Raw genomic sequence first — 144179 nt, 5'->3', positions numbered from 1 at the left:
CACAAAATTTGGTCATCACAAAAACGCACAGTATCATACTATCAGTCCTACATCCAGTCCTACTGGACTGTGAAACATTGTCAAACATTCAAGTCCACCTGAACAAATACAATCCTGAAAAGCAAGCCACAAACGTCCTCTCATAAAATAAATAAAAAAAAATGTCCAACGCACTTACGCCCACACACACACACACACACACACACACACACACACATTCCGAGCATCGGACATACTGACGTTCTAGACACGAATTGTCTCGCCTCACAACTTACATATTTATTTTTTAAACTTAATTACCTCATTTGTCACTTCTGGGTTACGCATTAGTCCTCATTGTTGTTCGGGGACTAAAAAACAAAGCAAAACAAAAGCAGGAGGTATTGCCGGACGAGACTGGCACTTAATATGTATTTCATCACTATTTTTAGCCAAAGCAATGTGTGAATATGACGTGTAATTTAGTCAACAGTATGATCTTGTGCTTGTAATAAAGTAACGGGGTATATTCTAAAAAAAATTACAATGTTTTTTAAGGCTGTATGAGGAAGTTTGTTAACGTTGTCAGCAAGTCATACTACGTTGCAAGGTAATTGACATTGCAATGATGATGCTTGGGCGGAGCCTAGCTAGTTGCGTAAATACAGTTCACTCGGAAAACTTGTCGTTAACCGTTAGTTATATAGATTCTTGTTGCAGATCACTAATGATAATGATGACAATGATAAGGATCACATGAAGATTTAAACCCCCAACGTTTTTCTATGCTAGGTTAGGGTAGGTTAGAGATTAGATTCAATCAATTTTGGTCTAGACGTAACCTAGAAAAACGCTGGGGCGAACCTTAATAATAATAATAATAATGTATATATATATATATATATATATATATATATATATATATATATATATATATATATATATATATATATATATATATATATCGTATTCGATTCTATGTGCATTAGAGAAAACCTGCTTCAGGGTATACCAATATATATACTAGTATACCCTGGGAGCAGGTTTTCTCTAATGCACATAGAACAGAATACTACAGTATATTAAGAGTCATTGATAAATCTTTCTAATGTTCTCTGATTTTGTCAATATTATTATATCATTAGGTGGGTGCTCAAACACCTTTTGTCAGTATAGTCCATCATTTTATACATTCAAGCTTTCGCCTTCACATAGGCTTTCTCAGGAATCTACAAAAAGCTGAAAAAAATATATATTGCATCACAAAACTTGGATAAGAAAAGTAAAACGCAAAAAAATACAAAAACACTCGGAAAAACACAGCACATGGCGCATAGAAGTAAGGGAAATGAACAAATATCTGATCTTATGAAGGGTAATATTTAGATTGTACTAACCCTCTTGATATTGCTAATTTGTTCAGAGTTTCCCTTACTTTCATGTGCTATGTTTTGTGTATTTTATGATTTGTTTGCCTTTTACTCTTATTATCCAGGTCTTGTGACGTAGTATTTTTTTTTTCTTTTTATAGATTCCCGATGATGCTTCTATAAAGGCGAAAGCTTCAATGTATCAGATAATGACTATGATGAAATTTCCCCTTTCGTTACTGCTTTCTCCAAATCGTTAATCAAGGCCCATAAACTAAAGTTACGATATGGATTACCCTAAGACATTCCCTGATGAACATGTGATGCCAAGATCTGTCCTACCCCAACTGTTACTGCAGTAGTCTAGTCGACCAATTGACGATTTTCGAAACAGCATTTTGAAGAAACACATGGAACTAAAGAAGATTGAAATGTCGCAGGCCTTTTCCATTTCTAGAGAGAAGAAACGTGCCTTTCAAATGGCCATAACGACACAATGGAAGAACCATATGTTGGATTACTGCTATAATAGATAAAGAAGTGAACGGAGTAGTCTACAAAGAAAACTGGACTGTAAGATAGACTATCTCATTGAAAACAGTGACTGGACTAAGAACACAAACCCTTCTTTTGTGATGAATCTGTCCAAAAGACAACTGGACAAGAATGATTTGTGGATGCTGAGTTACTGATTAAGTTTTGTGTGCTCTAACAAGGAGGCCAACTGTGTTGATATCACAAAGTCTTTCTGTAATTTAGAAAAATAAAGCAAATTATCTAATGATGAAAGTAACATCTGTAAAGGTTTAGCGTATGCCAGTTTGTCAAAATCCAGTGGATCCTAATTACTCTAAAAGGTTTATAAAAGCTAATAACAATTTAGAAGATAATGATGTACATATTACTGAAGCAGACAAGGCTAACACAGTTGTGATTATAAACAAAAGTAATTATTTATCTATGATGAATGATCTTTTAAGTGATGACGCAACATACTTTAAACTCAGGAAAAATCCCCTAGAAGCAGTTAATTTTCATTTTGATAAAGAACTGAAGTTGTTGAAACAATGGTTTTATATCAAAAGTTTGTCATCTTTGACCCCTTCATTGTCATATATATGTGGATTTGTCAAAACACATAAACCATATTTTCCAGCAAGACCCATAGTGAATTCAATGGGCTCCATCATATATATGTTGTCAAAGTGGTTAGTTTCGTAAATAAGCCCATTAAAAGGTAAGATATCAAATTTTGATTTCAAAATGCTTAGCTTTGATGTTTCATCTCTGTTCACAAACGTTCCAGAAAAATTGAAATTATATGGGTAGAGACAACAGATGCACACAGGTGTTGTTTGTCCAGTACCCTGAATTTTCGACCTCCTTACACAAGGAAGTGTATATCTGCCAATGAATATATGGGGGGATATACAAGGAAATAATGTTCTGTAAGTTTACCGTAGTGTTACTATAAACCTTTAACATTTAAGCCTCAGCATGGAAATCGAACACGGTGTTGTCAATGTCACCCTTAAAGACGAGAGAGTGAACGAGTCTGCAAGCCTATTGGTCGGTTCTAGCGGGAATCTTGAAGCCCGGCGGTGATTGGTCCAACACAGGGGTGGGGTTCCCCTCAAGCCACATCTCACAGGTTCGGAACACTTCAGTTAGGTCAATGACCGGTACCTGAGTTTTGGATCAGCGATTAATTCAGTAATACGGTTGGTTAGGAGGTGCAGGCTAAGATAGTGCCGTAAATAACTCGTTGCCATAGAGCAGCAAGAGAAGGGGTGGGGGGAGGGGGAGTTATCCTACAAGCTGATATCTGAATCAAGATAGTAAATAAAAGATTTTGTGGTCAATTGAATCTTATATATTTATGCTGATTTTCCCGCCCTTAGCTTATATAATTCATGCAGTTAAGCTGATTACATTGATATTCTTCTTATTGAATTATCAGTTATAAGGAATATATATATATATATGTATATGTCTGTGTGTATATGTGTATACGTTGAGATGTATAGGTATGTATATGTGCGTGTGTGGACGTGTATGTATATACATGTGTATGTGGGTGGGTTGGGCCATTCTTTCGTCTGTTTCCTGGCGCTACCTCGCTAACGCGGGAGACAGCGTAAATCCAAGTTACTCGAAACCGGATGACGGGCTTATCTTAAATAAGAGCAAATTTAAACATTATTTATGTAACTGATTCGTAACGTAAGTGTCATTGCTGGAAAGTCCTTCATTAAAAGACAAGCTATGAAAATAGGGTTGGGGTAAGTTTCTTGCATGTTATCATAAAGGGGGTGAAAATTAATAGTTGATTTCTTTATTCATGAACCTAGAAGCGACGTCAGAGTCAATTTTATTAAGGTTAATCCATAGGGTTCTGTTGGAGACCTGGAACATGTCATCAAATGCCTTGGTGATACGGTAGGCCTTCTCACACACACCTACTATTGTAGGGCTTCCAACCCACGTACACCCTACCAGCAGTAACATCCATGGCAAACCTTCCTACCCACCTACACCCTACAGCAGTAACACTTAGGGTCGGGCTTTCAGCCCACGTACACCTCACTAGTAGTAACAGTCCTGGTGGGGCTTCCAACCCACGTACACCCTACCAGCCGTTAACAATCATAGTAGTCCTTCCCTACCTACCTACACCCTACCAGCAGTAAGTCTTGGTAGGCCTTCCCACCCACGTACACCCCACTAGCAGCAGTAACACCAGTGGTGTGCCTTCCATATCACACATATACACCTTACCAAAAGCAGTCGAGCTACCTCGAAGCCAACAAAAAACTTAGCGACCCCACACCCTGGCCTTAACCTTACTTCAGATGGTCTGCTGCCTAGCCTAGACATACACATAGCCTAGTGAGACGCTCCGTAGCAAGCCACAAAACCCTAACGGCCCACCAGCCTAGCCCTAGCCGCGCCCACAACCTACCCATGGGCACTTATATAATCCGACGAACATCGTAACTAGAGACCTAATGGTCAAACCCAGCTAAGCGACCAATAGCCATTTCGTCTGGTATCAGCAGCATCTTGCAGGGCGGCCGGCCGCTCAGCGTAACTTGACGGTCGGGTAAGTCAGGTTGCGTTGGTCGCCGCTGTGGCCAGTCAACACCTAACCACACACACACACACACACTCTCTCTCTCTCTCGCTCTCTCTCTTATCGCCCATGGTGTACTATTTAATCACAACCAACCTCAAAGCCTTCTCCCATGGTGTGTAATAGTTCGGCAACAGCCAACCATCCACTCTTATCGCCCGTTGTATAATCACAGATACCTGCGCAGTCTTTGCGTCTGTGGAGTAATATTTAACCTGGTCATGCTGACAACACACACACCCACAGACCTGGCCTAGACTGGAGTGTGTAAAGACATGATAATACATCAAACTTTCTCCCTGTTGCACGCTATCAGGACTCGTGCACACATCAAGGCTATATCACTTAACGTTTACTGTAAATGTCAAAACTCGTGTACCTTAGTACAAAACAGTTTCGCTATCATCTTCATTCGTCTGGCTCGACGTTAAAAAAAACTCTGGTTAAGTAATCCTGCGAAACAAACATGGTAAAACTGACTCGGACACATCATCTTATAAAGTAGTCAAACGAGCCGGCAGGACCAGAGGTATGTACGATGAACGTGTTATCCCCCAACATGGACCAGACTGGTCACTATTTTCAAGTACGGCTGATGACTCCCGTTGTGAACCCGGCCCAAGAGCTCGGAGCGTCTGTGTTTATTTTCCCGTCGACTCTCTCTTACATTGTTTCGTTGTCTGTGAATGACAAGAATTACAATATATATATATATATATATATATATATATATATATATATATATATATATATATATATATTGTAATGGTGGCGGTTCTGTAAACTCAAGAGCTGAAATCATGCAGTCACACCTCGTAGTAAATGCTAAAAAAAAAAATACTCAAATGTGTATTCCAGAATGGAAAATATACATGTAATCACAAAAATTTTGGAGTTTGCAATGGCATCAATAAAAATCGTAACGCTTTGACGATCTCGCTTTGTTATATCGTCGATATATCGCCGAATACATAATAGACTAGACTGTTAGTGCTAATATTTATTAAGAATGTCAAATATCTTGAATAAACACATCAAAAATAACCTCAAACTTTGGCTACATTTAACTTCACAACACAAATCAACTCAAAATTTATAAGTTCAGATAATATCAAACTCCAGACGACGGGATTTAAAAAGGAAAAAAAAAAGGTATGGTTTACGTAACCCTGGTGGGAGGGGCTAAACTCATAGAACGAGTGTTATGGAATATTTTTTCTTTTTTTTTCCCCTGACGCAACAATGATGGCACGGTGACCTTGAGCAGCGTTTAAGGGATTGCCTGGTTCACCACCGGCCCTCACCCCGAAGTGATGTTGTTACGAGGCGAATCACAGGGCACCATGTCATCTCTTAACGAGAGTTATACACATTACCCATGACGGACGCTTGGGCCTAATTACAGTGGACCGGCCTGAGCATCGTAGTCTTTTAGGGCGTCGGTTCTCGGCACTGGGAGGACCAAGGTCATACCACCTCCTCCCCCTTGCAGCGGCAGGCAACACCCATTGCTGCAGCTCGAGTTATGTCACACGTTTTGTAAACTCCGATGAGTTTAAGTTCGGTAGATGCATTCAGAAGTTACTGATTGGTAAGCTTCGATGCTTTTTGTGTGTACATCTGATTAAATACTGTACATAAGATATTGTAACCGATCAGTTTAGGTTCGGTAGATGCATTCAGAAGTTACAGATTGGTGAGCTTCGATGCTTTTTGTCTGTACATCTGATTAAATACTGTACATAAGATATTGTAACCGATCAGTTTAGGTTCGGTAGATGCATTCAAGAGGTTACTTGATTGGTAAGCTTCGATGCTTTTTGTCTTTACATGTGATTAAATACTGTACATAAGATATCGTAACCGATCAGTTCAGGTTCGTTAGATACAATCAAGAGGTTACTCATTGGTAAGCTTCGATGCTTTTTGTCTTTACATCTGATTAAATACTGTACATAAGATTGAAACTATGTCACTGGACTCACTCTATGACTAACGGCCAAGGGGATCAGAAAGCGCGTCAAGGTTTGCGATAAAAAGGTTGGGTTACAGGAAACCTGACTCTCCTAGCTGCCACCAACACAAATTACGGGAATTACTCATAAGTGTAGCACAGTCTTATGATACTTTTGATACACTGAATGGCAAAATTAGAGTCAAGGAAACCACGTGTATAGCCAAGCCCTCGAGAAGAAATAGTTATCACACATTAATACTTCCAGCAAATAACATATTTAGCAACTAATATAATAAAAAAAATCTGAGTGATAAATGAATGACACTGTTAGAGAAAATGTAAGTACTCCCTCCTTTTAATGTACAATAAAAAAGTAATTGCACGTTGAAAAGTAACGTCTGGATATCTTAATATACTGTTACTATTACAGGCACAGACATAGGAAACTTAAATGGACAAGTAAAGTCTCGTTGTAATGTGCTTAGAACCCTTCCTTCTCATTGTCCTTCCGTTATGTCATCAAACTTAAAAGAGCCGTTTCTAACACATGGCTCGCTCACTAGCCAGCTGGTAGAGTAAGGTGAGAGGTATCAATTCCTGGAAGAGACTCCGTTTCACAGGGCAAATTAAACGTGCGAATTAATGATGTCACCAAGTACTGACCTGAGGGAGGACTATTGTGGTGCGATGGTGTCTAACTTCTGCACTAGACTGCTGCGCGGAAGTCACGTCGAGTCTTATCACCGTAGCCTCGACAGCCGAGCTCAAGATCGATGCTGCCTCGTATCCCTGCGCCACTTCATGTTCGGTTTCCCATCCTTATTTTGCTTTTTTTTTTTACCTTTTCCCTCTCTTGTTAGGAGGGATGGTAGTGGTATGGTAGGAGCGTTGGTTACCCTTCCCGCAAAGCGAAGCTCATTGGGAAATGATGGCGTAAAGTTTATCATTCAGCTATGTGATAATGAGCGCATTCTCATTAAGTCCAGCAAACGGACAGACACTGTGACAGACACAATCCCTTATCTTTTTTTTTTTTTAATTCATGTCAGCTGAGACGACAGGGGCAACTGATGGCCTTAACAAGGTCATCTCATTAACTCTCTCTCTCTCTCTCTCTCTCTCTCTCTATATATATATATATATATATATATATATATATATATATGAGGCAGGTGTCAGTTTTATCGACCATCGCTTACGGGTGGATGAACGGCGGGGCTGACTGTGAACCGTCTGTCCCAACCAGGATTTGAACCTATGCGCTCGACCCTGGGCGGCCAGTGGAAGAACGTTATCGGTCGAACACTAACCGTTACACCACGGAGGTCTGAAATATATTAAAAAAACGAGTTAAAGTTAAGATGTAATCCACGTTTAATCAAAGCTGATCTATTTACCTCGCGTTACATGAGCAGTGGTGTGCTGTATTTACATTACATATTGTATTCATACAACCATTTAGTTTATGTATAACAAAGATGTAGCAAATTTTATACACCCCTAAGCTAGGATCAAGGCTTGGTGAAGGATTCATCTGACCGAATCTAATTCTACATGTTATAGACTACGGCTATTCAACCCTTCAAACTACTCAGTTAAAACATAGTTAGATTAGCTTGTTTTTGTCTTTAACAAAGCCCTTTGACCTTTCTCTTTATCTATGACTGAACGAAGTGGATAGATCGATAAGAGCTGAGTAAAAAACTTATCATATCTTACCCAGTCACGCTTTCATTTGTTTTGTATGATATATATATACATTTGTCAACAGAATGAGGGTGTTTATGGTTCATATACCGTACCGTGCTACGATGATTATTTACAAGAGGTGTAAGAGAGATATTTCTTTATCATCGTGTCCTTGTTCATATCCAAGGTTGCTGTGAAGTCCAGCCGTTGCTAGAGGTTAAGTGATGTCCGTTGTCATGGCCGTTAATTGTGAACAGCTGTTGTGCATCGTTAGCTGCAGGTTTGAATGTACTGAAGAGTTACATAGCAGTTTACGATAAGGGAGAGTACACGTAAATATGTAAAAAAAATTTGTCTCGATAGATCGATCTGTCTATCATCTAAATATATATATATATATATATATATATATATATATATATATATATATATATATATATATATATATATATATATATATTCTTTCATACCACTCGCCATTTCCCGCGTTAGCAAGGTAGCGTTAAGAACAGAGGACTGGGCCGAACAGAGGACGTTGGGCAATTCTATGACAAGTTATAATCCATTATGACACTCAGACTTGACACGACATAGCCTAGCATCTTACAACCTAGGGCAGCGGTGGCTGACAGAATCAGCGGCTGGATTTTGTTCTTGCTGATGTTAAGATGGTCGGAGGTGTTGGTCCGACACGGGGCCTTTGCCTGTTGGTGGCCTGTTCCCTGGTGTCTACTAATCTTGATTTATTCTCACTTGGGAGGTGGGAATTCCCTTATGGTCTGTAGTAGGTGGTCCCATATGGTGTCTTTGAATCTTCTGAAGTAGTGAGGTCGCTGGTAGTACGTGGTGTTCCTCACTGAAATCAGGGACTCTCTCACGGAGACTTTGTGTCACTTGACAGTGCAGCATGTAGTGTTACAGTGACGGCTCCTGGCAGCAAGCAGTCCTTGATCACGCCGTCAGTTCTTTGCCAGCTGCATTGGTACCCTAGTCATAGACGGTGTATATTCCCTAGGGTATTCCTCCTCATGCCTCTGTTTTTATATGGTGGCTCCAACGATGTGGCCACCATGTACCACTTGGCTGACATGGATCCGGCATTGTAGGCGGTTAGGACATTCTTTTTTTGATCCGGAGCCTTGCTGCTTTTTGTAGGTGGTGCTTTATTTGTTGCAGGCTCACTGGAACGTGCACCTGGATGTTACTGAAGCGTTTAGCTGCTGCTGCTGCTGCTGCTTTAGCATCTCCCATCAACCCTGACATATGTTTTCTCCAGGTCCCTCCTCTTGAACCTTCTGCAGCTTTATCTTATACATCTTGCAGTCATTTGTACTCCTTCTCTGTAAGATACTACCAGTAAACCTCTCTTCTCTCTTCCGCTAACAACTTTGATTTGTGATCCTGCCACCCGCTAACTTTTCTAATATGCTCGCCTCCCACCTTATGCATCCCACATGCATCTCTCGCACATGCAAGCACTGCTTGACTTAGTACCTTCCATTCCTTTACTCTTGCCTTTCGTCATTCTACCATCACGTCTCTCCTTGTATTTCTTTACACAAGTCTCACTTTCATGCTCCCCTACTTTCTCTACTCTTTTCTCTGATTATTTTCCCTTTTTTTCCGAAAACCTCTACAAATATTCACCCTCATCTACACAAGGTAATGATTACACATCTTAATAATTAGCTGCCCCTCTCAGCACATTCACATCCAAAAGTCTCTCTTTAGCACGCCTATCAATTAGTATGTAATCCAACGATTCCCGCTGACCATCTTTCCTACTCGTGTGCGTCCCTCTTTTTAAACCAGATATTTCCAATCACCGGTCCTTATTCAGCACATAACTCTACAAGCTGAGTACTCCACACGTCCCAGTAATATCCTCAGCTGCGACATTATTCACCGTCTCATTTGAATCACGCATAATTAAAACCCGGTCTCTTGCATCACAACTGCTGATAAATTTTCTCAGCTGCTCCCAAAACACTTGCTTCACATGATTTTTCTTCTCATGGTCAGATGCATAAGTACTAATAATCGCCCATCTTTTGCAATCCTCTTTCATTTTCACGCACAGCAATCTAAAGCTTACTTCCTTACATTCTTTCACACACTCGCACATCTCCGGCTTCAGCAGTAGTGCTACCCCTTCCTTAGCTTTAGCCCTCACCAACCCTTGACTTTACCCATAAGACATTTCCTAACCATTCTTCCCCTTTACCCTTGAGCTTCGTTTCACTCGAAGCCAGAACATCCAAGTTTCTTTCCTCAAACATACTACCTCTCTCTCTCTTGGATACATCCACACACATTTAGACACCCCATCCTGTCACATGGCGGCTCACGTCTCCGAGAAAACATCAGTTTAGACTCAAGACGGTCCCCCCCGCCGCCGCCGACACGACCATACCACAGCATTCACATGACACCACGATAGAGCACATCAACATCACACACCACGATAGAGACAGGGGCGGAGCCAAGAAGACGAGATGATTAAGCCAAGCACGGGAGGGAAGGGAGTGGGGATTGGAGGGGGGTGGGGATGGGTGGAGAGCGATAGAGGGTGCAGGCGTGGGTTTCCCCCCCATCCCGGCCCAGAGATATATTTGGATGTACTATGCTCCGAAACATGTTTTGGTGACATCCGAAGCATGAATCTTTAGGACGAGATTCACATTCATACGTGACAATCCTTTTATTTATACGTTTGAAGAATATCATAAAGCTTCACATGATAGATATTTACCAGGTTGTTACTTTTATACATTACAAATTATAGAATTGAATTTCAGCAATGAATTCAATGCTGTTTGTGTGATTTATTCATTAACTTCAAGTTATGCTCCCACATCCTGCAGAAAGAATACTAACAATATCATATTCTGTACTACACTTATTCAGTTTTATTTCATTATTCTATTAAGTATTTTAAGTATGAAGAATTTAGTTAGGTGTTAAGAATTGTTAAGTACTGAGTATTTTGTTAATTAATTAACAAGTATTAAAATCTGTTACTCTTATAATTTCATTTCATAAAATATTATCATGGCAGCGAAACCTGACCCAATCAGTTTTGATAGATAGTTTTTGGCAAATTGTTCTGTTTGTTTGTGTTGTATACATAGCCAACCGTCCTCGGAAATTGCCTACGTCACATAACGAAAGGTTTAATTCACCATTTCAGTTATTTCATGCTCGTATAAATAATTCATGTGTAATGCGCAAATTCAATGCGCCTGGAGAAATTGATATTAGATTTTTGGAAAGTCTTTGACTCTGAATTAGACCGAGTTTTCTTGTCAGCAACACTTAGATAAATTGCTTTTCGGAATTTTAAGTCAATTATTATTTTGGAAAGTATAAAGATGGCGCCCGAAACCCTGTAAACAGTAAAGCCTCGCCAATGAATAGTAAGACAGGAGGGAAAGGATTTCCAGGCCCCCATTTCAGTCCTCTCTTGCGATATATGCAGCAGAAACATTGATTGCAATATTTCTCCCCTCTTCGCATATATATATAACAGGTTAATCAAATGACCCTTTTTATACGTTAGAATTATGAATAATATAACGATTATACATGTTTTCACAATCTTGAGATGATCACATTGAGTAACGGGTAAGGCATTCCACACCAGGGACTATATGTAAATAAGATTAAAATGCTGGAACTTTGGCTGATGAAGGCAAATCTCTGGTACCCATCGAAATTCGCTACTGTTGTAGCTGTCATGAAGTGTTCCGATTATGTACATATTTCGCTAATTTATGCACAACTCTTCCTGTACCTCTGGAGTACACAATCCAGTCTACAGAGAGAGAGAGAGAGAGAGAGAGAGAGAGAGAGAGAGAGAGAGAGAGAGAGAGAGAGAGAGAGAGAGAGAGAGAGAGAGAGAGAGAGTATCCTTCCAAAGAGCTTTTGCCAAAAGGGCTAAGTTCGTAATGTTCACACCCGGAAGATCTAGAGTTACAGAGAACGAGTCGTGGTGGGTTACGTGTTGAAAAGTGTTAGGGGAAAAAAATATCAAAATGAAAAAGCCCTTCACAAGGAAAATGAATACGGCAGCCATACATGACCCCCAAGCTTTTTGGGAAGCAGATTTCGCGGTGTACACTAAGGAGCGAGTACGTTATGACGACAAAGATTCTCCCTCAGCAGGGATGGAACATGTAGTGTTCACCGATTCTCTCTCTCTCTTCCTTGTTTGACAAGGCCGCTGCGTTCCTCTGTTGCCACATACCTACCATTTGTCAATCCTAGGCTCATCTGTAACTGTTCTCGGCCATTTATCAAACCGTCTTCTTGAAAATGTTTCTTTACCTTAATCCCGATGTATCATTTCTCTGGACAGTTTAATGAATACCATCTTTCTCGCTGGGCTACCATGAAATTTTGTTCCAAGGCAGGATACTTGATTACTTATTTCCTCTTCATTACTCATTTCCTCTCTGGGATTCTTTTCAAGCAATTAGTTTTATTGATATCCTCATCATATTGATCATCATAGCCCCATATCTGTTGTCTATCAGGGTGGAAAAGGTTTCAGTTCTCGTACCCTCTTATGATAACATGCTCCTTTCCTCAGTTTTACGCATAATATATTAATTTTTCCGTGTCTATCTGGTGTGCACATAAAAAAGCAGTATTCAGGTGTTCTTTACTTCATTTAAATTATGTTATTTTTTTTTAGCGTGTTCACATTCTACCAGTGTTATTTTTCTCGGGGTCTCGCATTTTCTCTTCGTCTTTCTGTTTACCATTTCGCTTTGGTGTCATACGCGGAACATATTTTACTACTAAGCTTTCTTACTTTTTTTTATTTATTCATCGAATATTCTTTTTTTTTTGTGGAGTGTAATGGTCTTCATGTAACACCTTTCGATATATTTATATTTGCTTCATCATGGAATCATTTTAACTCCTTTCTCCAAACTTGGAGTTCACCTTGTCCATTGTCTTAGTAAAATCAAGAAAGACAGCATCTATTAATGCTATTATGACTTAATTATGACATCAAGAGAAGTTACTTTACACATTTCTAGATCCCTATGGATTGTTAGAATCAGGAAGGCATGGTCACCCCCTTCCTCGAGAGATCTCAAACTCCTTTTTTTTTTTGCTTTTTAGAGTTAACTCTTAAGACTACATACATACACGCTTTCAATATGTGGCCACAGAGAGAGAGAGAGAGAGAGAGAGAGAGAGAGAGAGAGAGAGAGAGAGAGAGAGAGAGAGAGAGAGAGAGAGAGAGAGAGAGAGAAGCTGTGAGTCGCGTCTCGAAGGTTCGACTTGCTTGCTTCGACCCAGCAGACGGGCGTCTCGAACCACTTTCGTCTCGCTCGTGGTCGTGTGGGTCCTGGACGGTTGCCCAGCTGACTGTAAAGTTGTCTTGCCTCTGACAAACGTTTGCCAAACCACCAGCAAGAAGCGTGACCCTTGTTAAGCGAGGTCATCTGTTATTTACTATAGGCAAGGTGGGTGCTCTCTGACGTCTGTTTACTCCCAGAGATGTGTTGATCATGGCTGTTGGACTGGCAGTGAGCATATGCCTGTGATTTGTTGTCTACACCTGATCGATGGTGGACTGATACTTTCGTGATATTGATACCTGAAAGGTCATTTTAACGTGCATTCGAAAAGTTTGGGATTATTGATAAGTCTGGTGTAAGGTATGTATATTGTTGTTGTGATTACGCCATCTGAGCACAGGACGAATATGGAGATTGGGAGAATCCTGTGTTTAGCAGTATTTGCGAAGTTTTGCTGTTATTTTATATATATCCAGCTGTACCTGATCCATCCCATGGTATAGAGAAAAGAGATTATGATGACAAATAGATAACTAGTTCCTTTTGATGTGGAAAAAACTGGTGAAAGGTGATTGTGGTGCGTTTCTTTTAATGGCGAAGTGGTGCGCATGCTCGTAAATAATCAACATGGATATGAAAATGAATAGAAATTAACTATGAAAATGTCCTTTTTCATTCACTAACAAAAGTTTACAGGTTTTAATGTTATGTAATTCTCATTTCCAGTGGTTATTTTGCAGACTAGTCCCATGGGTCAAGTACTCGTATATTTCCCGTTTTAGTTAATTACATGAATTACTTATATAATTATATATTGATATTTTTTATGACTTTTCATATTTAGACATTTTGTGATTTTCATAAGCGAAAGAATCAGTTATATGGTAGAATTCAAGTTTAGCTCCGCAGTACTATTTATCTTCAGATATTTAGTAATTTTGTTTTCCAGTAGCAGTGTACTCATTAGGGAACATAAAATTGTTGTGGAAGAGATAGGGATATAACCATGAGGGTCATGTATTATAAGAGTACATAAAACAAGCAAAAATCAGTGAAAAACCTAAGTAACTTAAGTTTGATAGCACTTGATATATCGATAAATCGTCATTTTAGCTCATCATTGAAACTAGCTTTGGCAGATGACTACTTATGATTTAAGTACTAATTATAGCATGTTGTGGTTGTGGAAATACCTAGGGATCATGACTAGGAACATGGGATTTTTTGAGTGATATTAGATGACAAGTATATTTGTTAAACAATTGGGTTAATGTAAACTAAGGTAATACACTTCAGAAAATCAACAGAACCTTTTCTTGAAAACCCAGCTTAACTCCCTAATAGTCAAAATTTGTCCAAGTATTCAGCATTCTAAGTGAAATATACCAGTATGCTTAAGAAAATGTCTTGGCAATGTTGCTCCATTTAGTAATGAATGCACAAAAATGGAGGGAACCCAGTAGTAGACAAATTGTATATTTCTACTATCATTTCAGCTGTTAGCTGAGTTTTGATGAATGTTATAGGTTCTGTTTATATTTTACACTTGTATTATCAACTTTAACTATCCTTATATTTTCATGTTGTACATACTGGTAACCTGTATTGCCTTATTTAAGAATTCTGTCTGTCTATTGGAACTCCCTCAAAGAGGTGCCCACAGCAACAGTCTCCATAACTAAAGAACTCCAGTGGTGCTTCTTAGTCTTTATTGTCTCACCCTTAATAGGCCACTGTCAGAGGGCAAGTCTAGTGCTGTGTTTGCAGAGGCTCCTTCCTAATGTTCGTAGAGACTACTTTTGTCTAATGCTCCCACCTACTACTTCTACCTGTTGGTTCTACCTGATACTCCTGTCTAAATGCTCGTACATACTACTTTTATCTACTGCTCCTGCCATTTTGCCAAAAGGCAGGGCTAGCACATAGTGCTCACTGCAGGAAAATCTAGGGTTACGAAGAATGAAGTGTGTGAGTTAAGTGTTACATATGACGAGGAGAGATTGTATGTTTGTGCACAGAATGCCAGTAGCCCACATGTTAAGTGAGGCAGAAAGAAATACAGCCACCTGGGTCAGAGGAGTGCAACTTGACAACCACTAAAGTGCTGGCTCACTAAGTAGATGTCACTAACCCTCCTGATACTTAAGCGGGTGGTACTGGTAGTATACCTCCTTGGTCATTGGCTGCCTACTGACTACTACTTACCTTAAATATAATGCTCCAAATCATGCTCTAAAGGTATTTCTGTAATCACAGTGCATACATAAAACTTTAGTAACCTTTTTCCAAAGTTAATTTTGATGCAGAGCTTAACTGATAAATTATCAGCTTACACCGTAATGTTAAATGTTTTAATCAAGACATGCTTGTCAATCACATCTATGCATTGCACAAATGCAGCCTGATGTCAGAAAAAAAGAAAAGAAAAAGAAAAAGCAAAAACACCAAGTGGCCATGCAATCTTGAGGAATATGGGTACAAGGAGAGGACTTCATAGGGTCTTATAGTTTTGTACAAATGTTTTACTTAGTTTTTCTTCATGTAACCCCACATTTTCTTTGATACATATCACTTTTTATGGTCCTACACAAGTCTCTGGTACATGATATATGCTAATGTTTTCTCCGTTTTAAATCTTTAGAGCGGCTATTAGCCTTATAAAGATACCAAGGAATATCTGTTAAGGAAATACAGATCCACTGAAGATCTTGATTTTGTTACCTTTTACAGAGCAGGTAAGCGTAGGGTATAAACCTATCCTCATCCAACCTAACTTAAAGGAAGGTTGGAGGAGGGGGATGAATCTTAAGTTTGATTGAAGAATACTGTACATGCAGTTGCCCAGCTTTGTGTGCATTTGAGTAGAAATAAATACAGATTCTACTGACCTTCACTTACAGAATTGCCTCGGTGAGCAGACAAGAATCACAGTTGGAATATTTTGATAATGATATAGAAATTGAGGGAGTATGTGGGCTGCTAGGGGGAGTCAGTTTAAATTGTTATAGGTTTTCTTGATTCTTAGGTATGTTTTTAAGTACTTTTTAACCACATTTCTCATGAGCTTCATAGGCCTTCTTATTTCTTATTGTCAAATAAGAAATAATGCTCATCATTATTTTTAACTCTTATTCAATTGTCGAAGTACTACACTACCATTAGAAAACAATATTACTCAGATTCCAAAGCTGTTAGGACTGATAGGGCTAAACTGGTGATTTACCCAGCTTGGAAATCTGAAATTATGGAAGTCTGAAATTAATCATGTAGAAGTACACTGTATACATGAATTAACTGAAAAGAGAACATGTTAATGTTAATTAATGCTCTGAAATGATTGGTTTGGAGCAAATAGTATAGGTAGCAACAGAATGAAAATGTATTTTAGATGTAGTTCAGTTGAAAAGAATTTGCGTTATACCCTTAGCTTCCCTCTTATTGCCAATCCTGTCAGATTTCCTTCAAAGAATTACTTGCGTATATAATTTTATACCAGATGCTTACTTTGAAGAGTTATTTAGATTGAAAACCAATTCATTTAGGGTAAAAACCAACTCAGCACTGATTTATGTGGCTATTAATGCCTTTTTCCTCTGGGAACTCCAATCAAGGAGGTGGCCATGGCAAAAGTATCTCCATTTAATGCCTCCCTTGCATGCATCATTCCATGCATTCTTCTCACATTTCCTTTCCTTCAGTACTCTTCAACTCTTTTTTCCTTATGTCACATGTTCTTCTCACGCCAACTCCTGTAATCATACTAGCATGCACTCTCCTTGTAAACTCCCCTTCTTGCTTTCTTTCCATATGCCCAAACCACCTCAAAGTATTCCATTTCACAGGGCATCAGTCCCTTAGGTCATGGTAAATGTGTAAACATCATATATGCAATTAGTAGTATGGTGTACTAGTTATTGTTACTTTTCAGGACTTGGAGTATTGTTGTGTACCCTTCAGTCAGCATGGGGGAGGATGTACAGCCAATCTATGTGGACTTAGCTTCAGAGAGTGATGATCCACATGTGACTGTCATCGATAGCCTTTGTCTGGCATGTCAGCGAAAGGTATGTATGCATGAATCTTGAAGTATTGGAGTCCTTTTAGAATATCGAAAGTAATAATTTCTCTCTAGAAATTTGTGTGTCTAGAGTGTTTTATTTTCTTTTTTTTGTAAATATGGATTTGTAAGTAATGGATTTGTATGTAGCATTTATGGATCTGGAGAAGGCATATGATAGAGTTGATAGAGATGCTCTGTGGATGGTACTAAGAATATATGGTGTGGGAGGCAAGTTGTTAGAAGCAGTGAAAAGTTTTTATCGAGGATGTAAGGCATGTGTACGTGTAGGAAGAGAGGAAAGTGATTGGTTCTCAGTGAATGTATGTTTGCGGCAGGGATGTGTGATGTCTCCATGGTTGTTTAATTTGTTTATGGATGGGGTTGTTAGGGAGGTGAATGCAAGAGTTTTGGAAAGAGGGGCAAGTATGCAGCAGCCTGTTGGGGATGAGAGAGCTTGGGAAGTGAGTCAGATGTTGTTCGCTGATGATACAGCACTGGTGGCTGATTCATGTGAGAAACTGCAGAAGCTGGTGACTGAGTTTGGTAAAGTGTGTGAAAGAAGAAAGTTAAGAGTAAATGTGAATAAGAGCAAGGTTATTAGGTACAGTAGGGTTGAGGGTCAAGTCAATTGGGAGGTAAGTTTGAATGGAGAAAAGCTGGAGGAAGTAAAGTGTTTTAGATATCTGGGAGTGGATCTGGCAGCGGATGGAACCGTGGAAGTGGAAGTGGATCATAGGGTGGGGGAGGGGGCGAAAATCCTGGGAGCCTTGAAGAATGTGTGGAAGTCAAGAACATTATCTTGGAAAGCAAAAATGGGTATGTTTGAAGGAATAGTGGTTCCAACAATGTTGTATGGTTGCAAGGCGTGGGCTATGGATAGAGTTGTGTGCAGGAGGGTGGATGTACTGGAAATGAGATGTTTGAGGACAATATGTGGTGTGAGGTGGTTTGATCGAGTAAGTAATGTAAGGGTAAGAGAGATGTGTGGAAATAAAAAGAGCGTGGTTGAGAGAGCAGAAGAGGGTGCTTTGAAATGGTTTGGGCACATGGAGAGAATGAGTGAGGAAAGATTGACCAAGAGGATATATGTGTCGGAGGTGGAGGGAACGAGGAGAAGTGGGAGACCAAATTGGAGGTGGAAAGGTGGAGTGAAAAAGATTTTGAGTGATCGGGGCCTGAACATGCAGGAGGGTGAAAGGCGGGCAAGGAATAGAGTGAATTGGATTGATGTGGTATACCGGGGTTGACGTGCTGTCAATGGATTGAATCAGGGCATGTGAAGTGTCTGGGGTAAACCATGGAAAGTTGTGTGGGGCCTGGATGTGGAAAGGGATCTGTGGTTTCGGGCATTATTGCATGACAGCTAGAGACTGAGTGTGAACGAATGGGGCCTTTGTTGTCTTTTCCTAGCGCTACCTCGCACACATGAGGGCGGGAGGGGGATGTTATTCCATGTGTGGCGAGGTGGCAATGGGAATGAATAAAGGCAGACAGTGTGAATTGTGTGCGTGTGTATATATGTGTGTACTTTGAGATGTATGGATATGTATATTTGCGTGTGGGGACGTGTATGTATATACATGTGTATGGGGGTGGATTGGGCCATTTCTTTCGTCTGTTTCCTTGCGCTACCTCGCAAACGTGGGAGACAGCGTCAAAGCAAAATAATAATAATTTTTTTTTTTTCTGCCGCTGTCTCCCGTGTTTGCGAGGTAGCGCAAGGAAACAGACAAAAGAAATAGCCCAACCCACCCCCATACACATGTATATACATACGTCCACACACGCAAATATACATACCTACACAGCTTTCCATGGTTTACCCCAGACGCTTCACATGCCCTGATTCAATCCACTGACAGCACGTCAACCCCGGTATACCACATCGATCCAATTCACTCTATTCCTTGCCCTCCTTTCACCCTCCTGCATGTTCAGGCCCCGATCACACAAAATCTTTTTCACTCCATCTTTCCACCTCCAATTTGGTCTCCCACTTCTCCTCGTTCCCTCTATCTCCGACACATATATCCTCTTGGTCAATCTTTCCTCACTCATTCTCTCCATGTGCCCAAACCATTTCAAAGCACCCTCTTCTGCTCTCTCAACCACGCTCTTTTTATTTCCACACATCTTTCTTACCCTTACGTTACTTACTCGATCAAACCACCTCACACCACACATTGTCCTCAAACATCTCATTTCCAGCACATCCATCCTCCTGCGCACAACTCTATCCATAGCCCACGTCTCGCAACCATACAACATTGTTGGAACCACTATTCCTTCAAACATACCCATTTTTGCTTTCCGAGATAATGTTCTCGACTTCCACACATTCTTCAAGGCTCCCAGAATTTTCGCCCCCTCACCCACCCTATGATCCACTTTTGCTTCCATGGTTCCATCCGCTGCCAGATCCACTCCCAGATATCTAAAACACTTTACTTCCTCCAGTTTTTCTCCATTCAAACTTACCTCCCAATTGACTTGACCCTCAACCCTACTGTACCTAATAACCTTGCTCTTATTTAACTTTCTTCTTTCACACACTTTACCAAACTCAGTCACCAGCTTCTGCAGTTTCTCACATGAATCAGCCACCAGCGCTGTATCATCAGCGAACAACAACCGACTCACTTCCCAAGCTCTCTCATCCCCAACAGACTTCATACCTGCCCCTCTTTCCAAAACTCTTGCATTCACCTCCCTAACAACCCCATCCATAAACAAATTAAACAACCATGGAGACATCACACACCCCTGCTGCAAACCTACATTCACTGAGAACCAATAATAGTATAAATAATATTTTCATGTTTCTCCCTGTATTTGAAAGGGCATATGACTACACCTCTTACAAGACTACCTGCAAGTAATTCCACCATAAAAGGAGTCATAGGGTTGTATATTGATAATGATAATATTGTATTAATGATAATTGAAGTAATGGTGATAATTATAATAATGATGATCTTTTGAATTTCATGCTTTTTCACTGTTTCCCACAATTTTGAGAAAGCATCAGGAACAGATAGCTCAGTGTAAGAGGGAATATCCTTACTTGGTTTACTCCTATGTTCCTTCTATTGTAAAATGAAAATACAGGAGGGGAGAATTTCTATCTTCTTGCTCCCATCCCTCTTAGATGCCTTTTATGGTATGCTGACAATATGAATAGCTGGTGTTCTTCCTATCCCGAGGGAAAACTTATGTTTGTGATGTCACCATTCCTGTTTAACCTGTTTATGGATGGGGTGGTGAGGAGAATTGATATAAGTCTTTGAGAGAGGGGCAAGTTTTCAGTCTGTTGGGTTAGGGGGACCAGGGAGTTAACTCAGTTCCTGATGGCTGCTTAGGTCTGATGACAGATTTTAGTGAGATATTTTGTGAGGAGTGAGAGAGAGTGTGTTGAAGAGCTTTAGTGATGTATGTGGGGAGGGATGTGATATGGCAGGGATCATTAGTGTTTTGTGGTGAAGAGAGAGGTGATAAAGTTAGGGAACAGTAGCTATGTATGTGGAGAAGAAGTTGACAGTGCGGTAGGGAGCATTAATGATGAGTGTGACGAGGAGGTACGCAGTCGTGTGGTGAGGAGTATTAGTGATGTGAGTGGATAGGGAGGCATTTTGCTAGCTGCTTGATGGTACAGATGGGGTGGCTAAGCCTTCATTCGGAGAATGATAACATTATGAATGCTATGGACAATATTGCAGTGCCGTAGAAGGAAGTCAAACCCATGACTGAATGGTGTTTGGGATAAGTTATGACCTGTGTGTGTGTGTAAGGTTTTTCAGGTTTTAGGCATGTAGGAAAGATGTTCCAGATCTAGCAGACAGTCAAGATTCTGGCCAGCAATATTGGCTTTCAGGAGATTGGGAAAAGAAGATGTGGCTAAGTTGTTGGAGTCACATTCTGAGAACCTAATTGGTGAGAAACTCATGCATTGAAGGCAGAAAAACTCTCCAGAGGATAAGGCAAACTCATCCTCTACAATATATCACTTTACAATCAAGAGTATAAGGGAGAAACATCCTCTACAACTTATCACTACAAACAAGGGGTTAGCAGAAGTGTTTTGATGACTTGGACAAAGTTGTAGCCCTCAAAACTCAACTGTGAACATGTTTTCATGTTCTTTTGAAGGTTCACAAAAACTTAGGTAGCTTTTTTGAGGGAAAAAGAGGAATGCCACTCAGTTGAAATTGGGCATCATTTTCTAAAAGCCAAGGTTGGTTAATTACATAATTCAGGGATGACATAGACAACCATAGCGCCTCTACCTCTGTCTTCCACTCACCCTCACTTCACCCTATCCCATCCCATAACCACATGAAGCCTCCACAACTGTCACAACATTTTCCTTTAAGTTTTCATGAAATAACGTGTGAATTTGATGGATGGAAGTCTCTTGGTAGGAAGCTTTTTACACCTGATTGTTGCATGTATGTTCCACGCTTAACAGATAGGGAAAATTAGTGCTTAGAAATGGAACCCATATTAGATGATGAATTTCATTTACATTTATTAGGATATTTAATACTGCTACATTTAGATATGGAAAATTAGTTCTCAGGGACATAACACCCTCTATGTGATGGATTTCTAATGCTTGTATAAGGACACTTTATTCTACAATAGATTTTAAGGAACATACTCAGTTATAAGGGGGAATGCTGAAAATCATACTCTTTTATGTGGGGGATGCCATAAATAGCATTTAAATCATGCTGGGGCAGGAAGCAGACATCATCTAGAACAGTATTAGTTTTTTAGCACTTAGTCGTTGGATGTATGTTCCATACTTAACTGTTAGATATGAAAAAATTGTGCTCAGGAATGTAATCCTATTGTATAGTGGATTTCAGGTGCTTTTATGAGGACATTCACTATTATTGCAGATTTTGAGGAATAAAAACCTGTTATAAGGTGATGCTTGTGATAACATGTAAATGTTGTTGGGTCACACAGGAAACATCATCTAGACCAGTAGAGAAAATTAGGTTCAAAATTGCAGTGAAAAATTATGTAAAAGCCAAATGATGTAGTATGGTGGTATTTTGTTATAAATGGGAAAAGTAAGAGTTTAGTTAAATCCTTATTTATTTTTTTCCAGGGAACTACCCGTTTACTTATGACACGCATTCCTCACTACAAGGAAGTTATTATTACATCTTTTGAATGTGAACACTGTGGAAACAAGAACTCCGGCTTCCAGTCGGGGCAGATGCAAGACCAAGGAGTGCGTTATGAACTGGCTGTCCAGTCTGAGGAAGATTTGCTCCGCCAGATTGTGAGATCAGACTATGCCTCTGTTACCATTCCAGAAGTGGAGCTAGAAATTCCAGGAAATATGCAGAAGGGAGGTATGTTCTCAGTCTTAATTTTCATCTCTTTTCTTAAAACTAGCGCAAAGAATACTTTTGGAAAAATTGCAAGACTTTAGGGGTTTATTATGAAAAAGATGAAGTCTTTGATAAAGATATATTTCAGATCAGATAACCTTTACTTTTGGCCTCATTTTCTTTATGTGGTGGTCCTTTTCTTTTGATGCATTGTTCGAACACACTGGATGTGGGTTGAGGATGTGCAGTTTGGGCACTGATAACAAAAAAGTTAACTTCGATAACAACAATCCAATAATTTTAGTACCTAGTTTTTGGAAGTTAATGATAATCCGATAACAATAACTTTTTAGATATAAAAACCAGGGAAAACCTTCAAAAGCCATAGAAAATGCCTATTTATGCAAAATCCAAGAACAAGGAAGCATTTTCTACAAGTTTTGCAACTTTTTTGCTTAATAGATTTTTAGATTTCTATGAAAAAAGGTATTAAGTTATTAAGAATATATGGTGTGGGAGGCAAGTTGTTAGAAGCAGTGAAAAGTTTTTATCGAGGATGTGGGGCATGTGTACGTGTAGGAAGAGAGGAAAGTGATTGGTTCTCAGTGAATGTAGGTTTGCGGCAGGGGTGTGTGATGTCTCCATGGTTGTTTAATTTGTTTATGGATGGGGTTGTGAGGGAGGTGAATGCAAGAGTTTTGGAAAGAGGGGCAAGTATGAAGTCTGTTGGGGATGAGAGAGCTTGGGAAGTGAGTCAGTTGTTGTTCGCTGATGATACAGCACTGGTGGCTGATTCATGTGAGAAACTGCAGAAGCTGGTGACTGAGTTTGGTAAAGTGTGTGAAAGAAGAAAGTTAAGAGTAAATGTGAATAAGAGCAAGGTTATTAGGTACAGTAGGGTTGAGGGTCAAGTCAATTGGGAGGTAAGTTTGAATGGAGAAAAGCTGGAGGAAGTGAAGTGTTTTAGATATCTGGGAGTGGATCTGGCAGCGGATGGAACCGTGGAAGTGGAAGTGGATCATAGGGTGGGGGAGGGGGCGAAAATCCTGTGAGCCTTGAAGAATGTGTGGAAGTCGAGAACATTATCTTGGAAAGCAAAAATGGGTATGTTTGAAGGAATAGTGGTTCCAACAATGTTGTATGGTTGCGAGGCGTGGGCTATGGATAGAGTTGTGCGCAGGAGGATGGATGTGCTGGAAATGAGATGTTTGAGGACAATGTGTGGTGTGAGGTGGTTTGATCGAGTAAGTAACGTAAGGGTAAGAGAGATGTGTGGAAATAAAAAGAGCGTGGTTGAGAGAGCAGAAGAGGGTGTTTTGAAATGGTTTGGGCACATGGAGAGAATGAGTGAGGAAAGATTGACCAAGAGGATATATGTGTCGGAGGTGGAGGGAACGAGGAGAAGTGGGAGACCAAATTGGAGGTGGAAAGATGGAGTGAAAAAGATTTTGTGTGATCGGGGCCTGAACATGCAGGAGGGTGAAAGGAGGGCAAGGAATAGAGTGAATTGGATCGATGTGTTATACCGGGGTTGACGTGCTGTCAGTGGATTGAATCAGGGCATGTGAAGCGTCTGGGGTAAACCATAGAAAGCTGTGTAGGTATGTATATTTGCGTGTGTGGATGTATGTATATACATGTGTATGGGGGGGGGTTGGGTCATTTCTTTCGTCTGTTTCCTTGCGCTGCCTCGCAAACGCGGGAGACAGCGACAAAGCAAAAAAAAAAAAAAAATTGAAAAAAGTAGTTATGAAACCCTTGTAACCAAGCCAGTACCATGAACTTAGTTTTGATTTACCAGATGATTATTACAGCAGGAACTTAAAGGTAAGTTTGAAATTTATGTATGTCTATCAAACTATTAAGCCTACCATACGGTACTGTATTTATACAAAATCAGAATTGGCAGTTAGTGAACTCAAATTGTAAAAAATGAAGTAATTACTAATTACTGACAGCTTAAGATGGTATGATAATCACATTACAACAATGACTCCTTTTTGTGTCTATGAGTTACACACTCACACTGTGTGCTGGTTGCCCTTCAGGAAGAGCAACTTCTCAAAGTTAGGCCCAGCTGACAATCTCCACCTCTTGGGCCTCAGGATGTCCTTGCCAAGAGAGAAAAGCTGTTCCACTGTGGCAGAGGACGGAATGGTTGTGTTGTACTTCAGGAAGAGGTTGGTGAAGATCTCCTCTCCGTGAAGTCAGAGTCGGCCATGCCCTCCTTCCCATTAGTGTCTAGCCAGGTGTCTACAAGTTTCTTGGCTTCATGACTCTGGTACTTGAGCCAGCTGTTGTCCACCCAGCGAAGAGGTTGTCAGGCATGCATGGCAGAGACTACATTCTGCTGTTACTTCAGTGGGTGGTGCTGTCACCGTTCCAGTCCCTCAGTGCTCTCTCATCCTCCATGATGGCCTTGACAGTGATTATTAGGTTGCTGTCGACCCTGTGCAGCCACTGGAGCCAGAACTTTTGGTGAAAGGCAGCTGCCAGCTTGCAGTCTTGGTTGTTCAGATAGTGGTTGAACCGGGTGGTGATGGCTGCTACCACTGCATCAGTCAGTGGCTTGCACACAGCTAAGCTGTTGCTCATGTTCCTGAGCTTCATGAGGGTGATGGCCACTGTGGGAAGGAGGGTTCCAAGGTAGCCATATAGGCCATGACTTTGGCCCACTCATTCAGGAAGGCTATCTCCTGGTTATAGAAGGCTGAGAGGTTCTCCATGCAGTTAAGGAACCTGTTGAGCTCAGCCTTCTTGGTGGCCAGGGTGTTGCCCAGTTCCTTCTTGAGTGCCGGAGCCTTTCCGTGGGCCTTCTTGTTGAGGGCATTGAAAGCAGCAATGGCAAAGTCTGTCTGTTTGAAGAGGCTTTGGGCCAAGCCCATGGAGGCCACCAAATTGAAGCTGTGGGGGCGTACACCTCATGGGATGGTAGACTGGGGTGCTTGTGTTCCTCACCAACAAATTCACCGAGGGTTACAATGTTGATGGTGTCATCACCCTCAGCTGTGTCATCCTTGTTGTCTGAGTTAGCCTCAGGCAGTCTGCCAACATCGTCGAGGTCAGGCAACAGGTCCACCTGGCCGCTTCTTGGTGGTTGTCCCGACTACCTTGTCCTGAATGTTGAAGCACTCGTGGACCAGGACCATTGTCTCTGTCAAGACATTATAAGTGTGGTGACCAGTCAGATGGGTACATGTGAGGACAGCATGCTTCCTGGCCCAGGTGATTGTGTCAATCCAGTTAGCTGTCATTCCAAGGAAAGATCTGAAACAACGATTATGTGATTATTGATTGATACACTGATAATTGAATTTTATTTCAAATATTTTCAAATGAAAGTTATGTTTAATTTATGCAAATCATAAAAAGAAACATAAATGTACTATATTATTGAATTGTGATTAGTACTGATTAATGGTTAAGTGATCATCAAGTTTTATCTTAAACCTTTTGAAATTAAACTGAAGTTCAATTTACACAAAATTTTATAACAAAAACATTAATATTCACTATGTATGCATGATTATTTATTCTACTAACTATATTTAATGAACTAGTAAGTACAATGAATATTTTATGAATAAATAACTGATAATTACCTATTGTGAGCAGTCCAACAGTCAGTAGTGTTCGCCCTGTACCTCAATCCATCAAAAGTGTTGGTGAGGGCCACCTTGACTTCCCGTTGTTTGTCATCATTTTGCTAGCCCAGGGTGCAGCAGGACACGCTGACCTTTGTTGAGATGATGGTCCTGATAAGGTCAACAAAACTTCTTGGACTCAACCTTGTGGAGCAGGAATCTGTTGTTGATAAAAAGACGGACCATCTTTGTGTCAACAGTGAACTCGGGTACGGCAGTGTCAGTGCTGGCTGAGCAGCTGCCTGGGGCCTTGCTGATGGTGGGCAGCTTGGGGGTGGTAGTGCCGGAGCCGTGCACACTGCTGCTACCAGAGGAGTTGTGGCAGAGCTTGCCACAGAATTGATCTTGATCTCCTCCACCTGATGGCTAAGGATGGGTGGGTCCTCTTGATGTGGGACTTCAAATTATTTAGGCTGGTGACATGGCCTCTAACAATTTTCTTGGTCGGGTGGCATTTTTGGCACTCAAAATAGAGCACCTTGTTGTTTTCCTTGTCCTGACAACTGAGCTTGAAGTAACACTCCAGGTAGGGCGAGGGGTTTTGGAAAGACCTGGCTGGTGGCGACCTGGCTGTCAGATGGCTGAGAAGTCACCTTCACAGACAGAAAGTCAGGCTCAGACTCAGGAGTGCCTGATACAGAGGCAATCTTAGTGTTGAGAACTTAATCTTGCCATTCCATGGACCATGGTCTGTTGTAATCTTGTACTGTTGTAAGTTACTTTGTAGAGACCAGACCAGAAGAGAGAAATTAGTGAAATTCACACTGTCCAGTTGATGCTGATACTGAACAGCATTACTGGCTACTGCTGATATGGCCAAATCCATAGTGTGTAACGGGGTTGCTAGTTCTGTCCTTTTAAGGAAAATATGTCATTTTCTAGATCTGGTTGTCCTATTTATTTTGAGAAAAAAGAACAGCCTATATCTGTCTTTTTAAAGTATTTTATTTAGCTTTATACATAATAATTATGAAGTTCATGAATCGTTAATAGAATTCTTTCCCTGCCAGATAATTGGCATCTGTCAGCTAAGGAGATCCATGGACATGTCTGCTTCCACTTATGCCTTGTTGAAGTTTAATTTCACTTTTTTTTTTGTTTTCTTGTTTTCACTTTTGTTTTTATTTTTGTTGTATCAAAATGTCACTTTAGTTACCAAAATCTCATGAGGGGGTGTAGGGTTTAGTGTGTGGTACGATAGTTGGGTTGCGAGCACCTGGCAGCATGGGAATGCTTGCTGGGGAGTTAGAGGCTGGAGCCAGGTTGAGCTAAAGGTGATGCCACCCCTCTCCTATGAAGGGATACTTCTTTGTATAAAGTGAGGATGGACGATCTCCTTTCATAACATCTCTTGAATTGTAAGGATTGCATAATTATTTGATAGATAAAGTCACGCTTCTGAAATAACAGAAACTCTCTATACAACCTGACCACACAATAGCTTGAGGCAGACTGAAACCGAAACAAAGCAAGTCTACCCCATGCTACTGGAAACAAGTGCGATATGAAATGCACCTGTTGTGGCATTTGTGATTTTTTTTATTTTTTTTCATTTCTTGAGTTATTGATTAATGTTGTATATTATTATATGTCTGTTAAATCCGAAATCCATTATATCGGGGTCCGTTAATTCGAGGGCTTACTGTACATGTAAACAACAAATAGAATTAACAGTAAAGAATAACTGGTCTAATAAGGATTATAGAAGTTAACTTATGATAGTAGTCCGACAACAAAAATTAACTTCAATGATTATCTGTCATCAGATTATCGCTTTAGTGCCCCACTTTGAGGATGTGTATGAGTGAACACCTAAAAGATTGTATGTACAGAACCCACCCAATGGAATTGGGAAAAATTAATGATAATAAATGAATAGATTAGGTACTGTCTTCATATTTATAAAAATCCCAGATTCATTGAAGAGAGAACTATCTTTTGCAGAGGTGACTACTGTTGAGGGAATTTTAAGACGTACAGTTGAAGGCTTAAACCAGAACCAAGGACCTAGGAGATTAGAGCAACCAGAGGTAGCTGAGCAGATTGAAGATTTCATGTACCAGATACAAGGCCTGTTGACCCTCAACCAAAACTTCACGATAATTGTATGTTAATGTTCTTGTGTGTAATTTCCTTTGTTTTTGTTGTGCTCCATATGTCTTTGTACATTTATATGATTGATTTGAATTGTATCTTTTTGTCTAAAGTCTTTATGCATTGTTCATTATGAAGTGTATACCCTATGACATTAAACAGTAATGTATCAGTTAATCTACACATAATGGGAGTATAAACAGTTTAATGTGGGAGAGTGGGGTATGTTTTATTTTTTCCACTTGCAAATGTTTCTTATTTGTGAGTTATTTCATACTTCACCTTACATTCTGTATTTCCACTCCATTGATAGCTAACCTTCTGAACTGTCTCACTCCATTTTACTTTTGCTTTTCTTGTGTATTATTATTATTGTTGTTATCCCTGGGGATAGGGGATAAAGAATACTTCCTACGTATTCCCTGCGTGTTGTAGAAGGTGACTTAAAGGGGAGGGAGCGGGGGGCTGGAAATCCTCCCTTCTCATTTTTGATTTTCCAAAAGAGGGTACAGAGAAGGGGGCCAAGTGAGGATTTCCCTCAAAGGCTCAGTCCTCTGTTCTTAACGTTACCTCGCTAACGCAGGAAATGGTGAATAGTATGAAAAAAAGATTATTATTATGGTTACGTGCTCTCACCTTTCCCTGTGTATGCATGTAAGATCACTGCTAAGGGATGTAAATTTGGTAATCACATTATTTTTTTCTGCCCTTAACATTTTTAGATGGTCGATTCTTGGCAGTTTTTTCATGTTAAATGAGCCTAAACCTATTAATGAAAAGAGCAACATTTCTTATGAAGTATCCACCTCTTAGACAGTTTCATGTGGGTATGCAACCTTCCAATAATTCCCCAGTGTTTGCATTTTCCTTGCAGACACCTTTATTCAGCACAAGATGATCCAGAAACATGTGTAGGTGAGAAATGATGGCAGTAGATGAAAGTTTGAGAAAGGTTGTGCTGGAGGATTCTTTGGAGACCCTAACCATTTTGCAGTTCTTTTGAAAGTGAGGGTCAGGGAGAAGTGGAGATATAGTGTTGGGAAGAATGGAGAGATTAAAGTTTTGGCAAGCAAGAAGATGAATCGGGAAGAATGTGAAGAGGAATATGAAAGAAGGATGATAGAAAGTTTTGATGAGATTGCAGTGAATATAGGGATGTAGTCATGTGTGAATGAGATGTTTTAAATTGTTTAAGAGAAAGACTGTTGAAGGTTGTATTGTTAGTCCTTGGATACAAGATTGTGAGATATAGGAATAAAAGAGGAAATGCATAGGGCACAAATGAGAATGGAAATGCTTTCGAAAGAAGATTGAGGAGTATGATAGATTGCTCGAAAGGAATTTACCGGTAAAAGTTCAGCAAAGGAGGAGGAAAGAAAGTAAGATGTTTTATCGAAATGTTAATAAGCTGTTAGAGGGAAGCAAAGAAAGAGTGGAGGAAGATTTTGGAAGTAAGTTGAGTGAAAAGCTAAGGGGAAATCAGAAATTGTACTGGAAGGAGGTGGAAAAGGAAAGAGGTGTGTGTAAGAGTGGAAGTGTTAATTTGACAAATAAGGAAGAGAGGTTGCTGAATCAAAAGGAGAAAGTGAGTGGAAGGTATAAAGAGTGTTTTGAAGAATTGATGAATGTGGGATAAGGTCAGGCAGCAGTTGTAACACGCTTAGGTATGGAAGATGGAAGGAAGAAGACACGGATGCAAAGGCCTATAGCAAGAGGGGAAGTGAAAAGGGCGATTAGGCTAAAGGTAGGAAAGGCATCTGGAGTGGATTGAATTGGTGAAATATGAAGGAGAAAGTTTTACAGAAGTGGATGAATTAGATATGTAAATTAGCAGAAGTAGATGAATTAGATATGTAAATTAGCATGGAAACAAAAGGTTGTGCCTGAGGATTGGGTGAAAACTATTATTGTGCTGAGTCATGGTTTGATTTGTGGGCAATATGACTAGGTCATTAATTCAATGTTAAGAAAAACAACTCCAAACCATGAGAGAATCAGGGTATTTATCAGTACTGGAAGTGTACTAGGGATCGAGAGGGTCATTCCCAGCACACAGATAAACAATGCCAACTCATTTCTGTCACAGAAAACATGGCTTTATCTCTCCATATCATTTGCTTCCTCATGGTCTTATTCCACGGAAGGTATGTCTTGGCAAATGCAGTCCTATGTTGCCAGTCCTTACTGACACCACCAAAGTAGTTTTGGGTTTTTTCTTTTAATTCCTGTGCTGACAAATATGGATTAACTTCTAGCTGATGTTTCAGGGTGGTTAGTGTGTGTGATGAAATCTTCTGAGCCTTCCCAGATCTTCCTTTGGGCGCTGTTGTTGCCTTGCCATTGCTGTTGCGAAATCTTTTTGTCCATAGCTGCACTGATCGAACACTAGCATCGACAGTCCTTGATATTTTCCTTACTGGCCTCTGCCCCTTGTACAGACTAATAATTGAAGCAGTTTGCTCTTTTGTCATGCTCCTTTGCTTCCCCATTATGACTAGAGCATGAAAACCTTCAGCAGTAGAGTATCATAAGGGGATAAACTTTGGTAGACCATCAACATTTATCAACTTCCTACTGATGGTAAAAGGCAACTCCTGGGTGTTTCCCTGGGCATGCTCGTAACTCTGCCTCTCTCATCACTGCCTGATGCTCAGTAACCAGAAAGACTTCATTGCTCTGACTGTGAGGGATAGTGAGCCGGAATCTGTTATAGGATTATGCATCGATGTTCTCACGCATAGTGGAATGTCGAGGTGTGTGTAAATTATTATTATCGTGTGTATAATAAAAACTTTGTGAGAAAGTAACAGGAGAGATTGAGTGCAGAATGGCAAAAGGTGAGAGCAAATGATGTAAGGGGATTGGGAGAGGAATGGGATGTATGTAGGGAAGCAGTGATGGCTTGTGCAAAAGATACATGTGGCATGAGAAAGGTGGGAGGTGGGCAGATTAGAAAGGGTAGTGAATGGTGGGATGAAGAAAGAAGATTGTTAGTGAAAGAGAAGATAGAGGTGTTTGGACGATTTTTGCAGAGAAGTAGTGCAAATGACTGGGAGATGTATAAAAGAAAGCCGCAGGAGGTCAAGAGGAAGGTGCAAGAGGTGAAAAGAGGGCAAATGAGAGTTGGGGTGAGAATACCATTAAATTTTAGGGAGAATAAAAAGATGTTTTGGAAGGAGGTAAATAAAGTGCGTAAGACAAGAGAACAAATGGGAACATCAGTGAAGGGGGCAAATGAGGAGGTAATAACAAGTAGTGGTGAATTGAGAAGGAGATGGAGTGAATATTTTGAAGGTTTGTTGAATGTTTTTAATAATAGAGTGGCAGATGTAGGATGTTTTGGTCGAGGTGGTGTGCGAAGTGAGAGGGTCAGGGAGAATGGTTTGGTGAACAGAGATGAGGTAGAGAAAGCTTTGCAGAAGGTGAAAGCCGGCAAAGCAGTGGGTTTGGATGGTATTGCAGTGGAATTTATCGAGAAAGGGAGTGACTGTGGTGTTGATTGATTGGTAAGGATATTTAATGTATCTATGGAACATGGTGAAGTGCCTGAGGATTGGCAGGATGCATACATAATGCCAGTGTACAAAGGCAAAGGGGATAAAGGTGAGTCTTCAAAATACAGAGGCATAAGTTTGATGAGTATTCCTGGGAAATTATATGGGAGGGTATTGATTGAGAGGGTAAAGGCATGTACAGAAATTCAGATTGGGGACGGGCAGTTGGTTTCAGAAGTGGTAGAGGATGTGTGGATCAGATGTTTGCTTTGAAGAATGTATGTGAGATGGATTTGTATGTAGCATTCATGGATCTGGAGAAGGCATATGTTAGGGTGGATAGAGATGCTTTGTAGAAAGTTTTAAGAGTTCATGGTGTGGGAGGTAAGTTGCTAGAAGCAGTGAAAAGTTTTCATCAAGGATGTAAGGCATGTGTACGAGTAGGAAGAGAGGAAAGTGATTGGTTCTCAGTGAATGTTGGTTTGCGGCAGGGGTGCGTGATGTCTTCATGGTTTATGGATGCGGTTGTTAGGGAGGTGAATGCAAGAGTTTTGGAGAGAGGGACAAGTATGCAATCAGTTGTGGATGAGAGGGTTTAGGAAGTGAGTCAGTTGTTGTTTGCTGATGATACAGCGCTGGTGGCTGATTTAGGAGAGAAACTGCAGAAGTTGGTGATAGTTTGGTAAAGTGTGTGAAAGAAGAAAGTTGAGAGTAAATGTGAATAAGAGCATGGTTATTAGATTCAGTAGGATTGAGGGCCAAGTTAATTGGGAGATAAGAGTGAATGGAGAAAAACTGGAGGAAGTGAAGTGTTTTAGATATCTGGGAGTGGATTTAGCAGCAGATGGAACCATGGAAGCGGAAGTGAGTCACGAGGTGGGGGATGGGGTAAAAGTTCTGGGATTGTTAAAGAATGTGTGGAAGGCAAGAACGTTATCTCAGAGAACAAAATTGGGTATGTTTGAAGGAATAGTGGTTCCAACAATGTTATATGGTTGCAAGGTGTGGGCTATAGATAGGGTTGTGCAGAGTAGGGTGGATGTGTTGGAAATGAAATGTTTGAGGACAATATGTGGTGTTAGATGGTTTGACTGAGCAAGTAATGAAAAGAGAGATGTGTGGTAATAAAATGAGTGTGGTTGAGAGAGCAGAAGAGAGTGTATTGAAATGGTTTGGTCACATGGAGAGAATGAGTGAGGAAAGATTGACAAAGAGTATATATATGTCAGAGGCAGAGGGAATGATGAGAAGTGGGAGACTAGATTAGAGGTGGAAGGATGGAGTGAAAAAGATTTTTAGCGATCGTGGCCTGAACATATAGAAGGGTGAGAGGCGTGCAAGGAATAGAGTGAATTGGAGCGATGTGGTATACTGGGGTCGACATGCTGTCAATGGTTATGATAGGTCTGTATCATAGAGGGTAAGGGATATGTGGTCATGGTAGGTCTATTCAGGAGGGTTAGGGATACATTGTCATGGTAGGTCTGCATCCTGGAGGGTAGGGATACATGGTCTTGGTAGGTCTCTATCATGGCTGGTTGATACCAAGTGTGAGTGTATCCTGGAGGGTGAGGGATACATGGTCATCATAGGTCTGTATCATGGAGGTTTAAGGACACATGGTCATGATAGGTCTGTATCATGGTTGGTTGATACCAAGTGTGAATATATCCTGGAGGGTGAGGGATACATGGTCATGGTAGGTCTATCATGGTTGGTTGATATCAGGTGTGAGTGTATCCTGGAGGTTGAGGGGTATATGGTTATGGTAGGTCTGTATCATGGTTGGTTGATACGAAGTGTGAGTATATCCTTTAGGGTGAGGGATACATGGTCATGGGAGGTCTGTACCATCAGGCCAATTGAAGCATCTGGGTAAACCATGGAAAGTTTTGTGGGGCCTGGATGTGGAAAGGGAACTGTGGTTTTTGTGCATTACACATGACAGCTAGAGAATGAGTGTGAATGAACGTGGCCTTGGTTGTCTCTTCCTAGTGGTACCTCGCATGAGAGTGGGGGGAGGGGGGTGCCATTTCATGTGTGGCAGGGTGGCGACAGGAATGGATGAAGGCAGCAACTGTGGATATGTACATGTATATGTGTATACGTTGAAATGTATAGGTACGTATATGTGCGTATGTGGGCATTTATGTATATACATGTGTATGCAGGGTGGGTTGGGTCATTCTTTTGCCTGTTTCCCTGTGCTATGTCGCTAATGAGGAAGACAGCGACAAAGTATAATGAAAATAAAGATATATTTAATTGATTTATGGATCTGGAGAAGGCATATGATAGAGTTGATAGAGATGCTCTGTGGAAGGTATTAAGAATATATGGTGTGGGAGGAAAGTTGTTAGAAGCAGTGAAAAGTTTTTATCAAGGATGTAAGGCATGTGTACGTGTAGGAAGAGAGGAAAGTGATTGGTTCTCAGTGAATGTAGGTTTGCGGCAGGGGTGTGTGATGTCTCCATGGTTGTTTAATTTGTTTATGGATGGGGTTGTTAGGGAGGTAAATGCAAGAGTTTTGGAAAGAGGGGCAAGTATGAAGTCTGTTGGGGATGAGAGAGCTTGGGAAGTGAGTCAGTTGTTGTTCGCTGATGATACAGCGCTGGTGGCTGATTCATGTGAGAAACTGCAGAAGCTGGTGACTGAGTTTGGTAAAGTGTGTGGAAGAAGAAAGTTAAGAGTAAATGTGAATAAGAGCAAGGTTATTAGGTACAGTAGGGTTGAGGGTCAAGTCAATTGGGAGGTGAGTTTGAATGGAGAAAAACTGGAGGAAGTGAAGTGTTTTAGATATCTGGGAGTGGATCTGGCAGCGGATGGAACCATGGAAGCGGAAGTGGATCATAGGGTGGGGGAGGGGGCGAAAATTCTGGGGGCCTTGAAGAATGTGTGGAAGTCGAGAACATTATCTCGGAAAGCAAAAATGGGTATGTTTGAAGGAATAGTGGTTCCAACAATGTTGTATGGTTGCGAGGCGTGGGCTATGGATAGAGTTGTGCGCAGGAGGATGGATGTGCTGGAAATGAGATGTTTGAGGACAATGTGTGGTGTGAGGTGGTTTGATCGAGTGAGTAACGTAAGGGTAAGAGAGATGTGTGGAAATAAAAAGAGCGTGGTTGAGAGAGCAGAAGAGGGTGTTTTGAAGTGGTTTGGGCACATGGAGAGAATGAGTGAGGAAAGATTGACCAAGAGGATATATGTGTCGGAGGTGGAGGGAACGAGGAGAAGAGGGAGACCAAATTGGAGGTGGAAAGATGGAGTGAAAAAGATTTTGTGTGATCGGGGCCTGAACATGCAGGAGGGTGAAAGGAGGGCAAGGAATAGAGTGAATTGGAGCGATGTGGTATACCGGGGTTGATGTGCTGTCAGTGGATTGAATCAAGGCACGTGAAGCGTCTGGGGTAAACCATGGAAAGCTGTGTAGGTATGTATATATGCGTGTGTGGACGTATGTATATACATGTGTATGGGGGGGGTTGGGCCATTTCTTTCGTCTGTTTCCTTGCGCTACCTCGCAAACGCGGGAGACAGCGACAAAGTATAATAAAAAAAAATATATAATTTAATTGATATGTTGTAAATCCAGTATCTTTGATTCTTTTTCAGAAGTAAATCATCCATTTTAAGGCCTGTTACTTTGCAGGTGGATGATCCTTCAGGGAACAGTTTTGTGGAGAACCCCCTTGCCCCAAAGGCAGACCCACAACTTAAGAAGAAAATTTACAACAGAAGTTCAGAACAGAATGCTGCACTAGGGCTTTCTGAACAGGATTCAGTGGAAAATGGATTGCAGTTTGGAAATGAAGTGACAGAGAATGCAGTGGAAGTGAACACAGAAGAGGAGTCAGGGAATGTTGTTGATGAAATTCTCGTGTTTTCCACACTGTGTGACAGATGCTCAAGACCAGCAGATACCAACATGAAAGTCACTAAAATTCCATATTTTAAGGTAAGTAAGAGATGGAGAATATATGTTCTTGACTGAATTATAGAGTATATATATTCTCTGCTGAATTTAGGTTGGTTCAGAAAATTTTCTGTATAAGAATGAGTGTCTCCATTTCATTGTGTGTATGATTGAATTTGGCATATCCTTTCATTACAATAGGGTGGCCTTTGCCGGTACCTACCTAAGCTTTTCACTTTTAACATTGTACAAATGCCTGAAATTTAAGAGGACCTTTTTATCTTGGGTTCTGTCTTCCATTTTTCATTTGTTATTTGTCTGTGAAATCAAGTAATTGAAAATGGTTGTCCAGTTTGACTTCACATTCAGGTTAGACAATGTAGATTTTGTACAGGAACAGAGTGCTGGAAACCCTCCCCTTCTTGTATTCAATTTCTAAAAGACAGAACAGATGAAGGAGCCAAGCAGGGAGTGCTCATCCTGCTGGAAGGCTCAGGCTAATGTGTCTTTATGTGTGTGGATGTAACTGAGATGAGAAGAGGAGATAGGTAGTTTGTTTTAGAGAAGAATCTTGGATGTTCTGGATTTGAGTGAAACAAAGGTAAAGAGGAAGAATGGTTTGAAAAAGTCTTATGAGTAAAGTCAGGTATTAGGATAAGAGCACTTCTCCTGAAGCAAGACTTGTGGGAGTGTGTGAAAGAGGGAAAGGACGTGAAGTTTAGGCTAATTTGGTAAACATGAAAGTGGATGGCAAGAGAACAGTGAGAGTACGTGAGCTTGGAAAAGAGACTTATGTAAAGAAATACCTGGAGAGATAGTGTGTAGAATCTTGGATGTTCTGGATTTGAGTGAAACAAAGGTAAAGAGGAAGAATGGTTTGAAAAAGTCTTATGAGTAAAGTCAGGTATTAGGATAAGAGCACTTCTCCTGAAGCAAGACTTGTGGGAGTGTGTGAAAGATTGAAAGGACGTGAAGTCTAGGCTAATTTGGTAAACATGAAAGTGGATGGCAAGAGAACAGTGAGAGTACGTGAGCTTGGAAAAGAGACTTGTGTAAAGAAATACCTGGAGAGATTGTGTGTAGAATGGCTAAAGGAGAGGGTAATGAAACAAAGGGAGTGGGTGAAGAATTAAGAGTTATTTGGGGAAGCAGTGCTGGCATGTGTGAGAGATGCATATGCCATGTGAAAGGTGGCAGGTAGGTAGATTAGAAGGGGTCATGAGTAGTGGGATGAAGAAGTAAAGTTACTAGTGAAAGAGAAAAGAGAGGTGTTTTGGCAGTGCTTATAGGGAATGAGTGCGAATGATTGGAGAATGTGTAAGAGAAAGTGGCTGGAGATCACAAGGAAGGTGCATAGCTTGAAAAAGAGGGCAAATGAAAGTTGGGGTGAATGAGTATCAGTAAACTTTAGGGAGAATAAGATGTTTTGGGAGAAGGTTAATAATGTGCATAAAACAAGAGAACATATAGTTACATAGGTGAAGGGGGCAAAAAGGTAAGTGACAGCAGGTATTGATGAAATGAAGAGGATATTAAGTGAGTATTTTGAAGAAAATGGGTATGTTTGAAGGAATAGTGGTTCCAACAATGTTGTATGGTTGCAAGGCGTGGGCTATAGATAGAGTTGTGTGCAGGAGGGTGGATGTGCTGGAAATGAGATGTTTGAGGACAATGTGTGGTGTGAGGTGGTTTGATCGAGTAAGTAATGTAAGGGTAAGAGAGATGTGTGGAAATAAAAAGAGCGTGGTTAAGAGAGCAGAAGAGTGTGTTTTGAAATGGTTTGGGCACATGGAGAGAATGAGTGAGGAAAGATTGACCAAGAGGATATATGTGTCAGAGGTGGAGGGAACGAGGAGAAGTGGGAGACCAAATTGGAGGTGGAAAGATGGAGTGAAAAAGATTTTGAGTGATCGGGGCCTGAACATGCAGGAGGGTGAAAGGCGGGCAAGGAATAGAGTGAATTGGATCGATGTAGTATACCGGGGTTGACATGCTGTCAGTGGATTGAATCAGGGCATGTGAAGCGTCTGGGGTAAACCATGGAAAGCTGTGTGGGGCCTGGATGTGGAAAGGGAGCTGTGGTTTCGGGCATTATTGCATGACAGCTAGAGGCTGAGTGTGAATGAATGAGGCCTTTGTTGTCTTTTCCTAGCGCTACCCCACACACATGAGGGGGGAGGGGGATGGTATTCCATGTGTGGCGAGGTGGCGGTGGGAATGAATAAAGGAAGACAGTGTGAATTGTGTGCATGGGTATATGTGTATGTGTCTGTGTGTGTATATATATGTGTACATTGAGATGTATAGGTATGTATATTTGTGTGTGTGGACGTGTGTGTATATACATGTGTATGGGGGTGGGTTGGGCCATTTCTTTCGTCTGTTTCCTTGCGCTACCTCGCAAACGCGGGAGACAGCGACAAAGCAAAATATATAATATAATATTTTGAAGAACTGTTGAATGTATTTGATGGTAGGATGGCAGATGTAGGGTGTGCAGGTTGGGTTGGTATGCAAAGTAGGAGTCGTGGAGAGTGGTTTGGTGAAGAGAGAAGAGGTGATGAAAGCCTTATGTAGGATGAAACATGGCAAGGTGATGATGTGGATGGTATTGTTGTTGAATTTATTATGAAAGGGTGACTATTGTTGTTGAGTGGTTAGTTAGAATTTTCATTGTATTTATGGATCATGATGAGATGCTGGAGTATTGATGAGATGCATATATAGTGCCATTGTTTTAAGGCAAAGGGGGATAAAGGTGAGGGTTCAGACTACAGATGTAAAAGTTTGTTTAATGTACCTAGTACACATGGGAGGAACAGTGTGGTTTAAGAAGTGGTTGAGGATGTGTGGATCAGGTGTTTGCTTTAAAGAATGAATGAGAAACTGTTGGCAAAATAGATGGATTTGTATGTGGCATTTATGGATTTGGAGAAAGTATATTATATGATTGATAGAGATTCTTAGTGGAAAGTCTTGAGAATATACAGTGTGGAAAGAAAGCTACTAGAAGCTGTGAGAAGTTTTTATCGAGTGTAAGGGATGTGTACGAGTAGGAAGAGAGGAGCTAGAGTAGGGTCAAGTGAACAAGTGAAGGTTGGTCTGTGGCAGGGGTGTGCGATGTCACTGTTTATTTAATTTGTCTATGGATGGGTTGGTGAGAGAAGTAAATGTGAGTCTTGGAAGGAAGGAAGAGAGAGAGAGAGAGAGAGAGAGAGAGAGAGAGAGAGAGAGAGAGAGAGAGAGAGAGAGAGAGAGAGAGAGAGAGAGATCTGTAGGGGGTGATAGGGCTTGGAAAGTGAGTCAGTTATTATTTGCTGATGATACAGCACTGGTGGCAGATTCAAGTGAGAAACTACGAAAATTGCTGACTGAGTTTGGAAGAATGTGTGAACAGAGGAAATTGAGAGTGAATGTAAATAAAAGCAAGTTTATTAGATTTAGCAGGGTTGATGTGTTAAGGACAATATAGCTTGTTGGATGGTTTGATCCTGTAAGTAATGAAAGGTTAAGAGAGGTGTTTGTTAATAGAAAGAGTGTGGTTGGGAGACCTGAAAAGGGTTTGCTGAAATGGTTTAGACTGATGGAGAGAATTATTGTGGAAAGGTTGACAAAGAGGATATATTGTCATAATTGGAGGGAAAAAGGAGAGCAAATTGGAGATGTAAGGATAGAGTGAAAGTAGTTTTAAGAGACTGGGGCCTGAACATGCATGAGGGAGAAAGGCATGCAAGGGTAGAGTGAAGGGGAACAATGTGGTTTACTGGGGTTGAAATGCTATCAGTGGACTGAACCAGAGCATATAAAGCATCTGGGATAAACCATGGAAAGGTTTGTGGGGCATGGTTATGGATAGGGAGCTGTGGTTTTGTTTCATTACACATTAGCAGGAAAATGGATGTGAGCTGATCTGGCCTTTCTTTAGCTGTATCTAGCACTACTCTGCTAACGCAGAAAGTGGCAATCAAGTACGAAAGTACATATATATGTATATAGTCCCTGAGGATAGGGGGAGAAAGAATGCATGTTGTAGAAGGTGACTAAGACGGACGGTAGTGGGAGGTTGGGAATAGTCCCTTCCTGTATTATTTTTAAAAAGAAAGAACAGAGCAAGAAGCCATGTAAGGATTTTTCCCTCTAAGGCTCGGTCATCTGTTCCTGATGGTACCTTGCTCATTCAGGAATTGGTAAGCATGTATGAAAACACATATATCCTCTTTGTCAGTCTTTTCTCACTTATTCTTTCCACATGCCCATACCATTTCAACACATCGTCTGCTCTCTCAGCCACACACTTTTTATTTTCACACAACTCTCTTAACCTTTCATTACTTAATCAAACCACCTCACACCACATATTGCCCTCAAACATTTCATATCCAACACATCCACCCTCTTCTGTACAACCCTTTCTATATCCCATGTCTTGTAGCCATATAATATTGTTGGAACTACTATTCCTTCAAACATACCCATTTTTGCTCTGAGATAACATTCTCTATTTCCACACATTCTTCATCATTCCCAGAACCTTCGCCCCCTCCCCCACCCTGCAACTCACTTCCGCTTCCATGGTTCCATTTGCTGCTAAGTCCACTCCCAGGAGAAGCTGGAGACCAAATTGGACTTGGAAGGATGGAGTGAAATAGATTTTGAGTAATCGGGGCCTGAACATACAGGAAGTGAATCAGCCGTTGTTCGCTGATGATACAGCTCTAGTGGCTGATTTGTGTGAGAAACTGCATAGGTTGGTTTGGAAAAGTGTGGGAAAGGAGAAAGTCGAGAGTAAATGTGAATAAGAGCAAGTGTATTAGGTTCAGTAGGGTTGAGGGACAAGTTAATTGGGATGTTAGTTTGAATGGAGAAAAACTGGAGGAAGTGAAGTGTTTTAGATATTTGGGAAAGACTTAGCAGCAGATGGAACCATGGAAGTAGAAGTGAGTCACAGGGTGGGGGAGGGGAGGAAGGTTCTGGGAGTGATGAAGAATGTGTGGAAGGAGAGAATGTTATCTCAGAGAGCAAAAATGGGTATGTTTGAAGGCATAGTAGTTCCAGCAATGTTATATAGTTATGAGGCATGGACTGTAGATAGGGTAGTACGGAGGAGGGTGGATGTGTTGGAAATGAAATGTTTGAGGACAATATACGGTGTGAGTTGGTTTGATTGATAAGTAAGGGTAAGAAAGATTTGTGGAACAAAAAAAAAAATGGTTGAGAGAGCCAAAGAAGGTGTGTTGAAATGGTTTGCACATATGGAGAGAAGGAGTGAGGGAAGATTGACAAATAGGATATATGTGTCAGAGGTGGAGGTAACAAGAAGCAGGAGACAAAAATTGGAGGTGGAAGGATGGGGTGAAAAGATTTTGAGATATTAGGGCCTGAACATACAGGAGGGTCAGAGGTGTGTAAAGAATAGAGCAAATTGGAGTGATGTGGTATACCGGGGTTGACATGCTGTCAATGGACTGAACCAGGGCATGTGAAGCATCTGGGGTAAACCATGGAAAGGTCTGTGGGGCCTGGATGTGTATAGGGAGCTGTGGTTTCGGTGCATTACACATGACAGCTAGAGGCTGAATGTGAAAGAATGTGGCCTTTTTGTTTGTTTTCCTAGCACTGCCTTGCTGAAGCAGGGGATAGCGATGCTTTTTCCTGTGGGGTGGGGTAGCAACAGGAATGGATGAAGGCAGGCAAGTATGAATATGTACATGTGTGTGTATGTAATGTCTGCATATGTATATATATGTGCATATGTGGGCATTTATGTATATATGTACATGTGTGTATATGAGTGGATGGGCCATTCTTTGTCTGTTTCCTGGCGCTACCTCGCCAACATGGGAAACAGCGATTAGGGATAATGAAGTAAATGAATATAAAAAATAAATAAATTAAATACATATATATATTTTTCATACTTATTCATCATTTCCCGCATTAGTGAGGTAGTGTAGTGTTAAGAATAGCGGACTGAGCGTGAGGGGAAATCCTCACTTCGACCCATTCTCTGTTCCTTCTTTTGGAAAAGTCAAGACTAGAGGGGAGGAATTCCATTCCTCCTCTCCCTCCCCTTTTAGTCGTTTAGTCGCCTTTTATGACCCGCAGGAAATATGTAGAAAGTATTCTTTCTCCCTTATCCCCAGGGATAATATATGTATATATATTTTTTGGGACGAGAAGCGGTGTTTTCAACGTATTCCCTGTGTGTCGTAGAAGGCGACTAAAAAGGGGGAGGGAGTGGGGGGCTGGAAATCCTCCCCTCGTTTTTTTTTTTTAATTTTCCAAAAGAAGGAACAGAGAACGAGGCCAGTTGAGGATATTCCCTCAGAAGCCCAGTCCTCTGTTCTTAACGCTACCTTGCTAACGTGGGAAATGGCGAATAGTTTGAAAGAAAGAAAGAAAATATTTTTTGGGTGCAGGGGCTGGAAATCCCTCCCTCCCATTTTTGATTTTCCAAAAGCAGGAACAGAGAAGGGAACCAAGTGAGGATATTGCCTCCAAGGCTCAGTCCTCTGTTCTTAATGCTACCTCGCTAATTCGGGAAATAGTGAATATGTATGAAAAAAAGAATTTCATTCATATTTGCCATTTTCTGTGCGAGTGAGGTAGCATTAAGAACAAAGGACTGAGCCTTAGAGGGAATATCCTCACTTGGCCCCATTCTCTGTTCTTTCTTTTGGAAAATTAAAAACTGGAGGGGAGGATTTCCAGCCCCCTGCTCGCTCTCCTTTTAGTTGCCTTTGCATGCAGGGAATACATGGAAAGTATTCCTTCTCCCATATTCCCCAGGGTTAATGTATTTATATATAGTGAATGAAATATGTTTGCTTATCATGTGTCCTTTTTTCAGGAAGTAATCATAATGGCAACAAATTGTGAAGCTTGTGGTAACAGGACCAGTGAGATAAAGAGTGGGAGTGGAATCTCTGAGAAGGGAAAACGTATTACGTTAAGACTGACAGACCCTTGTGATTTGGCACGTGATGTACTCAAGAGTGAAACCTGTGAACTGAAAATTCCCGAGTTAGACCTTCATGTGGGTGGTGGTCTAATAGGTGGAAAGTAAGTTCATTTTTTCATGTCTTAGTTTTTAACCTAATTGCCTTTCCCACTGTAGTGAGGAAGGATCAGGAACAAATAAATAATGGCTTTATTTGCAATTTGGCCTTTAGCAGTAGCCACCCAGGGTGTTACTGCAATCCTGACTGAGGAGTGTTAATGTGGTGCTCAGAACCATGTTACCCCCTCCATGTTAGGATTGCTGGTCTTACTTTCTGTCTCATCAAAATGGGACTACTGGGTTATTCCTGCTATCTTCTTACAAACATCATACACCTACTCAGATTTTCTTTACATAAGTTCTCTTGCCATCCTGTCTGTAAAGTTGTTTTTTAATATAATTATGACAGAGTCCAGCAGACCTATGGCTCTTAGCTCTTGGGTTTCAGTCTGACTCTTCTGTCAATGAGGTTAGGACTCGGACAGTGGTAGTGCAAGCTCCTCCCATTACCTTTCCCTCTCTTATAGACCTGCTTCTTTTCCTATCTATTGTACCAACATTCATGGTCTTTCTAGTAACCTGTTTTGTGTTCAACACTGAGTATTTAGTACCTCTCTTAATATCTTCTCACTGAGACCCAGTTGTCTAATGATGATCCTAGTTACTAATCCCTTTTTCATATCTGGTTCTGAGGTGGTATCTGTGCTTATTCCATTATCAACACACCTGTTGGAAGCCTGAAGGACCTTGAGTCCCCAAACTTAGATGTTATATGGCTTAAGGTCTGTTTCCGAACTCCAGACTTTTGCATTGTTTTGTCTACACTCTCCTAATCTCTATAAATTTCACATCTGCCATGAGACTGAGGCATCCTTTCATCTGCAAGCCAAGGTCCTGTGCCAAAGGTATTTTAAATGTTCACCAGAGAAAATGATTGAATTCCTCCTATCAAATGGTTGAAGGATTGAAACCTTCACATTTTCTATTTCCAATTATCTGGAGCAATTTCCCCCAATCTACATGGACCTTAACGTGGTGGTGGGGTTCATGTGGAGTAGTGATGACTTGAGCTATGGCAGTGGTGATTTTTCTTTCCCTGGTAGGTCTAACCATGCTGCAAAGGTCAAGCTTGAGCTCTCAGATTAACACATGTAGGCTGTTTTCTCTCCTATACTTTTTGTTCTTCCCTTCTTGGTCTATCAAAACTGGAATTGGTTGAGTTAAAATGAATTTCTAAGAATATTCTAAACTGTACAATGAGTACTGAATAGCCTTAGATGCTCCTGTGCTTGGCTTATGAATTTAAATTTTACAATCCAATCCTGTCTTTAGCAATCTATCTCCCACCCCACCCATATTCCTGACTGCTGTGACCACTCTTAACATTTGGGTCTGTTTTTCACCTCCAGTCCTTTGCATTGTAATTAAGTCTCACTCTCAGTTGGGTCATCAGACCACACTTGATTCAGTATATCTCTTTAAAAGGCACATCCCCCTCCAGCAGCCCCTTCTGAATGTAAGCATTGGCACCTCAATAAAGCTGCCTGGAATATCTTCAGAAAATTTTTTCTGACTTTCCTTGGGCAAATTGTCTCGTATGTGGTATTGCTTGTTTCCACTAAAAGCATAGTAGAGGTTATTGTTGCATGAGTAGAAGCACTTAGCCTCTTTTTGCCCAAGATGACTTCTTTCTCCAATCCATGGTTCAACCATTTCTGTTTTGCTCTTCTGGTAAGGGACCAGGGATGTTGGGCTTGGAAAAACTCTTCTTCTCCAGTTCCCTTTCAGCATTCATCATAACCCTTAATCATTGCAAGTAAATTAGCTGAGGGCATCGCTAACAACTGTGGCTCTACCTATCCTTCACTTTTCTGTTCTGATAATACTATATCTGTCTTTCCTGCAGACAAAGCAACTCTCTTTTGTTCCTGTTTCTCCTTAGGGTCTAGCTTGGATGACTTTTAACATTCCTTCTTCCATAGATCTTCGATTAATCCGACTCCCTTTCCCATAATCTCTTTTTGGACTTTCCAAAAAGCAATTCTCTCTCTCTGGACATCCATCCCCTTTGTACTGAAAGAGTGTGCCTTTGAACTTGCACCTTATCTTGCTTGTCTGTTCCATTTCTGTTTGAAAACCGAAACTTTTCTTTCTTGGAAGCATGCATTGGTACATCCCATCCCTATGAAGGGTAACTGTTCTCACCCCTTTAACCATTGTCCCATTGCCCTATTTCTGTTTTGCTATTCTACCATTTCCAAATTCTTGGAATCTCTCCTTGCCTATCTATATCTCTGATGCCTGTTCTCCCCTGGAACTCCCTCAAAGGGGTGGTCATGGCAATAGAGTCCAATGCCACTTCTTAGCCTTTAGTGCCTTACCCTTAACAGGGTACTGGCAGAGGGCAACTCTAGCATAGTGTTTGCTGAGGCTCCTACCTAATGTTCCTACTGACTACCACTACCTAATACTCCTGCCTATTGTTCCTACCTACTACTTATATCTAATGCTCAGCCTAAATATTCTTACACTCTACTTGTGTCTATTGCTCTGTTTATTGCTGCAGTTATTTTGCCAAAAGGCAGGGGCTAGCACATAGTACTCACTTTAGGAAAATCTAGAACTATGAAGAATGAGCTGTGTGAGTTGAGTGTTGTCGAGTATTATGTGTGACAAGGAGAGAGTGTATGTTTTTAGACAGAATGCCAGTAGTCTGTGCATGGGTGAGGCAGAAAGAAAAGACAGCCACCTAGGTCACAGGAGTGCAACTTAACAATCACTTAAGTGCCTGGCTCACTACGCAGCTGTCACTAACCCTCCTGATACCTAAGTGGGTAGTACTGGTAATATACTTCCCTGGTTGTTGGCTGTCTGCCATCTACCACATACATCCCATATCCTCAGACATCTTGAATCTCAGTCTTCACTCAGATCACCAGTACAGCTCCATAAGGCGAGATCCATTGGTGATATTCTCTCCTGTCTTACTAATCATCATCCTTGAAGATTTTGGGGAATCCTGTGTAGTTGCCCTTGACATACCCAAAGCTTTTGACCGTGTGTGGCATCAGGATCTCATCTGTCAGCTCCCCATCCTTACTTTGCTCTCTTATATATAGCTTCCTTTCTGGCTAGTCTGTCTCATCAACAGCGGTCTTCCAAGGTTCTGTCCTGTAGCCACCACTTCCTCCTTTTTATCAATAGTTGCCTTTCTTACACAAATAACCAAATGCACTCATACACTGATGATTCAACACTGCATTCTTCCACATTCTTCAATTCTGCTCCTTCTTCTCTCTCTTGATCTGCATCTTGTTTTGACACAACTTCCTCAATAAACTCAGACTTGAACAGGATATCTCAGTGGGTAGACATTTCTGTAACATCCACTCTATCTTAGAAACCCCACATTACGAAAATAGCTAAGGCTACCGTTAAGAAATTGGGTGTCTTGTTTAAAAGTAGTAGAAGTAATTTCTTTTTTTCGAAGTTGCTGCATTTACACATAGGATTGATCTGTCCTTGTATGGAGTACTGCTGTCATATCTAGGGTGGGTCTAACTCTGCATCCTTGCTTGACAGAGTAGAGTCAAAAGTTGTTAGACACAAATTATCCTAGGCTAACTTCAAAACTTGACCAGCTTGCCCTACACTGCAATTTTGGTTCACTATCACTCTTCTGTAGGTAATACATTGGTTTTTGCTCCCAATAGCTGGCTGCATGCGTGCCCCCACCACTAGCTAGACTATGCAGTACTTGGCAAGCTGCTGTCACATGATTACTGTGTAGCTTTTAGCAACTCAAAGGTTGGTCATTCTGATAACCATTTCTTTCCATACACCTCAAAGCTTTATAACTTTCTACCCTCTCTTGTCTTTCCCAGCACCTATAACCTAGCACATTTCAAGACAGGTTTTTCACTTCCTCCAAAATTCATAAATTAACCTGGCACATTTTAAGACAGGTTTTTCACTTCCTCCAAAATTCATAAATACTTTCTCATTTCTTCTGTTTCCCTTTCATTAACCTCTGTATTTTAATTAAGGCCTGGCCTTGTTGTGGACTTTTGTCTCAGCTGGAGTCTCTGATGGAGGGGGGAGTTTATAGCCCATATGTATTATGTATGGAAACCATTATGATGTTTGGCAGTGGATTATATAGGCTCTGGTTTCATTATATGTGACAGCTACAGGTTAGAGTGCATGTGAGGGTGCTGCATGATTTTGATGCAACATTACTAAGATGGAAGCTGTATTTAAAACAAATAATTTGTGGCTTATTATGTTTAAGTCTTAAGCCTACTAGAGTGTATGGTATTATAAACTAGTGGACAAAATAAGTTGAAACAAGGCTTACCAGCCTTCAGTTTATGTTTTGTGCACAATTACTGTGAAAATTTCAGCAATTACGGCTTGAGGTGGGTAAACATCATCATTTGTGGCAGTGACAGACCCAGAGGCACTGACAACACAGCAGAGGTATGCTTTCATAATTTTAGTTGCAAACTGGTGTTTTCAGGCATTTGGTAGTATTTGGTCAAATTTTCATTTATCAGTTGTCCTAGTCTTGATCAAGATAGACAAAAGGACAATAATTTAAGGTCAGTATATAGAAAATACAAATGAAGTAAGAGAAATTCAAAAGATGAATGATAAAAAAGTAATTTTACTTAGACTGGATTTTATGTAATAAGATTTCTTGATTGTGTCATTTTAATTAGTTTTTTTTTTTTTGTTATAAACATATAATGGGAATTTCATGAACATAAATGGTAAGGGTCATTAGACTCTGCCTGAAAGTGACTATGCAACAGATGGAATGTCATCTTTAATCAGGCTTTACTTTTACCTGTTGATGAGAAATACAGACTCGTCCAGGAACTTTTTTCTTCAAGAGCCTCACATTTCCTTGCTTCTGTTTGGAATGTAGCCTTGAAGATGCAGGAGCTCCATAGAATTCAGTCCAGCCATTATGTGATTGAATAAATCACAGAATGGTAATTAACATCTTTTATTTATATCATGTCTTTAAGTTTTGACCTCTTTCTAAGTATGGTGAGTTGGCATCCATTTTATTCTCACTTGCAGCATACAAAATTGGCTTTATTTCACAGGTTCACAACACTTGAGGGGCTGTTTAACAACATTCGAGAGGACTTGGAAAAGAATCCTTTTCTTGGTGGAGATGCTGCTGATGAAGATCGTAAAATAGTAATTAACAGACTTGTGGATGATTTAGATGAGGTGAGTATGAACCAACATGATATGATAATCAGTTTTGTAACATGTTGAACATAGTAGATGATCACATCTTTGCTCTTTAAAGATTTAACATGGATTGTGTGACAGCAATCAAAGATGCTTTTCTTTTTATATGTGTAGTATCTTTAACTCTGTTCTCTTTTGATTGGGGGTGGATCACTTACATAGCATTGTGGTCTGTTCACACACACTGCCTCAGGATAGGCTCAGTTAGTGTATATGAATATGTGCTTCTTTCTCCAATCCTTGGAGTGTCTTCCTACATTATGTAGGAAGACACTGCAAAGGGTTGGAGAAAGAAGCACTTGTACATATATGGTAACCACAGTATGAAGATTCTTTTATGTGCAGATGGCTTCGCAGTCACATCTAAACACCCTGACATCACAAACTAACAATGAACTTGAAGCACTTCATTACTCAATTGGAACAGTGACACACTCAAAACAGAATGTCAGCATTTCAACATAAGACTTTAGTCACCTTTTTATCTCCAGACAAACTTTAATCTAACCTACAGTCACCTTGAATGGACAATTGCTCCCACTTATAATAATAACTGTTCTGGGAATCATGCACTTGCCAATCACTCTCCATACTACAAACATTAACAGAAGCACCATGCAAAGAAAAAAAAATGACCCCAGAACATTCAATTGGAACCAAGTGTGGACAAGGAAAAGAATCCCTTAATGTCCTTTACAGACAATTCTTTAGCTCTATCCAAAATTCTGCCTTACCTGCCTGGATGTCCTTTCTGTCAAAACCAAAGATAATGAGAAGCAAACCACACACACAAAATGCACAGAACAGTCATCGGATGCCTAGCATGACAAACAGTGAACACTAACATAATAAAACAAAGTTTGTTCTTTCAGAATGGTACCTTACTTTATTGTCCTGTCCTAGGAGTCTCTTCTATCTTTATGATGCTACTGTACCACTCATTCAGGACCACAGATCATAGTGTTGTGAAGTTTGTGTAGACAGTACAGGGCGGTCGAATAGTAAATGCACATTGTCATTTTGGTCTTTACATTATGGGCATGAAGGGGCTTGGGATATTTTGAAACAATTATGCTTATGTAAGGACAATGGATGAGGAAACTGAGTTAACAATAATTGTTTCTCAAGTCCTTTTCTGCTGTTAACAGTGCATAAGATTTTTAATTGCTGTTCATAAACAGCACACTTACAGTCAATTCCCAGAGGCTTTCTGCACCATTTACAGCACATCACCAGTTATTGGGATAGGAGAGCTGAGCTACAATGAAAAGGTGAAGGGTACAAAACTATCTAACTTGGAAAGAGAAGAGAGAGGGTGACGTGATAGCAGTCTAAGTTTCTAAACCGATTGGATGTTGACCATAAACAGTTCATCAGGAAATGCAGGCCATGATCTGAAGCTGAAAAGGAGGCTGGTTAAGAGAATACACAATACTGGTGTAGTGTAAGGTTAGTTAATGATTGGAATGGTTTAAGCAAAGAGATGGTAAATGCTGGCACCTTGCAAATAATTAAGAATCTTGTTGATGGTATAGAAGGTACAAGAGTTGGTTCCCCCTCTAGAGAAGAACTCCATTCCCTTATCCTTCTGACCTCTTTTCCCTCCAAGCCTTGAAAAAGCATTTGTATCCTTATTTAAGAAGAAAAAACAATATGAAAGTAAATTTAGCTATGTAAAGTCTTATGAAAGTAAATTTAGTTATGTAAAGTCTGCAGAAAAGTTGTGGCTTTGCTATTGTCATGAAGTGTTACCATGAGGATTGTTTTAACATTTTTTTCTACCATATGTTTTGCTTTCCGAGATAATGTTCTCGACTTCCACACATTCTTCAAGGCCCCCAGAATTTTCGCCCCCTCCCCCACCATATGATCCACTTCCGCTTCCATGGTTCCATCCACTGCCAGATCCACTCCCAGATATCTAAAACACTTCACTTCCTCCAGTTTTTCTCCATTCAAACTCACCTCCCAATTGACTTGACCCTCACTGTACCTAGGGTTGAGGGTCAAGTCAATTGGGAGGTGAGTTTGAATGGAGAAAAACTGGAGGAAGTGAAGTGTTTTAGATATCTGGGAGTGGATCTGGCAGCGGATGGAACCATGGAAGCGGAAGTGGATCATAGGGTGGGGGAGGGGGCGAATATTCTGGGGGCCTTGAAGAATGTGTGGAAGTCGAGAACATTATCTCGGAAAGCAAAAATGGGTATGTTTGAAGGAATAGTGGTTCCAACAATGTTGTATGGTTGCGAGGCGTGGGCTATGGATAGAGTTGTGCGCAGGAGGATGGATGTGCTGGAAATGAGATGTTTGAGGACAATGTGTGGTGTGAGGTGGTTTGATCGAGTGAGTAACGTAAGGGTAAGAGAGATGTGTGGAAATAAAAAGAGCGTGGTTGAGAGAGCAGAAGAGGGTGTTTTGAAGTGGTTTGGGCACATGGAGAGGATGAGTGAGGAAAGATTGACCAAGAGGATATATGTGTCGGAGGTGGAGGGAGCAAGGAGAAGAGGGAGACCAAATTGGAGGTGGAAAGATGGAGTGAAAAAGATTTTGTGTGATCGGGGCCTGAACATGCAGGAGGGTGAAAGGAGGGCAAGGAATAGAGTGAATTGGAGCGATGTGGTATACCGGGGTTGACGTGCTGTCAGTGGATTGAATCAAGGCATGTGAAGCGTCTGGGGTAAACCATGGAAAGCTGTGTAGGTATGTATATTTGTGTGTGTGGACGTATGTATATACATGTGTATGGGGGGGTTGGGCCATTTCTTTCGTCTGTTTCCTTGCGCTACCTCGCAAACGCGGGAGACAGCGACAAAGTATATAAAAAAAAAAAAAAAAATGTTTTGATGGAATAAGTATTAGTTTGATTTTATGCTGTTTTAATAATTGTAAAATAAATATAAATTTTTTAAGTAACATCAATAAGGATTTTAAACTTACATGAGCAGAAGTAGTGAAAATTTGGCATTGGCTTCAAGATAAACATAAACTGCATTGCATCCCTGTCTAATGGCTGGAGGGCAGCTAATCATGATATGTCAGGTGAAGGCAACTTGGAATTGTGGCAGGAATTCTCAGATTTTAAGAATAAGGATGGATAGCTTACTATACCCTGTTCACTCAGATCTGATAGCTGGGTGGAGACAAAGCTTAGCTGCTATTGGTGGACACAAACTGGTGAAGGGTGTGCGTGGAGTAGGGAGTCACTTCGATTACCAGAAGATGATAACTGGCCACTATGAGAACATCTCCAGCCAGGGTGTGGCTACCCTGGCATGTTAGGTTGCTGTAATAGCTTAGCCTACATTTTATTGCCATCTATTGGTTTACATATGGTTACACAGACCAAGGAACTGCATTAATTGGGATAGATCTAGAATTTTATTTATTTACTTATTATATTTTATTGGTCTCCCGCATAAGCAAGGTAGCGCAAGGAAACAGATGAAAGAATGGCCCAGCCCACCCACATACACCACAGGCACATATACATACCTATACATTTCAATGTATACATACATATATACATAGACATATACATATATACACATGTACATAATTCATACTTGCTTAACTTATTCATTCCCGTCGCCACCCCACCACACATGAAATGACAACCCCCCTCCCCTGCACATGCACGAGATAGTGCTAGGAAAAGACAACAAAGGCCACATTCATTCACACTCAAGTCTCTAGCTGTCATGTATAATGCACCAAAACCATAGCTCCCTTTCCACATCCAGGCCCCACAAAACTTTCCATGGTTTACCCCAGACGCTTCACATGCCCTGGTTCAATCCATTGATAGCACATTGATCCCAGTATACCACATTGTTCCAATTCACTGTTCCTTGCACGCCTTTCACCCTCCTGCATATTCAGGCCCTGATCGCTCAAAATCTTTTTCACTCCATCCTTCCACCTCCAATTTGGTCTCCCACTTCTCCTCGTTCCCTCCACCTCTGACACATATATTTTCTCCTTGTGACCAAACCATTTCAACACCCTCTTCTGCTCTCTCAACCACACTCTTTTTATTACCACACATCTCTCTTACCCCTTTCATTACTTACTCGATCAAACCTCCTTACACCTCATATTGTCCTCAAACATCTCATTTCTAACACGTCCACACTCCTTTGCACAACCCTGTCTGTAGCCCACATTTCACAACCATTTAGCATTGTTGGAACCACTATTCCTTCAAACATACCCATTTTTGCTTTCCGAGATAATGTTCTCGACTTCCAAACATTCTTCAAGGCTCCCAGAACTTTTGCCCCCTCCCCCACCCTGTGACTCACTTTGCTTCCATGATTCCATCTGCTGCCAAATCCACTCCCAGATATCTAAAACACTTCACTTCCTCCAGTTTTTCTCCATCCAAACTTACCTCCCAATTGACTTGTCGCTCAACCTTACTGTACCTAATAATCTTGCTCTTATTCACATTTACTCTCAGCTTTCTTCTTTCATACACTTTACCAGACTCAGTCACCAGCTTCTGCAGTTTCTCACCCTGAATCAGCCACCAGCGCTGTATCATCAGCGAAGAACAACTGACTCACTTCCCAAGCTCTCTCATCCACAACAGACTGTATACTTACCCCTCTCTCCAAAACTCTTGCATTCACCTCCCTAACAACCCCTTCCATAAACAAATTAAACAACCATGGCGACATCACACACCCCTGCCGCAAACCAACATTCAATGAGAACCAGTCACTTTCCTCTCTTCCTACTCGTTCAGATGCCTTACATCCTCGATAAACACTTTTCACTGCTTCTAGCAACTTGCCTCCCGCACCATATTTTCGTAATTCCTTCCACAGAGCATCTCTGTCAACTGTAATATGCCTTCTCCAGATCCATAAATGCTACGTGCAAATCCATTTGTTTTTCTAAGTATTTCTCATACATTCTTCAAAGTAAACACCTGATCCACACATCTTCTACCACTTCTGAAACCACGCTGCTCTTCCCCAATCTGATGCTCTGTACATGCCTTCACCCTCTCAATCAATACCCTCCCATATAATTTCCCAGGAATACCCAACAAACTTATACCTCTGTAATTTGAACACTCACCTTTATCCCCTTTGCCTTTGTACAATGGCACTGTGCATGCATTCCACCAATCCTCAGGCACTTCACCATGAGCCATACATACATTAAATATCCTTATCAACCAGTCAACCACACAGTCACTCCCTTTTTTACTAAATTCCACTGCAATACCATTGCAACCTGCCGCCTTGCCAGCTTTCATCTTCTGCAAAGCTTTTACCACCTTTTCTCTGTTTACCAAATCATTCTCCTTACCCCTCTCACTTCGCACACCACCTCGACCAAGACACCCTGTATCTGCCTCTCTATCATTTAACGCATTCAACAAACCTTCAAAATACTCACTCCATCTCCTTCTCACATCACCACTACTTGTTATTACCTCCCCATTACCCCCCTTCACTGATGTTCCCATTTGTTCACTTGTCTTATGCACTTTATTTACCTCCTTCCAAAACATCTTTTTATTCTCCCTAAAATTCAGTGATACTCTCACCCCAACTCTCATTTGCCCTCTTTTTTCACCTCTAGCACCTTTCTCTTGACCTCCTGCCTCTTTCTTTTATACATCTCCCAGTCATTTGCACTATTTCCCTGCAAAAATTGTCCAAATGCCTCTCTCTTGTCTTTCACTAATAAGCTTACCTCTTCATCCCACCACTCACTACCCTTTCAAATCTGCCCACCTCCCACGCTTCTCATGCCACAAGCATCTTTCACGCAAGCCATCACTGCATCCCTAAATACATCCCATTCCTCCCCCACTCCCCTTATGTCCTATGCTCTCGCCTTTTTTGATTCTGTACTCAGTCTCTCCTGGTACTTCCTCACACAAGTCTCCTTCCCAAGCTCACTTACTCTCTTCACCCCAACATTCTATCTTCTTTTCTGAAAACCTCTACAAAACTTCACCTTCGCCTCCACAAGATAATGATCAGACATCCCTCCAGTTGCACCTTTCAGCACATTAACATCCAAAATTCTCTTTCACACACCTGTCAATTAACATGCAATCCAGTAATGCTCTCTGGCCATCTCTCCTACTTACATACGTATAATTATATATTCCTATGAGTCCACGGGGAAAATGAAACATGATAAGTTCCCAAGTGCACTTTCGTGTAGTAATCACATCATCAGGGAGAAACAAGAGAGAAATATAACAGTCAGTTGATATACATCGAAGAGACGAAGCTAGGACGCCATTTGGTAAACATGTAATTGTCTTGGACAATCGCATGTTTACCAAATGGTGTCCGAGCTTCACTCTTCGATGTATATCAACTGACAGTTGTATTTCTCTCGTTTCTCCCCTGATGATGTGATTATTACACGAAAGTGCACTCGGGAACTTATCGTGTTTCATTTTCCCCATGGACTCGTAGGAATATCTTAATCACACGCAAAATTGTGATCTTTCCAATACTTATGTATATCTTTCTTTTTGAACCAAGTATTCCAAATCACCAGTCCTTTTTCAGCACACAAATCTACAAGCTCTTCACCATTTCCATTTTGAACACTGAACACCTCATGTACACCAATTATTCCCTCAACTGCCACATTACTCACCTTTGCATTCAAATCACCCATCACTATAACCCGATCTCGTGCATCAAAACTGCTAACACACTCATTTAGCTGCTCTCAAAACAATTGCCTTTCATGATCTTTCTTCTCATGCCCAGGTGCATAGGCACCAATAATCACTCAGCTCTCTCCACCCACTTTCAGTTTTACCCATATCAATCTAGAGTTTACTTTCTTACACTCTATCACACATTCCCACAACTCCTGTTTCAGTAGTGCTACTCCTTCCCTTGCTCTTGTCCTCTCACAACCCCTGACTATACTCCCAAAACATTCCCAAACCACTTTTCCCCCTTACCATTGAGCTTCGTTTCACTCAGAGCCAAAACAACCAAGTTCCTTTCCTCAAACATACTACCTATTTCTCCTTTTTTCTCATCTTGGTTACACTCCAGTCTGAGCATTCAAGGAGGATGAGCACTCCCCGCATGACTCCTTCTATTTCCCCCTTTAGAAAGTTAAAATACAAGGAGGGGAGGGTTTCTAGACCCCTGCTCCCGTCCCCTTTAGTCGCCTTCTACAGCTCCAGCTATCAGATCTGAGTGAACAGGGTGTAGTATTTAGCAAAAGGTAAGAAGTTGTTTGCAACTTACATGGATATAGAGAAAGTTTACGAGAGAGTCAGATTGAATGCTTTGTGGGATGTGTTAAGGATATATGGTATAAAGGGACAACTGTTGGACTGTGTAAAAGCCTTCTATAAGGGAGCAAATGCATGTGTAAGAGTGGATGGAGAGTGAAGAGGAGTTGCAGAAGGTTGTATGTTTTACGATGTGTGTAAACGTAGGAGATTGAAGTTAAATGTAAGTAAACGTAAAGTAATCGTGTTTGAAAGGAAGCGGAGGGAAAGTATAGATTTTGTAAAACCATATAGAGTAAAAAGAAGTGTGCTTTGGATATGGGAGGGAAAAAGGCAGGAAGAAGTTAGGGAATTTAAGTATCTGGGAGCTGTCTTAGGTAAGTGTGGTGATATGGAAGGAGAGGTAAGGGAGAGAGCAGTACAGGGTAGAAGAGTCATTGGGTCCCTTAATTGAATAATGAAGGGTGGAGGTGTAAGGATGGAAGTAAAGAGAGGATTAAGGGAACAGCATAGTCCTCCCAACCTTGACCTATGAAGCTATAGCATGGATGTGGAATAAGGCACAGAGGTAGAAAATCCAGGCTGTGGAAATGAGCTGTTTGAGAATAGCATGAGGTGTGATGAGATGGAATGGAGAAAGAAATGAAAGGGTGTATGAGAGATGTAGAATGGCAAGGAATGCAAAGGGAGTGAATTGTGGAGTGGTAGAATGGGTGAAATGTGGAAAGAATGCAAGGGGTTAGTGTGAGGGGAAGACCACCTGTGACATGGGCAAATAGGGTGGAGGAATACTAAAGGGAGAGAAACAGAGGAAGAATGCGTAGAATGGTGTGCGAGGGAGACATGTAAGGACAGGGATAAGTGGAGACTCTTTTGCAATGGCCATCCCTTGATGGTAGTTCCCAGAGAGAATGGGCATCAGAGATATAGATAGATAAGTTATTAAGGCAACTTATGTATAAGTGCAGGTGGAGAGGTTACTTAGGCTCTGTAGTATATATGGGTGGAGTATTTTAAGGTTAATGTACAAATATGTAATTATGTACACAAAATCTTTTATGAACAGATGGATTGGCATGTGAAGAAAAATGATGAAAAAATATTTTGTGTTGGCCTGAGAGATTGCTTAGTATATGGGAAAAGGAGATGTGACTGACATGTTTGAGGGGAGTACTTACATATGAGCACTTGGTGAGATTTTTCCAAACGGAGGACTAGTGCATTCCACATTGCAAAAAAATTTAGAAAATGAGTTGTGTACGTTAGATATTGTCAGATGTCTGTGAGAAATGGAGAGATTGTTTGTGGAATGAATGCCAGCTACCTGGGCCAAAGGAGTGGTATGGATGCTACTTTGTCCATGCGGGAAATAGTGAATATATATGGAAGGATTTAGAAATATAATACTATACTTACAAAAATGAGTTGGAGGAATGGGTGTGGACGGCAAGGTTGAGGTGATCCTTCCTCACCTTTAGGGAAGAGGGAAGGACTTAAAAGTCCTTTTGGTTCTATCACACTATTCTTCTTTTGGACTGGTGTAGCATTAATGTTGAATAAGTTGAATATACTGAGAAATATGATACTGCTCAATAAATGATACACTACATATTAAATCAATGATACTTGAGTCATAATATGCTTGGAAGTTTCTTGTTCTTTACTGTAATCTCTTACCATGATCCTCCTCCATTTCAAGATTACATCCATGGAAATATAGTTTGGTTGTTATGACAAATGTCAAGTGCAAGGTTGATGGGGTCCTTCCTGTGCTAGCATCCCTCCAACTTACCTGTGCTTAAATTACTCCCATTACTTATTCCTTCACGTTTCACCAATTATTCTTCACTCTCCTCACCAGCTGATGATGTGTTTCTCCTTATGACTTTGGTCATTCAGTCATACACATATTTTCCACAGGGTTTCTTTGTGCATGAGCTTAAAGGAGTGTTAGGAAGAAGAGCTGAAATTTTCCCGCACTTGCATGGTGAGGGAAGAGACTTCTGTAGGCTGTTAAAGGTACATTAGTTAGTTCGATATTTAAGCAGATGCAGGAAAAGTTAGATTGTCATATGATGATGGCTGGCATTACCTGAGAAATCATCATGGAATGATGACTTGTTTGATTATAATTTTTTTAATCGCATATTAAAATGGTGAAAGAATATTTCCCACGCATTCCTCGTGTGTCGTAGAAGGCGACTAGAGGGGACGGGAGCGGGGGGCCAGAAATCCTCCCCTCCTTGTATTTTTTTAACTTTCTAAAATGGGAAACAGAAGAAGGAGTCACGCGGGGAGTGCTCATCCTCCTCGAAGGCTCAGACTGGGGTGTCTAAATGTGTGTGGATGTAACCAAGATGTGAAAAAAGGAGAGATAGGTAGTATGTTGGAAGAAAGGAACCTGGATGTTTTGGCTCTGAGTGAAACGAAGCTCAAGGGTAAAGGGGAAGAGTGGTTTGGGAAGGTCTTGGGAGTAAAGTCAGGGGTTAGTGAGAGGACAAGAGCAAGGGAAGGAGTAGCAGTACTCCTGAAACAGGAGTTGTGGGAGTATGTGATAGAATGTAAGAAAGTAAATTCTCGATTAATACGGGTAAAACTGAAAGTTGATGGAGAGAGATGGGTGATTATTGGTGCATATGCACCTGGGCATGAGAAGAAAGATCATGAGAGGCAAGGGTTTTGGGAGCAGCTGAATGAGTGTGTTAGTGGTTTTGATGCACGAGACTGGGTTATAGTGATGGGTGATTTGAATGCAAAGGTGAGTAATGTGGCAGTTGAGGGAATAATTGGTATACATGGGGTGTTCAGTGTTGTAAATGGAAATGGTGAAGAGCTTGTAGAGTTATGTGCTGAAAAAGGACTGGTGATTGGGAATACCTGGTTTAAAAAGCGAGATATACATAAGTATACATATGTAAGTAGGAGAGATGGCCAGAGAGCGTTATTGGATTACGTGTAATTGACAGGCGCGCGAAAGAGAGACTTTTGGATGTTAATGTGCTGAGAGGTGCAACTGGAGGGATGTCAGATCATTATCTTGTGGAGGCTAAGGTGAAGATTTGTATGGGTTTTCAGAAAAGAAGAGTGAATGTTGGGGTGAAGAGGGTGGTGAGAGTAAGTGAGCTTGGGAAGGAGACTTGTGTGAGGAAGTACCAGGAGAGACTGAGTACGGAATGGAAAAAGGTGAAAACAATGGAAGTAAGGGGAGTGGGGGAGGAATGGGATGTATTTAGGGAAGCAGTGATGGATTGCGCAAAAGATGCTTGTGGCATGAGAACAGTGGGAGGTGGGTTGATTAGAAAGGGTAGTGAGTGGTGGGATGAAGAAGTAAGATTGTTAGTGAAAGAGAAGAGAGAGGCATTTGGATGATTTTTGCAGGGAAAAAATGCAATTGAGTGGGAGATATATAATAGAAAGAGACAGGAGGTCAAGAGAAAGGTTCAAGAGGTGAAAAAGAGGGCAAATGAGAGTTGGGGTGAGAGAGTATCATTAAATTTTAGGGAGAATAAAAAGATGTTCTGGAAGGAGGTAAATAAAGTGCGTAAGACAAGGGAGCAAATGGGAACTTCAGTGAAGGGCGCAAATGGGGAGGTGATAACAAGTAGTGGTGATGTGAGAAGGAGATGGAGTGAGTATTTTGAAGGTTTGTTGAATGTGTTTGATGATAGAGTGGCAGATATAGGGTGTTTTGGCCGATGTGGTGTGCAAAGTGAGAGGGTTAGGGAAAATGATTTGGTAAACAGAGAAGAGGTAGTGAAAGCTTTGCGGAAGATGAAAGCCGGCAAGGCAGCAGGTTTGGATGGTATTGCAGTGGAATTTATTAAAAAAGGGGGTGACTGTATTATTGACTGGTTGGTAAGGTTATTTAATGTATGTATGACTCATGGTGAGGTGCCTGAGGATTGGCGGAATGCGTGCATAGTGCCACTGTACAAAGGCAAAGGGGATAAGAGTGAGTGCTCAAATTACAGAGGTATAAGTTTGTTGAGTATTCCTGGTAAATTATATGGGAGGGTATTGATTGAGAGGGTGAAGGCATGTACAGAGCATCAGATTGGGGAAGAGCAGTGTGGTTTCAGAAGTGGTAGAGGATGTGTGGATCAGGTGTTTGCTTTGAAGAATGTATGTGAGAAATACTTAGAAAAGCAAATGGATTTGTATGTAGCATTTATGGATCTGGAGAAGGCATATGATAGAGTTGATAGAGATGCTCTGTGGAAGGTATTAAGAATATATGGTGTGGGAGGAAAGTTGTTAGAAGCAGTGAAAAGTTTTTATCGAGGATGTAAGGCATGTGTACGTGTAGGAAGAGAGGAAAGTGATTGGTTTTCAGTGAATGTAGGTTTGCGGCAGGGGTGTGTGATGTCTCCATGGTTGTTTAATTTGTTTATGGATGGGGTTGTTAGGGAGGTGAATGCAAGAGTTTTGGAAAGAGGGGCAAGTATGAAGTCTGTTGGGGATGAGAGAGCTTGGGAAGTGAGTCAGTTGTTGTTCGCTGATGGTACAGCGCTGGTGGCTGATTCATGTGAGAAACTGCAGAAGCCGGTGACTGAGTTTGGTAAAGTGTGTGAAAAAAGAAAGTTAAGAGTAAATGTGAATAAGAGCAAGGTTATTAGGTACAGAAGGGTTGAGGGTCAAGTCAATTGGGAGGTAAGTTTGAATGGAGAAAAACTGGAGGAAGTAAAGTGTTTTAGATATCTGGGAGTGGATCTGGCAGCGGATGGAACCATGGAAGCAGAAGTGGATCATAGGGTGGGGGAGGGGGCGAAAATTCTGGGAGCCTTGAAGAATGTGTGGAAGTCGAGAACATTATCTCGGAAAGCAAAAATGGGTATGTTTGAAGGAATAGTGGTTCCAACAATGTTGTATGGTTGCAAGGCGTGGGCTATGGATAGAGTTCTGCGCAGGAGGATGGATGTGCTGGAAATGAGATGTTTGAGGACAATGTGTGGTGTGAGGTGGTTTGATCGAGTAAGTAACGTAAGGGTAAGAGAGATGTGTGGAAATAAAAAGAGCGTGGTTGAGAGAGCAGAAGAGGGTGTTTTGAAATGGTTTGGGCACATGGAGAGAATGAGTGAGGAAAGATTGACCAAGAGGATATATGTGTCGGAGGTGGAGGGAACGAGGAGAAGTGGGAGACCAAATTGGAGGTGGAAAGATGGAGTGAAAAAGATTTTGTGTGATCGGGGCCTGAACATGAAGGAGGGTGAAAGGAGGGCAAGGAATAGAGTGAATTGGATCGATGTGGTATACCGGGGTTGATGTGCTGTCAGTGGATTGAATCAGGGCATATGAAGCTTCTGGGGTAAACCATGGAAAGCTGTGTAGGTATGTATATTTGCGTGTGTGGATGTATGTATATACATGTGTATGGGGGGTGGGTTGGGCCATTTCTTTCGTCTGTTTCCTTGCACTACCTCGCAAACGCGGGAGACAGCGACAAAAAAAAAAAAAAAAAAAAAAAAAAAAAAAAAAAAAAAAAAAATTATCATGAATAATATTTTCAGCATATTTAATTAATCTTATCATTTATGTCTTCAGATAGCAAAAGGAAGACTTCAAGTTACGTTTATCATGGACGACCCAGCAGGAAATAGTTACCTTCAGAATATTTATGCCCCAGATGATGATCCAGAGATGACAGTTGAGGAATATGAACGTACATTTGAACAGAATGAAGACCTAGGTCTCAATGACATGAAGACAGAGGATTACATAGATAATTCAATAGCAAACGAATGTGAGGAACTACTTGCAGAAGTCCACTAAAAAGGAATGTGTTTAATGCCTTTGTCATAGCAGCAGTGCTTAGGATATTGACAAAGAAAAATTGTAAAGTCAGGAAAGATGGTTCAGGTTAATAGATGATAGGATGTAGTAATGATATTTGCTTAATTGAGCATGTAGCCAGAAGATATATGCTTTTTGCAAAGAAAATTAACAAAACTTTAAAATATGAGGTACAGTGATATATAGAGGAACTTTAAGTAAGTCCTTATCTTAGAGTAGACTTTATAGCCGAAGTAATAGGTACTTAATTCATGATAATCAGTTAACCAGATTTTAACTGGAAAATGCAAAATGCACTTTAGACATTATTTTTAACTTCTAAAGATGCAGCTATACATGCGAGAAATCTATGTTATAGTGATATGTAATATGAATATAGATCTTACAGGCTAAATAATGTCAAACAGTTTACATGTTCAAATTACAGTAGTACTAGAGCTTTATGTGTATTTACTTGGTTGATTGCTCATTAGTACAGATTTTTTATTTTCCGTAATGTATGGCTTTTATTGAATTATGACGAAGTAGATTTATGGATTACAGTGGTACATGTTCTTAAATTGGAATTGCACATGTTGCATAAAAAAAATAGTTCCCTTTTCTAGGGAACTGTTCTTTCGTGTAACTTGAAATCCATTTTAATAGCATGTATGACAGTTATCAGTAAATCTCCTCTCGGTCATTATCCAGTACGAGAGCCATAGATGACTAAAATGTATGGCTTTTGTGCTGAATGATTATATAAAGTAAATTTACAGATTACAGGAATACAAAGTATAATAAATGTTCTTAAATGGGATTGCACAAGTTGCTCAAAAAATAGCTCACTTTGTCATATTTCTTTGCATTATGGAATGTAATAAATCTTATTAAAAGTACAGAAATATGCTAATATTTAGAGTGGTAGTGTAATAGCACTCGGCTATAAATGAGATTGAAAGCTAATGTCATGTGATCTGATATCACCTAAAAGAAATCAAAAGTTTGAGCTATTATGTACTATTCCAGCCAGTCAGTCAAGATACCAGCTAATAGCCAAAAAAAATTTTGCCAGGGGAACTTACCAGCAGTTCATGTTTCATGCAGCATTATTGTTAGTAAAACATATTTTCTCCACAGTAATTGTATATAGAAACTTCACGAAACAAGGATTTGCAGATGTGTGATGAATATCTACATGTCAGTGTGCAGTTTTTTGTCAATTTACCAAGCTGGTCAGGGCAACACTTTCCAAGTTCAAACTGGTTATTATGAATTTGATAAGTAATGCATTTTATATATTTTTAATGCAACTTGATTATCATATGGTTAATGCTTCATTCATAATCTTGTACATGTATGCAGAAGCTGTCATAAGTACAGAACTGGTGAAGAATAACATATGTGTATTGGTATTACAGTTACATACTAATAACTTGCAACCACAGGACGTTTCAAAAGTCTTGAAACACAGGTAGAATTCACCATAGATAATTAAAACTATCTACATCTGATGCTTATTCCCATTGGGAACTCCCTCCTCAGTCTCCATAACTGTTTAACTCCATTGCCTCTCCCTGAACAGGCCACTGGCAGAAGGCAACTCTAGCACTTTTTGCATAGGCTCCTACCGAATGTTCCTAACACCTACTACTACCTAATATTACAACCTACTTCACCTGTCAAATGCCCCCCCCCCAACTAATGCTCTTTCCTAATGTTTCTAAGGGGATTTTGAGTTTTTTTTCTGCACTTAGGCAACAGGAGAGACTATAGGCATTTAATAAAGGGACATGAAAAGTTGAGACCAAGGAAAATAGGAGGAAGTTGATATGCTTTAGAGTTATCTTGCTGCCGTCCAAAATCCCACATGACATAAACTGACCTTAAATGAATTAATAGGAAATAAAGTATAAAAAAATTTTTTTATATGGGCAATTTAAACATTCGTCTTTTAGGGGTTGCTTGCCATTATCATAGAACACAAAATATATAAACTGCCATGTCCTGTAATCCCACTGTCTTATTGAATCATGTATGATTCATCTCTATATTCTAAATATTCTTTCCCAAAATGTGTTTTTCCAATATTTATTTCAACCAACAATAAATACAGGAAGTTTGAGTAAGAATGAAAACTAAAATAATTCATCATGCTGTAAGCAGAAGCATGAATAAAGTCATGCAAAGACAGGGAAATATACAGTATATACATAAACAGTTTATGTAGTACAGCAATTGCATCTGCTCATAGAGATACAATGTTTATATAAAGACCCAGACATAGAGGTAGCATGGATAACCTTGTATTACATACAGTATCTGTGTCACTATAACAACATGGAGAGAAGCACAAAGGACAGCTGCAATGAATAAAAAAAGTTTACATCAACAACATTGACATATTTAACATTATCATGTACTTTAAATCTTAATCAACCTATTCATAAGCAATATGAATTTCTAAAGTAAAAGTGAATCATTGACACGTACATTTAATATCAAATCTCATTCTTCACCTTACTGAAACATGCTGACTCCCATTTGGGAATTAAAGCACTTACCTTTCAATATGCTTTTTGGAAACCACACCTAACATTGAATTTGTGGCATTTTTTCATATTGGTTCCAATTTTAATTTCTAATATATAAAAATGTTGAAGCAATCAGTTTATGGACAAATAATGCTGTTTTTTTCTTGGACATAATGCATAACTTGTCCAGCCACATCTCAAGCAATCAGCATACAAGTATAAAAAGAAAAAAATCTGGCCTGATATACCAGCAATTGGAAACATTTACATGCTATAGGTTTCTATTACACAAATTACAGTATCTGAAGAGGACATTTAAGGCTGAAAACTTTAGTGATAAATTTCACGTAAACCCCCCCCCCCCCATCAGACACCAATACACTTTGTTCTAAACAAGACTTTGAATATTATTATAGAACAAGACTGTTTGAATATTATTAGGAGAAGCCTTAACAAAGTCTGTTCATGTCTAAGACTTGCTTGACATTAACACACTTTCCTCAACCTTCATAGCCCTCCCCACTTTATTTTTCCATTCTTAACTACCTCCTGCAGTGCAACATAGTACCAGGAACAAGTTTTAGATGGCACCATTTGCTCACATCCACAATATAGCAGTCATGTATAATGCACAGAAACCAAGAGTTCCTCTATCTACAGGTATTGTTTAACAGTTCTGGTGAACCTTCATGAATTAAAACAACAGAGAAATATACTTTATTTGTTAAAGTCCATAATCTATAATGCGAGCAAAAAAAACTCTGGAAATTTGACCTAAAGGTTTTCGATTAAAATTTTTGTATACCTTTACCTAAAATGATAGTTCAAAACAGGCATTTATATCTGAGTATTTTGATAAAAAGGAAATTGTACAGCAAGCCCTTAGGATATTATTGTAAAAAGATTTAAAATTACATGCATGACCAATGCAGTTAGGAAATGACACAATGGATTAAGTAAGCTTTAACGAGTTGTTTTCGAAATGGCTACTGACTTCCTCAAAGTTAACCTTTGAGAAAGTGGATAAAGAAGATTAGAAAATCTAATGGCAATGACTTGCTTACAATTACCTAGGAGTGAAAAATAAATCTCATACCATCTTTTCTAGAAATTATAATAACAAATATTTAACCCTATTCTTCATCTTGCCATTTCAATCATTAAATTGAACATATTGTGTATCACTGTCTGAAACATTGTACTGTTTTAAAAAGTTACAACTTTCACCCTTTAAAACACATGGTGAACCTCAATATTTTGGAAAACTAACCTGTACACGATGGAGTACGAAAATTAATTATGAAAGTTTCTTTAATAATATAAAACCACTCATTACCATTATTAGTATTACTCTCATTAGTATTATATTTCAGTATATCCATGTCATCTCATTTCTTCTTAAAAACATACATCTATTGTATACAGATATACGCAATATAAATTTAATATTGGGGCTTGGGTAATAAAATGAAAATAATGAATTCTTTCCTTATCCCTATACTTTTCAAACGTATTTTGATGCAAGTGTGAAATTAAGCATTTCTGAAGAAATCTGCATGACTGTGTAAATGGTTTTGAGAGTGAAACAGGCTTGTAACGGGTAGTATTAATGCAAAAGTGGGAAGTAATGAACTTAGCAAAACAGTTGGTAAATGGAGAGTGCCAGGAGTAAATGAGAAAGGAAATTGTGGATATTTCTGCTCAAAGGGGTTTCATTCCTTACAAACATCTTTTTTTCAACACAAGACAATCCACAGGTATACATGGATGAAAAATAATGGGAGAGAATAGTATAAGACTTTGACTGGCAGTGACAGAAAGACTAAGAAATGCCATGCTACTTGCAAGAGTGCTCATTTTGCAGTTCCTGTGGAGTTATGGTGTAAGGAAGAATGAAGATGTAAAAGTGCTGGTAAGCGAGATGAAGCAAAGAATGCAGGTAGGATTATGAAAAGGGCCTGACTGAAAGTTTAAATGTAGGTGCAGTGAATGTAGGGATGCAATCATGCGCGAGTATTTAAATCATTTGGAGAAGTACTATTACACGATGTAGAATTAGTAGTTGGTTACAGGGTCGTGAGACAGGAACAAAAAAAGCAATGCATGGTGGATGAGATTAAAAATGAAGTGGAAGAGAAGAAAAAACATATGGTAGATTGCCCAAAAGGAATGTATATCCTTAACACATCCCCTAAAGCATTCCACTAGACTTTGCCATTGCTGTATCCAGATCCTTAAAAGCCGCATACAGCTTCTTACCTTTTGCTAAATACTTTTTCACAATCATTTTTAGCACAGAAAATCAGATCCACACATCCCATACCTTTCCTAAAATCACATTGCTCCTCACTTATTTTGTTTTCATTCACTTCCAGCACTCTTATCAATCAACATTCTTGCATACAATTTTCTTAGCATACTCAATAGACTTATTCCCTTACAATTGCTACATACATCCTTAACACACTTTTCCTTTGAATAAAGGAATAAAAATAGTTTTCACCCAATCCTCAGGCACAGCCTTCTGTTTCCATGCCAAATTACATCAAATGCATCCACTCTATCACTCTTTCCTCAATATTTTAGCATTTCAGCTGTAATCCCATCCTCTCCATGTAGCTTTCCTACATTCAGCCTCATTATTCCCCATTTTACTATTGGTCCTAGAATCTTCCATACCAATGTATGCAAGAACTGCTTCCTCATCTTCTTCCACATTTGTCAGTTCTTCAAAATACTCTCTTCATCTTCCTTTTACTTCCTCCTTTTCATTCAGCTACTCCCCTTCCTTACTTATTAAAATTTCCACTCTTACATATGCCTCTTTCCTTTTTCACTTCCTTCCAGTAGAATTTCTTCCTAAATCTTCATGTACTCTTTGCTTCCTTATCAGCTTCTCAACATTCCATTAACATGTTTTACATTCTTCCCTTTTTGAATGTAGGAAAGCTACATGGAGAGGATGGGATTACAGCTGAAATGCTAAAATATTGAGGAAAGAGTGATAGAGTGGATGCATTTGATGTAATTTGGCATGGAAACAGAAGGCTGTGCCTGAGGATTGGGTGAAAACTATTTTTATTCCTTTATTCAAAGGAAAAGTGTGTTAAGGATGTATGTAGCAATTATAAGGGAATAAGTCTATTGAGTATGCTAAGAAAATTGTATGCAAAAATGTTGATTGATAAGAGTGCTGGAAGTGAATGAAAGCAAAATAAGTGAGGAGCAATGTGATTTTAGGAAAGGTATGGGATGTGTGGATCTGATTTTTTGTGCTAAAAATGATTGTGAAAAAGTATTTAGCAAAAGGTAAGAAGTTGTATGCGGCTTTTAAGGATCTGGATACAGCAATGGCAAAGTCTAGTGGAATGCTTTAGGGGATGTGTTAAGGATATACGGGGTGGGGGGACAACTGTTGGAGGGTAGGAAAACTTATATTGAAAAGTAAATGTGTGGAACAGTGGATGGAGAGCTGAGCAAAAGTTTAAGTATACATGTGGGTGTGAGGCAGGGCTGTGTGATGTCACCATGGCTTTTGATACATAAATATATAATATATTGTCTTTTCCTAGCGCTACCTCACGTGCATATGGGGGAGAGGGGGTGCCATTGCATGTGTGGTGGGGTGGCGGCTGGAATGGATGAAGGCAGCATATATGAATATGTGTGTATGTATATGTTAAAATGTATAGGTATGTATATGTGCGTGTGTGGGTGTTAATGTATATACATGTATAGGCAGGTGGTTGGGTCATTCTTTCATCTGTTTCCTTGTGCTACCTCGCTAATGTGGGACACAGCAACAAAGTATGATAAAAGAATACTTCCCACATATTCCCTGCGTGTTGTAGAAGGCGACTAAAAGGGGAGGGAGCGGGAGGCTGGAAATTCTCCCCTCTCGTTTTTTAATTTTCCAAAAGAGGAAAAGAGAAGGGGGCAAGTGAGGATATTCCCTCAAAGGCTCAGTCCTCTGTTCTTCACGCTACCTTGCTAATGCGGGAAATGGCAAACAGTATAAAAATATATATATATATATATATATATATATATATATATATATATGTACATGGGGTGTTCAGTATTGTAAATGGAAATGGTGAAGAGCTTGTGGATTTGTGCGATGAAAAAGGACAGGTGATCAGGAATACCTGGTTTAAAAAGAGTATACCTACGTAAGTAGGAAAGATGGCCAGAGAGCGTTACTGGATTACGTGTTAATTGATAGGCACGCAAAAGAGAGAATTTTAGATGTTAATGTGCCGAGAGGTGCAACTGGAGGGATGTCTGATCATTATCTTGTGGAGGCGAAGGTGAAGATTTGTAGAGGTTTTCAGAAAAGAAGAGAGAATGTTTGCGTGAAGATAGTGGTACGAGTAAGTAGCTTGGGAAGGAGACTTGTGTGAGAAAGTACCAGGAGAGACTTGAGTGCAGAATGGATAAAGGTGAGAACAAAGGATGTAAGGGGAGTGGGGGAGGAATGGGATGTATTTAGGGAAGTAGTGATGGATTGCACAAAAGATGCTTGTGGCATGAGAAGTGTGGGAGGTGGGCAGATTAGAAAGGGTAGTGAGTGGTGGGATGAAGAGGTAAGATTATTAGTGAAAGACAAGAGAGAGGCATTTGGAAGATTTTTGCAGGGAAATAACGCAAATGACTGGGAGATGTATAAGAGCAAGAGGCAGGAGGTCAAGAGAAAGGTGCAAGAGGTGAAAAAGAGGGCAAATGAGAGTTGGGGTGAGAATCATTAAATTTTAGGGAGAATAAAAAGATGTTTTGGAAGGAGGTAAATAAAGTGCATAAGACAAGGGAACAAAGGGAACATCAGTGAAGGAGGCTATTGGGGAGGTGATAACAAGTAGTGGTGATGTGAGGAGATGGAGTGAGTATTTCGAAGGGTTGTTGAATGCTTTTGATGATAGAGTGGCAGATATAGGGTGTTTTGGTTGAGGTGGTATGCAAAGTGAGAGGGTTAGGGAAAATGATTTGGTAAACAGAGAGGAGGTAGTAAAAGCTTTCCGGAAGATGAAAGCCAGCAAGGCAGTGGGTTTGTATGGTACTGAAGTGGAATTTATTAAAAAAGGGGGTGACTGTGTTGCTGACTGGTTGGTAAGGTTATTTAATGTATGTATGACTCATGGTGAGGTGCCTGAGGATTGGCGGAATGCTTGCATAGTGCCACTGTACAAAGGCAAAGGGGATAAAGGTGAGTGCTCAAATTACAGAGGTATAAGTTTGTTGAGTATTCCTAGGAAATTATATGGGAGGGTATTGATTGAGAAGGTGAAGGCATGTACAGAGCATCAGATTGGGGAAGACCAGTGTGGCTTCAGAAGTGGAAGTGGATGTGTGGATCAAGTGTTTGCTTTGAAGAATGTATGTGAGAAATACTTAGAAAAACAAACGGATTTGTATGTAGCATTTATGGATCTGGAAAAGGCATATGATAAGAGTTGATAGAGATGCTCTGTGGAAGGTATTAAGAATATATGGTGTGGGAGGCAAGTTGTTAGAAGCAGTGAAAATTTTTTATTGAGGATGTAAGGCATGAGTACAAGTAGGAAGAGAGGAAAAAGACTGGTTCACAATGAATGTTGGTTTGCCGCAGGGGTGCATGATATCTCCATGGTTGGAGGTTGTTAGGGAGGTAAATGCAAGAGTTTTGGAGAGAGGGGCAAATATGCAGTCTGTTGTGGATGAGAGAGCTGGAGAAGGCAGTCAGTTGTTGTTCGCTGATGATACAGCGCTGGTGACTGATTTGGGTAAGAAACTGCAGAAGCTGGTGGCTGATTTGGGTGAAAAACTGCAGAAGCTGGTGTCTGAGTTTGGTAAAGTGTGTGAAAGAAGAAAGCTGAGAGTTAATGTGAGTAAGAGCAAGGTTATTAGGTACAGCAGGGTTGAGGGACAAGTCAATTGGGAGGTAAGTTTGAATGGAGAAAAACTGGAGGAAGTGAAGTGTTTTAGATATCTAGGAGTGGATTTGGCAGCGGATGGAACCATGGAAGCTGAAGTGAGTCATTGGGTGGGGGAGAGGGCGAAAGTTCTGGGAGCACTGAAAAATGTGTGGAAGGCGAGAACATTATCTCGGAAAGCAAAAATGGGTATGTTTGAAGGAATAGTGTTTCTGACAATGTTATATGGTTGTGAGGCGTGGACTATAGATTGAGTTGTGCGCAGGAGGGTGGATGTGCTGGAAATGAGATGTTTGAGCACAATATGTGGTGTGAAGTGGTTTGATCGAGTAAGCAATGAAAGGGTAAGAGAGATGTGGGGTAACAGAAAGAGTGTGGTTGAGAGAGCAAAAGAGGGTGTTTTGAAGTGGTTTGGTCACATGGAGAGAATGAGTGAGGAAAGATTGACAAAGAGGATATATGTGTCAGAGTTGGAGGGAACAAGGAGAAGTGGGAGACCAAATTGGAGGTGGAAAGATGGAGTGAAAAAGATTTTGAGCGATCGGGGCCTGAACATGCAGGAGGGTGAAAGGCGTGCAAGGAATAGAGTGCATTGGAATGATGTGGTATACCGGGGCCGACGTGCTGTCAATGGATTGAATCAGGGCATGTGAAGCATCTAGGGTAAACCTTGGAAAGTTTTGTGGGGCCTGGATGTGGAAAAGGGAGCTGTGGTTTCGGTGCATCATACATGACAGCTAGAGACTGAATGTGAACGAATGTGGCCTTTGTTGTCTTTCCCTAGCGCTACTTCGCGCACATGCGGGGGAGGGGGTTGTCATTTCATGTGTGGCTGGGTGGTGACGGGAATGAATAAGGGTAGACAGTATGAATTATGTACATGTGTATATATGTATATGTTTGTGTTTGTATATGTATGTATATGTTGCTGTGGCTACCCTCTTGATGGGAGTTCCCAGAAGGAATGGGCATTAGAGATATAGTTAATGACAGCAAAGGAGGAGGGAGACATGGGGTGAAAGGAAGGTTACAGATGTTGTCACACTGAATATCATGAATATCAAATACACAGCTACGATAATCATAGCATAAAATACTGGATATACTGATACTAAGAATAATAATGCAACTCCTTATCGCATTCCTTGAGGTATCACAACTTTCATGATATCGTGCTCCTAAGGTATCACTACTTTCATGATATCATGCTCCACTCTGCCACAACCTACCTCTCTTACCACAAAAAACACAGATAGATGCACGCACACACATTACATAGTGTGCTACCTGTTGGACTGTTGAAGCACTTCCTTCGGTTGCTTCATTATTTGAACCTACAGTGATTCAGTCATACTGTAGCTGGCTGAGGGGAGGGACTTTTGTGCACCACAGTACTTACAGGGAAGCAATGAGAGTGACTGGGAAATGTACCACAGAAAGCAGCAGGAATATGCAGGGGTGAATAAAAAGAGGGCACATGAAAGTTGGGTGAGTGCATAGCAGCAAACTTCAGAAAAAATACGAAAATGTATTGAAAAGAAGTTAATAGAGAAAAACAAGAAAACAAGAGGAAACATTGATGATGGGGGGCAAATGGGGAAGTGGTAACAAACAGAGACAAGATGAAAAGGACATAGAGCAAGTACTATGTAGGAGTTACGAATGTTTGATGATAAGATGGCAGATGTAGGGTGTTTGGCATATGCAAAGAGAGTAATGGCAAGTGGTTTGGTGAAAAGAGGAGTGGTGGAAAGTCTTTCATAAAATATAATGTGGCAAGGTGGCTGGAGTGGATAGGACTGTGAGTGAACTTCTTTAGAAAGGGGAAGATTTGTGTTGTTGATTGGTTAGTTTTAATATTCAACCTGTGTGGATTATATAAAGGCAAGGTGGACAAGGGTGAGTGTTTGAATTATACAGATATAAATTTGCCGAGTGTACCTGGTAAGCTGCATGGAAGAATGGTGACTTGAGGTGTTAGCGTTCACAGAGCATCAGACTGTAGATGTGTGGATAAGGTGTTTGCTTTGAAAAAAGTGGGTGAGAAATAACAGAAACAGTAGGATTTTTATGTGGCATTTATGGATCTGGAGAAAGCATATGATAGGGTTGATCAATATGTTCTATGGAAGGTATTACGAACAGGGTGTAGGAATATAGCTATTAAAAGCAGAGGAGTTTTTAACGAGAGTAAGGCAAGTGGGTGAGTAGGTAGAGGAGGGTGATTGGTTCTAATTGAAGGTGGGTCTGTGGCAAGGGGTGTGTGACATCACCATGGCCATTCAATTTGTTTATTGATGGAGTGGTGAGGGAGGTAAATGCAAGGGTCTGAAGAGAAAGGCACGGCTATGTAGCATGTTAGGCTGTGGAGGGGGCCTGGGAGGTGCATAAGTTGTTTTTACTCATGACAACAGCACTAGTGACAGATGCAGGTGAGAAACTGCTTAAGTTGGTGTCTGAATTTGGGAGAGAGCATGTGAAAGTAGAATGCTGAGAGTGAATGTAAATAAAAGTAAGGTTTTAATTTTAGCAGTGCTAAGACAAGGTAGTGGGGTTCGAGTTTGAATGGAGAAAAATTGGTGGAAGTAAGTGTTAGATACCTGGGAATGAATATGGCAGTGAATGGAACTATGGAAGTTGAGGTGAGTTATACAGTGAGTGAGGTGGTGGAGGTATTAGGAACACTGAGGACTGTGTGGTAAGGTAGGCCACAGTCTGAGAGGGCCAAAATAGGTATTTTTGAAGGTATATTTTTCCTGATGGCATTGTATGGATGCATGGCATGGGCACAAAAAGACAATGTAGGGAGAGTAAGAGTTTGTTAGAAATGCAATGTTTGAGGTCAATATGTGGTGTGAGGAGGGTTGATCAATTAAATAATGATTATGTAGGAGATGGTGTGGGAATAAGAGTATGAAATGAAATGTTTGAGGATAATATGTGGTAAGGAAGATTAATCAATTAAGTAATGATAACGATACACTGAGAAGGGTATAGTAATAAGAATATGGCTGAGAGAGTTGAAGAGGATGTGCTGTAATGGTTTGGACACATGGAAAGAGAGAGTGGGGAGAGGCTGACAAAGAGGATATTTTTTTTTTTTTCTTTGTTGCTGTCTCCCGCGTTTGCGAGGTAGCGCAAGGAAACAGACGAAAGAAATGCCCAACCCACCCCCATACACATGTATATACATACGTCCACACACGCAAATATACATACCAACACAGCTTTCCATGGTTTACCCCAGACGCTTCACATGCCCTGATTCAATTCACTGACAGCACGTCAACCCCGGTATACCACATCGATCCAATTCACTCTATTCCCTGCCCTCCTCTCATCCTCCTGCATGTTCAGGCCCCGATCACACAAAATCTTTTTCACTCCATCTTTCCACCTCCAATTTGGTCTCCCACTTCTCCTCGTTCCCTCCACCTCCGACACATATATCCTCTTAGTCAATCTTTCCTCACTCACTCTCTCCATGTGCCCAAACCATTTCAAAACACCCTCTTCTGCTCTCTCAACCACGCTCTTTTTATTTCCACACATCTCTCTTACCCTTACGTTACTTACTCGATCAAACCACCTCACACCACACATTGTCCTCAAACATCTCATTTCCAGCACATCCATCCTCCTGCGCACAACTCTATCCACAGCCCACTCCTCGCAACCATACAACATTGTTGGAACCACTATTCCTTCAAACATACCCATTTTTGCTTTCCGAGATAATGTTCTCGACTTCCACACATTCTTCAAGGCTCCCAGGATTTTCGCCCCCTCACCCACCCTATGATTCACTTCCGCTTCCATGGTTCCATCCGCTGCCAGATCCACTCCCAGATATCTAAAACACTTTACTTCCTCCAGTTTTTCTCCATTCAAACTTACCTCCCAACTGACTTGACCCTCAACCCTACTGTACCTAATAACCTTGCTCTTATTCACATTTACTCTTAACTTTCTTCTTTCACACACTTTACCAAACTCAGTCACCAGCTTCTGTAGTTTCTCACATGAATCAGCCACCAGCGCTGTCTCATCAGCGAACAACAACTGACTCACTTCCCAAGCTCTCTCATCCCCAACAGACTTCATACTTGCCCCTCTTTCCAAAACTCTTGCATTTACCTCCCTAACAACCCCATCCATAAACAAATTAAACAACCATGGAGACATCACACACCCCTGCCGCAAACCTACATTCACTGAGAACCAATCACTTTCCTCTCTTCCTACATGTACACATGCCTTACATCCTCGATAAAAACTTTTCACTGCTTCTAACAACTTGCCTCCCACACCATATATTCTTAATACCTTCCACAGAGCATTTCTATCATATGCCTTCTCCAGATCCATAAATGCTACATACAAATCCATTTGCTTTTCTAAGTATTTCTCACATACATTCTTCAAAGCAAACACCTGATCCACACATCCTCTACCACTTCTGAAACCACACTGCTCTTCCCCAATCTGATGCTCTGTACATGCCTTCACCCTCTCAATCAATACCCTCCCATATAATTTACCAGGAATACTCAACAAACTTATACCTCTGTAATTTGAGCACTCACTCTTATCCCCTTTGCCTTTGTACAATGGCACTATGCACGCATTCCGCCAATCCTCAGGCACCTCACCATGAGTCATACATACATTAAATAACCTTACCAACCAGTCAATAATACAGTCACCCCCTTTTTTAATAAATTCCACTGCAATACCATCCAAACCTGCTGCCTTGCCGGCTTTCATCTTCCGCAAAGCTTTTACTACCTCTTCTCTGTTTACCAAAGAGGATATTTTTTTTTTTTTTTTTTTTTTTTTTTTTTTACTTTGTCGCTGTCTCCCGCGTTTGCGAGGTAGCGCAAGGAAACAGACGAAAGAAATGGCCCAACCCCCCCCATACACATGTATATACATACGTCCACACACGCAAATATACATACCTACACAGCTTTCCATGGTTTACCCAAGACGCTTCACATGCCTTGATTCAATCCACTGACAGCACGTCAACCCCGGTATACCACATCGCTCCAATTCACTCTATTCCTTGCCCTCCTTTCACCCTCCTGCATGTTCAGGCCCCGATCACACAAAATCTTTTTCACTCCATCTTTCCACCTCCAATTTGGTCTCCCTCTTCTCCTCGTTCCCTCCACCTCCGACACATATATCCTCTTGGTCAATCTTTCCTCACTCATTCTCTCCATGTGCCCAAACCACTTCAAAACACCCTCTTCTGCTCTCTCAACCACGCTCTTTTTATTTCCACACATCTCTCTTACCCTTACGTTACTCACTCGATCAAACCACCTCACACCACACATTGTCCTCAAACATCTCATTTCCAGCACATCCATCCTCCTGCGCACAACTCTATCCATAGCCCACGCCTCGCAACCATACAACATTGTTGGAACCACTATTCCTTCAAACATACCCATTTTTGCTTTCCGAGATAATGTTCTCGACTTCCACACATTCTTCAAGGCCCCCAGAATTTTCGCCCCCTCCCCCACCCTATGATCCACTTCCGCTTCCATGGTTCCATCCGCTGCCAGATCCACTCCCAGATATCTAAAACACTTCACTTCCTCCAGTTTTTCTCCATTCAAACTCACCTCCCAATTGACTTGACCCTCAACCCTACTGTACCTAATAACCTTGCTCTTATTCACATTTACTCTTAACTTTCTTCTTCCACACACTTTACCAAACTCAGTCACCAGCTTCTGCAGTTTCTCACATGAATCAGCCACCAGCGCTGTCTCATCAGCGAACAACAACTGACTCACTTCCCAAGCTCTCTCATCCCCAACAGACTTCATACTTGCCCCTCTTTCCAAAACTCTTGTATTTACCTCCCTAACAACCCCATCCATAAACAAATTAAACAACCATGGAGACATCACACACCCCTGCCGCAAACCTACATTCACTGAGAACCAATCACTTTCCTCTCTTCCTACACGTACACATGCCTTACATCCTCGATAAAAACTTTTCACTGCTTCTAACAACTTTCCTCCCACACCATATATTCTTAATACCTTCCACAGAGCATCTCTATCAACTCTATCATATGCCTTCTCCAGATCCATAAATGCTACATACAAATCCATTTGCTTTTCTAAGTATTTCTCACATACATTCTTCAAAGCAAACACCTGATCCACACATCCTCTACCACTTCTGAAAGAGTTGGGGACAAGCAGAAGGGGGAGACCAAATTGGAGATGTATAGATGGAGTGAATGAGACTTTTAGTGCTTGAAGGATGAAAAGAGTGCATGGGACAGAGTCAGTTGGAATTACATAATGTGACATCAATGTGAAACAGATTGGGGAAACAAAGGAAAGGTCTGTGGGGTCTAATTGTGGAAAGGGGGTTGTGGTTTCTGTGTATTACACATGAAAGTTAGAGAATGAATGTAAGCAAATGAGGCCTTTACTTCATCTGTTCCTGGCACTAGCTTATTATTGCAAAAAACAGAGAACAAGTATGAAAGAAAGAAAGAAAAGCTGATAGGTAACATAATTATTCAAAAGCTTAATAAGACATTAATGGTCCCAAGACAGCATCTGTCACCAAAGAAATTCATTCAGCATAAAAATTATGACCTACACTGAAATTCTAATGCAAATCTAATTTTTGAAAGAAAAGAGCCAAACTGCAAAGTACTTTTCAAGCAATAAAACATTTTCTTTCAAAATTAGAATATAACAACAGAAGTCCCAAGAAATTTATTTAGTGCAAAAAAAAAAAAAAAAAAAATGACCAACACCAAAATTCTAAAGGAAATCTAGTTTTTGAAAAAAATTAGCCAAAATTGCAAGGCATTTTCAAGGTAATACATTTTGTTTAAAAATAAGAATGTAACTTAATGGAAGACCTCTGTCCTTTAAAAAACAACCTAAAACATGATGAAAAAGCTCAAAAGGCATTAGATTGGGAATAATCAAGAAACATAACCATCTGACATTCACAGATTTTTTTACCTACCCTAAATACCAAAGGCTTTGTAAGTTTGCATATGTTATTATTACTTTTCAGAATGAGACAACAATAATGCAAACTCAGCCTTGTAATGCTTAAAAATGGCCTCCTACTTTAATGCTACTGAAGATGCAAGTGGACAGCATGGCTTTCATGTATGCCAACAACTATTTTTCGTACCATACACATTCACACAATGAATGTCATTCTGCTTTTCATTCCTTCTTAAACAAAATAACATAAATATACTTTAGCAGTACTCTTATCAGTGACGTTTATTAATATATAATCAGAAATCAGCAACACTGCACATACTACATACTTTCCACCCATCATGTCTTCAGGGGTTTGAGGGTGATAGCTTTGTGAAAGCAATCAGCACCCATACACACAACATCCCTTCACTAACCCACAAAGCCTTGAAACTGTGGAGGAATACTCTTTGTGAAGATCTTCATTTGTGGATGTTGGTCACAAAACTGGGAAGATCTTCATCTGTGAATGATAAATGGATAGACATGTACTGATTTCATAGCTTAATTATACAACTGCATAGAAAAAAAAAAGAAATAAAATCTGTTAGATGAGGTGGCACTGGCAACTGAATGCTGTAAACACACACACACACACACACATATATACATCATTCATCATTGATCATACTTGATGATCATTTCCCGCATCAGCGAGGTAGTGCCAGGGAACAGATGAAGAAAGACCCATCCACTCATATGCACACATATATACATATACATGCATATACATATCAACATATACATACATATACATATATACACATGTACATTTTCATACTTGCTTGCCTTCATCCACTTCTGGCGCCACCCTGCCCCACAGGAAACAGCATCGCCACCCCAAGTCAGCGAGTTAGCATAAGGAAAACTGACAAAAAAGGCCATATTCTTTCAAATCATTCTAATTCATTTGATTCCTTGCATGCCTCTCACCCTTCTGCATGTTCAGGCCCTGATTGCATTGTTTTCATGTATGCCAACAACTATTTTTCCTACCATACACATTCATACAATGAATGTCATTCTGCTTTTCAATCCATGATAAACAAAATAACATAAATATACTTTAGTAGTACTCTTATCAGTGACATTTATTAATACATAATCAGAAATCATCAACACTGACACATACTGCACACTTTCCACCCATCATGTCTTCAGGGGTAAAAGGGTGATAGCTTTGTGAAAGCAATCAGCACCCACACACACACTCCATCCCTTCCCTAACCCACAAAGCCTTGAAACTGTGGGGGAATACTCTTTATGAAGATCTTCATTTGTGGATGTTGGTCACAAAACTGGGAAGATCTTCATCTGCAAATGATAAAGAGATAGACATGTATTGATTTCATAGCTTAATTACACAACTGCATAGAAAAAAAAAAGAAATAAAATCTGTTAGATGAGATGGCACAGGCAACTTAATGCCTTAAACACACACACACACACACACACACATAAATATATATATCATTCATCACTGATTTTACTTGATCATCATTTCCTGCATCAGCGAGGTAGTGCCAGGGAACAGATGAAGAAAGACCCATCCACTCATATGCACACATATGTACATACACACACATACACATATCAACACATACATATATATTTTCATACTTGCTTGCCTTCATGCACTTCTGGTGCCATCCTGCCCCAAAGGAAACAGCATCGCCACCCCGAGTCAGCGAATTAGCACAAGGAAAACTGACAAAAAAGGCCATATTCGTTCACATCATTCTAATTCACTTGATTCTTTGCATGCCTCTCACCCTCCTACATGTTCAGGTCCTGATCGCATTGCTTTCATGTATGCCAAAACTATTTTTCCTACTATACACATTCCTACAATGAATGTCATTCTGCTTTTCATTCCTTCATAAACAAAATAACATAAACATACTTTAGTAGTACTCTTATCAGTGATATTTATTAATATATAATCAGAAATCAGCAACAATGACACATACTGCCCACTTTCTACCCATCATGTCTTCAAGGGTTTGAGGGTGATAGTCCTGTGAAAGCAATCAGCACCCATACACACTTTGTCCCTTCCCCAACCCAAAAAGCCTTGAAACTGTGGGGGAATACTCTTTATGAAGGTCTTCATTTGTGGATGTTGGTCACAAAACTGGGAAGATCTTCATCTGCAAATGATAAAGGGATAGACATGTACTGATTTCATTGCTTAATTACAGAACTGCATAGAAAAAAAGATATAAAATCTGTTAGATGAGATGGCACAGGCAACTGAATGCCTTAAACACACACACACACACATATATACATCATTCATCATTGATTATACTTGATCATCATTTCCCGCATCAGCGAGGTTGTGCCAGGGAACAGATGAAGAAAGACCCATCCACTCATATGCACACATATATACACACACACATATATGCATATCAACATATACATATATACATATACATTTTCATACTTGCCTGCCTTCATGCACTTCTGGTGCCACCCTGCCCCACAGGAAACAGCATCGCCACCCCGAGTCAGCACAAGGAAAACTGACAAAAAAGGCCATATTTGTTCACATCATTCTAATTCACTTGATTCTTTGCATGCCTCTCACCCTCCTGCATGTTCAGGCCCTGATCACATTGCTTTCATGTATGTCAACAACTATTTTTCCTACCATACACATTCATACAATGAATGTCATTCTGCTTTTCATTCCTTCATAAACAAAATAACATAAAAATACTTTAGTAGTACTCTTATCAGTGATATTTATTAATATATAATCAGAAATCAGCAACAATGACACATACTGCCCACTTTCCTCCCATCATGTCTTCAAGGGTTTGAGGGTGATAGTCCTGTGAAGGCAATCAGCACCCATACACACTCTGTCCCTTCCCTAACCCAAAAAGCCTTGAAACTGTGGGGGAATACTCTTTATGAAGATCTTCATTTGTGGATGTTGGTCACAAAACTGGGAAGATCTTCATCTGTGAATGATAAAGGGATAAACATGTATTGATTTCATAGCTTAATTACACAACTGCATAGAAAAAAAAAGAAATAAAATCTGTTAGATGAGATGGCAGAGGCAAATGAATGCCTTAAACACACACACACATATATACATCATTCATCATTGAAGATCATTTCCCGCATCAGCGAGGTAGTGCCAGGGAACAGATGAAGAAAGACCCATCCACTCATATGCACACATATATACATACACACACATATACATATCAACATATACATACATATACATATATACACATGTACATTTTCATACTTGCTTGCCTTCATCCACTTCTGGTACCACCCTGCCCCACAGGAAACAGCATCGCCACCCCGAGTCAGTGAGTCAGCACAAGGAAAACTGACAAAAAAGGCCATCTTCGTTCACATCATTCTAATTCATGCCTCTCACCCTTCTCCATGTTCTGGACCTGATCACACTGCTTTCATGTATGTCAACAACTATTTTTTCTACCATACACATTCATACAATGAATGTCATTTTGCTTTTCATTCCTTCATAAACAAAAAAACATAAGTATACTTTAGTAGTACTCTTATCAGTGATGTTTATTAATATATAATCAGAAATCAGCAACACTGACACATACTGCACACTTTCCTCCCATCATGTCTTCAAGGGTTTGAGGGTGATAGTCCTGTGAAAACAATCAGCACCCATACTTACTCTGTCCCTTCCCTAACCGAAAAAACCTTTAAACTGTAGGGGAATACTCTTTATGAAGATCTTCATTTGTAGATGTTGGTCGCAAAACTGGGAAGATCTTCATCTGTGAATGATAAAGGGATAAACATGTATTGATTTCATAGCTTAATTACACAACTGCATAGAAAAAAGAAATAAAATCTGTTAGATCAGATGGCACAGGCAACTGAATGCCTTAAACACACACACACAAACATATAAATCATTCATCACTGACTATACATGATCATCATTTCCCGCATCAACGAGGTAGTGCCATGGAACAGATGAAGAAAGACCCATCCACTCATATGTACACATATATACATACACACATATACATATCAACATATACATATATACACACGTACATATTCATACTTGCTTGCATTCATCCACTTCTGGTGCCACCCTGCCCCACAGGAAACAGCATTGCCACTCCGAGTCAGCGAGTTAGCACAAGGAAAACTGACAAAAAAGGCCATATTCGTTCACACAGTCTCTAGCTGTCATGTGTAGTGCACCAAAACCACAAATTCCTATCCACATCCAGGTCCCATAGACCTTTCCAAGGTTTCACATGCCCTGGTTCAGTCCATTGACAGCACGTTGACCCCAATATAACACATCATTCTAATGCACTCAATTCCTTGCATGCCTCTCACCCTCCTGCATGTTCAGGCCCTGATCGTTTAAAATCTTTTTCACCCTATCCTTCCACTTTTCTCCTTGTTCCCTCCACCTCTGACACATACAACCTCTATGTCAACCTCTTCACTCATTCTCTCCATCTGTCCAAACCATTTCAACACACCCTTCTCTGCTCTCTTAACCACTTACTCAATTAAACCACCTCACACTACATACTGTCCTCAAGCATTTCTTTTCCAACACTCCACCCTCCTCCATACAACCCTATCTATAGCCAATGCCTCGCAACCATATAATATTGTTAGAATTACTTCAAACTATTCGCCATTTCCCGCGTTAGCGAGGTAGCGTTAAGAACAGAGGACTGGGCCTTTGAGGGAATATCCTCACCTGGCCCCCTTCTCTGCTCCTTCTTTTGGAAAATTAAAAAAAATATGATGAGAGGGGAGGATTTCCAGCCCCCCGCTCCCTCCCCTTTTAGCCGCCTTCTACGACACGCAGGGAACACGTGTGAGGTATTCTTTCTCCCCTACCCCCAGGGATTACTATTCCTTCAAATATACCTATATTCACTCTTTGAGATAACGTTCTATCTTGCCACACATTCTTCATTGCTATCAGAACCTTTGCCCCCTCCCCCATCCTATGACTCACTTCCACTTCTATGGTTCCATTCACTGCTAAGTCCACTCCCAAATATCTAAAACTCTTCACTTCCAATTTTTCTCCATTCAAACTCACTTGACCCTCAACCCTGCTGAACCTAATAACCTTGCTCTTATTCACATTTACTCTTGCCTTTCTCCTTTCACACACTTTTCCAAACTCAGTCACCAACATCTCCAGGTTCTCACTTGAATCAGCTACCAGTGCTGTATCATCGGCAAAAAACAACTGACACACTTCCCAGGCCCTCTTACTACCAACACACTGCATACTTACCTCTTTCTCCAAAACACTTGCATTTACCTCCCTAACCACCCCACCCATAGGGACATCACACACCCCTGCCACAGACCAACCTTCCATGGCAATCAATCATGCTCTTCTCTTCCCACTCATACACATGCCTCTCATACTTGATAAAAAAATTTCACTGCTTCTAGCAGCTTACCTCCCACACTATATACTCTTAAAACGTTCCACAAACCATCTCTATCAACCATATCATATGCCTTCTCCAGATCCATAAATGTCACATACACATCCATCTGTTTTTCTTAGTATTTCTCACACACATTTTTCAAAGTATACATCTGATCCACACATCCTCTACCACTTCTGAAACAATACTGCTCCTTCCCAATCTGATGCTCTGTACATGTACGACTTCACCCTCTCAATTAATACCCTCCCATGTATATATATATATATATATATATATATATATATATATATATATATATATATATATATATATATATATATAAATTTATTTACTTTATTTATTTATTTTGTTTTGTCGCTGTCTCCCGCGTTTGCGAGGTAGCGCAAGGAAACAGACGAAAGAAATGGCCCAACCCACCTCCATACACATTTATATACATACACGTCCACACACGCAAATATACATACCAATACATCTCAATGTACACATATATATACACACACAAACATATACATATAAACACATGCACACAATTCACACTGTCTGCCTTTATTCATTCCCATAGCCACCTCGCCACACATGAAATGACATCCCCCTCCCCCCTCATGTGTGCGAGGTAGCGCTAGGAAAAGACAACAAAGGCGCCATTCGTTCACACTCAGTCTCTAGCTGTCATGCAATAATGCCCGAAACCACAGCTCCCTTTCCACATCCAGGCCCCACACAACATTCCATGGTTTACCCCAGATACTTCACATGCCCTGATTCAATCCACTGACAGCACGTCAACCCCGTATACCACATCGATTCAATTCACTCTATTCCTTGCTCGCCTTTCACCTTCCTGCATGTTCAGGCCCCGATCACTCAAAATCTTTTTCACTCCATCTTTCCACCTCCAATTTGGTCTCCCACTTCTCGTTCCCTCCACCTCCAACACATATATGCTCTTGGTCAATCTTTCCTCACTCATTCTCTCCATGTGCCCAAACTATTTCAAAACACCCTCTTCTGCTCTCTCAACCACGCTCTTTTTATTTCCACACATATCTCTTACCCTTACATTACTTACTCGATCAAACAACCTCACACCACATATTGTCCTCAAACATTTCATTTCCAGCACATCCACCCTCCTGCGCACGACTCTATCCATAACCCACGCCTTGCAACCATACAACATTGCTGGAACCACTATTCCTTCAAACATACCCATTTTTGCTTTCCGAGATAATGTTCTCGACTTCCAAACATTCTTCAAGGCTCCCAGGATTTTCGCCCCCTCACCCACCCTATGATTCACTTACGCTTCCATGGTTCCATCCGCTGCCAGATCCACTCCCAGATATCTAAAACACTTCACTTCCTCCAGTTTTTCTCCATTCAAACTTACCTCCCAATTGACTTGACCCTCAACCCCTCTGTACCTAATAACCTTGCTCTTATTCACATTTACTCTTAACTTTCTTCTTTCACACACTTTACCAAACTCAGTCACCAGCTTCTGCAATTTCTCACAAGAATCAGCCACCAGCGCTGTATCATCAGCAAATAACAACTGACTCACTTCCCAAGCTCTCTCATCCCCAACAGACTTCATACTTGCCCCTCTTTCCAAAACTCTTGCATTCACCTCCCTAACAACCCCATCCATAAACAAATTAGACAACCATGGAGACATCACACACCCCTGCCGCAAACCTACATTCACTGAAAACCAATCACTTTCCTCTCTTCCTACACGTACAAATGCCTTACATCCTCGATAAAAACTTTTCACTGCTTCTAACAACTTGCCTCCCACACCATATATTCTTAATACCTTCCACAGAGCATCTCTATCAACTCAATCATATGCCTTCTCCAGATCCATAAATGCTACATACAAATCCATTTGCTTTTCTAAGTATTTCTCACATACATTCTTCAAAGCAAACACCTGATCCACACATCCTCTACCACTTCTGAAACCACACTGCTCTTCCCCAATCCGATGCTCTGTACATGCCTTCACCCTCTCAATCAATACCCTCCCATACAATTTCCCAGGAATACTCAACAAACTTATACCTCTGTAATTTGAGCACTCATTCTTATCCCCTTTGCCTTTGTACAATGGCACTATGCAAACGTTCTGCCAGTCCTTAGGCACCTCACCATGAATCATACATACATTAAATAACCTTACCAACCAGTCAACAATACAGTCACCCCTTTTTTAATAAATTCCACTGCAATACCAATTACTTACTCGATCAAACCACCTCACACCACATATTGTCCTCAAACATCTCATTTCCAGCACATCCACCCTCTTCCGCACAACTCTATCTATAGTACATGCCTTGCAACCATATAACATTGTTGGAACCACTATTCCTTCAAACATACCCATTTTTGCTTTCCAAGATAACGTTCTCGACTTCCATACATTTTTCAACGCTCCCAGAACTTTCGCCCCCTCTCCCACCCCATGATTCATTTCCGCTTCCATGGTTCCACCCGCTGCCAAATCCACTCCCAGATATCTAAAACACTTCACTTCCTCCAGTTCTTCTCCATTCAGACTTACCTCCCAATTGACTTGTCCCTCAACCCTATTGTATCTAAGAACTTTGCTCTTATTCCCATTCACTCTCAGGTTTCTTCTTTCACACACTTTACCAAACTCAGTCACCAGCTTCTGCAGTTTCTCAGCCGAATCAGCCATCAGCACTGTATCATCAGCGAACAAAAACTGACTCACTTCCCAAGCTCTCTCATCCACAACAGACTGCATACCTGCCCCTTTCCAAAACTCTTGGATTCACCTCCCTAACAACCCCATCCATAAACAAATTAACAACCATGTCTCCCACGTTAGCAAGGTAGCGCAAGGAAACAGACAAAATAATGGCCCAACCGACCCACGCACATATACATACCTATACATTTCAACATATACATACATATACACACACACTTTGTTTGTATATATATATATATATATATGTAGATATTCCAAAAAAGGCCCAGTCCTCTGTTCCTCACGCTACCTCGCTAACGTGGGAAATGGCTAATAGTTTAAAAGAAAGAAAAAGAATATATATATATATATATATATATATATATATATATATATATATATATATATATATATATATATATGCATATATATATATATATATATATATATATATATATATATATATATATATATATATATATAATTATATATTCAAACTATGGCACATGAAATTTTTACCACAAATATACCAAACAGTATTCATTTTAATTAAGTATCTAGTTGTTTTTTCAAAATAGCATCCACTCTAATAGTTTGAATATATAATTACTGATAATTGATTGCACAAAATGTAATAAATATTTTTTAATCGTTTAACTATATATATATATATATATATATATATATATATATATATATATATTTTTTTCTTTATACTTTGTCGCTGTCTCCCGCGTCTGCGAGGTAGCGCAAGGAAACAGACGAAAGAAATGGCCCCCCCCCCCCATACACATGTACATACACATGTCCACACACGCAAATATACATACCTACACAGCTTTCCATGATCCACCCCAGACGCCTCACATGCCTTGATTCACTCCACTGACAGCACGTCAACCCCTGTATACCACATCGCTCCAATTCACTCTATTCCTTGCCCTCCTTACACCCTCCTGCATGTTCAGGCACCGATCACACAAAATCTTTTTCACTCCATCTTTCCACCTCCAATTTGGTCTCCCTCTTCTCCTCGTTCCCTCCACCTCCGACACATATATCCTCTTGGTCAATCTTTCCTCACTCATTCTCTCCATGTGCCCAAACCATTTCAAAACACCCTCTTCTGCTCTCTCAACCACGCTCTTTTTATTTCCACACATCTCTCTTACCCTTACGTTACTTACTCGATCAAACCACCTCACACCACACATTGTCCTCAAACATCTCATTTCCAGCACATCCATCCTCCTGCGCACAACTCTATCCATAGCCCACGCCTCGCAACCATACAACATTGTTGGAACCACTATTCCTTCAAACATACCCATTTTTGCTTTCCGAGATAATGTTCTCGACTTCCACACATTTTTCAAGGCTCCCAAAATTTTCGCCCCCTCCCCCACCCTATGATCCACTTCCGCTTCCATGGTTCCATCCGCTGACAGATCCACTCCAAGATATCTAAAACACTTCACTTCCTCCAGTTTTTCTCCATTCAAACTTACCTCCCAATTGACTTGACCCTCAACCCTACTGTACCTAATAACCTTGCTCTTATTCACATTTACTCCTAACTTTCTTCTTCCACACACTTTACCAAACTCAGTCACCAGCTTCTGCAGTTTCTCACATGAATCAGCCACCAGCGCTGTATCATCAGCGAACAACAACTGACTCACTTCCCAAGCTCTCTCATCCCCAACAGACTTCATACTTGCCCCTCTTTCCAGGACTCTTGCATTTACCTCCCTAACAACCCCATCCATAAACAAATTAAACAACCATGGAGACATCACACACCCCTGCCGCAAACCTACATTCACTGAGAACCAATCACTTTCCTCTCTTCCTACACGTACACATGCCTTACATCCTCGATAAAAACTTTTCACTGCTTCTAACAACTTTCCTCCCACACCATATATTCTTAATACCTTCCACAGAGCATCTCTATCAACTCTATCATATGTATATATATATATATATATATATATATATATATATATATATATATATATATATTATCCCTGGGGATTGGAGAGAAAGAGTACTTCCCACGTATTCCCTAAGTGTCGTAGAAGGCGACTAAAAGGGGAGGGAGCGGGGGGCTGGAAATCCTCCCCTCTCGTTTTTTTTTTTTAATTTTCCAAAAGAAGGAACAGAGAATTGGGCCAGGTGAGGGTTTTCCCTCATAGGCCCAGTCCTCTGTTCTTAACACTACCTCGCTAATGCGGGAAATGGCGAATAGTTTGAAAGAAAGAAAATATATATATATATATATATATATATATATATATATATATATATATATATTTTTTTTTTTTTTTTTTTTATACTTTGTCGCTGTCTCCCGCGTTTGCGAGGTAGCGCAAGGAAACAGACGAAAGAAATGGCCCAACCCCCCCCATACACATGTACATACACACGTCCACACACGCAAATATACATACCTACACAGCTTTCCTTGGTTTACCCCGGACGCTTCACATGCCTTGATTCAATCCACTGACAGCACGTCAACCCCTGTATACCACATCGCTCCAATTCCCTCTATTCCTTGCCCTCCTTTCACCCTCCTGCATGTTCAGGCCCCGATCACATAAAATCCTTTTCACTCCATCTTTCCACCTCCAATTTGGTCTCCCTCTTCTCCTCGTTCCCTCCACCTCCGACACATATATCCTCTTGGTCAATCTTTCCTCACTCATTCTCTCCATGTGCCCAAACCATTTCAAAACACCCTCTTCTGCTCTCTCAACCACGCTCTTTTTATTTCCACACATCTCTCTTACCCTTACGTTACTTACTCGATCAAACCACCTCACACCACACATTGTCCTCAAACATCTCATTTCCAGCACATCCATCCTCCTGCGCACAACTCTATCCATAGCCCACGCCTCGCAACCATACAACATTGTTGGAACTACTATTCCTTCAAACATACCCATTTTTGCTTTCCGGGATAATGTTCTCAACTTCCACACATTTTTCAAGGCTCCCAAAATTTTAGCCCCCTCCCCCACCCTATGATCCACTTCCGCTTCCATGGTTCCATCCGCTGACAGATCCACTCCCAGATATCTAAAACACTTCACTTCCTCCAGTTTTTCTCCATTCAAACTCACCTCCCAATTGACTTGACCCTCAACCCTACTGTACCTAATAACCTTGCTCTTATTCACATTTACTCTTAACTTTCTTCTTCCACACACTTTACCAAACTCCGTCACCAGCTTCTGCAGTTTCTCACATGAATCCGCCACCAGCGCTGTATCATCAGCGAACAACAACTGACTCACTTGCCCCTCTTTCCAAAACTCTTGCATTCACCTCCCTAACAACCCCATCCATAAACAAATTAAACAACCATGGAGACATCACACACCCCTGCCGCAAACCTACATACATAATATGTATATATTATCCCTGGGGATAGGGGATTAAGAATACTTCCCACGTATTCCCTGTGTGTCGTAGAAGGCGACTAAAAGGGGAGGGAGCGGGGGGCTGGAAATCCTCCCCTCTCATTTTTTTTTTTTTTTAATTTTCCAAAAGAAGGAACAGAGGGGGCCAGGTGAGGATATTCCAAAAAAGGCTCAGTCCTCTGTTCTTAACGCTACCTCGCTAACGCGGGAAATGGCAAATAGTTTAAAAGAACAAAAAATATATATATCAGGTGTTTGCTTTGAAGAATGTATGTGAGAAATACTTAGAAAAGCAAATGGATTTGTATGTAGCATTTATGGATCTGGAGAAGGCATATGATAGAGTTGATAGAGATGCTCTGTGGAAGGTATTAAGAATATATGGTGTGGGAGGCAAGTTGTTAGAAGCAGTGAAAAGTTTTTATCGAGGATGTAAGGCATGTGTATGTGTAGGAAGAGAGGAAAGTGATTGGTTCTCAGTGAATGTAGGTTTGCGGCAGGGGTGTGTGATGTCTCCATGGTTGTTTAATTTGTTTATGGATGGGGTTGTTAGGGAAGTAAATGCAAGAGTTTTGGAAAGAGGGGCAAGTATGAAGTCTGTTGGGGATGAGAGAGCTTTGGAAGTGAGTCAGTTGTTGTTCGCTGATGATACAGCGCTGGTGGCTGATTCATGTGAGAAACTGCAGAAGCTGGTGACTGAGTTTGGTAAAGTGTGTGGAAGAAGAAAGTTAAGAGTAAATGTGAATAAGAGCAAGGTACAGTAGGGTTGAGGGTCAAGTCAATTGGGAGGTGAGTTTGAATGGAGAAAAACTGGAGGAAGTAAAGTGTTTTAGATATCTGGGAGTGGATCTGGCAGCGGATGGAACCATGGAAGCGGAAGTGGATCATAGGGTGGGGGAGGGGGCGAAAATTCTGGGGGCCCTGAAGAATGTGTGGAAGTCGAGAACATTATCTCGGAAAGCAAAAATGGGTATGTTTGAAGGAATAGTGGTTCCAACAATGTTGTATGGTTGCGAGGCGTGGGCTATGGATAGAGTTGTGCGCAGGAGGATGGATGTGCTGGAAATGAGACGTTTGAGGACAATGTGTGGTGTGAGGTGGTTTGATCGAGTGAGTAACGTAAGGGTAAGAGAGATGTGTGGAAATAAAAAGAGCGTGGTTGAAAGAGCAGAAGAGGGTGTTTTGAAGTGGTTTGGGCACATGGAGAGAATGAGTGAGGAAAGATTGACCAAGAGGATATATGTGTCGGAGGTGGAGGGAACGAGGAGAAGAGGGAGACCAAATTGGAGGTGGAAAGATGGAGTGAAAAAGATTTTGTGTGATCGGGGCCTGAACATGCAGGAGGGTGAAAGGAGTGCAAGGAATAGAGTGAATTGGAGCGATGTGGTATACCGGGGTTGACGTGCTGTCAGTGGATTGAATCAAGGCATGTGAAGCGTCTGGGGTAAACCATGGAAAGCTGTGTAGGTATGTATATTTGCGTGTGTGGACGTATGTATATACATGTGTATGGGGGGGGGGGGTTGGGCCATTTCTTTCGTCTGTTTCCTTGCGCTACCTCGCAAACGCGAGAGACAGCGACAAGGTATAATATAATATAATATAATATATATATATATATATATATATATATATATATATATATATATATATATTTTTTTTTGCTTTGTCGCTGTCTCCCGCGTTTGCGAGGTAGCGCAAGGAAACAGACACAGCTTTCCATGGTTTACCCCAGACGCTTCACATGCCTTGATTCAATCCACTGACAGCACGTCAACCCCAGTATACCATATCGCTCAAATTCACTCTATTCCTTGCCCTCCTTTCACCCTCCTGCATGTTCAGGCCCCGATCACACAAAATCTTTTTCACTCCATCTTTCCACCTCCAATTTGGTCTCCCTCTTCTCCTCGTTCCCTCCACCTCCGACACATATATCCTCTTGGTCAATCTTTCCTCACTCGTTCTCTCCATGTGCCCAAACCATTTCAAAACACCCTCTTCTGCTCTCTCAACCACGCTCTTTTTATTTCCACACATCTCTCTTACCCTTACGTTACTTACTCGATCAAACCACCTCACACCACACATTGTCCTCAAACATCTCATTTCCAGCACATCCATCCTCCTGCGCACAACTCTATCCATAGCCCACTCCTCGCAACCATACAACATTGTTGGAACCACTATTCCTTCAAACATACCCATTTTTGCTTTCCAAGATAATGTTCTCGACTTCCACACATTCTTCAAGGCTCCCAGAATTTTCGCCCCCTCCCCCACACTATGATCCACTTCCGCTTCCATGGTTCCATCCGCTGCCAGATCCACTCCCAGATATCTAAAACACTTCACTTCCTCCAGTTTTTCTCCATTCAAACTTACCTCCCAATTAACTTGACCCTCAACCCTACTGTACCTAATAACCTTGCTCTTATTCACATTTACTCTTAACTTTCTTCTTTCACACACTTTACCAAACTCAGTCACCAGCTTCTGCAGTTTCTCACATGAATCAGCCACCAGCGCTGTATCATCAGCGAACAACAACTGACTCACTTCCCAAGCTCTCTCATCCCCAACAGACTTCATACTTGCCCCTCTTTCCAAAACTCTTGCATATATATATATATATATATATATATATATATATATATATATATATATATTTATCATTATCTTGTGGAGGCGAAGGTGAAGATTTGTATGGGTTTTCAAAAAAGAAGAGAGAATGTTGGGGTGAAGAGGGTGGTGAGAGTAAGTGAGCTTGGGAAGGAGACTTGTGTGAGGAAGTACCAGGAGAGACTGAGTACAGAATGGAAAAAGGTGAGAACAAAGGAGGTAAGGGACGTATTTAGGGAAGCAGTGATGGCTTGTGCAAAAGATGCTTATAGCATGAGAAGCGTGGGAGGCGGGTTGATTAGAAAGGGTTGTGTGTGGTGGGATGAAGAAGTAAGATTATTCGTGAATGAGGAGAGAGGCATCTGGACGATTTTTGCAGGGAAAAAAATGCAAATGAGTGGAAGATGTATAAAAGAAAGAGACAGGAGGTCAAGAAAAAGGTGCAAGAGGTGAAAAAGAGGGCAAATGAGAGTTGGGGTGAGAGAGTATCATTAGATTTTAGGGAGAATAAAAAGATGTTCTGGAAGGAGGTAAATAAAGTGCGTAAGACAAGGGAGCAAATGGGAACTTCAGTGAAGGGGGCTAATGGGAGGTGATAACAAGTAGTGGTGATGAGGAGGAGATGGAGTGAGTATTTTGAAGGTTTGTTGAATGTGTTTGATGATAGAGTGGCAGATATAGGGTGTTTTGGTCGAGGTGGTGTGCAAAGTGAGAGGGTTAGGGAAAATGATTTGGTAAACAGAGAAGAGGTAGTAAAAGCTCTGCGGAAGATGAAAGCTGGCAAGGCAGCAGGTCTGGATGGTATTGCAGTGGAATTTATTAAAAAAGGGGGTGACTGTATTGTTGACTGGTTGGTAAGGTTATTTAATGTATGCAGAAGCTGGTGACTGAGTTTGGAAAAGTGTGTGGAAGAAGAAAGTTAAGAGTAAATGTGAATAAGAGCAAGGTTATTAGGTACAGTAGGGTTGAGGGTCAAGTCAATTGGGAGGTGAGTTTGAATGGAGAAAAACTGGAGGAAGTGAAGTGTTTTAGATATCTGGGAGTGGATCTGGCAGCGGATGGAACCATGGAAGCGGAAGTGGATCATAGGGTGGGGGAGGGGGCGAAAATCCTGGGGGCCTTGAAGAATGTGTGGAAGTCGAGAACATTATCTCGGAAAGCAAAAATGGGTATGTTTGAAGGAATAGTGGTTCCAACAATGTTGTATGGTTGCGAGGCGTGGGCTATGGATAGAGTTGTGCGCAGGAGGATAGATGTGCTGGAAATGAGATGTTTGAGGACAATGTGTGGTGTGAGGTGGTTTGATCGAGTGAGTAACGTAAGGGTAAGAGAGATGTGTGGAAATAAAAAGAGCGTGGTTGAGAGAGCAGAAGAGGGTGTTTTGAAGTGGTTTGGGCACATGAAGAGGATGAGTGAGGAAAGATTGACCAAGAGGATATATGTGTCGGAGGTGGAGGGAACAAGGAGAAAAGGGAGACCAAATTGGAGGTGGAAAGATGGAGTGAAAAGGATTTTGTGTGATCGGGGCCTGAACATGCAGGAGGGTGAAAGGAGGGCAAGAAATAGAGTGAATTGGAGCAATGTGGTATACCGGGGTTGACGTGCTGTCAGTGGATTGAAGCAAGGCATGTGAAGCGTCTGGGGTAAACCATGGAAAGCTGTGTAGGTATGTATATTTGCGTGTGTGGACGTATGTATATACATGTGTATGGGGGGGGTTGGGCCATTTCTTTCGTCTGTTTCCTTGCACTACCTCGCAAACGCGGGAGACAGCAACAAAGTATAATAAAAAAAAATAAAATAATAATGACTCATGGTGAGGTGCTTGAGGATTGGTGGAGTGTGTGCATAGTGCCATTGTACAAAGGCAAGGGGGATAAGAGTGAGTGCTCAAATTACAGAGGTATAAGTTTGTTGAGTATTCCTGGTAAATTATATGGGAGGGTATTGACTGAGAGGGTGAAAGCATGTACAGAGCATCAGATTGGGGAAGAGCAGTGTAGTTTCAGAAGTGGTGGAGGATGTGTGGATCAAGTGTTTGCTTTGAAGAATATATGTGAGAAATACTTAGAAAAGCAAATGGTTTGTAGTAGCATTTATGGACCTGGAGAAGGAATATGACAGAGTTGATAGAGATGCTCTGTGGAAGGTATGAAGAATATATGGTGTGGGAGGCTAGTTGTTAGAAGCAGTGAAAAGTTTTTATCGAGGATGTAAGGCATGTGTACATGTAGGAAGAGAGGAAAGTGGTTGGTTCTCAGTGAATGTAGATTTGCAGCAGGGGTGTGTGATGTCTCCATGGTTGTATAATTTGTTTATGGATGGGGTTGTTAGGGAGAATGCAAGAGTTTTTGAAAGAGGGGCAAGTATGCAGTCTGTTGAGGATGAGAGAGCTTGGGAAGTGAGTCAGTTGTTGTTCGCTGATGATGCAGCGCTGGTGGCTGATTCATGTGAGAAACTGCAGAATCTGGTGACTCAGTTTGGTAAAGTGTGTGAAAAGAGAAAGCTGCGAGGAAACGTGAATAAGAGCAAGGTTATTAGGTAAAGCAGGTTTGAAGGACAAGTCAATTGGGAGGTAAGTTTAAATGGAGAAAAACTGGAGGAAGTGAAGTGTTTTAGATATCTGGGAGTGGATTTGGCAGCGAATAGAACCATGGAAGCGGAAGTGAATCATAGGATGGAGGAGGGGGCGAAAATTCTGGGAGCATTGAAGAATGTGTGGAAGTCGAGAACATTATCTCGGAATATGGGTATGTTTGAAGGAATAGTGGTTCCAACAATTTTATGTGGTTGCGAGGCATGGGCTATAGATAGAGTTGTGCGGAGGAGGGTGGATGTGCTGGAAATGAGATCTTTCAGGACAATATGTGGTGTGAGGTGGTTTGATCGAGTAAGTAATGTAAGGGTAAGAGAGATGTGTGGTAATAAAAAGAGTGTGGTTGAGAGATTAGAAAAGGGTGTTTTGAAATGGTTTGGTCACATGGAGGGAATGAGTGAGGAAAGATTGACCAAGAGGATATATGTGTCGGAGGTGGAGGGAACTAGGAGAAGTGGGAGACCAAATTGGAGGTGGAAAGATGGAGTGAAAAAGATTTTGAGTGATCGGGGCCTGAACTTGCAGGAGGGTGAAAGGCGGGCAAGGAATAGAGTGAATTGGATCGATGTGGTATACCAGGGTCGACGTGCTGTCAATGGATTGAATCAGGGCATGTGAAGCATCTGGGGTAAACCATGGAAAGTTCTGTGGGGCCTGGATGTGGAAAGGGAGCTGTGGTTTCGGGCATTATTACATGACAGCTGGAGACTGAGTGTGAACGAATGGGGCCTTTGTTGTCTTTTCCTAGCGATACCTCGCACACATGAGGGGGAAGGGGATGTTATTCCATGTGTGGCGAGGTGGCTATGGGAATGAATAAAGGCAGACAGTATGAATTATGTACATGTGTATATATGTATATGTCTGTGTGTGTATATATATATATGTGTACATTGAGATGTATAGGTATGTATATTTGCGTGTGTGGACGTGTATGTATATACATGTGTATGGGGGTGGGTTGGGCCATTTCTTTCATCTGTTTCCTTGCGCTACCTCGCAAATGCGGGAGACAGCGACAAAGCAAAATAATAATAATAATAATAATAATAATAATATATATATATATATATATATATATATATATATATATACATATGTGTGTGTGTGTATGTGTGTGCGTGTGTGCTACTATGAGTTCATGGAGAAAATGATACACGATAAGTTCCCAAGTGCACTTTCATGCACTGGGGAACTTCTCGTGTTTCATTTTCCCCATGGCCTTACAGGAATATACTTGATCACGTGTAAAATTGTGATTCTTTCCAACATGCGTGTGTTTGTGTGTACGAAAGGATGAGCCATTCTTCTGTTTCCTGGCACTTCCTCGCTGATGCAGGAAACAGCAATTAAGTATAATAAAAAATATATGTCTCGTATATATTCGCCATTTCCTACATTAACAGGGTAGCTTCAAGAACAGAGGACTGAGCCTTGGAGGGAAATTCCTCGCTTGGCCCCCTTCTCTGTTCCTTATTTTGGAAAAGTAATAAGTGGAAGGTAAGATTCCCAGCACTCTGCTCCCACCTCTTCTAGTTGCCTCCTACTACACAAAGGGAATATGTGGGAAATATTCTTTCTCCCCTATCCGTCTCCTGCGTTAGCGAGGTAGTGCAATGAAACAGATGAAAGAATGGCCCAACACCCCCACATACACATGTATATACATAAACGCCCACACACACACATATACATACCTATACATTTCAACATATACATATATATACATACACAGACATATAAATGTACATATTCATACTTGCTGCCTTCACCCATTACCGTCGCCACCCCGCCACAAATAAAATGGCACCCCCCTCCCCCTGCACGCGTGTAAGGTAGCGCTAGGAAAAGATAACAAAGGCCACATTCGTTCACATTCAATCTCTAGCTGTCATAGGTAATGCACCGAAACCACAGCTCCCTTTCCATATCCAGGCCCCACAAAACTTTCCATAGTTTACCCCAGATGCTTCACATGCCCTGGTTCAACCGATTGACGGCACATCCAACCCAGTATTCCACATCATTCCAATTCACTCTATTCCTTGCATGCCTTTCACCCTCCTGTATGTTCAGGCCCTGATTGCTCTAAATCTTTTTCACTCCATCCTTCCACTTCCAATTTGGTCTCCCACTTCTCTTTCCCTCCACCTCTGACATGTTTATCCTCTTTGTTAATCTTTCCTCACTCATTCCATGTGACCAAACCATTTTAATACACCCTCTTCTGCTTTCTAAACCACACTCTTTTTATTACCACACATCTCTCTTACCCTTTCATTGCTTTCTCAATCAAACCACCTCACCTTCATATATATATATATATATATATATATATATATATATATATATATATTATTATTATTATTATTTTGCTTTGTCGCTGTCTCCCACGTTTGCGAGGTAGCGCAAGGAAACAGACGAAAGAAATGGCCCAACCCACCTCCATACACAATGTATATACATACACGTCCACACACGCAAATATACATACCTATACATCTCATTGTACACATATATATACACACACAGACACATACATATATACTCATGCACACAATTCACACTGTCTGCCTTTATTCATTCCCATCGCCACCTCGCCACACATGGAATACCATCCCCCTCCCCCCTCATGTGTGCGAGGTAGCACTAGGAAAAGACAACAAAGGCCCCATTCGTTCACACTCAGTCTCTAGCTGTCATGGAATAATGCCCGAAACCACAGCTCCCTTTCCACATCCAGGCCCCACACAACTTTCCATGGTTTACCCCAGACGCTTCACATGCCCTGATTCAATCCACTGACAGCACGTCAACCCTGGTATACCACATCGATCCAATTCACTCTATTCCTTGCCCTCCTTTCACCCTCGTGCATGTTCGGGCCCCGATCACACAAAATCTTTTTCACTCCATCTTTCCACCTCCAATTTGGTCTCCCACTTCTCCTAGTTCCCTCCACCTCCGACACATATATCCTCTTGGTCAATCTTTCCTCACTCATTCTCTCCATGTGCCCAAACCATTTCAAAACACCCTCTTCTGCTCTCTCAACCACACTCTTTTTATTACCACACATCTCTCTTACCCCTACATTACTTACTCGATCAAACCACCTCACACCACACACTGTCCTCAAGCATCTCATTTCCAGCACATCCACCCTCCTGCGCACAACTCTATCCATAGCCCACGCCTCGCAGCCACACAAAATTGTTGGAACCACTATTCCTTCAAACATACCCATTTTTGCTTTCCGAGATAATGTTCTCGACTTCCACACATTCTTCAAGGCTCCCAGGATTTTCGCCCCCTCCCCCACCCTATGATTCACTTCCGCTTCCATGGTTCCATCCGCTGCCAGATCCACTCCCAGATATCTAAAACACTTCACTTCCTCCAGTTTTTCTCCATTCAAACTTACCTCCCAATTGACTTGACCCTCAACCCCACTGTACCTAATAACCTTGCTCTTATTCACATTTGCTCTTAACTTTCTTCTTTCACACACTTTACCAAACTCAGTCACCAGCTTCTGCAGTTTCTTACATGAATCAGCCACCAGCGCTGCATCATCAGTGAACAACAACTGACTCACTTCCCAAGCTCTCTCATCCACAACAGACTTCATACTTGCCCCTCTTTCCAAAACTCTTGCATTAACCTCCCTAACATAAATCACTTTCTTCTCTTCCTACACGTACACATGCCTTACATCCTCGATAAAAACTTTTCACTGCTTCTAACAACTTGCCTCCCACAACATATATTCTTAATACCTTCCACAGAGCATCTCTATCAACTCTATCATATGCCTTCTCCAGATCCATAAATGCTACATACAAATCCATTTGCTTTTCTAAGTATTTCTCACATACATTCTTTAAAGCAAATACCTGATCCACACATCCTCTACCACTTCTGAAACCACACTGCTCTTCCCCAATCTGATGCTCTGTACATGCCTTCACCCTCTCAATCAATACCCTCCCATATAATTTACCAGGAATAACTCAACAAACTTATACCTCTGTAATTTGAGCACTCACTCTTATCCCCTTTGCCTTTGTACAATGGCACTATGCACGCATTCCGCCAATCCTCAGGCACCTCACCATGAGTCATACATACATTAAATAACCTTACCAACCAGTCAACAATACATTCACCCCCTTTTTTAATAAATTCCACTGCAATACCATCCAAACCTGCTGCCTTGCCGGCTTTCATCTTCCGCAAACCTTTTACTACCTCTTCTCTGTTTACCAAATCATTTTCCCTAACCCTCTCACTTTGCACACCACCTCGACCAAAACACCCTATATCTGCCACTCTTATCTTCAAACACATTCAACAAACCTTCAAAATACTCACTCCATCTTCTCACATCACCACTACTTGTTATCACCTCCCCATTTGCGCCCTTCACTGAAGTTCCCATTTGCTCCCTTGTCTTAAGCACTTTATTTACCTCCTTCCAGAACATCTTTTTATTCTCCCTAAAATTTAATGATACTCTCTCACCCCCAATTCTCATTTGCCCTCTTTTTCACCTCTTGCACCTTTCTCTTGACCTCCTGTCTCTTTCTTTTATACATCTCCCACTCAATTGCATTTTTTCCCTGCAAAAATCGTCCAAATGCCTCTCTCTTCTCTTTCACTAATAATCTCACTTGTTCATCCCACAACTCACCACCCTTTCTAATCAACCCACCTCCCACTGTTCTCATGCCACAGGCATCTTTTGCGCAATCCATCACTGATTCCCTAAATACATCCCATTCCTCCCCCACTCCCCATATATATATATATATATATATATATATATATATATATATGGAAGGTATTAAGAATATATGGTGTGGGAGGCAAGTTGTTAGAAGCAGTGAAAAGTTTTTATCGAGGATGTAAGGCATGTGTACGTGGAGGAAGAGAGGAAAGTGATTGGTTCTCAGTGAATGTAGGTTTGCGGCAGGGGTGTGTGATGTCTCCATGGTTGTTTAATTTGTTTATGGATGGGGTTGTTAGGGAGGTGAATGCAAGAGTTTTGGAAAGAGGGGCAAGTATGAAGTCTGTTGTGGATGAGAGAGCTTGGGAAGTGAGTCAGTTGTTGTTCGCTGATGATACAGCGCTGGTGGCTGATTCATGTGAGAACTGCAGAAGCTGGTGACTGAGTTTGGTAAAGTGTGTGAAAGAAGAAAGTTAAGAGCAAATGTGAATAAGAGCAAGGTTATTAGGTACAGTAGGGTTGAGGGTCAAGTCAATTGGGAGATAAGTTTGAATGGAGAAAAACTGGAGGAAGTAAAGTGTTTTAGATATCTGGGAGTGGATCTGGCAGTGGATGGAACCATGGAAGCGGAAGTGGATCATAGGGTGGCGGCGAAAATTCTGGGAGCCTTGAAGAATGTGTGGAAGTCGAGAACATTATCTTGGAAAGCAAAAATGGGTATGTTTGAAGGAATAGTGGTTCCAACAATGTTGTATGGTTGCGAGGCGTGGGCTATGGATAGAGTTGTGCGCAGGAGGATGGATGTGCTGGAAATGAGATGTTTGAGGACAATGTGTGGTGTGAGGTGGTTTGATCGAGTAAGTAACGTAAGGGTAAGATAGATGTGTGGAAATAAAAAGAGCGTGGTTGAGAGAGCAGAAGAGGGTGTTTTGAAATGGTTTGGGCACATGGAGAGAATGATTGAGGAAAGATTGACCAAGAGGATATATGTGTCGGAGGTGGAGGGAACGAGGAGAAGTGGGAGACCAAATTGGAGGTGGAAAGATGGACTGAAAAAGATTTTGTGTGATCGGGGCCTGAACATGCACGAGGGTGAAAGGAGGGCAAGGAATAGAGTGAATTGGATCGATGTGGTATACCAGGGTTGACGTGCTGTCAGTGGATTGAATCAGGGCATGTGAAGCGTCTGGGGTAAACCATGGAAAGCTGTGTAGGTATGTATATTTGCGTGTGTGGACGTATGTATATACATGTGTATGGGGGTGGGTTGGGCCATTTCTTTCGTCTGTTTCCTTGTGCTACCTCGCAAACGCGGGAGACAGCGGCAAAAAGAAAAAAAAAATATATATATATATATATATATATATATATATATATATATATATATATATATTTTTTTTTTTTTTTTTTATTATACTTTGTCGCTGTCTCCCGCGTTTGCGAGGTAGCGCAAGGAAAACAGACGAAAGAAATGGCCCAACCCACCCCCCATACACATGTATATACACACGTCCACACACGCAAATATACATACCTACACAGCTTTCCATGGTTTACCCCGGACGCTTCACATGCCTTGATTCAATCCACTGACAGCACGTCAACCCCTGTATACCACATCGCTCCAATTCACTCTATTCCTTGCCCTCCTTTCACCCTCCTGCATGTTCAGGCCCCGATCACACAAAATCCTTTTCACTCCATCTTTCCACCTCCAATTTGGTCTCCCTCTTCTCCTCGTTCCCTCCACCTCCGACACATATATCCTCTTGGTCAATCTTTCCTCACTCATTCTCTCCATGTGCCCAAACCATTTCAAAACACCCTCTTCTGCTCTCTCAACCACGCTCTTTTTATTTCCACACATCTCTCTTACCCTTACGTTACTTACTCGATCAAACCACCTCACACCACACATTGTCCTCAAACATCTCATTTCCAGCACATCCATCCTCCTGCGCACAACTCTATCCATAGCCCACGCCTCGCAACCATACAACATTGTTGGAACCACTATTCCCTCAAACATACCCATTTTTGCTTTCCGGGATAATGTTCTCGACTTCCACACATTCTTCAAGGCTCCCAAAATTTTCGCCCCTCCCCCACCCTATGATCCACTTCCGCTTCCATGGTTCCATCCGCTGACAGATCCACTCCCAGATATCTAAAAACACTTCACTTCCTCCAGTTTTTCTCCATTCAAACTCACCTCCCAATTAACTTGACCCTCAACCCTACTGTACCTAATAACCTTGCTCTTATTCAATTTACTCTTAACTTTCTTCTTTCACACACCTTTACCAAACTCAGTCACAGCTTCTGCAGTTTCTCAAATGAATCAGCCACCCCTGCGCTGTATCATTCAGCGAACTACAACTGACTCACTTCACCAACTCTCTCATCCCTACAGACTTCCTACTTGCCCCTTTTTCCCCAAAACTCTTGCATATTATATATATATATATATTATATATATATATATATATTATATATATATTTATCATTATCTTGTGAAGGCGAGGTGATGATTTGTTGGGTTTCAAAAAAGAAAGAAGAGAATGTTGGGGTGAAGAGGGTGGTGAGAGTAAGTGAGAGTTGGGAAAGGAGACTTGCTGTGAGGTTATAGTACCAGGATAGAGGACTGAGTACAGAAGGGAAAAAAGGTGAGAACAAAGGAGATAAGGGAAGTATTTTAGGGAAGCAGTGGATGGCTTGTGCAAAGTTGCTTATAGGCATGAGAAGCGTGGGAGGCGGGGGTTGTTAGAAAGGGTTTAATTGTGTGTGGTGGGATGAAGTAAGTAAGATTATTCGTGATTGAGGAGAGAGGCATCTGGAACGATTTTTGCAGGGAAAAAATGCAATTGAGTGGAAGATGTATAATAGAAAGAGGACAGGAGGTCAAGAAAAAGGTGCAAGAGGTGTTGAAAAAAGAGGGCATATGAGAGTTGGGGTGAGGAGTTTCATTAGATTTTAGGGAGATTAAAAAAGATGTTCTGGAAGAGGTAAATAAGTGCGTAAGACAAGGAGCAAATGGGAACTTCAGTGTAAGGGGGCTAAGGGGGAGGTGATACAAGTAGTGGTGTGACGGAGGAGCATGTAGTGAGTATTTTGAAGGTTAGTTGAATGTGTTTGATGTAGTAGTGGAGATATATGGGTCGTTTGGTCGAGGTTCGGGTGGTTTTGTGCAAAGTGAGAGGGTTAGGGAAAATGATTTGGGTAAACAGAGTAGAGGTTGTAAAAGCTCTGCGGAGTTGAATGTGGCAAGCAGCAGGTCTGGTTGGTATTGCAGTGGAAATTATTAAAAAAGGGGGGGACTGTATTGTTGATCTGGTTGGTTAAGGTTATTTATGTATGGCAGAAGCTGGGACTGAGTTTGGAAAAGTGTGTGGAAGAAGTGTTAGAGTAATGTGAATAAGATCAGGGTTATTAGGTACAGTAGGGTTGTGGGTTAAGTCATATGGGAGGTGAGTTTGAATGGAGAAAAACTGGAGGAAGTGAAAATGTTTTAGATATTCTGGGAGTGGAATCTGGCAGACGGGATTGGAAACCATGGAAGCGGAAGTGGATCATAGGGTGCGGGCGAGGGGGCGAAAATCTGGGGGCCTTGAGAAGATGTTGTGGAAGTCGGAGATACATTATCTCTGAAAGCAAAAATGGGTTATGTTAGAAGGAAATAGTGGTTCCAACAATGTTGTATGGTTTTGTTGCGAGGCGTGGTTCATGTGGGATATGGATAGAGGGTTGTGCGCGGAGGATTGATGTGCCTGGAAATGAGATGTTTGAGGGGCAATGTTGTGGTGTTGAGGTGGTTTGATCGAGTGAGTAACGTAAGGGTTAAGAGAGTGTGTGGAAATAAAAAGAGCGGGTTGAGAGAGCAGAAGAGGGTGTTTTGAAAGTTGTTTGGGCACATGAAGAGGATGGAGTGGAGGAAAGATTGACAGAGGATATATGTGTCGGGGGTGGCGGGAACAAGGAGAAATGGGAGACCACATTGGAGGTGGGGAAAAATGGAGTGAAAAGGATTTTGTGTGATCGGGGCCTGAACATGCAGGAGGGTGAAAGGAGGGCAAGAAATAGGAGTGAATTGGTGCATTGTGTTATACCGGGGGGTTTACGTGCGTCAGTGGATTGAAAGCAACGGCATAGTGAACGGTTCTGGGGTGGGGTAAACCATGGAAAGCTGTGTTAGGTTAGTATATTTGGTGTGTGGTCGTATGTATATACATGTGTATGGGGGGGGGTTTGGGGAATTTCTTTTCGGTTCTGTTTCCTTGCTCTACCTCGCAAAACGCGGGGGGACAGCAACAAAAGTATATAAATAAAATAAAATAATAATGACTCATGGTGAGGTGCTTTGGAGGTGGGTGGAGTTGTGCATAGTGCCATTGGACAAAGGGCAAGGGGTATAAGAGTGAGTGCTCAAATTACAGAGTATAAGTTTGTTGAGTATTATGGTAAAATTATATGGGAGGGTATTGGACTGCGAGGGTGAAAGCATGTACAGAGTTCGATTGGGGAAGAGCAGTTAGTTCAGATGGTGGAGAATGTGTGGATTCAATGCGTTTGCTTTGGAGAATATATGTTGAGAAATACTTAGAAAAGCAAATGGTTGTAGTTAGCGTTTTATGGACTGGGAGAAGAGAAGGAATTATGACAGAGTTGATAGAGATTGCTCTAGTGGAAGGTATAAAAGAATATATTGGATGTGGGAGTGCTAGTTGTTCGAAAGCAGTGAAATAGTTTTTATCGAGGATGTTGTAAGGCATGTGTACATTGTAGGAAGAGAGAAAGTGGTTGGTTCTCAGTGAATGTAGATTTGCAGCAGGGTGTAGTGATGTCTCCTGGTTTGTTATAATTTGTTTATGGATGGGGTTGTTAGGGGTGAGCAAGAGTTTTTAAAAAGAGGGGCAGTATTGCAGTCTGTTTGAGGCTGAGTGAGTTTGGGGGAAGTGAGTCAGTTGTTGTTCGCTGAGGATGCAGCGCTGGTGGGCGGATTCATGTGAGAATACTGCAGAATCTGGTGACTCAGTTTGGTAAAATGTGGAAAAGATGAAAGCTGCGAGGAAACGTGAATAAGAGCAAGGTTATTAGGTAAAGCAGGTTTGAAGGGACAATGTCATTGGGAGGTAAGTGTAAATGGAGGAAAAAACTGGAGGACGTGAAGTGTTTTAGATATCTGGCCCAGTGGATTTGGGCAGCGGAAATAGAACCTTGGAAGCTGGAAGTGAATGCATAGGATGGAGGAGGGGGCGGTAATTCTTGGGAGAAGCATTTGAAGAATGTGTGGAAGTCTGAAGAACATTATCTCGGAATCATGGGTATGTTGAAGGAATTAGTGGGTTCCAACAATTTTAGGTGGTTGCGAGCATGGGTATAGATAGAGTTGTGCGGAGGAGGGTGGATGTTGCTGGAAATGAGATCTTTCAGGACAATATGTGGTGTGAAGGTTGTTTTGATGAGTAAGTAACCATGTAAGGGTTAAGAGAGATGTGTGGTAATAAAAAGAGTTGGTGGTTAGAGATTAGATAAGGGTTATTGTTTTGCAAATGTTTGGTACATGGGGGGGGTGAAGGGGAATGATTGAGGAGGTGAAAGATGACCAAGAGATTATATGTGTCGGAGGTGGTGAGGGAATAGGAGAAGTGGGAGAACCAAATAGGAGGTGGAAAGATGGAGTGAAAAAGATTTTGAGTGATCGGGGCCTGAAAACTTTGCAGGAGGGTGAAAGGCGGGAAAGGGAAAAAGAGTGAATTGGAATCGATGTGGTATACCAGGTGTCGAGTGCTGTAATGGATTGAATCAGGGCATGTGAAGCATATGGGGAAAAACCAGGGAAAAAGTTCTGTGGTGCCTGGATGTGGAAAGGGAGCTTGTTGGTTTCGGGCATTATTACATGACAAGATGGAGAACTGAGTGTGATACGAATGGGGCCTTTGTTTGTTTTTCCTAGCGTTACTCGCACACATTGAGGGGAAGGGGTATGTTATTCCATGTGTGGCGAGGTGGCTATGGAATGAATAAAGGCGGACCCGTATGGGAATTATGTACATGTGTTATATAGGTATTGTCTGTTGTGTATATATATATATGTGTACCATTCGAGTTGTTATAGGTATGTATATTTGCGTGTGGGGACGGTATGTATATACAAGTGTATGGGGGGGGGTTGGCCATTTCTTTCATTTCTGTTTCCTTGCGTACCTCGCAATGGCGGGATGACAGCGACAAAGCTAAATATAATAATAATATATAATATTAATAATATTTATATATATATATATTATATATATTTTTATATACTATGTGTGTGTGTGTATGTGTGTGTCGTTTGTCGTTCTATGAGTAGAGTAAATGATACACGATAAGTTCCCAAAGTGGCACTTTCATGCACTGGCTTTTTTTTTTTGGGAACTTCTCGTGTTTCATTTCCCCATGGACTTTACAGGAATATCTTGATCACGTGTAAATTGGTGATTCTTTCCAAACATGCGTTGTGTTTGTGTGTACGAAAGGATGAGCATTCTTCTGTTTCTGGCACTTCTCGCTGGATGCAGGAAACAGCAAAATTATGATATAATAAAAAATATATGTCTCGTAGATATTCGCCATTTTCTACATTAACAGGGGTTAGCTTGCAAGAACAGAGGCTGAGCCTTGGAGGGAAATTCTCGTTGGCCCCTTCTCTGTTCCTTATTTGGAAAAAGAAATACTTGGAAGGTAAGGATTCCCAGCACTCTGATCCCACCTCTTCTAGTTGCCTCCTACTTACTCAAGGGGATTTGTGGGAAAAAATTCTTTCTCCCCCATCCGTCTCCTGCGTTAGCGAGGGGAGTGCAATGAAACAGATGAAAGAATGGCCAACACCCCCCCCATACTACTTGTATATACATAAACGCCCACACACAAACATATACATACCTATAAATTTCAACATATACTATATATACATACACTGACATATAAATGTACAATTCTACTTGCTGCCTTCACCCATTACCGTCGCCACCCCGCACAAATAAAATGGCACCCCCTACCACGCACGCGTGGAGGTAGGCTAGGGAAAAAGATAACAAAGGCCACATTCGTTCACATTCAATCAATTAGCTGTCATAGGTAATGGCACCTGAAACCACACTCCCTTTCCATTATCCAGGCCCCACAAAACTTCCATAGTTTACCAGATGCTTCACATGCCCTGGTTATCCGATTGACGGCACATCCAACCCAGTATTCCACATCATTCCAATTCACTCTATTCCTTGCATTGCCTTTCACCTCCTGTATGTTCAGGCCTGATTGCTCTAAATCTTTTTCACTCCTCCTTCCACTTCCAATTTGGTCTCCCACTTCTTCTTTCCCTCCGCCTCTGACATGTTTATCCTCTTTGTTTATCTTCTCACTCAATTCCATGTGACCAAACCATTTTAATACACCCTCTTCTGCTTTCTAAACACACACTTCTTTTTTTTTTACCACACTTTCTCTTACCCTTTCTTGCTTTATCAATTCAAACACCTCCACCCTTCATATATATATATATATATCTATATATATATATATTTTTATATATATTATTATTATTATTTTTTTTGCTTTGTCGCTGTCTCCATAGTTTGCGATGGTAGCGAAGGAACAGGCGAAAGGGGGGGGGGGGGTGGGGGGGAAATGGCCCAACCACCTCCTTAAACAATGTATATTACATACACGTCCACACAAGCCAATTTACATACCTTTATACCATCTCATTTGTACACTATATTTACACACAAGACACATACATATATCTCATGCACACAATTCACACTGTCTGCCTTTATTCATTCCTATCGCCACTCGACACACATGGAATACATCCCCCTCCCCCCTCATGTGTGCGAGGTAGCACTAGGAAAAAGAAACAAAGGCCCCAATTCGTTCACACTCAGTCTCTAGCTGTCATGGGAATAAATGCCCGAAAACCACAAGCTCCCTTTCACACATCCAGGCCCCACACAACCTTTCATGGTTTACCCCAAGACGCTTCACAATTGCCCTGATTCAATTCACGGACAGCACGTCAACCCTGGTATACCACATTCGATCAATTCACTCGTTTTCCTTGCCCTCCTTTCACCCTCGTTGCATGTAGGTCCTCGATCACACAAAATCTTTTTCCCACTCCATTTTTTCCACCTCAATTTGGTTCTACCACTTCTCCTAGTTTCCCTCACCTCGACACTTATATCCTCTTGGTAAAATTTTTCCCCTCACTCATTCTCTCCATGTCCCCAAAAACCATTTCAATACACCTCTTCTGCTCTCTCAACCACACTCTTTTTATTACCACACATCTATCTTACCCCTACATTACTTACTCGATCAAACCACCTCACACCACACCTTCCTCAAGCATCTCATTTCAGCACATCCACCCTCCTGCGCACAACTCTATCCATAGCCCACGCCTCGCAGCCACACAAAATTGTTGGAACCACTATTCCTTCAAACATACCTTTTTTTGCTTTCCTGAGATAATGTTCTCGACTTCCACACATTCTTCAAGGCTCCCGGGATTTTCGCCCCCTCCCCCACCTATGATCACTTCCGCTTCCATGGTTCCATCCGCTGCCAGATTCCACTACCAGATATTAAAAACTTCACTTCTCAGTTTTTCTCCATTCAAACTTACCTTCTCAATTGACTTGACCCTCAACCCCACTGACCTAATAACCTTGCTCTTATTCACCATTTGCTCTTAACTTTCTTCTTTCACACACTTTACCAAACTCAAGTAACCAGCTTCTGAAGTTGTTTCTTTCTTGATCAGCCACAGCGCTGCATCATCAGTGAACAACAACTGACTCACTTCCCAGCTCTTAATCCAAACAGGGACTTCATTCTTGCCCTCTTTTTCCCAAAAATCTTTGCATTAAACCTCCCTAACATAAAATCACTTTCTTCTCTTCTAACGTACACATGCCTTACATCCTCGATTAAAACTTTTCACTGCTTCTAAAAAACTTGCCTCCCACAACATTATATTCTTAATACCTTCAACAGAGGCATCTCTATCAAACTCTATTCATATGCCTTCTCCAGTATCCATAAAGCTACTTACAATTCCATTTGCGTTTATAAGTATTTCTCACATACATTCTTTAAGCAAATACTGATCCACACATCCTCTACCCCCTTCTGAAACCACATTGCTCTTCCCCATATGATGATCTGTACATTGACATTCACCCTTCTCATCAATACCTCCGATTAATTTTACAGGAATAAACTCAACAATACTTATACCTCTGTAATTTGAGCACTCCTCTTATCCCCTTTGCCTTGGTACAATGGCACTATGCACGCATTTCGCCAATCCTCAGGCACCTCATACCAGAGTTCATAACATACATTAATATAACCTTACCAACCAGTCGACCAATAACATTCACCCCCTTTTTTTAAAAAATTCCACTGCAATGCCAATCCAAAACCTGCCTGCCTTGCCGGCTTACATCTTCGCAAACCTTTTTTTCTACCTCTTTCGTTTACCAAATCATTTTCCATAACCCTCTTCACTTTGCACACCATCCCATCGACCAAAACACCCTATATCTGCATCTTATTCTTCAAACACATTCAACAAAAAAAACCTTCCAAATACTCACTCCATCTTCTCACAGCACCAACATTGTTATCACCTCCCCATTTGCCCCTTCACTGAAGTTACCATAGATCCCTTGTCTTAAGCACTTTATTTACCTCTTCAGAACATCTTTTTATTCTCCCTAAAATTTAATGATACTCTCTCAACCCCAATTCTCATTTTTCCCTCTTTTCTACTCTTGCACCTTTCTCTTGACTCCTGTCTCTTTCTTTTATACTTCTCCCACTCAATTGCATTTTTTCCTGCCAAAAATCGTCCAAATGCCTTCTCTCTTCTCTTTCACTAATAATCTCAACTTGTTCATCCCCAACACTCACCACCTTTCTAATCAACCAACACCCACTGTTCTCATGCCACAGGCATCTTTTGCGCAAAACCATCACTGATTCCATAAATACATCCCATTCCTCCACCACTCCCCATATATATATATATTATTATATATATATATATATTATGGATGGTATTAGAATTTATGGTGTGGGAGGCAACAGTTGTTTAAGCAGTGAAAAGTTTTTATCGAGGTTGTAAAGGCATGTGTACGTGGAGGGAAGAGAGGAAAGTGATTGGTTCTCAGTGATTGTAGGTTTGCGGCAGGGGTGTATGTGTGTGTCTCCATGGTTGTTTAATTTGTTATGGATGGGGTTGTTAGGGAGGTGAATGCAAGAGTTTTGGAAAGAGGTGGGCAAGTATGAAGTCGTTGTGGATGAGAGGAGCTTGGGAAGTGATGTCCAGTTGTTTTTTCGCTGATGATACAGCGCTGGTGGCTGCATTCTTGTGAGAACTGCAGAAGCTGGTGACTGAGTTTGGAAAAAGTGTGTGAAAGAAGAATGTTAGAGCAAATGTGGAATTAAGAGCAAGGTTATTAGGTACAGTAGGGTTGAGGGTCAATGTCAATTGGGAGATATGTTGAATGAGTGAAAAATGGAGGTAGTAGTGTTTTAGATATCTGGGAGTGGATTGGCGTGATGGAACCATGGAAGGGAAGTGGATCATAGGGTGGCGGCGGAAAATTCTGGGAGCTTGTAGAATGTGTGGACAGTCGTGAACATTATCTTGGAAAGCAAAAATGGAGTATGTTTCAGGAATAGTGGTTCCAATCAATGGTTGGGGGTAATGGTTGCGAGGGTGGGCTATGGATAGAGTTGTGCGCAGGGGGGATGGATGTGCTGGAATGAGATGTTTGAGGACATGTGTGGGTGTTGATGGTGGTTTGATCGAGTAAGTAACGTAAGGGTAAGATTGATGTGTGGAAATAAAAGAGCTGGTTGAGAGAGCAGAAGCGGGTGTTTTGAAATGTTTTGGGAACATGGAGAGAATGAATTGAGGAAGATTGACCAAGTGGATATATGTGTCGGAGGTGGACGGAACGAGGAGAAGTGGGAGACCAATTGGAGGTGCGAAAGAATGGACTGAAAAAGGATTTTGTGTGATCGGGGGCCTGAAACATGCACGAGGGGAAAGGAGGGCATGGAATAGAATGAATTGGATCGATTGTGGTATACCAGGGTTGACGTGCTGTCAGTGGATTGAATCAGGGCATGTGAAGCGTCTGGGGGAAACCATGGAAACTGTGTAGGTAATTGTATATTTGCGTGTGTGGACGTATGTATAACATGTGTTATGGGGGTGGGTTGGGCATTTCTTTCGTCTGTTTCCTTGTGCTACCTCCAAACGCGGGAGACAGCGGCAAAAAGAAAAAAAAAAATATATATTATATATATTACTATATATTTTTATATATATATTATATATATATATATATTTTTTTTTTTTTTTTTTATTATACTTTTGTCCTGTCTCCCGCGTTGTTTGCGAGGTTTTTTAGCGCAAGGAAACAGACGAAAGGAAATGGCCCAACCCACCCCCATACAAATGATATACACACGTCCAACACGCAAATATACATACCTACACAGCTGTCCATGGTTTACCCGGACGCTTCACATGCCTTGTTTTCAATCCACTGACAGACGTAACCCCTGTATAACCACATCGCTCCAATTCACTCTATTCCTTGCCCTCACTTTCACCCTCTGCATGTTCAGCCACGATCCACACAAAAATCCTTTTCACTCCATCTTTTCCCCCCACCTCCAATGTGGTCTCCCTCTTCTCCTCGTTCCCTCCCCTCCGATCATATTCCTCTTGGTCAATCTTTCCTCACTATTTCTCTCCATGTGCCAAAACCATTTCAAAACACCCTCTTTGCCTCTCTCAAACCCCGCTTTTTTTTTATTTCCAAAATCTCTCTTTTCCCTTACGTTTCTTACCGATCAAACCACCCTTTACAACCCCAATTGTCCCCAAAAAAATTTTTCATTTTTCCCGCAATCCATCCCCCTGCGCCAACTCTACCATTTGCCCACGCCCCCGCAACCTACAAAAATTGTTGGGGAAACCCCTATTCCCTCAAAAAAATACCCATTTTTGCTTTCCGGGGGGGAAAGTTCTCGACTTCCACCATTCTTCAAGGGTCCCAAAAAATTTTTGCCCCCCCCCCCACCCTTTTGATCCACTTCCGCTTCCCCTGGTTCCCTCCGCTGACAGATCCCCTCCCAGATACTAAAAAAACTTTTACTTCCCCCAAATTTTTTTCCATTCAAACTCACCTCCCAATTTACTTGGGCCCTTCCCCTACTTTACCTAATAAACCCTTTCTTTATTCCATTTATTTTTAACTTTCTTTTTTCCACACACTTTACCCAAAATCCCTTTACCAGCTTAAAATATTATAAATTTTTGTGTATATAAAATACTTATTCGGGAAAACAAAAAAGGGTATGTTTGAAGGGAAAAGTGGTTCCAAAAATGTTTTATGGTTGCGAGGCGTGGGTATGGATAGAGTTTTGCGCAGGAGGATGGATGTGCGGGAAAAGAGGTTTTTTTAGGACAAAGTTTGGTGGGGAGGTTTGGGTTTTATCGAAGAGTAACGTAAGGGTAAGAGAGATGTGTGGAAATAAAAAGAGGTGGTTTAGAGAGCAGAAGAGGGTGTTTTGAAGTGGTTTTGGGGAAAATGGAAAGGATGAGTGGGGGAAAAAATTGACCAAGGGATATATGTTGGAGGGGGAGGGAACAAGGAAAAAGGGGGACCAAATTGGAGGTGGAAAGATGGAGTGAAAAAGGGTTTTGTGTGACGGGGCCTGAAAAAGGGGAGGGTTTAAAGGAGGGCTGGAAAAAAGAAATGAATTGGAGCGATTGGTATACCCGGGGGTTTACGTGCTGTTTTGTGGATTGAAGAAGGCATGTGAAGGTCTGGGGGGGAAAACCCGGAAGTGTGTTTTGGTATGTATTTTTTGCGTGTGGGGCGTAGGTTTTATACATTTTGTATGGGGGGGGTTGGGGGCCCTTTCTTTGTCTGTTTCCTTGCGCTTTCCTCGCAAAGCGGGAGACAGCGACAAAGTATAATAAAAAAAAAATTAAAAAATATTTATATTTATATTTTTTTTATTTATTTTGCTTTGTTGCTGTCCCCACGGGGTTTTCGAGGTAGCGCAATGAAAAAAGACGAAAGAAATGGGCCCCAACCCCCCCACATTTCACATGTTTTTACATTTCAAGTCCACCCAGCAAATATAATACCTATTTCATCTCAATGTTCACATAATATAAACACAAAATTTTAATATAAACAAAATGAAAAAATTTTAACCCGTCCCCCTTTATTCTTCCCATGCCACCTCGCCCACATGGAAAAAAAACCCCCCCCCCCCCCTCATTTTTGTGGAGGGGAGGGTAGGAAAAAACAAAGGCCCCATTCGTTCACACTCATCTCAAGCTGTCATGCAATAATGCCCGAAACCACAGCTCCCTTTCCACATCCAGCCCCACACAACATTCCATGGTTTACCCCAGATACTTCACATGCCCTGATTCAATCCACTGACAGCACGTCAACCCCGGTATACCACATCGATTCAATTCACTCTATTCCTTGCTCGCCTTTCACCTTCCTGCATGTTCAGGCCCCGATCACTCAAAATCTTTTTCACTCCATCTTTCCACCTCCAATTTGGTCTCCCACTTCTCGTTCCCTCCACCTCCAACACATATATGCTCTTGGTCAATCTTTCCTCACTCATTCTCTCCATGTGCCCAAACTATTTCAAAACACCCTCTTCTGCTCTCTCAACCACGCTCTTTTTATTTCCACACATATCTCTTACCCTTACATTACTTACTCGATCAAACAACCTCACACCACATATTGTCCTCAAACATTTCATTTCCAGCACATCCACCCTCCTGCGCACGACTCTATCCATAACCCACGCCTTGCAACCATACAACATTGTTGGAACCACTATTCCTTCAAACATACCCATTTTTGCTTTCCGAGATAATGTTCTCGACTTCCAAACATTCTTCAAGGCTCCCAGGATTTTCGCCCCCTCACCCACCCTATGATTCACTTACGCTTCCATGGTTCCATCCGCTGCCAGATCCACTCCCAGATATCTAAAACACTTCACTTCCTCCAGTTTTTCTCCATTCAAACTTACCTCCCAATTGACTTGACCCTCAACCCCTCTGTACCTAATAACCTTGCTCTTATTCACATTTACTCTTAACTTTCTTCTTTCACACACTTTACCAAACTCAGTCACCAGCTTCTGCAATTTCTCACAAGAATCAGCCACCAGCGCTGTATCATCAGCAAATAACAACTGACTCACTTCCCAAGCTCTCTCATCCCCAACAGACTTATACTTGCCCCTCTTTCCAAAACTCTTGCATTCACCTCCCTAACAACCCCATCCATAAACAAATTAGACAACCATGGAGACATCACACACCCCTGCCGCAAACCTACATCACTGAAAACCAATCACTTTCCTCTCTTCCTACACGTACAAATGCCTTACATCCTCGATAAAAACTTTTCACTGCTTCTAACAACTTGCCTCCCACACCATATATTCTTAATACCTTCCACAGAGCATCTCTATCAACTCAATCATATGCCTTCCTCCAGATCCATAAATGCTACATACAAATCCATTTGCTTTTTAAGTATTTCTCACATACATTCTTCAAAGCAAACACCTGATCCACACATCCTCTACCACTTCTGAAACCACACTGCTCTTCCCCAATCCGATGCTCTGTACATGCCTTCACCCTCTCAATCAATACCCTCCCATACAATTTCCCAGGAATACTCAACAAACTTATACCTCTGTAATTTGAGCACTCATTCTTATCCCCTTTGCCTTTGTACAATGGCACTATGCAAACGTTCTGTCAGTCCTTAGGCACCTCACCATGAATCATACATACATTAAATAACCTTACCAACCAGTCAACAATGCAGTCATCCCTTTTTTAATAAATTCCACTGCAATACCAATTACTTACTCGATCAAACCACCTCACACCACATATTGTCCTGAAACATCTCATTTCCAGCACATCCACCCTCTTCCGCACAACTCTATCTATAGTACACGCCTTGCAACCATATAACATTGTTGGAACCACTATTCCTTCAAACATACCCATTTTTGCTTTCCAAGATAACGTTCTCGACTTCCATACATTTTTCAACGCTCCCAGAACTTTCGCCCCCTCCCCCACCCCATGATTCATTTCCGCTTCCATGGTTCCACCCGCTGCCAAATCCACTCCCAGATATCTAAAACACTTCACTTCCTCCAGTTCTTCTCCATTCAGACTTACCTCCCAATTGACTTGTCCCTCAACCCTATTGTATCTAAGAACTTTGCTCTTATTCCCATTCACTCTCAGGTTTCTTCTTTCACACACTTTACCAAACTCAGTCACCAGCTTCTGCAGTTTCTCAACCGAATCAGCCATCAGCACTGTATCATCAGCGAACAAAAACTGACTCACTTCCCAAGCTCTCTCATCCACAACAGACTGCATACCTGCCCCTTTCCAAAACTCTTGGATTCACCTCCCTAACAACCCCATCCATAAACAAATTAACAACCATGTCTCCCACGTTAGCAAGGTAGCGCAAGGAAACAGACAAAATAATGGCCCAACCGACCCACGCACATATACATACCTATACATTTCAACATATACATACATATACACACACACTTTGTTTGTATATATATATATATATATATGTAGATATTCCAAAAAAGGCCCAGTCCTCTGTTCCTCACGCTACCTCGCTAACGTGGAAATGGCTAATAGTTTAAAAGAAAGAAAAAGAATATATATATATATATATATATATATATATAATATATATATATAATATATATATATATATATATATATGCATATATATATATATATATATATATATATATATATATAATATATATATATATATATATATAATTATATATTCAAACTATGGCACATGAAATTTTTACCACAAATATACCAAACAGTATTCATTTTAATTAAGTATCTAGTTGTTTTTTCAAAATAGCATCCACTCTAATAGTTTGAATATATAATTACTGATAATTGATTGCACAAAATGTAATAGATATTTTTTAATCATTTAACTATATACTTTATTTATATTTTATTATACTTTGTCGCTGTCTCCCGCGTTTGCGAGGTAGCGCAAGGAAACAGACGAAAGAAATGGCCCAACCCCCCCCCCATACACATGTATATACATACGTCCACACACGCAAATATACATACCTACACAGCTTTCCATGGTTTACCCAAGACGCTTCACATGCCTTGATTCAATCCACTGACAGCACGTCAACCCCGGTATACCACATCGCTCCAATTCACTCTATTCCTTGCCCTCCTTTCACCCTCCTGCATGTTCAGGCCCCGATCACACAAAATCTTTTTCACTCCATCTTTCCACCTCCAATTTGGTCTCCCTCTTCTCCTCGTTCCCTCCACCTCCGACACATATATCCTCTTGGTCAATCTTTCCTCACTCATTCTCTCCATGTGCCCAAACCACTTCAAAACACCCTCTTCTGCTCTCTCAACCACGCTCTTTTTATTTCCACACATCTCTCTTACCCTTACGTTACTCACTTGATCAAACCACCTCACACCACACATTGTCCTCAAACATCTCATTTCCAGCACATCCACCCTCCTGCGCACAACTCTATCCATAGCCCACGCCTCGCAACCATACAACATTGTTGGAACCACTATTCCTTCAAACATACCCATTTTTGCTTTCCGAGATAATGTTCTCGACTTCCACACATTCTTCAAGGCTCCCAGAATTTTCGTCCCCTCACCCACCCTATGATCCACTTCTGCTTCCATGGTTCCATCCGCTGCCAGATCCACTCCCAGATATCTAAAACACTTCACTTCCTCCAGTTTTTCTCCATTCAAACTCACCTCCCAATTGACTTGACCCTCAACCCTACTGTACCTAATAACCTTGCTCTTATTCACATTTACTCTTAACTTTCTTCTTCCACACACTTTACCAAACTCAGTCACCAGCTTCTGCAGTTTCTCACATGAATCAGCCACCAGCGCTGTATCATCAGCGAACAACAACTGACTCACTTCCCAAGCTCTCTCATCCCCAACAGACTTCATACTTGCCCCTCTTTCCAAAACTCTTGCATTTACCTCCCTAACAACCCCATCCATAAACAAATTAAACAACCATGGAGACATCACACACCCCTGCCGCAAACCTACATTCACTGAGAACCAATCACTTTCCTCTCTTCCTACACGTACACATGCCTTACATCCTTGATAAAAACTTTTCACTGCTTCTAACAACTTTCCTCCCACACCATATGTTCTTAATACCTTACACAGAGCATCTCTATCAACTCTATCATATGCCTTCTCCAGATCCATAAATGCTACATACAAATCCATTTGCTTTTCTAAGTATTTCTCACATACATTCTTCAAAGCAAACACCTGATATATATATCTTTTGTTCTTTTAAACTATTTGCCATTTCCCGCGTTAGCGAGGTAGCGTTAAGAACAGAGGACTGAGCCTTTTTTGGAATATCCTCACCTGGCCCCCTCTGTTCCTTCTTTTGGAAAATTAAAAAAAAAAAAAAATGAGAGGGGAGGATTTCCAGCCCCCCGCTCCCTCCCCTTTTAGTCGCCTTCTACGACACACAGGGAATACGTGGGAAGTATTCTTAATCCCCTATCCCCAGGGATAATATATATATATTATGTATGTAGGTTTGCGGCAGGGGTGTGTGATGTCTCCATGGTTGTTTAATTTGTTTATGGATGGGGTTGTTAGGGAGGTAAATGCAAGAGTTTTGGAAAGAGGGGCAAGTATGAAGTCTGTTGGGGATGAGAGAGCTTGGGAAGTGAGTCAGTTGTTGTTCGCTGATGATACAGCGCTGGTGGCTGATTCATGTGAGAAACTGCAGAAGCTGGTGACTGAGTTTGGTAAAGTGTGTGGAAGAAGAAAGTTAAGAGTAAATGTGAATAAGAGCAAGGTTATTAGGTACAGTAGGGTTGAGGGTCAAGTCAATTGGGAGGTGAGTTTGAATGGAGAAAAACTGGAGGAAGTGAAGTGTTTTAGATATCTGGGAGTGGATCTGGCAGCGGATGGAACCATGGAAGCGGAAGTGGATCATAGGGTGGGGGAGGGGGCGAAAATTCTGGGGGCCTTGAAGAATGTGTGGAAGTCGAGAACATTATCTCGGAAAGCAAAAATGGATATGTTTGAAGGAATAGTGGTTCCAACAATGTTGTATGGTTGCGAGGCGTGGGCTATGGATAGAGTTGTGCGCAGGAGGATGGATGTGCTGGAAATGAGATGTTTGAGGACAATGTGTGGTGTGAGGTGGTTTGATCGAGTGAGTAACGTAAGGGTAAGAGAGATGTGTGGAAATAAAAAGAGCGTGGTTGAGAGAGCAGAAGAGGGTGTTTTGAAGTGGTTTGGGCACATGGAGAGAATGAGTGAGGAAAGATTGACCAAGAGGATATATGTGTCGGAGGTGGAGGGAACGAGGAGAAGAGGGAGACCAAATTGGAGGTGGAAAGATGGAGTGAAAAGGATTTTGTGTGATCGAGGCCTGAACATGCAGGAGGGTGAAAGGAGGGCAAGGAATAGAGTGAATTGGAGCGATGTGGTATACAGGGGTTGACGTGCTGTCAGTGGATTGAATCAAGGCATGTGAAGCGTCCGGGGTAAACCATGGAAAGCTGTGTAGGTATGTATATTTGCGTGTGTGGACGTGTGTATGTACATGTGTATGGGGGGGGTTGGGCCATTTCTTTCGTCTGTTTCCTTGCGCTACCTCGCAAACGCGGGAGACAGCGACAAAGTAAAAAAAAAAAAAAAAAAAAAAAAATATATATATATATATATATATATATATATATATATATATATATATCATTATCTTGTGGAGGCGAAGGTGAAGATTTGTATGGGTTTTCAAAAAAGAAGAGAGAATGTTGGGGTGAAGAGGGTGGTGAGAGTAAGTGAGCTTGGGAAGGAGACTTGTGTGAGCAAGTACCAGGAGAGACTGAGTACAGAATGGAAAAAGGTGAGAACAAAGGAGGTAAGGGACGTATTTAGGGAAGCAGTGATGGCTTGTGCAAAAGATGCTTATAGCATGAGAAGCATGGGAGGCGGGTTGATTAGAAAGGGTTGTGTGTGGTGGGATGAAGAAGTAAGATTATTCGTGAATGAGAAGAGAGAGGCATTTGGACGATTTTTGCAGGGAAAAAAATGCAAATGAGTGGGAAATGTATAAAAGAAAGAGACAGGAGGTCAAGAAAAAGGTGCAAGAGGTGAAAAAGAGGGCAAATGAGAGTTGGGGTGAGAGAGTATCATTAGATTTTAGGGAGAATAAAAAGATGCTCTGGAAGGAGGTAAATAAAGTGCGTAAGACAAGGGAGCAAATGGGAACTTCAGTGAAGGGGGCTAATGGGAGGTGATAACAAGTAGTGGTGATGAGGAGGAGATGGAGTGAGTATTTTGAAGGTTTGTTGAATGTGTTTGATGATAGAGTGGCAGATATAGGGTGTTTTGGTCGAGGTGGTGTGCAAAGTGAGAGGGTTAGGGAAAATGATTTGGTAAACAGAGAAGAGGTAGTAAAAGCTCTGCGGAAGATGAAAGCTGGCAAGGCAGCAGGTTTGGATGGTATTGCAGTGGAATTTATTAAAAAAGGGGGTGACTGTATTGTTGACTGGTTGGTAAGGTTATTTAATGTATGCAGAAGCTGGTGACTGAGTTTGGAAAAGTGTGTGGAAGAAGAAAGTTAAGAGTAAATGTGAATAAGAGCAAGGTTATTAGGTACAGTAGGGTTGAGGGTCAAGTCAATTGGGAGACGAGTTTGAATGGAGAAAAACTGGAGGAAGTGAAGTGTTTTAGATATCTCAGAGTGGATCTGGCAGCGGATGGAACCATGGAAGCGGAAGTGGATCATAGGGTGGGGGAGGGGGCGAAAATCCTGGGGGCCTTGAAGAATGTGTGGAAGTCGAGAACATTATCTCGGAAAGCAAAAATGGGTATGTTTGAAGGAATAGTGGTTCCAACAATGTTGTATGGTTGCGAGGCGTGGGCTATGGATAGAGTTGTGCGCAGGAGGATGGATGTGCTGGAAATGAGATGTTTGAGGACAATGTGTGGTGTGAGGTGGTTTGATCGAGTGAGTAACGTAAGGGTAAGAGAGATGTGTGGAAATAAAAAGTGTGTGGTTGAGAGAGCAGAAGAGGGTGTTTTGAAGTGGTTTGGGCACATGGAGAGGATGAGTGAGGAAAGATTGACCAAGAGGATATATGTGTCGGAGGTGGAGGGAACAAGGAGAAGAGGGAGACCAAATTGGAGGTGGAAAGATGGAGTGAAAAAGATTTTGTGTGATTGGGGCCTGAACATGCAGGAGGGTGAAAAGAGGGCAAGGAATAGAGTGAATTGGAGTGATGTGGTATACCGGGGTTGACGTGCTGTCAGTGGATTGAAGCAAGGCATGTGAAGCGTCTGGGGTAAACCATGGAAAGCTGTGTAGGTATGTATATTTGCGTGTGTGGACGTATGTATATACATGTGTATGGGGGGGGGTTGGGCCATTTCTTTCGTCTGTTTCCTTGCGCTACCTCGCAAACGCGGGAGACAGCGACAAAGTATAATAAAAAAATATAATAATAATGACTCATGGTGAGGTGCTTGAGGATTGGTGGAGTGTGTGCATAGTGCCATTGTACAAAGGCAAGGGGGATAAGAGTGAGTGCTCAAATTACAGAGGTATAAGTTTGTTGAGTATTCCTGGTAAATTATATGGGAGGGTATTGACTGAGAGGGTGAAGGCATGTACAGAGCATCAGATTGGGGAAGAGCAGTGTAGTTTCAGAAGTGGTGGAGGATGTGTGGATCAGGTGTTTGCTTTGAAGAATATATGTGAGAAATACTTAGAAAAGCAAATTTGTTTGTAGTAGCATTTATGGATCTGGAGAAGGAATATGACAGAGTTGATAGAGATGCTCTGTGGAAGGTATGAAGAATATATGGTGTGGGAGGCTAGTTGTTAGAAGCAGTGAAAAGTTTTTATCGAGGATGTAAGGCATGTGTACATGTAGGAAGAGAGGAAAGTGGTTGGTTCTCAGTGAATGTAGGTTTGCAGCAGGGGTGTGTGATGTCTCCATGGTTGTATAATTTGTTTATGGATGGGGTTGTTAGGGAGAATGCAAGAGTTTTTGAAAGAGGGGCAAGTATGCAGTCTGTTGAGGATGAGAGAGCTTGGGAAGTGAGTCAGTTGTTGTTCGCTGATGATACAGCGCTGGTGGCTGATTCGTGTGAGAAACTGCAGAATCTGGTGACTCAGTTTGGTAAAGTGTGTGAAAAGAGAAAGCTGCGAGGAAACGTGAATAAGAGCAAGGTTATTAGATAAAGCAGGTTTGAGGGACAAGTCAATTGGGAGGTAAGTTTAAATGGAGAAAAACTGGAGGAAGTGAAGTGTTTTAGATATCTGGGAGTGGATTTGGCAGCGAATAGAACCATGGAAGTGAATCATAGGATGGAGGAGGGGGCGAAAATTCTGGGAGCATTGAAGAATGTGTGGAAGTCGAGAACATTATCTCGGAATATGGGTATGTTTGAAGGAATAGTGGTTCCAACAATTTTATGTGGTTGCGAGGCATGGGCTATAGATAGAGTTGTGCGGAGGAGGGTGGATGTGCTGGAAATGAGATCTTTCAGGACAATATGTGGTGTGAGGTGGTTTGATCGAGTAAGTAATGTAAGGGTAAGAGAGATGTGTGGTAATAAAAAGAGTGTGGTTGAGAGATTAGAAAAGGGTGTTTTGAAATGGTTTGGTCACATGGAGGGAATGAGTGAGGAAAGATTGACCAAGAGGATATATGTGTCGGAGGTGGAGGGAACTAGGAGAAGTGGGAGACCAAATTGGAGGTGGAAAGATGGAGTGAAAAAGATTTTGAGTGATCGGGGCCTGAACTTGCAGGAGGGTGAAAGGCGGGCAAGGAATAGAGTGAATTGGATCGATGTGGTATACCAGGGTCGACGTGCTGTCAATGGATTGAATCAGGGCATGTGAAGCATCTGGGGTAAACCATGGAAAGTTCTGTGGGGCCTGGATGTGGAAAGGGAGCTGTGGTTTTGGGCATTATTACATGACAGCTGGAGACTGAGTGTGAACGAATGGGGCCTTTGTTGTCTTTTCCTAGCGCTACCTCGCACACATGAGGGGGAAGGGGATGTTATTCCATGTGTGGCGAGGTGGCTATGGGAATGAATAAAGGCAGACAGTATGAATTATGTACATGTGTATATATGTATATGTCTGTGTGTGTATATATATATATATATATATATATATATATATATATGTGTACATTGAGATGTATAGGTATGTATATTTGCGTGTGTGGACGTGTATGTATATACATGTGTATGGGGGTGGGTTGGGCCATTTCTTTCATCTGTTTCCTTGCGCTACCTCGCAAATGCGGGAGACAGCGACAAAGCAAAATAATAATAATAATATATATATATATATATATATATATATATATATATATATATACATATGTGTGTGTGTGTGTGCGTGTGTGCTACTATGAGTTCATGGAGAAAATGATACACGATAAGTTCCCAAGTGCACTTTCATGCACTGGGGAACTTCTCGTGTTTCATTTTCCCCATGGCCTCACAGGAATATACTTGATCACGTGTAAAATTGTGATTCTTTCCAACATGTGTGTGTTTGTGTGTACGAAAGGATGAGCCATTCTTCTGTTTCCTGGCACTTCCTCGCTGATGCAGGAAACAGCAATTAAGTATAATAAAAAATATATGTCTCGTATATATTCGCCATTTCCTACATTAACAGGGTAGCTTCAAGAACAGAGGATTGAGCCTTGGAGGGAAATTCCTCGCTTGGCCCCCTTCTCTGTTCCTTATTTTGGAAAAGTAATAAGTGGAAGGTAAGATTCCCAGCACTCTGCTCCCACCTCTTCTAGTTGCCTCCTACTACACAAAGGGAATATGTGGGAAATATTCTTTCTCCCCTATCCGTCTCCTGCGTTAGCGAGGTAGTGCAAGGAAACAGATGAAAGAATGGCCCAACACCCCCACATACACATGTATATACATAAACGCCCACACACACACATATACATACCTATACATTTCAACATATACATATATATACATACACAGACATATAAATGTACATATTCATACTTGCTGCCTTCACCCATTACCGTCGCCACCCCGCCACAAATAAAATGGCACCCCCCTCCCCCTGCACGTGTGTAAGGTAGCGCTAGGAAAAGATAACAAAGGCCACATTCGTTCACATTCAATCTCTAGCTGTCATAGGTAATGCACCGAAACCACAGCTCCCTTTCCATATCCAGGCCCCACAAAACTTTCCATGGTTTACCCCAGATGCTTCACATGCCCTGGTTCAACCGATTGACGGCACATCCAACCCAGTATTCCACATCATTCCAATTCACTCTATTCCTTGCATGCCTTTCACCCTCCTGTATGTTCAGGCCCTGATTGCTCTAAATCTTTTTCACTCCATCCTTCCACTTCCAATTTGGTCTCCCACTTCTCTTTCCCTCCACCTCTGACATGTATATCCTCTTTGTTAATCTTTCCTCACTCATTCTCTCCATGTGACCAAACCATTTTAATACACCCTCTTCTGCTTTCTAAACCACACTCTTTTTATTACCACACATCTCTCTTACCCTTTCATTGCTTTCTCAATCAAACCACCTCACCTTCATATATATATATATATATATATATATATATATATATTTTTCTTTTTCTTTCATACTATTCGCCATTTCCCGCATTAGCGAGGTAGCGTTGAGAACAGAGGACTGTTTCCTTGCGTTACCTCGCAAACGTGGGAGACAGCGACAAAGCAAAATAATAATAATAATAATAATATATATATATATATATATATATATATATATATATATATATATATATATATATATATATATATATAATATATAATAATAATATATATATATATAATATATATAATATATAATAATAATATATATATATATAATATATATATATATAATAATAATATATATATATATATATATATATATATATATATATATATATATATATATATATATATATATATATATATATATATATATATTATTATTATTATTATTATTTTGCTTTGTCGCTGTCTCCCACGTTTGCGAGGTAACGCAAGGAAACAGACGAAAGAAATGGCCCAACCCACCTCCATACACAATGTATATACATACACGTCCACACACGCAAATATACATACCTATACATCTCATTGTACACATATATATACACACACAGACACATACATATATACTCATGCACACAATTCACACTGTCTGCCTTTATTCATTCCCATCGCCACCTCGCCACACATGGAATACCATCCCCCTCCCCCCTCATGTGTGCGAGGTAGCACTAGGAAAAGACAACAAAGGCCCCATTCGTTCACACTCAGTCTCTAGCTGTCATGCAATAATGCCCGAAACCACAGCTCCCTTTCCACATCCAGGCCCCACATAACTTTCCATGGTTTACCCCAGACGCTTCACATGCCCTGATTCAATCCACTGACAGCACGTCAACCCTGGTATACCACATCGATCCAATTCACTCTATTCCTTGCCCGCCTTTCACCCTCCTGCAAGTTCAGGCCCCGATCACTCAAAATCTTTTTCACTCCATCTTTCCACCTCCAATTTGGTCTCCCACTTCTCCTAGTTCCCTCCACCTCCGACACATATATCCTCTTGGTCAATCTTTCCTCACTCATTCCCTCCATGTGCCCAAACCATTTCAAAACACCCTCTTCTGCTCTCTCAACCACACTCTTTTTATTACCGCACATCTCTCTTACCCCTACATTACTTACTCGATCAAACCACCTCACACCACACACTGTCCTCAAGCATCTCATTTCCAGCACATCCACCCTCCTGCGCACAACTCTATCCATAGCCCACGCCTCGCAACCACACAAAATTGTTGGAACCACTATTCCTTCAAACATACCCATTTTTGCTTTCTGAGATAATGTTCTCGACTTCCACACATTCTTCAAGGCTCCCAGGATTTTCGCCCCCTCCCCCACCCTATGATTCACTTCCGCTTCCATGGTTCCATCCGCTGCAAGATCCACTCCCAGATATCTAAAACACTTCACTTCCTCCAGTTTTTCTCCATTCAAACTTACCTCCCAATTGACTTGACTCTCAACCCTACTGTACCTAATAACCTTGCTCTTATTCACATTTGCTCTTAACTTTCTTCTTTCACACACTTTACCAAACTCAGTCACCAGCTTCTGCAGTTTCTTACATGAATCAGCAACCAGCGCTGCATCATCAGTGAACAACAACTGACTCACTTCCCAAGCTCTCTCATCCACAACAGACTTCATACTTGCCCCTCTTTCCAAAACTCTTGCATTAACCTCCCTAACATAAATCACTTTCTTCTCTTCCTACACGTACACATGCCTTACATCCTCGATAAAAACTTTTCACTGCTTCTAACAACTTGCCTCCCACACCATATATTCTTAATACCTTCCACAGAGCATCTCTATCAACTCTATCATATGCCTTCTCCAGATCCATAAATGCTACATACAAATCCATTTGCTTTTCTAAGTATTTCTCACATACATTCTTTAAAGCAAATACCTGATCCACACATCCTCTACCACTTCTGAAACCACACTGCTCTTCCCCAATCTGATGCTCTGTACATGCCTTCACCCTCTCAATCAATACCCTCCCATATAATTTACCAGGAATAACTCAACAAACTTATACCTCTGTAATTTGAGCACTCACTCTCATCCCCTTTGCCTTTGTACAATGGCACTATGCACGCATTCCGCCAATCCTCAGGCACCTTACCATGAGTCATACATATATTAAATAACCTTACCAACCAGTCAACAATACAGTCACCCCCTTTTTTAATAAATTCCACTGCAATACCATCCAAACCTGCTGCCTTGCCGGCTTTCATCTTCCGCAAACCTTTTACTACCTCTTCTCTGTTTACCAAATCATTTTCCCTAACCCTCTCACTTTGCACACCACCTCGACCAAAACACCCTATATCTGCCACTCTTATCATCAAACACATTCAACAAACCTTCAAAATACTCACTCCATCTTCTCACATCACCACTACTTGTTATCACCTCCCCATTTGCGCCCTTCACTGAAGTTCCCATTTGCTCCCTTGTCTTAAGCACTTTATTTACCTCCTTCCAGAACATCTTTTTATTCTCCCTAAAATTTAATGATACTCTCTCACCCCCAACTCTCATTTGCCCTCTTTTTCACCTCTTGCACCTTTCTCTTGACCTCCTGTCTCTTTCTTTTATACATCTCCCACTCAATTGCATTTTTCCCTGCAAAAATCGTCCAAATGCCTCTCTCTTCTCTTTCACTAATAATCTCACTTGTTCATCCCACAACTCACCACCCTTTCTAATCAACCCACCTCCCACTGTTCTCATGCCGCAAGCATCTTTTGCGCAATCCATCACTGATTCCCTAAATACATCCCATTCCTCCCCCACTCCCCATATATATATATATATATATATATATATATATATATATATATATATGGAAGGTATTAAGAATATATGGTGTGGGAGGCAAGTTGTTAGAAGCAGTGAAAAGTTTTTATCGAGGATGTAAGGCATGTGTACGTGTAGGAAGAGAGGAAAGTGATTGGTTCTCAGTGAATGTAGGTTTGCAGCAGGGGTGTGTGATGTCTCCATGGTTGTTTAATTTGTTTATGGATGGGGTTGTTAGGGAGGTGAATGCAAGAGTTTTGGAAAGAGGGGCAAGTATGAAGTCTGTTGTGGATGAGAGAGCTTGGGAAGTGAGTCAGTTGTTGTTCGCTGATGATACAGCGCTGGTGGCTGATTCATGTGAGAACTGCAGAAGCTGGTGACTGAGTTTGGTAAAGTGTGTGAAAGAAGAAAGTTAAGAGCAAATGTGAATAAGAGCAAGGTTATTAGGTACAGTAGGGTTGAGGGTCAAGTCAATTGGGAGGTAAGTTTGAATGGAGAAAAACTGGAGGAAGTAAAGTGTTTTAGATATCTGGGAGTGGATCTGGCAGTGGATGGAACCATGGAAGCGGAAGTGGATCATAGGGTGGCGGCGAAAATTCTGGGAGCCTTGAAGAATGTGTGGAAGTCGAGAACATTATCTCGGAAAGCAAAAATGGGTGTTTGAAGGAATAGTGGTTCCAACAATGTTGTATGGTTGCGAGGCGTGGGCTATGGATAGAGTTGTGTGCAGGAGGATGGATGTGCTGGAAATGAGATGTTTGAGGACAATGTGTGGTGTGAGGTGGTTTGATCGAGTAAGTAACGTAAGGGTAAGATAGATGTGTGGAAATAAAAAGAGCGTGGTTAAGAGAGCAGAAGAGGGTGTTTTGAAATGGTTTGGGCACATGGAGAGAATGATTGAGGAAAGATTGACCAAGAGGATATATGTGTCGGAGGTGGAGGGAACGAGGAGAAGTGGGAGACCAAATTGGAGGTGGAAAGATGGAGTGAAAAAGATTTTGTGTGATCGGGGCCTGAACATGCAGGAGGGTGAAAGGAGGGCAAGGAATAGAGTGAATTGGAGCGATGTGGTATACCGGGGTTGACGTGCTGTCAGTGGATTGAATCAAGGCATGTGAAGCGTCTGGGGTAAACCATGGAAAGCTGTGTAGGTATGTATATTTGCGTGTGTGGACGTATGTATATACATGTGTATGGTGGGGGGTTGGGCCATTTCTTTCGTCTGTTTCCTTGCACTACCTCGCAAACGCGGGAGACAGCGACAAAGTATAATAAAAAATAATATAAAAAATAAAATATATATATATATCAAACCACCTTACTTTCATATATATATATATATATATATATATATATATATATATATATATATATTTATATTTATTTATTTATTTTGCTTTGTTGCTGTCTCCCACGTTTGCGAGGTAGCGCAATGAAACAGACGAAAGAAATGGCCCAACCCACCCACATACACATGCATGTACATGCACGTCCACCCACGCAAATATACATACCTATACATCTCAATGTACACATATATATATACACACACAGATATATACATATATACACATGTACATAATTCATACTGTCTGCCTTTATTCATTCCCATCGCCACCTCGCCACACATGGAATAACAACCCCCCTCCCCCCTCATGTGTGTGAGGTAGTGCTAGGAAAAGACAACAAAGGCCCCATTCGTTCACACTCAGTCTCTAGCTGTCATGTAATAATGCACCGAAACCACAGCTCCCTTTCCACATTCAAGCCCCACAGAACTTTCCATGGTTTACCCCAGATGCTTCACATGCCCTGATTCAATCCACTGACAGCACCTCAACCCCGGTATACCACATCGTTCCAATTCACTCTATTCCTTGCACGCCTTTCACCCTCTTGCATGTTCAGGCCCCGATCACTCAAAATCTTTTTCACTCCATTTTTCCACCTCCAATTTGGTCTCCCACTTCTCCTCGTTCCCTCCACCTCCAATACATATATCCTCTTGGTCAATCTTTCCTCACTCATTCTCTCCATGTGACCAAACCATTTCAAAACACCCTCTTCTGCTCTCTCAACCATACTCTTTTTATTTCCACACATCTCTCTTACCCTTACATTACTTACTCAATCAAACAACCTCACACCACATATTGTCCTCAAACATCTCATTTCCAGCACATCCACCCTCCTGCGCACAACTCTATCCATAGCCCACGCCTCGCAACCATACAACATTGTTGGAACCACTATTCCTTCAAACATACCCATTTTTGTTTTCCGAGATAATATTCTCGACTTCCAAACATTCTTCAAGGCCCCCAGGATTTTCGCCCCCTCACCCACCCAATGATTCACTTCTGCTTCCATGGTTCCATCCGCTGCCAGATCCACTCCCAGATATCTATAACACTTTACTTCCTCCAGTTTTTCTCCATTCAAACTTACCTCCCAATTGACTTGACCCTCAACCCTACTGTACCTAATAACCTTGCTCTTATTCACATTTACTCTTAACTTTCTTCTTTCAAACACTTTGCCAAACTCAGTCACCAGCTTCTGCAGTTTCTTAAATGAATCAGCCACCAGCGCTGTATCATCAGCGAACAACAACTGACTCACTTCCCAAGCTGTCATCCACACCAGACTGCATACTTGCCCCTCTTTCCAAAACTCTTGCATTCACCTCCCTAACAACCCCATCCATAAACAAATTAAACAACCATGGAGACATCACACACCCCTGCCACAAACATACATTCACTGAGAACCAATCACTTTCCTCTCTTCCTACACGCACACATGCCTTACATGTGTGCGTGTAGGCCACATTCATTCACACTGAATCTCTAGCTGTCATGTATAATGCACTGAAACCACAGCTCCCTTTCCACATCCAGGCCCCACACAACTTTACATGGTTTACCCCAGACACTTCATATGCCCTGGTTCAATCCATTTACAGCACGTTGACCCCGGTATACCACATCTTTCCAATTCACTCTATTCCTTGCATGCATTTCACCCTCCAGCATGTTCAGGCCCCAATCACTCAGAATCTTTTCCACTCCATCTTTCCACCTCTAATTTGGTCTCCCACTTCTCCTCATTCCCTCCACTTCTGACACATATATCCTCTTGGTCAATCTTTCCTCACTCATTCTCTCCATGTGACCAAACCATTTCAAAACACCCTCTTCTGCTCTCTCAACCACACTCTTTTTATTACCACACATCTCTCTTACCCTTTCATTACTTACTCGATCAAACAACCTCACACCACATATTGTCCTCAAACATCTCATTTCCAGCACATCCACCCTCCTCTGCACAACTCTATCTATATCCCACGCCTCGCAACCACATAACATTGTTGGAACCACTATTCCTTCAAACATACCCATTCTTGCTTTCCAAGATAACCTTCTCAACTTCCACACATTTTTCAACACTCCCAGAACTTTTGCCCCCTCCCCCACCCTGTGACTCACTTACACTTCCATGGTTCCTTCCGCTGCCAAATCCACTCCCAGATATCTAAAATGCTTCATTTCCTCCATTCAAATTTACTTCCCAATTGACTTGTCCCTCAACCCTACTCTGACTAATAACCTTGCTCTTATTTACATTTACTCTCAGCTTTCTTCTTTCACACACTTTACCAAACTCAATCACCAGCTTCTGCAGTTTCTCATTCGAATCAGCCATCAGCGCTGTATCATCAGCGAACAACAATTGACTCACTTCCAAAGCTCTCTCATTCACAACAGATTTCATACTTGCCCCTCTTTCCAAAACTCTTGCATTCACCTTCCTAACAACTCCACCCATAAACAAATTAAACAACCATGGAGACATCACACACTCCTGCCGGAAACCTACATTCGCTGAGAACCAATCACTTTCTTCTCTTCCCACTCATACACATGCCTTACATTCTCGATAAAAACTTTTCACTGCTTCTAACAACTTGCCTCCCACACCATATATTCTTAATACCTTCCACAGAGCATCTCTATCAACACTATCATATGCCTTCTCCAGATCCATAAATGCTACATACAAATACATTAGCTTTTCTAAGTATTTCTCACATACATTCTTCAAAGCAAACACCTGATCCACACATCCTCTACCACTTCTGAAACCACACTGCTCTTCCCCAATCTGATGCTCTGTACAAGCCTTCACCCTCTCAATCAATACCCTCCCATATCATCTCCCAGGAATACTCAACAAACTTATACCTCTGTAATTTGAGCACTCACCTTTATCCCCTTTGCTTTTGTACAGTGGCACTATGCAAGCATTCCGCCAATCCTCAGGCACCTCACCATGAGTCATATATATATTAAAGAAGCTTACCAACCAGTCAACAATACAGTCACTCCTTTTTTAATAGATTCCACAGCAATACCATCCAAACCCACTGCCTTGCTGGCTTTCATCTTCCGCAAAGCTTTTACTACCTCTTCTCTGTTTACCAAATCATTCTCACTAACCTTCTCGCTTTGCACACCACCTCGACCAAAACACCCCATATCTGCCACTCTATCATCAAAAACATTCAACAAACCTTCAAAATACTCACTCCTCTCCTTCTCACATCACCACTACTTGTTATCACCTCCCCATTAGTCCCCTTCACTGATGTTCCCTTGTCTTGCACACTTTATTTACCTCCTTCTAAAACATCTTTTTATTCTCCCTAAAATTTAATGATACTCTCTCACCCCAACTCTCATTTGCCCTCTTTTTCACCTCTTGAACCTTTCTCTTAATCTCCTGCCTCTTTCTTTCATACATCTCCCAGTCATCTTTCATACATCTCCCAGTCATTTGCATTATTTCCTTGCAAAAATTGCCCAAATGCCTCTCTCTTCTCTTTCACTAATAATCTTACTTCTTCATCCCACCACTCACTACCCTTTCTAATCTGCCCACCTCCCATGTTCCTCATGCCACAAGCATCTTTTGCACAAGCCATCACTGCTTCCCTAAATACATCCCATTCCTCCCCCACTTCCCTTACGTTCTTTGTTCTCACCTTTTTCCATTCTGTACTCAGTCTCTCCTGGTACTTCCTCACACAAGTCTCCTTCCCAAGCTCACTTACTCTCACCATTCCCTTCATCCCACTTCAGTAGTTCATATAATCTAAAGTAGTTCGTATAATCTAACATGTAATATTTCTATACATGTAGCACAACATGTTTTTTTGAGACAAAACACCTAATCAGGTGCCAATAATGAATAAAGTTATTTAAATCCCAACATCATAACAGAAGTACCATCTAGCATCTACCACCATAGACAACATACTGGCCTGACCAACAGTAACCACTAAAGGGAAAGTTGGGGGTGATATGTGGTTAAGGGGGTTGTGTGGCAGGGGTTGGCCTAGATAGCTTGATGTATCTTGGATGAAATTTTTTGTATATTCTCAATGATCACCCTGTAGACTTTAAAAATCCTTCTGCTACTTATGCTACCCATGACATCATTGAATCTGTCTTAACTGCTAATACTAAGAACTTTAATTTGTCCCCAGGCTCATCATATTATCAACCAAATCATTATGAAAAAATCAATTAGATGAAAACTTAAAAAATTTTGTCCACGATACATCTAGCTACCCAGGCCAACCCCCACCACACAACCCCCATTAACCAAATGTCATCCCCTGCTCTCCCTTTAACTGTTACTGTCAGTCAGGCCAGTGTGTTGTCTGCAATGGTAGATGCTAGACAGTACTTCATTGTGATGTTGGGTTTGAAATAATTTTATTAATTATTAGCACCTGATGAGGTCGGTTGTCTCCATGAAACATGTTGCTCCACATGTATAGAAAAATTACAAGTTAAATAAGATTATATCAACTACTGACCTTCATAACTACAATCACGGGCTAGTGTAATTTGTTTATGGATGGGGTGGTTAGGGAGGTAAATGCAAGAGTTTTGGACAGAGGGGTGAGTATACAGTCTGTTGGGGACGAGAGGGCCTAGAGAGTCAGCTGTTGCTTGCTGATGATACAGCACTGATGGCTGATTTGAGTGAGAAATTGCAGAAGTTGGAGACTGGGTTTGGAAAAGTGTGTGAAAGGAGAAAGTTGCAAGTAAATGTGAATAAGAGCACGGTTATTTGGTTCAGTAGGTTTGAGGGACAAGTTAACTGGGATGTAAGTATGAATGGAGAAAAATTGGAGGAAGTGAAGTGTTTTAGATATCTGGGAGTGGAATTAGCAGCGAATGGAATCATGATGGAAATCCTCCTCCATGTGAGGATATTCCCTCTAAGGCTCAGTCCTCTGTCTTAACACTTCCTTGCTAATGTGGGAAATGGCAAATGTGTATGAAAAAAATGTATTGCTTATAATGGCCAACAGACAGTGAATAATTATGAGATATAATTAAGCACATATTAAATACAGACCCCGGTTCAACATCATTTTGACCCCCTGCATTCTTATTCAGTACAAAAATAAGACCTACACTAAAATTTTAAAGCAAATACTAATAATACTGAGAAAGAATTTTAGTGGTTATGTTTTTCAAAGCATAACCACTAAAATTCTGAGAAATCTATTTTTTTGGGAAAAATGCATTAAAATATTCTAAGGTATTTTTCTGGACAAAGTCTATTTTGTTTCAAGGTCAGAATAAAAAAACGAGACAAATGTTTATCTTGAATTTGTCGACCTAAAATATAGTCTCAATAAACTAATGGGTAGGGAATAATTATGATGTATATGGGACATAAAATTATTTTCAAGTTTAATTATGGAATGTAATACAAAAAGATAATTTTATGCAATATGAAAAGTGACATATAAATATTTGAAAAAAAAAAGCTGGAACTGGTTCTGAGGGCTTTTCAGGAAAAGAAAATAAAAAATAAAAAAAATAAAAATAGATTCAACATGGGATTACTGATATAATGAAAACAACTGTATGCATTAATCTTAAACATCCAAAGATGCTTCTCAGGCTGACAAATAAGGAATGGTTATGAAATACACTGTGTACTTACTTTAAATGTTAAGTACATACATTAATGGTCCCAAAACAAATTTTGAACCATAGAATAATATCATTAGGCATGAAAAATATAACCTAACTAGTTTTTTTCTTAAAGTCTAGGTAATACTTTAGGGTATTCTTTACACCAAAAAAAGTTAATCTAACTAGTTTTTTTTTTAAAGTCTAGGTAATACTTTAGGGTATTCTTTAGACCATAAAAAGTTTAGTTTCAAATAGGAATAAATCAATATGCCTCCTTTCCTGAAATCCAACCCACTCCATTACTTTCTCACCAACCCTAAAAGGCTCAGTCCAACATCACACCACGGCCACCTCTAATCATAGATCCCCTCACGTCCAACATCTAAATAACCCACCAAGTTTTAAATTCGCCTCCCCTCCCACTTCCTCAAAGGCTTCCACCACCACACCATCCCACCAGATACACATACATCACCTCCCCCTCCCACTTCCTAAGGGCTTCCACCACCACACCATCCCACCAGATACACATACATCACCTCCTCCTCCCACTTCCTGAGGGCTTCCACCACCACACCATCCCACCAGATACACACACATCACCTCCCCCTCCCACTTCCTGAGGGCTTCCACCACCACACCATCCCACCAGATACACACACACCACCTCCCCCTCCCACTTTCTGAGGGCTTCCACCACCACACCATCCCACCAGATACACACACATCACCTCCCCCTCCCACTTCCTCAAGGCTTCAACCACCAAACCATCCCACCAGATACACACACAGCCATCTGAACCCACTTCCTCAGAGTCTACACTTCCTAATCTACTGCGTTCTGGACGCCATCCAACACTCCACCATTAACCATAACAATCACCAATTCAACGTACACAACCTTCACGTCCATGGTACAACGATGAAGACAACGAATGAGATAACGAACTCTTAAAATGCTCGACTCTCTTGCATTCTACGTAAACTACCCTCACATCAACTAAGCCTGGCTTCGTAAGTTAGGATAGGAAGAGGCGCTCCATCATGTAACTAGTGTAGACATATGGTTCCATAGAGCTAACTGAAGAGGGGTCAACATGACAATACTCTCTCTTTGTGCCCGTAAAAGACACACACATAGTCAAACTTCATGACCGGTATGAATAAACGTATATTAAGAGAATCTCAATAAATAATTGTACAGAAAGAGAATCTTACTCTCTTACAAGAACCATAGCATTACAGTCTCCTAGGTTCTCCCTCACCAGAACTCGCGGGTTGTTATCGTTAGCACCACACGATTCACGTATGTCATTTGTCTGTGTCGAAAACGTTTTATATTTTTTCTCTACTGAACGTACAAAAGATAATGCCGGTTCCTATGAAAATATTAGGAAACAGTTGCACATAATGACATGTTTATAAGAGTCTTTGATTCATATTACTATAAGAGCCATGCATAATACAGTATATTTGCGTGTTATGTCAGTTCAAGACATGACATTCTCCGTAACTTGGTTCTCCGATACATTTACATGGTTTTGGCATAGTTTTTAGGTCAATATGTACCGTTATCATATAATTTTACACACACACACACACACACTGACTTATATTTTTCTCTTGCGTCTCCCCTGATGATGTGATTATTACACGAAAGTGCACCTGGGAACTTATCGGGAGAAAGAATACTTCCCATGTATTCCTTGCATGTCGTAGAAGGCGACTAAAAGGGAGGGAGCGGGTGGCTGGAAATCCTCCCCTCTCATTTTTTTTTAATTTTCCAAAAGAAGGAACAGAGAAGGGGGCCAGGTGAGGATATTCCCTTAAAGGTCCAGTCCTCTGTTCTTAACGAGGTAGCGCAAGGAAACAGACGAAAGAAATGGCCCCCCCCCCCCCCCCCCATACACATGTATATACATACGTCCACACACGCAAATATACATACCTACACAGCTTTCCATGGTTTACCCCAGACGCTTCACATGCCTTGATTCAATCCACTGACAGCACGTCAACCCCGGTATACCACATCGCTCCAATTCACTCTATTCCTTGCCCTCCTTTCACGTGAACCTCCTGCATGTTCAGGCCCCGATCACACAAAATCTTTTTCATTCCATCTTTCCACCTCCAATTTGGTCTCCCTCTTCTCCTCGTTCCCTCCACCTCCGACACATATATCCTCTTGGTCAATCTTTCCTCACTCATTCTCTCCATGTGCCCAAACCACTTCAAAACACCCTCTTCTGCTCTCTCAACCACGCTCTTTTTATTTCCACACATCTCTCTTACCCTTACGTTACTCACTCGATCAAACCACCTCACACCACACATTGTCCTCAAACATCTCATTTCCAGAACATCCATCCTCCATATATATATATATATATATATATATATATATATATATATATATATATATATATATATATATATGACTGTACGATCCTTAGGCATAAGAACACGACCTTTGAACACGACTATATGTGGTTCTTGAACATGAGAGGTTAATATTATCCTTGAGCACAACTAAGGTTAGACCATCAACCACTACATTACAACCCTTAGCTAAGTACAACGGTTAGACCATCAACCACTGCATTACAACCCTTAGCTAAGTACGTCGCCCTCAATTCCTCCCCATCTGCTCTATAAACCACCTTCACTATCCTTTATACTCACACTTATGAAACCTTTCACAACCTTCCTCGCTCTCAAAACTTACCCTCTCACTCCAGGTGACACACCCTCACACCCTCCTTAAAACCCTGTTAGCATTCACTATATACCGTACTTGGAACGCAAATTTCTGGCCTGATAAACTTCTTGTGATGATGTAAACTCTCTCTCAGGACTGACTCGGTATGTACAAGTAACCTCGGCAAATTCATTTTGCACCGCAGTGCTCATCGTGTGGGCGGGAGCGTCGAAAGGATAAAGGGAGACGTATCTTATTCTCCTAACCCGCCAATTATGGACCCTGCGAGAATGCTCACTGGTGTACACCACACTGGGGGTGGGGGAAAAATATACCTTTGTGATCACCTGGTCGGCGCTGTTCAAAGGTAAACTCGTCTCTGCTATCACCAAACAACAACAGCAGGAACTATTTTGAAGTGTATTTCTTTTTTTTCTTTTTTCATCTCTCTCTCTCTCTCAGTGGGAGTGCAGCTGCTTGCAAAGTTTACCGTAAAAGACCGAAGAGTAATTACGTCCTGTCGAGTCTTTGAATTGAAAAGTCCGTTGACGGATCGAAGCACCAGCAGCAGCGACACATCGTCTTCTAAGCCCCTGATACATACATACATACATACATACATACATACACATACACACACACACATATATATATATATATATATATATATATATATATATATATATATATATATATATATATATATATATATATATATATATATATATTCCTATGAGTCCACGGGGAAAATGAAACACGATAAGTTCCCAAGTGCACTTTCGTGTAATAATCACATCATCAGGGGAGGCACAACAGAGAAATATTAGTCAGTTGATATACATCGAAGAGACGAAGCTCTTCATATTATTACACGAAAGTGCACTTGGGAACTTATCGTGTTTCATTTTCCCCGTGGACTCATAGGAATAATAATAATAATAATAACTTTTTACTCTAACCCAATCTGGGTGGTCAGATTACCTTAACCCATCCACAGACAAGGTTAAGTAATAATGGTGTTTCTCCTCTGTCAACCATCCTCTTCTACACAACGTATGAGTGAGACCTCCTATCACAAACATCTTAGAGGCTACTACTACAACTACTACTACTATTACTACTACCACTACTACTACTACCACTATTACTCGTAGTAATAACAAGGTACGTCAAAATCATTTAGTTGTTCTAGGGTCGAACACTGTCACATGATACGAATATAAATTCTAGCCACCTTACCCCTCTTACTTGTACGCACTAAGGGTCAGGAACCTTAGCAAATCGGGATGATTTTCCCGTAAAACGACACATCAGTCGGGTGGAGCATTAGCCAGCCACCCTCATTATCAGTAAATTTATATTGATTATCTTACGTGAGACTCATTATAAGAAAACCGAGATGATTTCGATTTTTTTTTTGGAGGGGTGGTGGAAGCGGAGAAACTCACCTTCAAAAGAAAAAAAAAATTAAATGGCTTTGTTAAAAGTTAATGACTGTAAACTAATCTAGTCATCGATTTTGGTCTTTTTTTTGTGAAGATTATCAGATTAAAAGCTTTTCTGTCTATTTTATGCACTACCTATTCCTATTTTCACTGTTTACCCATACTTCTGTTGTTAGGTCTATTTTTTCTATCATCAGTCGACTTCTTTCATTGTCCATTTGGGACGCGTATTTGCCCTTCCTAAGTCAACAGTAGTTTCATGTCGAAGCTTTGGTGTCGATTTCTGGAAGGTCGAGCTGGGTTACGTGGGCCTACCAATGGGTTACGTAGACCTACCAATGGGTTACGTAGGCCTACCAATGGGTTACGTAGACCTACCAATGGGTTACGTAGGCCTACCAATGGGTTACGTAGACCTACCAATGGGTTACGTAGGCCTACCAATGGGTTACGTAGGCCTACCAATGGGTTACGTAGACCTACCAATGGGTTACGTAGACCTACCAATGGGTTACGTGGGCCTACCAATGGGTTACGCAGACCTACCAATGGGTTACGTAGACCTACCAATGGGTTACATAGGCCTACCAATGGGTTACGTAGACCTACCAATGGGTTACGTAGGCCTACCAATGGGTTACGTAGACCTACCAATGGGTTACGTAGGCCTACCAATGGGTTACGTAGACCTACCAATGGGTTACGTAGGCCTACCAATGGGTTACGTAGACCTACCAATGGGTTACATAGGCCTACCAATGGGTTACGTAGGCCTACCAATGGGTTACGTAGACCTTCCAATGGGTTACGTAGGCCTACCAATGGGTTACGTAGACCTACCAATGGGTTACGTAGACCTACCAATTATCATTATTCTTCCCTGTCAACTGTTATGTAGGGTCAATCTTGCTTGCACCACCCCAGAGCTATCTCATTCCACCACCGTTCAAAGGACTATAAGATCCATGCAGTGAGGGCGTCTATGGTCTCGGAATGAACCTAAAAAGCCGATGCTTTCTTTTTTTAACGACGCTGACGGTGAAGCGTATTGAACCATGACGAGTGATAGGCTTAAAAAAAAAAAACCCGCCATATCATTTAATAATGTCTTGGTGTAATGGCTTACCTAACGAGGGTAAGTGATCGGCAAATATCTCTTTCAGTCGAACGAATATATATATCTCAAGTCACTGAAAGTGAAGAGGGGAGAGAGGAAGAAGCCAAGGCCCTCCCATTGCCTCCACCCACGTTCCTGCACCTTCTGTATGTAGAGGTTCCTGTGTTCTAACAAATGACCGGTTTTTTGAATAATAATAACCTATATATATATATATATATATATATATATATATATATATATATATATTTTTTTTTTTTTTTTTTTTTTTTTTTTATACTTTGTCGCTGTCTCCCGCGTTTGCGAGGTAGCGCAAGGAAACAGACGAAAGAAATGGCCCAACCCCCCCCCCCCCCATACACATGTATATACATACGTCCACACACGCAAATATACATACCTACACAGCCTTCCATGGTTTTCCCCAGACGCTTCACATGCCCTGATTCAATCCACTGCCAGCACGTTAACCCCGGTATACCACATCGCTCCAATTCACTCTATTCCTTGCCCTCCTTTCACCCTCCTGCATGTTCAGGCCCCGATCACACAAAATCTTTTTCACTCCATCTTTCCACCTCCAATTTGGTCTCCCTCTTCTCCTCGTTCCCTCCACCTCCGACACATATATCCTCTTGGTCAATCTTTCCTCACTCATTCTCTCAATGTGCCCAAACCACTTCAAAACACCCTCCTCTGCTCTCTCAACCACGCTCTTTTTATTTCCACACATTTCTCTTACCCTTACGTTACTCACTCGATCAAACCACCTCACACCACACATTGTCCTCAAACATCTCATTTCCAGCACATCCATCCTCCTGCGCACAACTCTATCCATAGCCCACGCCTCGCAACCATACAACATTGTTGGAACCACTATTCCTTCAAACATACCCATTTTTGCTTTCCGAGATAATGTTCTCGACTTCCACACATTCTTCAAGGCCCCCAGAATTTTCGCCCCCTCCCCCACCCTATGATCCACTTCCGCTTCCATGGTTCCATCCGCTGCCAGATCCACTCCCAGATATCTAAAACACTTCACTTCCTCCAGTTTTTCTCCATTCAAACTCACCTCCCAATTGACTTGACCCTCAACCCTACTGTACCTAATAACCTTGCTCTTATTCACATTTACTCTTAACTTTCTTCTTCCACACACTTTACCAAACTCAGTCACCAGCTTCTGCAGTTTCTCACATGAATCCCTGGGGATAGGGGATTAAGAATACTTCCCACGTATTCCCTGCGTGTCGTAGAAGGCGACTAAAAGGGGAGGGAGCGGGAGGCTGGAAATCCTCCCCTCTCGTTTTTTTTTTCAATTTTCCAAAAGAAGGAACAGAGGGGGGCCAGGTGAGGATATTCCACAAAGGCCCAGTCCTCTGTTCTTAAACGCTACCTCGGTAATGCGGGAAATGGCGAATAGTTTAAAAGAAAAGATATATATATATATATATATATATATATATATATATATATATATATATATATATATATATATATATATAAAATGGTACATCTGTGTTATGTCACTTGTTTCAAACAAATCCTCCTTTTTTTTTTCTCTACAGAAATGTAATCCTATCTAATATCATCGAGAGAATAAGATCAATTATCTCGTAAATTACATTTACCTTAAACCGAACTTCTAATGTAGTTAATACTACAGCACCTCTTGTTAAAAAAAAATGAAAATCAAGTCGTATAATACATATGTACACACATATGTATGTTTATTGTAGCTCCATGAATTTCTGGTCAAGGTCGTGCACAGACACACGTTGAAAATGGAATTACGTTAATTACGTTCAAACTTTCTGCTTTTCAGACCAGCATTGTGTAACCAGTCGAGTGACGTCGGTGGGTTATTTGAAGGTCATCACAACAACCATTTAAGGCCCTTATCGTCGTCCAGTGGTAACCACCACCAATCAGGGAGCTTTGAAAACGTCGTCCAGTGGTAACCACCAATCAGGGAGCTTTGAAAACGTCGTCCAGTGGTAACCACCAATCAGGGAGCTTTGAAAACGTCGTCAAGTGCTAACCACCAATCAGGGAGCTTTGAAACCCTATCTATCTCCCGCCTACTTTCAATTTGGCTCCCTTACTCTTACGTGGCATATGCTCCAATACGGACACACGTTATGTGTGTCTTGTGTCATTTATCATTTATCACGGTAATGAATCGGGGAGAAACTTTTATTTATTTATCTTTTCTCAATTCTTTTCCCATTTTTTTTTTGGAAAGGCCCGTTTTCTTTAACGACGATTCACCCCTATGTAAACAACTTCTGATGACCCGCCCCATCCCTTCCCTTTTTACTTTAATACCTGATTCCCAGTAAATTACCTTTCAGTAAACATGTAAGTCTTTCTTTCTCTACCCACCCCTTTCCTGCAGGAGTGAATAATCGCGTCTGAGTGTCTGACACTGAACATCGACATGCTGTCATTGGAGGCACAGACACAAAGTGTACAGAGATACCTACCGTGCCTCCGTTTTCTTCCCCGTCTTTATATAGGAAATCGTTATCCACAGCGGGACTGAGCGGTGGGGTGGGTGCCTCCTTACAACGAAACTCAAAAAAAAAAAGAAAAATAAATAAATAAATGCCTCTTCTTTTCCAAGCAGCATTTATCATACCGCAAATCCACCGTATTCACTTAAAAGTCGCATCGCTCACCCATTTTGGGAGACACCTCTGCTTGGAACACTTAATAAACACATACAACTGTCTAGAAAAAACAAAAAAGTTTCGAGATACTTTTTGAGATGTCTTAAGATAGTTAGGTGTGGATTCGGGCCCCCTGCCCCCCCCCGCGGGGTATAGCCTATCACAAGCCATTCCCTGGAATTGAACAATATAATTGACTGGTAAATAAATCATTAGCCACGCCACACCAGCTCACTCTCTGCTGGGTAAATGTTTGATTGACTGGTTGAGTTATTTGGAAATAATTTTCTTTTTTATTCCCCTATTATCTATTTATTTTTTTTTCGTTCTCATAATACAATATTGATCCAGGATATTCGAAGTTTCTTACGATGGTGGAAGGAGGCCCAGTTGGATAGTCCAAAGCCACTGATTTTTCTTGTTTGTCTAGATTGGATAAAATGTCTCTTGGCAGTTCAGAAATTCAATCATGTTTTTGATCTGCGATGGAGTCAAATTAATGAGAAGAGAAACGCGGGCCTGTCTGTCTATATACGCGCGCTACGCTGGTATTCAAATACTTGTATCGAATATGGTTGCGACTATCACGAATTCGATTACATCTTCTGGGTTCTGATAATGTCATGATGGGCAGTGGGTGTGTGTGTGTGTGTGTGTGTGTGTGTACAGGCAATTGCATCAATATGGACGACGCGCAAGGCCAGGAGCAAATTCTTCGCTACAATAATACCTACCTCCCCCATCCCTGCATTTACATACTCTAAAAACAATAAAATAAAAACAAAAGACGACGCGCCACTAACGAGATGTGGAATCAATAGATGGCAAGGATCATACTCTACAACGGCACAGTGTCTAGGCAGGGAGGAACTTTCATTTCCTTTCCTTCTCCTCCTCTGGTAAAACTGACTGTGTTCGTACTGTAACCCAGGTAACGGTAGAGAGAGAGAGAGAGAGAGAGAGGAGAGGAGAGAGGGGAGAGGAGGAGAGAGAGAGAGAGAGAGAGAGAGTACCTAATTACCCAGGAGCCAGCGGAAGCTGGGCAATAATAGTTAGGAGGAGGGAAAAAGTGTCAGTGACACGCCCTCCCCAGAAAAACGGGGAGGTGGGGAGCTGGCTCAGCTGTGTTTGGTCGAGACGCGATGGGGGAAACGTATGAGAGGATTCGTTCCACCCACGGAACCACGGTTTGAGGTCTGTTCCACCCGGGAAAAGGTTTTTAGGTCCGTTCCACCGAGGGAACCAAGGTTTGAGGTCCGTTCCACCCATGGAACCACGGTTTGAGGTCTGTTCCACCCAGGGAACCCGGTTTGAGGTCCGTTCCACCCATGGAACCACGGTTTGAGGTCCGTTCCACCCAGGGAACCCCCAAAACCCGGTTTTTAGGTCCGTTCCACCCAGGGAAACCCGGGGGTTTTTTGAGGTCAGATGAGAGAGAGAGAGAGAGAGAGAGAGAGAGAGAGAGAGAGAGAGAGAGGAGGTTGTGCAGAAAGAGGGGCAAGGCAACAATGGATGCGTTAGGAGAATTGTAAGGAGCCAGTTTTGACGACGTACATCCATCATGACAGACCGGGCGGAGGGTGTGTGTGTGTGTACGGAGAGAGTGCGTTCACCGGTGTAATATAAGTAGGTGTGTGTGTGTACGGAGAGAGTGCGTTCACCGGTGTAATATAAGTAGGTGTGTGTGTGTGTGTACGGAGAGAGTGCGTTCACCGGTGTAATATAAGTAGATGTGTGTGTGTACGGAGAGAGTGCGTTCACCGTGTAATATAAGTAGGTGTGTGTGTGTGTACGGAGAGAGTGCGTTCACCGTGTAATATAAGTAGATGTGTGTGTGTACGGAGAGAGTGCGTTCACGGTGTAATATAAGTAGGTGTGTGTGTGTACGGAGAGAGTGCGTTCACCGGTGTAATATAAGTAGTGTGTGTGTGTACGGAGAGAGTGCGTTCACCGGTGTAATATAAGTAGGTGTGTGTGTACGGAGAGAGTGCGTTCACCGGTGTAATATAAGTAGGTGTGTGTGTGTGTGTACGGAGAGAGTGCGTTCACCGGTGTAATATAAGTAGGTGTGTGTGTGTGTGTGTACGGAGAGAGTGCGTTCACCGGTGTAATATAAGTAGGTGTGTGTGTACGGAGAGAGTGCGTTCATCGGTGTAATATAAGTAGGTGTGTGTGTACGGAGAGAGTGCGTTCACCGGTGTAATATAAGTAGGTGTGTGTGTACGGAGAGAGTGCGTTCACCGGTGTAATATAAGTAGGTGTGTGTGTACGGAGAGAGTGCGTTCACCGGTGTAATATAAGTAGGTGTGTGTGTGTACGGAGAGAGTGCGTTCACCGGTGTAATATAAGTCGGTGTGTGTATACGGAGAGTGCGTTCACCGGTGTAATATAAGTAGATGTGTGTGTGTACGGAGAGAGTGCGTTCACCGGTGTAATATAAGTAGGTGTGTGTGTACGGAGAGAGTGCGTTCACCGGTGTAATATAAGTAGGTGTGTGTGTACGGAGAGAGTGCGTTCACCGGTGTAATATAAGTAGGTGTGTGTGTACGGAGAGAGTGCGTTCACCGGTGTAATATAAGTAGGTGTGTGTGTACGGAGAGAGTGCGTTCACCGGTGTAATATAAGTAGGTGTGTGTGTACGGAGAGAGTGCGTTCACCGGTGTAATATAAGTAGGTGTGTGTGTGTGTACGGAGAGAGTGCGTTCACCGGTGTAATATAAGTAGGTGTGTGTGTACGGAGAGAGTGCGTTCATCGGTGTAATATAAGGGTGTGTGTGTACGGAGAGAGTGCGTTCACCGGTGTAATATAAGTAGGTGTGTGTGTACGGAGAGAGTGCGTTCACCGGTGTAATATAAGTAGGTGTGTGTGTACGGAGAGAGTGCGTTCACCGGTGTAATATAAGTAGGTGTGTGTGTGTGTGTGTGTGTGTGTACGGAGAGAGTGCGTTCACCGGTGTAATATAAGTAGGTGTGTGTGTACGGAGAGAGTGCGTTCACCGGTGTAATATAAGTAGGTGTGTGTGTGTACGGAGAGAGTGCGTTCACCGGTGTAATATAAGTAGGTGTGTGTGTACGGAGAGAGTGCGTTCACCGGTGTAATATAAGTAGGTGTGTGTGTACGGAGAGAGTGCGTTCACCGGTGTAATATAAGTAGGTGTGTGTGTACGGAGAGAGTGCGTTCACCGGTGTAATATAAGTAGGTGTGTGTGTGTGTGTGTGTACGGAGAGAGTGCGTTCACCGGTGTAATATAAGTAGGTGTGTGTGTACGGAGAGAGTGCGTTCACCGGTGTAATATAAGTAGGTGTGTGTGTACGGAGAGAGTGCGTTCACCGGTGTAATATAAGTAGGTGTGTGTGTACGGAGAGAGTGCGTTCACCGGTGTAATATAAGTAGGTGTGTGTGTACGGAGAGAGTGCGTTCACCGGTGTAATATAAGTAGGTGTGTGTGTACGGAGAGAGTGCGTTCACCGGTGTAATATAAGTAGGTGTGTGTGTACGGAGAGAGTGCGTTCACCGGTGTAATATAAGTAGGTGTGTGTGTGTGTGTGTGTGTGTGTGTACGGAGAGAGTGCGTTCACCGGTGTAATATAAGTAGGTGTGTGTGTACGGAGAGAGTGCGTTCACCGGTGTAATATAAGTAGGTGTGTGTGTACGGAGAGAGTGCGTTCACCGGTGTAATATAAGTAGGTGTGTGTGTGTGTGTGTGTGTGTGTGTACGGAGAGAGTGCGTTCACCGGTGTAATATAAGTAGGTGTGTGTGTACGGAGAGAGTGCGTTCACCGGTGTAATATAAGTAGGTGTGTGTGTACGGAGAGAGTGCGTTCACCGGTGTAATATAAGTAGGTGTGTGTGTGTACGGAGAGAGTGCGTTCACCGGTGTAATATAAGTAGGTGTGTGTGTACGGAGAGAGTGCGTTCACCGGTGTAATATAAGTAGGTGTGTGTGTACGGAGAGAGTGCGTTCACCGGTGTAATATAAGTAGGTGTGTGTGTACGGAGAGAGTGCGTTCACCGGTGTAATATAAGTAGGTGTGTGTGTACGGAGAGAGTGCGTTCACCGGTGTAATATAAGTAGGTGTGTGTGTACGGAGAGAGTGCGTTCACCGGTGTAATATAAGTAGGTGTGTGTGTACGGAGAGAGTGCGTTCACCGGTGTAATATAAGTAGGTGTGTGTGTACGGAGAGAGTGCGTTCACCGGTGTAATATAAGTAGGTGTGTGTGTACGGAGAGAGTGCGTTCACCGGTGTAATA

General features: G+C 41.3%; 2 protein-coding genes and 1 long non-coding RNA gene across 7 annotated transcripts in view; 1 reads left to right on the top strand and 2 right to left on the bottom strand.

Annotated features, from left to right (window-relative positions):
• The window catches only part of LOC139758401 (uridine phosphorylase 1-like), an 87255-nt gene extending 80063 nt beyond the window's left edge, over positions 1–7192 (bottom strand). The window contains exon 1 of one of the 3 annotated variants that reach the window (XM_071679764.1): positions 7103–7192. The gene's annotated coding sequence lies outside the window, so the exon portion shown is untranslated. The remainder of the gene's footprint in view (positions 1–7102) is intronic. The other 2 variants (XM_071679767.1, XM_071679765.1) reach the window with 2 other exon arrangements.
• A 6208-nt stretch (positions 7193–13400) lies between these two features.
• Zpr1 (zinc finger protein Zpr1) lies at positions 13401–65279 on the top strand. Of its 2 annotated transcripts, none has more exons than XM_071679760.1 (8): positions 13401–13608; positions 17372–17507; positions 22620–22869; positions 28437–28597; positions 35730–36035; positions 42844–43055; positions 48108–48237; positions 61037–65279. In XM_071679760.1, the coding sequence occupies exons 2-8, from the start codon at positions 17406–17408 to the stop codon at positions 61262–61264; spliced, it is 1389 nt and encodes a 462-aa protein (XP_071535861.1). In that variant the 5' UTR covers positions 13401–13608; positions 17372–17405; the 3' UTR covers positions 61265–65279. The 2 variants fall into 2 exon arrangements, with proteins under 2 accessions (XP_071535861.1, XP_071535862.1); XM_071679761.1 differs by lacking the exon at positions 13401–13608 and adding an exon at positions 13629–13803.
• An 11464-nt stretch (positions 65280–76743) lies between these two features.
• LOC139758564 (uncharacterized) lies at positions 76744–133276 on the bottom strand. 2 transcript variants are annotated; one of them, XR_011714866.1, is made up of 6 exons: positions 133251–133276; positions 80439–80541; positions 79546–79725; positions 78724–78903; positions 77886–78067; positions 76744–77216 (listed from the first exon to the last, which is right to left on the bottom strand). It is a non-coding gene; the product is annotated as an uncharacterized lncRNA (long non-coding RNA). The 2 variants fall into 2 exon arrangements; XR_011714865.1 differs by having other exon boundaries at positions 133212–133261.
• Between the last annotated feature and the right edge of the window lie 10903 nt (positions 133277–144179).

This window comes from Panulirus ornatus, chromosome 30 (genome assembly GCF_036320965.1).
Source record: "Panulirus ornatus isolate Po-2019 chromosome 30, ASM3632096v1, whole genome shotgun sequence".
Taxonomy (NCBI): Eukaryota; Metazoa; Arthropoda; class Malacostraca; order Decapoda; family Palinuridae; genus Panulirus; species Panulirus ornatus.
Note: the sequence above shows the minus strand (reverse complement) of the source record. Positions and strands in the feature narration are given on the sequence as shown.

Excerpts from the sequence above, each read along its gene's own strand:
- Zpr1 (XM_071679760.1), top strand. The coding sequence starts at position 17,406 with ATGGGGGAGGATGTACAGCCAATCTATGTGGACTTAGCTTCAGAGAGT. Across the intron at positions 36,036-42,843 it reads CTAAAATTCCATATTTTAAG|GAAGTAATCATAATGGCAAC; the intron begins GTAAGTAAGAGA and ends TCCTTTTTTCAG. Across the intron at positions 43,056-48,107 it reads GGTGGTCTAATAGGTGGAAA|GTTCACAACACTTGAGGGGC; the intron begins GTAAGTTCATTT and ends TTTATTTCACAG.